Source organism: Alosa alosa, chromosome 2, assembly GCF_017589495.1.
Source record: "Alosa alosa isolate M-15738 ecotype Scorff River chromosome 2, AALO_Geno_1.1, whole genome shotgun sequence".
Lineage (NCBI taxonomy): Eukaryota > Metazoa > Chordata > Actinopteri > Clupeiformes > Clupeidae > Alosa > Alosa alosa.
This window is the reverse complement of record NC_063190.1, coordinates 18,341,859-18,462,543: the sequence shown is the minus strand read 5'-3', so window position 1 is coordinate 18,462,543 and position 120,685 is coordinate 18,341,859. Positions and strand designations below refer to the sequence as shown.

Sequence of the window (120,685 nt, the reverse complement as noted above, 5' to 3'; positions counted from 1 at the left end):
AAATCCGTTTGTTAACAGTCTAACCATCATGTTAGAATTAGCTAACATTAATGTTATCAATTAGCTATCGATAACGTTAGCGAGCTAATATTGCTAATGTTAGCGATGTTAGCTGTTAATGTTAACTTTTCCATTAACTAACTTTACCATTATGTGGAATATCTAGAATGGGAGTTAACTACATATCCAACAACAAGCCTGTCTGAGATGTCGTTATGAATACAAGTTTTAGTTTGAATGAAATATCAGTTGTGAATAAGTTAGCTAACCTAGCTATAACTTACATTTAAAGTGGCTGCTAATAACCATGCAGGCTAACGTGAACGTTAGTAGGGCTAAATGGATCTTTAGTTTGTGAAGGGTAGTGTTAAGCCATCCTTGCAACTGAAGACTTTGACAAGATTTGGGAAAGATTCTTGAAATCTAGCATTAGTTAAAAGACTCCAATCTTTCAAGAATCTTTCCCAAATCTTGTCAAAGTATTCTGATGTATGGATCATTAGGCTACATGTTCTTCATCTCATAGCTCTTATTTAAGCTTACTGTGCCAAGGCGTGTGTTTATTAAAGATGCATGTGAAGGTAGTAGTGCTTCAGTGATGGTCTTTTCATGTTCTGTGTGTTTTACAGCATATTAATCTTCTCTGTTCCCTGTTTGCAGGTGGTGATTTGTGAGGACTGCTGCCCTGAGAACACTGAGTGCATTCTGCATATGCCAAATCAAAGTGTGCCACTTCCATACAGGGAAAAAAGTTTCTACCTGGAGAGTTTACTCACTGTTTGTGTGGAAAAACTAAACTTTAATAAAAGGTTAATTTTTGTGTGCTTTCTTTGGAACATCAACAATGTTATATTTCTGAAATATACATCTATTGTGACATATTTCTATAAATGTGACATAGCAGAACATTACATATATTTTGCAATATATTTACCTAATATGAGTGCAAATATATGTCCATAGACATATATTTGCAATATATTGGTATCCCTAGTATGCGTACAAATACATAACTTATCATATATTAACATATATGCAACTGACATATATTTGTAATATATTTGTATATCTGGGAAAATATATGTGACATATAAAAACAGCCAATTTTGCTATATTTTGAAATATATTTGACATGTATGTGTATATATGTGACTTATATGTGTGAGGCATACAGTGACATATACACAATATATGTGATTTACATATATTGCCATATATCACATTTTTGTATGGGATGTTTTGACGCTCTATAACTGAAATTAAATTGAAATTCTGAGAGCACACAGGCAAGCAAATGTTTGGGCACAAGATACAGTGCCTGCTCCAAAGATTCTTGACTCACTATCACTGTGATGGAGACAAATTGTTGATGGGCAATGGGCTCCTGTTCTGTGAAAACCAGAGGCTGTGAGCACCAGAGGCTGTTGTGGAACTTGTGAAGTGTTGTTGTCTTGCCAGCCAATGCAGTATAAGGTATTCTTGCAAGAGTAACAACAAGGCCTATATGATTCTAACTGTCTCACTAAATTGCATTATCCACACTCAATTCTCACTGGTATCTGCTAGACAACAAGTACCAAAACATGATTAGTTCATAGATTTCACATGTAAAACAGATCAAAACAAAAAACGATGGTTCCATGCTATCCATGTGTTGCTATCCGAAACCAAAGTTTCGTCTACCCCGGTCTTTCAGTGTCCCGGGAATCCTTGACAGAAATTTGGACATGCGAAAAAGAAAAAAAATCTGACTAAACCTAATAACACAATTCCCCATACTAGGACATGAATGGGTTAATTAAGGGTGGCCATCTCCAGCAGAGCGCAGTGTAATCTAAAGCAACGTTGCCTATGTAACGGGCTCTCGTCACACAACACAAACTGTCATAATTAACAACTGGCTGCTATAATAAATAGTTCATCCAAGGCTATGTAGCCTATTTAAAACAGACTATATTTAATAGCCTACTACCCTAATCGAGTCTATGAATGGGAGCGCAGTAGGCTAGACTTTTTCATGGAAACAGGTTTCACAAGACCTGTTTGCTCCGCCTCCGAAAGAAAAAGTTACAGCCTACCTTGTGGAAGTTAGAATGGTCGTAATAGCGTCACACTGGACTTTGTTTTAACCTTTATCTATTAAACTGTACATTTTATAACCAAAATTGTATAATCTTAACACAAGACTGTCTGCCGAGGCCCAATTCATCCCATGATTCGGAAATGGATATGCTTGTTCGCTGTGCTGGCCGGATTCGCCACACCAGGTGAGTTAGTGAGTGGGTGTTTCAGGTCTGTTTGCAAATTCAGAGAAAAAGATCGGTTGTAGGTAGGCTACTGAGGTAATTTTCTTCCCCAGCAATCGGGTTGAGGCTATTATTATTTTTTGACTATGGAAGAAGACCCCACTAATCAGTCTAATGTCTAGGCTATTTCTTGGGGAAGAGGCCTATTCGTATGTCCGCCATTTAGGTTAGGGCCTACGAATAATGCCAAAGTTGCTCACGAGCGGATTTTTTAAAAATTACGTCTGCTGGGTTTACAACTTTAGTTAATAGTTCCAGACAGGCTGCCTTTATGCAAAGTAGTGCGGGAATTCATTTTGAATCATTGTTTGACTGACACCTGTCGCAGCGCTAATTTATTAGGCTAATTTATTCTATCTTATGTTGACACCAACCCTGCAACTCAACCATTTGACAAAATGGTCACCAAAGAAATTAAATGGCAAAAACCTTAAGTTGTTTAGTAGTAGCATTATACACCCAACACTTGGAGCATACACCCAGTAGGCCTATGCCGTTGTTCAGGAAACTATTCTCATACCAGATAAGCAATGCAGGAGGCTATCACTGCCATTCTCTATGGAATTGCAAGTGAGTGAGTAATAAAGGACAAAGTATATCAGCATATTGTAATGAGTGGCCCGATATAGGAGACTTTTTCATGACATTATTGTTAATGTGTGTGTGTGTGTGTGTGTGAGTGAGTGTAAGTGAGTGTTTAAGAGAGAGAGACACAGAGTTCAAATCAGCTGTATGTGGACTTAGTTGCATAGCAGAGGTATGTAGTCTGTATAGTGTTGTTAAAAGGAGTGGTGTTGTAATCTGTATAACTTAGGTTGATCGAGACATTGTCGTCAGTGTCTTGGAATTGGTAGTTTGAAGGCCTCCGAATGCTAGGACTGTTTGAACTAGATGTACCGCATAGCGGTACAAAATATGACCGCCGCTCAGTCCTGTACATCCGTTCCGCGAAAATAAATCACGCTTCAATTTGTCTCCATATTTACTCCATCCCCCACTCTTGAAACTTTTGTGTATGCTTGTTTGGCATGCCTGAGTGTGTGTGTGCGGCTGCACAGAAAGTAGCCTACTGGTGCTGAAAAGGTGAATAGATTGTAGAATAGCCAAAGAAGATGTAGCATTGTTATAAAACCTTTAAAATCTCTAAACAATCACAAGTAGGGCAGTTCATCACAGTTCATCCATTGCAACTGGATTGATGAAAGGTCACTTACACCTGTAGGCTAGGCCTACATTGTATTTGGGAAAAGCAAAAGGTATCAGCATAATGTTATTTATTTTTTATGTATTTATAAACAAAAACATCTCTGTCAGTTCCATGCCGTTTTCAACAGCTATCAAAAACAAAGGTCATTTTTGGATGGATGGATTTTTTGTGAATGTTTCTTCTTCTACATAAGATTTTAGTCATCTTTAGTTCATGTAATACTTTATTGTCAATGCACAAATTAAGTAACAGTAGTCTGAAACGTTATTGTTAATGCACAAATTAAGTAACAGTCTGAAACGAAATGCTGTTTTACATCTAACCAGTGGTTCAAATAACTGACATGTCCAAACGGGCCTTGATGAAATGCGTCGCTAGACTGTTCATACACATTTTAACGGGCCAAAGTTGAAGAGCTTTTGTCCGTTCTTGTTCGTGCAAATATAGTCTGATTCATGTTCCCTTGCATTGTGTAACTGAGGTCCATGGCTAGTCTGGCTTTCATCAGACCAAGCTCAATCTTTTAAGAAATCAAAAAATAAATAGCGGGCAGATCAGGCTGGGTTCACCCAGCCTAGTCCATAGGCACCCGATATTGTTTAATTTTCCGATTGAGATATACGCTCTGGCTATTCTAAATGCATAAATGCATCAGGGAGTTATGACAAAACTGTAACTAACAAACTAGATCCTAATAGAAAGCTGTTAGCTTCCCTAAGCTACAGGTAGGATTATAAGGTAGGCCTATTTACAACATAAATTGTCAATAGGCTATGCTGGCGACACAAATAAAATCTCCTTTGGAAACCAATGGCTTACGCCTTACAGTATCAAGCGGACTTAAACTGCCATACACTGTAAAAAGTTTAACGTAAAATTTACAGCAACTTGCTGGCAGCAAATAACCAGCAAGTTGCTGTATTTCACTCTACAGTACACCTACTGTATATGAAATCACAGTACCTATGCCTGATACTGTAAATGCAAACTACAGTAGTACTACCAGTGCTGTAATGTATACAGTATTGAATTGTCTACGTATTTTTTTTAATCACAGTACTTATGGATCATACTGTAACTTAGTACAGTAGTAATACCAGTGCTGTAATATTATATACAGTAATTTTGGGAAATTCATATCCTGCTTTATCTACAGCCAGGATAAATTTGACTAGGCCTAGGTATGGTTTAGGCTACACAAACTTGCATAAATAACCATTGACAACTTGTTATCAGTTTGAAAAGCAAGTACATTTATTCACTTTTTTCCGTTTAGAAATTCTGGTGTGCTGCAATGTTAGACCAACGGTTGCAGTCAGCCTGATCCACCACCAGTAGCAGAGTGAAGCAGCACCTAGCAGAAATAGAAGAAAAAAAGATAAACAGTGTTAGATAACAATTTTCAACTGAAACTGAAGGCTACTTACAAGTGAAACTTTAGAATAATCATTTATATATATACTGTATGTTTTTTGAGTTTACTGTCAAAAATGCCAGGCTGAAGATGGTGTTAGCATAACTCAGTTTCAAGAAGGTATATTTAGCTGCTAACGTTAGCCAGCTGGGCGAGCTCATTGATGATGTTTGCTTGCAGCAACACATAGATATATGTACTGATTACGATGAGTTAACGTTACATAAGTTAGCTGGTAGTGCTAGCAGCTAAACCTCCACGTTAACGTTAACCAGCAGCACATCATCTTCAGCCTAACATTGTGACAGCAACATACTAGGCCTAGCACTACTAGCTTAATGTTTTATATAAATTATATGAATATAATAAACTGTAACTTACTGAGAACTAAGGTAGGCCTAATATAAATGAGACTGCCAAAACGTTAACGTAACATAAAACATTAACGTAATGCCACCTTCACAGCAACAGCAACTAGAAGCTATGATAGCTAGCCTAACATTACTTACTTAGTTGATCCAACAAGCATGGATGAGTTTGTAAGTTAGACAGTACAACGTACATAGACTGTACACATGCCCGAATTTAATGTAGTACAATTTCACAATGAAACATTAACGTTACATAAACTAGATGTACCGCATAGCGGTACAAAATATGACCGCCGCTCAGTCCTGTACATCCGTTCCGCGAAAATAAATCACACTTCAATTTGTCTCCATATTTTACTCCATCCCCACTCTTGAAACTTTTGTGTATGCTTGTTTGGCATGCCTGAGTGTGTAAAAAGCGGCTGCACAGAAAGTACCCTACTGGTGCTGAAAAGGTGAATAGATTGTAGAATAGCCAAAGAAGATGTAGAATTGTTATAAAACCTTTAAAATCTCTAAACAATCACAAGTAGGGCAGTTCATCACAGTTCATCCATTGCAACTGGATTGATGAAAGGTCACTTACACCTGTAGGCTACATTGTATTTGGGAAAAGCAAAAGGTATCAGCATAATGTTATTTATTTATTTATTTTTTATTATTTATAAACAAAAACATCTCTGTCAGTTCCATGCCGTTTTCAACAGCTATCAAAAAACAAAGGTCATTTTGGATGGATGGATTTTTGTGAATGTTTCTTCTTCTACATAAGATTTTAGTCATCTTTAGTTCATGTAATACTTTATTGTCAATGCACAAATTAAGTAACAGTAGTCTGAAACGTTATTGTTAATGCACAAATTAAGTAACAGTAGCCTAGTCTGAAACGAAAGGCTGTTTTACATCTAACCAGTGGTGCAAATAACTGACATGTCCAAATGGGCCTTGATGAAATGCGTCGCTAGACTGTTCATACACATTTTAACGGGCCAAAGTTGAAAAAAGCTTTTGTCCGTTATTGTTAGTGCAAATATAGGCTGATTCATGTTCCCTTTGCATTGTTTAACTGAGGTCCATGGCTAGTCTGGCTTTCATCAGACCAAGCTCAATCTTTTAAGAAATCAAAAAATAAATGGCGGGGCAGATCAGGCTGGGTTCACCCAGCCTAGTCCATAGGCACCCGATATTGTTTAATTTTCCGATTGAGATATACACGCTCTGGCTATTCTAAATGCAAAAATGCATCAGGGAGTTATGACAAAACGGTAACTAACAAACTAGATCCTAATAGAAAGTTGTTAGCTTCCCTAAGCTACAGGTAGGATTATAAGGTAGGCCTATTGACAACATAAATTGTCAATAGGCTATGCTGGCGACACAAATAAAATCTCCTTTGGAAACCAATGGCTTACGCCTTACAGTATCAAGCGGACTTAAACTGTCATATCGTATGAAAAGTTGTAATAACATTCACGCAGCTCCATGAGTCAAGGAAAGCCGAATGAAGTAGCCACTTCTAAATGGGACCCACTACACAGTAGCTTAAGGTGTTTTGCTAAAGCAGCCATAATGAAATGAAGGTGTCATTGTTTGATACTTCACACACGCGTTTTTTTAATTTCACAGACTACAACTACCAAGCTGTAATCAAAGCACATCGATTCCCCTCTCACACCCTGCACGCACTTAAAAACAAAATAAACAGGCGCCTCAGTCTCACGCATGTATAGGCAAAACTGTATCAGACCGTGTAACGTTGGTAAATCTTCCATTGCACAGAATGATTTTGTAGCCGCGTGCAATAAATGACAGTCGAAAAGATACAAACAGTGCTGCTATCAATTTGCTTGGTATAACCGCATTTATAGTTTTCTACAAATGCAATCAATCAAATGCCTCCATCACTCAACCAATGCTAACGGTAACATTACCTAGGTCCTTATTGATATTACAAGATTAACGTACCTGCAGTAAAAAAAACCAAGCATGTCCGGAGAAACATCCTTAGATTTATTTTTCGCTTCAAGAAGAAATGGGAATTACACTTCATGTGGAACATCGCCCTATCCTTATTAGATGTTAAGCATGGTAAATTACAGTCCTCATTATGAAGCGCCCATTGTTTTTTTTTTCCAACCCACTTTTAACTTCCAACAAAATTACGCCTCACTGCAACGATGCGCCATCTAGTGGACAAACGACTACTTCTCGCCAATACTGAAAATGCAGCCATGATGATGATGATGATGAATATTTATTTTGGCTTTCTTTTAATCCTACTGAATTTGTAATTATGTATTGATGTGGGCCCTTGAGACCAACATACCATAAAAGATTCACAGAGAACTGTGTCTGCCCTACCCTCCTTGGGGGGGGTCCAGTCCAGCGGGGGCTGCAGATGAAAACGAAAAATGACGGTTCCATGCTATCCATGTGGGGGTACATGCTCACCAAGTTTGTGTACCCGGTCTTTCAGTGTCCCGGGAATCCTTGTTGGTGTACGCCACTAAATGTACACATAAATTATTTTATTGTAAGGCCCCCATGAACGAAAGTACACAAAACTTGGCATGCATTCAGAGGGTGTCATAATGATCCTACTCTTTTAATTTCGTGCAGTTTTGACCTTGTCAGCCAGAGATATTGAGATGAAAACACCTAATTTTTTTTGCTTTTTAATTTTAACTAGGTGGCGCTATACATGAAATAAGTGGTAATGGGATGGGTTGACATGCCCCCTTAAGACCAACATACAAAAAAAAGAAGGTGGACCTCCTAGGCCCTACGGTTCTCGAGATATTCACAGAAAACTGTCTCCGGCCACCTACAGGCCAGTTGGTGTATAGTAACATAAATTAATTTATTGTGTGGCCCCCATGAACGGAATTCCACAAAACTTGGCGTGCATACATAGGGTGTCATAATGATCCTACACTTCCAATTTTGTGCAGTTTTGACTATGTTAGGGTCACAGATACCTTCAATTACACCACCTTTTTTTTACTTTTTTGTGTTTAACTAGGTGGCGCTATACATGAAATGAGTGGTTATGGAATGGGTTGACATGGCCCCTTGAGATCAACATACAAAAAAAAATGGTCCTCCTAAACCCTACGGTTTTCGAGATATTCACAGAAAACTGTGTCTGCCCTACCCTCCTTTTCGGGGGGGGGTCCAATTCAGCGGAGGGGCTACAGATCAAAACGAAAAAACGATGGTTCCATGCTATCCATGTGGGGTTACATGTCCACCAAGTTTCGTGTACCCCGGTCTTTCAGTGTCCCGGGAATCATTGACGGAAATTTGGGCATGCGAAAAAAAAAAAAAAAAAAAAAATCTGACTAAACCTATATGACCGCCGCTTCGCTGTGCGGCGGTCATAATAAATGCTTGCTTACCATTAAGATGGAGCTGCGAACTTGACAGAGTGCTGAACACCGTTGGTCTGACTGACTGAACTGTTGCTCAAAATGATCTGCCGCCGCCGGACAGTTCAAACGTCCGCGGTGGGCACGTTTCAATCACCACGTCAAAATTTCCCAGTAAACCATAAATCCATGACTTTTCAATATCTTTTCAAAATGATGATTTGGATGGAACATCAACATAGTATCAATGTCACCTTGCTATCTGGGAGCTTAACTTTGTATTTATGTGCAAAAGAAAAACAGAAAACCCCAACTGATTTTCCGCCATGTTTTTCAAAAAATTTCAAAAAAGCTGACAAGTGAGGGAGGAGTCAGATTTATTACTGTGTTATGATTCGCAGCAAATTTTATTACTGTAGTTTGACCATTTTGACCATAATTCATAGCGAAACTACAGCAACATACTGTATTCACAAATACAGTACACATTTTTCTCAAAAACAGCAGTGATGCTGTGAAAATCACAGAATCTTGTTACAGTGTATCGTGGCGAAAAGTTGTAATAACATTCACGCAGCTCCATGAGTCAAGGAAAGCGCGAATGAAGTAGCCACTTCTAAATGGGACCCACTACACAGCTTAAGGTGTGTTGCTAAAGCAGCCATAATGAAATGAAGGTGTCATTGTTTGGATACTTCACACACACGTGCTTTTTAATTTCACAGACTACAACTACCAAGCTGGAATCAAAGCACATGATTCCCCTCTCACACCCTGCACGCATTTAAAAAAACAAAATAAACAGGCGTCTCAGTCTCACGCATGAATAGGCAAAACTGTATCAGACCCGTGTAGCGTTGGTAAATCTTCCATTGCACAGAATGATTTTGTAGCACGTGCAATAAATGACAGTCGAAAAGATACAAACAGTGCTGCTATCAATTTGCTTGGTATAACCGCATTTATAGTTTTCTACAAATGCAATCAATCAAATTGCCTCCATCACTCAACCAACGCTAACGGTAACATTACCTAGGTCCTTATTGATATTACAAGATTAACGCACCTGCAGTAAAACCAAGCATGTCCGATAAACATCATCAGATTTATTTGGCTTCAAGAAGAAATGGAAATTACACTTCATGTGAACATCGCCCTATCCTTATTAGATGTTCGCTGCGGTAAATTAGTCCTGGTAGGAAGCGCCCATTGTTTTTCCAACCCACTTTAACTTCCAACAAAATTACGTCTCACTGCAACGATGCGCCATCTAGTGGACAAACGACTACTTATCGCCAATACTGAAAATGCAGCCATGATGATGATGATGATGAATATTTATTTTGGCTTTCTTTTTTAATCCTACTGAATTTGTAATTATGTATGATGTGGGCCCTTGAGACCAACATACCATAAAGATTCACAGAGAACTGTGTCTGCCCTACCCTCCTTTTCGGGGGTCCAGTCCAGCTGGGGGCTGCAGATGAAAGCGAAAATGGCGGTTCCATGCTATCCATGTGGGGGTACATGCTCACCAAGTTTTGTGTACCCGGTCTTTCAGTGTCGGGAATCCTTGTTGGTGTGCGTCACTAAATGTACACATAAATTATTTTATTGTAAGGCCCCCATGAACGAAAGTACACAAAACTTGGCATGCATTCAGAGGGTGTCATAATGATCCTACTCTTTTTAATTTCGTGCAGTTTTGACCTTGTCAACCAAGAGATATTGAGATGAAAACACCTAATTTTTTGCTTTTTAATTTTTAACTAGGTGGCGCTATACATGAAATAAGTGGTAATGGGATGGGTTGACATGCCCCTTAAGACCAACATACAAAAAAGGTGGACCTCCTAGGCCCTACGGTTCTCGAGATATTCACAGAAAACTGTCTCCGGCCACCTACAGGCCAGTTGGTGTATAGTAACATAAATTAATTTATTGTGTGGCCCCCCATGAACGGAATTCCACAAAACTTGGCGTGCATACATAGGGTGTCATAATGATCCTACACTTCCAATTTTGTGCAGTTTTTGACTATGTTAGGTCACAGATACCTTCAATTACACCACCTCATTTTTACTTTTTGTGTTTAACTAGGTGGCGCTATACATGAAATGAGTGGTTATGGAATGGGTTGACATGGCCCCTTGAGATCAACATACAAAAAAAATGGTCCTCCTAAACCCTACGGTTTTGAGATATTCACAGAAAACTGTGTCTGCCCTACCCTCCTTTGGGGTCCAATTCAGCCGGAGGGGCTACAGATCAAAACGAAAACGATGGTTCCATGCTATCCATGTGGGGTTACATGTCCACCAAGTTTCGTGTACCCGGTCTTTCAGTGTCCCGGGAATCATTGGCGGAAATTTGGGCATGCGAAAAAAAAAAAAAAAAAATCTGACTAAACCTATATGACCGCCCGGCAACAATGCGGCGGTCATAATAAATGCTTGCTTACCATTAAGATGGAGCTGCGAACTTGACAGAGTGCTGAACACCCGTTGGTCTGACTGACTGAACTGTTGCTCAAAATGATCTGCCGCCCGCCCGGACAGTTCAAAGCGTCGTTCTTGGGTGCCGCGTTTCAATCACCACGTCAAAATTTCCCAGTAAACCATAAATCCATGACTTTTCAATATCTTTTCAAAATGATGATTTGGATGGAACATCAACATAGTATCAATGTCACCTTGCTATCTGGGAGCTTAACTTTGTATTTATGTGCAAAAAGAAAACAGAAAACCCCAACTGATTTTCCGCCATGTTTTTCAAAAATTTCAAAAGCTGACAAGTGAGGGAGGAGTCAGATTTATTACTGTGTTATGATTCGCAGCAAATTTTATTACTGTAGTTTGACCATTTTTGACCATAATTCATAGCGAAACTACAGCAACATACTGTATTCACAAATACAGTACACATTTTCTCAAAAACAGCAGTGATGCTGTGAAAATCACAGAATCTTGTTACAGTGTATCGTGGCGAAAAGTTGTAATAACATTCACGCAGCTCCATGAGTCAAGGAAAGTGAATGAAGTAGCCACTTCTAAATGGGACCCACTACACAGCTTAAGGTGTGTTGCTAAAGCAACCATAATGAAATGAAGGTGTCATTGTTTGGATACTTCACACACGCGTGCTTTTAATTTCACAGACTACAACTACCAAGCTGGAATCAAAGCACATCGATTCCCTCTCACACCCTGCTGCACTTAAAACAAAATAAACAGGCGTCTCAGTCTCGCATGAATAGGCAAAACTGTATCAGACCCGGTTATAGCGTTGGTAAATCTTCCATTGCACAGAATGATTTTGTATGCGTGCAATAAATGACAGTCGAAGATACAAACAGTGCTGCTATCAATTTGCTTGGTATAACCGCATTTTATAGTTTTCTACAAATGCAATCAATCAAATTGGCCTCCATCACTCAACCAAGCTACTTGGTAACATTACCTAGGTCCTTATTGATATTACAAGATTAGCGTACCTGCAGTAAAAACCAAGCATGTCCGATAAAACATCATCAGATTTATTTCGGCTTCAAGAAGAAATGGAAATTACACTTCATGTGAACATCGTCCCTATCCTTATTAGATGTTAATTTCGCGGTAAATTAGTCCTGGTAGGAAGCGTCCATTGTTTTTCCAACCCACTTTTAACTTCCAACAAAATTACGATCTCACTGCAGCGATCGCCATCTAGTGGACAAGCGACTACTTATCGCCAATACTGAAAATGCAGCCATGATGATGATGATGATGAATATTTATTTTGGCTTTCTTTTAATCCTACTGAATTTGTAATTATGTATCGGCCGTTCTAATACCGATAGTATGTGGGTGCCTGTGTGTGTGTTCATGTGTATATGTGTGCACCGCCATCTACAGCCAATGAGTGTACAGTCACTAAATGTACACATAACCTAATTTTTAGACCCCCATGGATGAAATTCTACGAAACTTGGCATACCCCCAGAGAATGCCAGGTCAATCATACACATAAAATTTGGTGCAGTTCTGAACATCTTAACTGAAGATAGGGGCGATTAAAGCAGAATAATATTGCATTTTAATTTTTTACCGGGGGGGGGGATGCAAATCACAAATGAGTGATTATGGGCCAGGTTGATGTGGGCCCTTGAGACCAACATACCATAAAAGATTCTTCACCCTCAGTGCCACGGTTCAGGTAGTTATTTAGGAAAAACTGTTTTTTTTGCGGTTCGGGGGTCCCAGCAGGGGGGGGGGGATGGTGGCCCCCGGGGACGAAACAAAATTTTTCCGTAAAAGTCTAGTGGGGCTACATACCCACCAAATTTCATGTACCCTGGTGGTTCGGTGTCCCGGGTATCGTTGACCAAAAATTCAGGAAGTAGATGACGGGAAAAATTCTTGAATTGTGTGCGTGTACAAGTTTATGTTTATGTGTGTGTGTGTGTGTGTGTATGTGCGTGCTTGTGTGTTTGCCTGCGTATGTGTGTTTGTGCATGTGCATGCATGCGTACATATGTCTACTGTGTGTCATACGCATGATTACTGTAAATGTATGTGTGTGCGTGTGTATCTGTTTATGCACATGTGTGCACATGGAATGGGTTAACATGACCCCTGGAGGCAAACATACGGAAAAAATGGGTCATCCTAGGCCCTACGGTTCTCAAGATATTCACAGAAAACTGTGTCTGCCCTACCCTCCTTTCGGGGGGGTCCAGTACAGCGGGGGGCCTACAGATCAAAACGAAAACCGATGGTTCCATGCTATCCATGTGGGGTTACATGCCCACCAAGTTTTAGTGTACCCGGTCTTTCAGTGTGTCGGGAATCCTTGTTGGTGTACGGTCACTAAATGTACACATAAATTATTTTATTGTAAGGCCCCCCATGAACGAAAGTTCACAAAACTTGGCATGCATTCGGAGGGTGTCATAATGTCAGCCAGAGATATTGTGGTGAAAACACCTAATTTTTTGCTTTTTAATTTTTAACTAGGTGGCGCTATACATGAAATAAGTGGTAATGGGATGGGTTGACATGCCCCCTTAAGACCAACATACAAAAAAAGGTGGACCTCCTAGGCCCTACGGTTCTCGAGATATTCACAGAAAACTGTCTCCGGCCACCTACAGGCCAGTTGGTGTATAGTAACATAAATTAATTTATTGTGTGGCCCCCCATGAACGGAATTCGACGAAACTTGGTGTGCATTCAGAGGGTGTCATAATGATCCTACACTTCCAATTTCGTGCAGTTTTGACTATGTTAGGTCACAGATACCTGCGATTACAACACCTCATTTTTTTACTTTTTGTGTTTAACTAGGTGGCGCTATACATGAAATGAGTGGTTATGGAATGGGTTGACATGGCCCCTTGAGATCAACAAACAAAAAAAAATGGTCCTCCTAAACCATACGGTTCTCGAGATATTCACAGAAAACTGTGTCTGCCCTACCCTCCTTTCGGGGGGTGCAGTCCAGTGGGGGGGCTACAGATCAAAACGAAAAACGATGGTTCCATGCTATTCATATGGGGTTACATGCTCACCAAGTTTCGTGTACCCCGGTCTTTCAGTGTCCCGGGAATCCTTGACGGAAATTTGGACATGCGAAAAAGAAAAAGGAAAAAAATCTGACTAAACCTATATGACCGCCGCTTCGCTGCGCGGCGGTCATAATTATTACTCTGGATAGTGAGCCAACATCCCAAATGTTATACAAAGAATACACTTCAACGAAACATTGTTTTTTTTCATAATGTTGAAAGTTTATAATATATCAATTACAAGTCAAGTTGTAAATCGTAAATCAGGTTTCTCGGCCAAGTATACTTGCGTATACAAGGAATTTGGTCTCTGGATTTATCCCATCCATGAATTGGTGAACACACAGAGCACACAGTGAACACAGTGAGGTGAAGCACACACTAACCTACTAAGTTAAGCCTATTGTCAGATTATCTATCACTAAATCATTAAATGATGATTCTTGTCTTTTTAAAGTCATAAAGAATAAGGATCTGTGTAGACACATAAACCTGTAGACACATACAACTGTATCTAATATACTAATTTAAATGTTTTCTGGTTCTTGAACTGTACAGCTTGTGTGTAATTCTAAGCGGTATGGTACTGTTGTCTATCTATAATCAAACGTAGGCTATGCCTTCCACTGTCATGCAATTAATTTCTCGCTTCTGGCTCACCACAAACAAAACAATCAGAAAATAAAGCAGTAGCTATTGTTGTAGTGTCATGATGTTGTGAGACGTCCATAGAATTATCCTGGTTGTAATGGATGGACTAGGTTTAATCTCATCATTATAGTGGATCATCAAAAATGTATAAAACCAGTGTGGTATTTATATTTCCTGATGTAGGAGTTCTTGAACACAGATGCAGTAGGCTATTTACATTTTCACCCTTGTTGTTTTCCTGACATGTGCAAATCCTTATTTTGACACAAGGCCAGATGCCACTGTTTTTGTGTGATTAGGTGCATGTTTAGTCTGCTGCAGTCACAGTAAGGAAGAGCTGCAATCCAAGCAGTCTCTGCAGTGTGTCTTCTACAATCACTAAATTTCTCATTATTCAGATTCACTTTTTGTTTTTATTTTTTTTGGTTCCTTAAATACAGATCAGGACAGAAGGTATATTCCACTGTGGTAATACATTATTGCAGGTGTTTTTTGTTGGCCTACCTTTAAAGGAGAACTGCCATTTTTCACATAGATTGCTGTTTCTTAAGCCAAGTACTGATGGTACGAGAGAAAAAAAACAGTGCTACAATCTGGAGGCATCTTTAAAATCTCAGTGATTTCAAGAAACAGAGATCTATGTGAAATATTGCCGAAGTCTTCCTTTCACAAGTCTCCTCTTGATTTTAAAGACAGACTCTGGGGCAGAGGGGCCTGGTGAGCTCACACAGCTGACAGTTGCCTCATTAGCTGGTGGGTTTGGCCTTCTTTGCACTTGCTTACCTTGCTACACTACCTGCTCTACACACATGGGCCAGCTGCTGTGGCTGCAACCCACAGCTTCTCTCTGTTGTCCAGAACCCAGTAGGAAGTTGTGGCTACTGCTTTCTTTGACAGAGGAAAGCATTGCTTCCTTTAATAGCAAAGCTTGGTGCTTCAGTCTGCAGAGGCAATATTCTAAGCAGTCTGAGTTCTGTGACTGTAATCCAGAGTCGCTGCCATGCAAAACCACTACTACTGTTTTGAAGTGTTCTCTTTGAGGTCCACTGGCTGCTGACAGTCTACTTGAGCTGATTGGCTCACTTGAGACTCCTCATGGTTGAAATCCAAGCTGTTGTGGTTCTGGTGTTAAATGACCACATCGAATCAAATCCATTTGTCATGGTCTCAATGATTCTCCTGGGGCCTTTAGGAATTATGATGAAGTAACTTGGCTTAGAGGTAGAGCTCCAACCATGAAACGATTAATCGGTTAGTTAGCAACTGTTACATTTATTGCCACCACTTTGGTAATCAGTTAATCGATTTCTGTATTTTTGTTTAAGGAAAATGCCTAAAAATTTGCTGATTAACTTTAACATCTTTTGCTTTACGTACACCTCTATGACAATAAACTAAACATGTTTGCATGTGGATAAAACCATGCATCAGTTAATTTGTTAGACAGCTAATTGATTAATTGAGAAAATTGAAGATACATTTATTGGTTAAGTTAGCTTCTGTGTCCCCCTTCTACATAGACATATCTACATGTCTATGTATACAGAGAGATTTGTCTCAAGTATGTCAATCCTTATCTGTCTGTCTTGTTGATTAACCCTCACGGACCTCCTGACCCACAGGTCTCGTCCATGTGCGGGCCATGGAGGTATACACCAAGGCGAAGGAGGTGGAGGCGGTTAACGGCACGAGCATAAAACTCCACTGCACGTTTAAGTCGACAGAGCCCATCACTGAGGACTCGGCCATCGTGACTTGGAATTTCCGGCCACTGAAACCTGGGCCGGAGGAAACGGTGAGGCATCTGGGAACGGGGAGGATAGTAGTCGGAATACGCTCATGGAAATGCGTGACCTGGATTTGGGGTTGAAGAATGGACTCCAAACACAAAGGCCATGTCTCTAATGTTCACTGCGAAATGACCTTTAACATACTGTAATTTTGCGCCTATTAATTGAGGTTTAGGCTAGACATAGATTTTGCAAAATTTCTTCATTTATGAGGTTAATACACTGGGGCAGGCTATACATTGGAATGTCTTTCTTTTCTTCATTCTTCTTCCTGAGTAATACACTGATCTGATTCTGAATAATTAGGCTACTGGGCACTGTGGTTAATACACAAGTGCGGTCAATACGCAGTTTTATCTTTTTTTAATTTGGATAAACACAGTCACCTGGTAGAACAGTAATATTCTTCACAGATATTTGAGATTTATAGTGCTCTTTGTAAATTTCACTGGGGCCCACATATCTCTTGAGGGATATTCTCTTAAGCATGGCACGGCTCTTGTCTTTGGTCTAAGCTCGTCTTCTAACCGTCTGCTCTCAGGTGATTCACTACCAGGAGGAGCCGTTCCCTCCGACGGAGGGTCGCTTCAAAGGCCACGCTGTGTGGTCAGGAGACGTCATGAATGGGGACGTCTCCATCACGCTCCTCGACGTCCAGTTCATCTTCAACGGCACCTACAGCTGTGAGGTGCGCAACCCCCCAGACTTCCAGGGCTTCGCAGGGGAGGTTGTCCTGAAGGTCGTGCAAAAAGGTGAGTCCATCTTCAGATGGGACAGGTGTTAAAGATGCGGTAAACAGTTTTACTGTAACTTCTTATTCACAAATTTAGCCACAGTTAGAGTCCTGCATCCACCCTTCAATCTATGATGCACTTGCAAAATGATTGGCTGCTAGGAATGTCCATCACTTGATTGATACTCTCGCTAGAAAAAATGCAGAGGTTTCGTTTTCCGGACATTTTGATGATATGCTGGTCAAATATCCTATTATCGCTTCTTAATTAGTTAAGTTGAGGAAAACTGGAGACAGGCTATGTAGCTTAAAGAATGACATAATCAGGCTGTATAGAATGCAACATGTTCATTAGCCTAACTTAAACATGCCTACCAAGATCTAGCCAGTATCTATGTTTTCAAGGATAGCAAGAGTCCGCTTCGTTCGTTGTTTTAAAACGGCTACGTTGTTTGTTGCTGCTACCCACGTTATCTCCAGTGGTTCCACTGTTTAACTTGCACATATGTGCACACACAAGAATGAGCGCTCACACCACTCACGTCCGTGGTTCAATGATGGCATTTAATTGTGCCGTAAAATTATCCGCGGACCAGCAATCTCCTCGTAGAGGAGGCCTAACCCTGCAGATCATAGATAGAGAAAGCATAGGCCGACTGTATGCTTTGGGTACAGAACACAGTTGCGTGTCCAGTGTACACGGAGAATGAGTGTCCTGCACGGCCACAGCCCCCACAACTCCACTTCCAAAGTCACTGATTCTGACAGATTCGCCCGACACTTCTTCTTCTTCTTCGAGAATTCCGGTGTGATATTGACCTAAAGTGTATTGAAACATGATACCGAGTGTGAACGTATGTCTCATAGCCCATCTCGGCTTGTCCCCTGCACTCCAAAATCTGGCGCTAGTTAGCCGATGCTACCAACAGCTTTTTCAATAGTGGTGCTTCGGCATCGGGCTAGCCATGCAAATAAATCACTGTTTTACACCCATTTACGAGGCTCAATGTATCTCCACACTTCATTGGTAGACTTCTGAGGGCCCTGACATTTAAAACGAGACATTGAGAACTTTGAAAAAGCACTGGTAGTTTACTTACAAGACGATTTATCATGGATTCCAGTTTCTTCCAGTAGCAGCAACTGGAATCCATGCATTTCCACTGAATTATTTTTGGAATCTGATCCCTTATCATACCTGTTCATTCTTACTCGTTGCTCGACTTATCGTGACTAAATTCAAGATGGCTGCAAACGCTAAACTTCGTGAAGATACTGTCTGTATAAATCGTCTTGTAAGTAAACTACCAGTGCTTTGGTAGTTAGCCAATTTCAATCGGACAATTTGACCGATTTAATTTAATTAAGAGAGATTTAATTTTGTCGGACATTTCATTTTTTTCCGGTAATTACCGGACAACGGAAACCCTGATTGATACACAGATCTGATTGGTCATGTTTACATTTGAATTGCTGAATGCAGAGTGCAGAAAAGTCCTGTGATATTCTCTCGGATCATCTACTGACTAACAGAACATAAAGCCAGACTTCATGTGTCTATATTGTTGACTTAAGAACTGTATGGTTGAACTGTATGGTGTGTTTCATTACCTATGTGCACATGATCAAGAGTTGTTGTGTTTGATGGTATTTGCAGAGATGATTTTGAAAGATGGTGCGTATTTTGATATTTGCCTGGTATACTAACATAGATTGTAGAAAATGTTACAGGCCAGTTTCTCATACATGGATTAAGCCTAGTCGTCGACTAAAAGAAAACGTCAGTAAAAATCTCCATATCTTAATCCATGTATGAACATCTGTCTCTACATAATAGAATATAGACTAATAGAAAAAGTAGAACATTGTCTGTGTTTGGAATAGAATTTGCAGTAGGCTATCCTAAAATCTTACCACCATAATCTTTCACTGCCTTCTCAACCAAGAATGGTGAAAATCAGTAGTCTTCCAAATTATGTAGATTGTGCTGGGTGGAATTACATTAATATCACTCAACTGAAACCTAATCAAAGCCCAGCATGAAAGATGAAGTAAACACGCTGATCATCAGAGTAGTAGAGTCCGTTCTGTTTGAGTGGAGGTGTTTGTGGTGTGCAGTGTTGGTCTCTCCCCATGTGTCTCCAGCCTCCGTCTCCGAAATCGAAATCTTGGCGGCGTCAGTAGGAGGCGGCATCTGTGTGATTGCCGTCCTCCTCGTGGTGGTGGTGGTGATGCGGAAGCGTCTGTGCAAGTGTCACCATGACGACGACCCGGAGGTGGAGATGAGGGAGCGCAAGTGGAAGGACCCTACTGCCTGGTGAGAGGCGGCCCCTGACCCGGGGTCTCCCAGGTCCCCTGCCCCAAACCCGCTGGCTCCTGGACGCTGAGGAAGGTCCTGAGGGGGGTTGTGGTCATCAGGCTCCTCGGTGGTGTTGGAGTCTCCTCTCTTTCCCCTGGGTTTCACACTTGGGTCTTCGGCCATACAAAAGGAAGGGGGGAGCTGAGTTAATGATAAATATGAGCTTGATACTTCATTGTGGCAAAATGCTGTACATATTCACAAATGTGATTAATAGAAGCATCTAGGATTGTTTTTATTTTATATATTTTTTAGATATTCATACATTTTATATGTTGAACATTATAATTATATAGATTTAACAGACTTGTTTTATTCTGTGCTATTGCTGGCTATGTTATTTTATATAAGTCTAGAAAACTTTTCACAATTCAAATTCCATGCATTGAAACATTTTCTTTGTCTTTCAAATTGGCAAATAGAAAAAGAAAATTTAAGAGATAGAACTGGTCCAGAACCACAGTGTTGTTCTGTTCAAATTATTCTCAACTGGCACCAGTATAAACCAGACTTTGTGCCCCAGGTTTATTTACAGCCTTTCAATCTGAAATGTTCAAATCCCTGTACCTTTCCAGAGATAAGGAGTCTGCCCAAAGATAATGACTAGGTCTTTTTTCCCTAAATAAAATGGACAAAATCCATTTAGCAATCCTTAATAAGGGCCTCTACATCTTGGGTTGCCACTGGTGTCAGTTGAAAATATGCTGGCTGCATTCTTGTCATACAGATCTGTTTTATTTCTGCGACCCCCTTATTTATTTTCATCAATATTCTTAAAGACCGTATGACAAGACTGCAGCCAGTCTCTCTTTCTCTCTCTCTGTCTCTGTCTCTCTCCCTGGGAAACTGATCGGTGGGATATGTTTGTGTTTGATTGGGAGGTACAAAGGAGGACCACGGATGTGGTATGCCTGGGCTGAGCTGAGCTGGAGGGTTGGGTTGTTGTTTTGCCTGTTCTTCCATTTGGGTCTGAGAGATTTTGACTGGACTGATGTCGCTCACTGCAAACAAATCAGATCACACGCTGTTGGTTCTGCGACTCGACTCGGGACAGTCAAAGGCTCCTGGGACTTCATCTCCAGTCCTGCGGGACGTGGAAAGGGACCGCGGTTTTGTTGAGAAGCAGAGGTGTGCTCCCTTGCCGCTGTCTCCACTGGAGGAAGCAGACCTTTGGCGCTCCAGGGCTTGTGGGTAATCAAAGGCCAACTATGTTTCTTTCCCAGGCTGTTGTAAGCTTTCAGGGACAACAGAAGGTGTGTGAAGGTGTTGGTGGTTGTGTGTGCGTGTGTGTTTGTGTGTAAGCTGCATGTGCTCATAAACCATGTATGTCAGCAAACTAGAGGAGGCCATCCACCTGATGGTAGTGGAGAAGGCTCTAGAGGTGGACAGCTCTGACGATGAAGAGAGCGATGATGATGATGATGACGAAGAAGATGATGATGATGAAGATGATGATGATGATGACGACGATGACGATGATGACGACGACGATGATGATTAGCACAGATAACCTCAGCGCAGACTGCTGAGCTATAGCAGGAAAAAGTAGACTTTGAGAAAGCACTGTCAGTATTGTCTGACAGACGATGCCTAACCCATCACCGTCATGATGTGCCTAGCCCTCTCAAACCACTGCTGGCTACTGTAGAGGTATCCATCTTTTTAAAAGTAAACCGTAAAGAATGCAGTCCATGCTAGGTTCACCACCATCACTTGATCTCCTTCAGTTCTACCAACTAAAAAATGGGCCTAGTTTAATTTCCCTTTAAATGCTGGTTTGTGCCACTGATATCTTTCTAGTGCTGGAATGGACCAAGTGATGTGGTTGCTACAGCTGTTGTGTGTGTGTGTGTGCACGCGCGCCTATGCCAACAAAGAGGTGTGTCCACATCTTGGTGAATGTATACCCAGAATGCTTTTCTCTGTTCCTGCAGCCATGCTGTATCATGGGGTGTGTGTATGGGAGCGTGCGTATGTGTGTGTGTATGAAAACATGAGACAAATGTGGGTGTGGTGTGGTGAGAGACAGACAGACAGAAATGTAATTGTAATGCATTACAGGTTTTGGCTTATGAAGCTGTTTGTACAATAGTGGGATATGACATTTTATGTGTATATAAGATTTATTGCAGAAAATATTGCACTGCCTTTTTTACATTGTTGTGTCTTAATGTCAGTCAAACAGATCAACTCTAAAATGTAACATCTTACATTTTCTGTAACATTCCTATTTTCTGTAAATTGCACAGATATGATTGTATTTTAAGAACAAATAAATGTTGAGCTTTTCTGAGCACTGTTGAATTTCCATAAGTAATAAATAGTTACTAGACTGCAGCAGGTAGAATCTATCTACACAAGAATGAATCTCAGCATGACTAAACCTGTGGTCCAAATGTGTCCATACTTGTGCGAGAACAGGAAAAGAGGAATGGATGTCTTTTTGTCACACCACTTTCATTTGTCATCCATATCCGGTGAAAAAGTTGACTATTAATTCAGCCGTTATGGGAATTTAGGAAAATTAACATTAGAATTATTGAACGTTAGAATACGTTACGAACGTTAGAATATCTGGGTTCATTCAAAGCCTTATGGGTTCATTGAATTCAACATGGAATTTTAGAACCTTACATTGTTGCTGAAGGGCTGGTCCGGCCCATGTCTTTGTATTGTGTTTGTCCTCGTCTCGCTAAACCTGAATGGGCCAGATTCAGTTTGACACAGATCATTAAGCCCAATCCCTGTGTTCTTACACGCCATAGATACCTCAGGGATTTGAGTTGTCGGTGTCATTATTATTTTTTTCTGTTTAAGATTAAGAACAAATTTTAACCTGCCGAACCCCCCTGGTGAACCTTATAGTACAGTACGCTGTGTTTGGAAAATAGGGTACCGCTGGATTTTCACATTTTTGCATATTTTGCTAATATAGAGTCTAAGGAACAAGAAGTCTTCAAATTTTCACGATCCATCTTTAGTGTTTTTTTCTGTATGTTTTAAAATAAGCGATTATATCTAGTCCGAAAAGTGATTTTCACATTTTCTTCTAATTTTTTGACAATTAATTCCACTTTTTGCACACAAAACCCCCAGATAAAGTAGAAAGGTTGTTGGTTCTAAAACAATATCCATAGTTTTCAAACTTTGAGTGTCTGAAAAGTAAAAACACCTCCACCCTTGTTGCCTAAGTCAAAAACGATTTCTTAATCTTTGCTTTTCTTGATGCTTTCCTTGACCTGCCATGTCATTCTATTGTCTACCTTAAGAGAAATTTGTCTTGGAAATAATCTATAATAGTACAGGCAACACAGTACACCATTACGTGTCATAGGCATGGGTAGTTGAGTAACAGTAGGCAAAATTAACAAACAAAAGAATATAAGGTACAAACAAACAGACAAACCACGGATGGCCCTCTCACAGCCTGAACTAATACAAAAAACAAATAACTCAAGGGAAAACATTGCTCAGACACTAAACCATGTGCATTTGCTCTCTTTAAAAGCAACGGGTTATCCACAGCCAACAGGCCGGGCGTGCGAGAGAAGCAATGAAGTCTTAGAATTAAGAATAAAGCCATGTTCTTCCAACAACAACAACCACAAACACCCATGCGCCAAAAAATTCAAATGACCGGCATTGTTCTCCCAGAGAGGAAGCTACGTATATGATCACCACCCACGGGTGGGCGTGTGCGCCAGCGCTGCATGTCAGCCTTTCCACATACACACCTGGCTTTAAAGTTCACCGTCCTGGTATCATACCTATCTACTGCCAAGGCCTGAAGGGGACGGGGAGAATATTTACTTCTGCTACACTGGCAGAGAACTCATGTGAAACAGACTGTGGGAGGTGGAAGGGGTTTGAATGCTGTCCGGCAGTATTATGAGTGGAACATCTTAAGGGGGCCCACTTCCCCATACAGCCTAATCTTATAGTGTGTGCCAATTCCATCAAGACATTCCACAATTTCATACTTGGTAGACATCCATGTATCCTGGATTTTGTGGCGACCGTGAAAATGGTTCTTGCAAAAGAGTTGTTACATGTAATGTACATGTACATTATATTTAGCAGACACTTCTTGACCAAAGTCACTTACATACTGTATGTCAGCTATATTACAAGGGATCACATTTTCCCCAGAGCAACTTGGGGTTAAGTGCCTTGCTCAAGGGCATAACAGTGAAAGCCTGGAATTGAACCGACAACTTTCAAGCTACTGCACGCTAGCCCAGCTCCTTAACCACTACACTACCACTGCCCTCTAGAAAAAGATTAGGAGTGCCAGGTGGTAATATGGGTACAGTGTCAGGACCGCACACTGCAATCTCCCAGAAGAGCTAAATTTATTGAGTTAAAAACATAACACAACGTTTCGACCCACCAGGGTCTTCATCAGGTAGGTCAAAACGTTGCGTTATGTGTTATGATTGCAGTGTGCGGACAACTACTCTTCTTTCCTTGATAAGCTTTTTTGTCCTGCACCTGGCCTCAGTGAGGTGGGATGTGCATACAACCACTTTGAAGAGGACTACAGTGGTAGGACCACCATGCCTACGATATGCCACAGCCTCTTTTAAGTGTCTCCTAGCACCATCATAGACAGAAGTCAGGTACTCTTGATGTTGCACCACCCAATCAGTCGGTGGACTGTCCCTGTGGTCACCTCCAGTATTTCCAAGTAGGTGGTCGACTGGTAACTGTGGCTTCTGACCGAACATTAGCTCGTATGGGGAGTGCTGTGTGGACACGGTGGTATTATAGGCGAATAGGAGCTGAGGGAGCAACTGAGGCCATTTACGCTTCTTTTCAGGGGGTAAGGTCCTGAGCAAGTCATGAAGTGTCCTGTTGAAATGTTCACATTGACCATTCCCCTCTGGATGATAAGTGGTGGTTCTAGTCTTTGTTATGATGTATGTGTCACACAGGTGCTTCAACAGCTCCCCCTCAAAGCTGCACCCCTGATCAGAGTGGATTCTCCTTGGCACGCCATACACATAGAACTATCTCTCAGTTAGAAACTTAGCTACGGTGGAAGCTCTCTGATCAGGGGTGAGAAAGGCCTGGGTAAACTTTGAGAAAACATTTGTGACATTCTCTTGTCCTGTGCTAGCCCAATCCAAGAGAGTAAAGTCAATGGAGATTATCTACAAAGGCTTAGTGGCTAACATATTTCCCAAGAAGGTTCTGGCTTGGGTTGTCTTGCTTTAGCAACCACACAGTGCCACACTCAGAACACCACTTTTGCACCTCATGCCACATCTGGGGCCAGTAGCACCTCTGTCATATCAAATCTGTGGTCCACCCCCAGATGGCCGTAGTTGTTGTGTATGCTAGTGAGCACTTCAACTCAACACCTTTGGCAGTAAAAGCTGCAGCACTGGATCCCTGGAAGGAGGAGCCTGGATCGCTCGGTACAAGGTCCCATCCACTTCCTGTATCTGGGACCACTGCTTTATTAACTGGATACAAGGATACAAGGAAGTTTATTGTCACATGCATATAGTTACTGGAAGTAAGAAATGCAGTGAAATTATGTCTGGTGTCAGCCTATTTGTGCATTTATGGGGGGGGGGGGTAAAAAGTGCAGTAGAAGAGGGGTTTAGTAGATTAAGTGGCAAGGGCTGCATAAGAAAGGTGGGGGAGGATTGGGATTGGGGTGGGGGCACCAACAAGGAGCACCCAAGAGTAACAGGGGCAAGGAAAAACTTACCTAGGAAGAAACCTTGGGCAGATCCACGGCTCAAGGGGCTAACCCAACTGCCAGGGGTCTTGGTGTGTGTGTTGGGGGGATGACAGGGGAGATGGGATAGTGTGCTGTGTATGTGGGGAGAGGGCAGTGTGCAATATGTGAGTGGGAGAAGCTTCCTCATGAGACAATGTGTTGTGTATGGGGGGGGGGGGGGGGCAGTGTGCAGCAAGTATGTAGAGGAGGCTTACTGTAGCAAGCAGTGTGCTGTATGTATGTGAGGTGATGACAGTGATGATGTAAGTGTGTGTGTGTGTTGGGGATGGGGATGTGCAAAAGTTGGAGAAAGTCAGATATGTGTGTGTGTGTGTGTGTGTATGTGTGTGTGTGTGTGTGTGTGTGTGTGTGTTTTGACGTGTGATGAAATAAGAAAATAAATAAAAGGTCTGTAGCATAAGGAGAGATGTAAAAGTGCTAAAAGTCATGTAGGTGTGTGTGTGGGGGGGGGGTCATGAGTGCTGAGGAGTGAATGAGTGCAAATTCAGTATAGTGTGAATTCTTGGATAGGTGCACTCGAGGCTTGCATGTTGGCAATGGCAAGCGGCAGGGGGACGTCCAGGCCGTGTGACACAGATCGCAAAGTGTTAGTGGGGCTTGTGGGAAGCCTAGAAAGGGTATTGGCATTGCGATTGCGATGGTCCATTTTTTTCTGTGATTGCCCACTTGACTGCAAGGAGTTTGAGTTTCATGGCACTATAATTTGATATGTTCCTCTCACTTGGCCACAAGCCCCGGCTAGCAAAGGCTATTGGTCGCTGTAACCCATCCTTCTCCTGTGACAGAACTGCCCCCAATCCTGCATGGCTTGTATCCGTCTAAGATAAAGGGATGACTGAAATCGGCATAACCTAGGACTGGCGCTTGAACAAGCCATTCTTTTAAGGCTCTGAATCCAGAAAAAGTTCTGAAGGCCAACCTGAACCTGACTACATTCAATGTTAACTATCCAATATTCAGATGTTTGTAATTGAAATGTATGCAAATTAGTGAATAATTATTATATATACTTTTTTGATCCTGTGAGGGAAAAATTAATGAGATATTGTTAAATTACATGCATAAACATATATTTTCAGAAAACTTGTAATCCAAATAAATATTGTATCTACATAAATAATCAACTAGTAAAGTTTCATAAGAATATCAAGGAGTTAAATTTTTTACCCTATTCACCCATTTTATGTTGCCTATGGAGGCCAGTTTTAGGCCGCAAATGCTAATTAGCAGGTTTAAAACTAAAAAAGTAAATATGATATTCAGAATCAGCACCCAAAAATTAGGCAGAATACCCTCTTTACCAGTGTTTTCTCACATTTGACCCCCAAGTGATAGTAGTCCCAGTCTTAATTATGCATTATAAATGATGATGTCATCTAAGTGTGAAAATGGATCGTGGAAATTTGAAGACAAAAAAATTCTTGTTCCTTAGACTCTATACTAGCAAAATATGCAAAAAAAATCAATTTTTACAAGAAAATCCAACGGAATTACACAAAACACCGTACTATTAAGGGAGGAGTTGACACGCTTTGACTTGACATAAACCTTGAAGTAGCAACCTGTAGGCCTACTGTATTTAGTGTAAACACTCTCATTTGGTTACAATCAGTCTCTCGTTCAGAGGTTTAGGTCATGAGGTTTACTTGCCATGTCTATGCCCTAACAGATTTGCTCACCAAGAGGATGTAGTGTAGAAGAAAAAAGTGTAAAGTGTCTATTAATTTACTCTCAAGTAATGATCATACTAGTGGGATCCTTGGCAACCGCTCTTTATAATGGGGTTATTATGTGAATACAGTCAAAACAGATTTGCAAATTGTGATGAAATTAGCACATTTTCTGTATGAATTATGCTGCCATGGTTTATAGCCATGACATCACAAATCAGCAGTGCCAGTCCTTCTCGCCTCCACCAGGTGGAGTAAAACTCAATACTATGTCTGTGGTTGCTGTCGACCCATGCTGGACACGAGCCACAGGCTCTCACACCCAGTCATTCGAAACAGCCTGGATGTCCTTTTGGTAGGTGTGTCTGTCCCAGGCTGAGGCTAGAAGATGAGAGGGAGAAGGATTTACAAAAAACATGGAAGATAAGTTGAGAGACTATATTCCTTTATTTGGTTAAGGGACACCATAGGTTAAGCAGGGACGTAGTTTGAAGGTATGGCTATGTATTTCAGCTTTGAATTGCACCATGAATGTACCTAACTGTGAAGTTGGAATTCAGTTACAACCTAGAGACTTACCTCTTTCCCTGCAGTGAAATGTGGTCGTAACAGTTTAGTCGCAGACCATAATCAGATAAGTTTTTAGATGATTCACTGCCTTTGGTGCATCTAAGCAAGACACTGAAAGTGAAGAATTCCCGGTAATTTTTGTCCCCATTCTGCTGAAGTTGGGCTTTTTTCAGTCCCCCTGACTTGTTTAAATAAACAGCTGACAACATGCGTCAGCACACTGTCTGAGGTCAGCAGCCAGAGCAGGTGCAGCACCTGCCCGATGAGTCATACTTATTCAGTATGCGGGACTTGACCAAGCTATTCAGAGCACAGGTATGTGCTGCTCAGTTCCTCCTCGGAGCCGAGTGAGACCTCAAGAGCACAGGGCTGAAAGTGTCCAGGCACTGTGCCTGAATTTAGGCATGGGCCGGTACGTTTAAGATTTGAAAATAGGCAATTAGACTACAGTTTGTATGACGTCCTCATAAATGTCTGATAACTTCAGGCACAGGAATGTTCCTGGCTTTAAGCCCTGCGAGCAAAGGTAGCCTACTGACACGGTGCCTCTTCAATACACCATAACAACCGTAATGGGTAGTTACAGGACGGGTCTAAAGCCAGTAGGGGCACCGCTGGGGGGGTTAGGACGATTCTAAGGGCACAGCATTGACAGGGGGCCCCCAGAGAGAGAGGGGGGGATGTTGAGAATTATTGTCTGTCATAGGGCCCACATTTTCTAGCAGCGCCCTTGCCAGTAGCTAACCTCAAACAAGGCCTTTACACAAGTCGTTCTTGGCCATGAGAACTAGTTTCAGGGTGGGAGAATGAAGTGGCCCAAGACAGTAGTGGCTCCCAGGTCTCCTCTGTAAGTCTCCACTCTTTTCCTGCCCTTAGCCACTTAGACTGGACTCATCATTAGTAGCAAAATGTTACACATAAAGAAACATAGCATTGCATAGCAACACACAAACACAAACGTGCACACACACACACACACACACACACACACAAATGTGCATTAATCAACACACAAAAGTCAGTCCACTGATCTCTGAGACCCTACAAGCAGGAGAGCACCACAGGAGCAGTCATAATAAAGGCGATTGATACAGTAACATTCCAGACAGAAGATTAACAGAGACTTTCAGGAGCCAGAATCCTGATACACAGCAAGGGCTCACAATATGCAAGGGCTAAGCTGAGACGGATAGGCGCACATCGTAATAAATTCGAAAAGACTGTTGGGCTTTGCCTTTGGTGCTTGTTCAAGGTTGCATGTCGCTGGCCAGTCTTGTGGCTGTTTAGAGCCGCTTTATGGCACAAGATGGAACACAGACACCCAGGGCAGAGAGACAGCTCAGCATCTGGCCTTACATTTATTCCGTGACCTTGACTGAAAGACAGAAGATCGAAATGAGAGAAAATAATGAAGTAGAGATGGTGAGAGGCAAGGGGAAGGATTGAGAAGAGAACACGAGAGCAAGAAAGAGAGGAGAAAAGGTAGATGCTTCACAATTCATTATCTCATTCATCTGGCTAGTTGAGATTGATGCACAGGTTTTGGCATTACTCACACCATACTGCTGGTGCGGGTGACACTCGAGTCATGCGGGCGTCAGGAAGGACTGTGTATGGGCAGGTAGGAGGTGTGTGCATGAGAACTGCCATATGGCACCTCACTGATCCTCTTTTGTGTGTCCATGTCACCCTCTAAGATATGATCATTTCCTCCCGTGATTGATTAGGTTCTGTAATCGGTGGGAAAGGAAGGCAGAGAGATTCTATGTTTTGTGCAGAAATTTATTATATTTGCCTCTCCCATAAATTGTGTGTGTGTGTATGCATATGAATTAGAGTGGAGGTGTGTTGTGTGTGTGTGTGTGTGTGTGTGTGTGTGTGTGTGTGTCTGCTGCAGTAAGTCAGTGAATGCAGAGGAACTCATCTCTCTCTCTCTCTCTCTCTCTCTCTCTTCCTCTTGTTCTGCTTTGTAGAGCACATACTCCTATATCTCTGTGTGTGTGTGTGTGTGTGTGTGTGTGTGTGTGTGTGTGTGTGTGTCTGTGTCTGTGCGTTCTTACAAGCACTGCCTGGGCATAAGACCTGTGATAGAGAAAAATTGCAGCAGCACTGGGAAGCCTTCCAGGAAAAGACGAGAAAGAGACTCTTCAGCTGTGAGAGGAGAGAGAGAGAGAGAGAGAGAGAGAGAGAGAGGGGAGAGAGAGTGCTGCAGGACCGTGCCCCAGCCTGAAAAGTTTGCTCACAACTGCACCACTGCAGCCTCGCTCCACCCGTGGCCAAAACGACACTCACAACTGCACCACTGCAGTCTCCTCCACGCTGCCAAAAGTCAAAACAGTAAAAGCATCCCAGCCCCACAACCTCACTGTCCCACACAAGCATATTACACAGTGTAACATCCATTAATATTTGATCATTTTTCTGTATGATAGCAAGTATGAGTGTTTAGTTACTGTGACTAGGCTACCTGATCTCTTGACAGAAATACATACATGAATGGTCTGTTAGTTTTATAGGTGTATGACATTTGAATGACTAAAAATCATAATGTTCTATTTAACTAATCTTTAAACACAGATATCTTCATCCTCAACTTCAATTTCATGTTTCCTGACAGTTATTCTGGTTTCTGTTGCTCATTTATGCATTAAAATACATTCATACACTATGGCATATAGTTAAAATTAAAATTAAAATGTATTTATATAGCACATTATCATACACAATGTGACATCTTTACAACATTACCTCAATAGATTGAGGACTTTCACTACATGCTGCTAATAAATGTCAAACCAAGATTACAAGTAGCCTATAACAAATCACAAAAATACCCTTGAATGATAGTTATTATAGTGCATTATATTTCATGTTAATCGTCAAAAGCTGATTACATTACATTACATTACATTACAGCTGTAATCAAAAGATCAAACTGACCAGATGTGACCCTACCCCCCACACACACACACACCAAAACCTCTTTCCATAAATAGAACATGAACCTAGAGGAACCAATCATAAATAAGATATCAGCAATATAACCATATTTGCAAGAGAAGCAAAATGTGTTGAATGGTGACTAGCAGTGGCCAGCCACCCAGAGCTGACCGAGAGAAAAAGTTTTCCAGACGTGGCTTCTTACCTCCCCTCTCCTTCTCAACTCCATCAAAAAGTCCTAGAAACAAGGAAAACACAAGAAGAGGGAAAAAAAGTCAGAGAAAAAAAGAAAAACTAGGCGTCAATGAATGACAAAGGGTTAAGTCATAATGAAGCGATCGACTGCAGTCCAGCAGAGAAGAAAAGCAAGTGACAAAAAGGGACAGAAGAAGAAGAATTCAGGTGACATGGAGGGAAGTGTGAGTGAGAAAGCACGTCCCCGGATATAGCTTTTCTTTCATGTGCACTGCAACCCGTTCCATGAGGAGATTCTTCAACCCCCCCCTCTCTCTCTGATATCTGTTCTTTTGACCTATTTCATCTGAGAGTCCGTATTTCAACAGTATTCAGGTCGTGTCAGGATCGAATGAACAAATCCAAATCCCTGCCACACCTTCCCTCTCCTCTCCTCTCCTCTCCTCTCTTTGACTACACAGGTGAGACAACCCGTTTCCATAGACTAAAAACACACACACACACACACACACTGCTTCTTTTGCAGTTTTGGCTTAATGATTCGTTGCAGAGGCACAAGGAGTTTAACAGACATGGTTTAATACACAGACCCCTGTTACTGTAGGCATCAGCTCTGTTTCACTTAATGCAACCACACACACACACACACACACACACACGCCATTCAACCATTTATGGGCAGGTACGTTTCCCAACCCCAACCCAACTCACTTATCTATTTCCATGTCACTCTACTCCTCCTGCCTCCCTGCCTCTTTCACTCTGGCCTTCTGGGAAGCTTCTTCTGCAGTTTTGGCTTAATGATTCGTTGCAGAGGCACAAGGAGTTTAACAGACAGGGTTTAATACACAGACCCCTGTTACTGTAGACGTCAGCTCTGTTTCACTTAATGCTACCACACACACACACACACACACACACACACACACACACACACACACAGACACACACACACACACACACACACACACACACACACACACAGACACACACACACACACTGCTTCTTCTGCAGTTTTGGCTTAATGATTCGTCGGGTCCTGGGAACTGAGGCTAGATGACTCAACAGATACTGTATGTAATAGCTGATCTCTCTTCCTCTCTCACCTTGTGTGTATATGTGTTTAGGATACAGTATATTTCACAGTAAATAAAGTAATTACATACATTCACGTTTACTATTCACTTGCACTTGTGTGCACATACACACATGTACATACACACACACACACACACATGCATGCACTCACACACCAACACATACAAACACTCTCTCACACACACACACACACACACACACACACACACACACACACACACACACACACACACACACACACACACACACACGTGTGTCCATTAGGTCGTCTCCAGGTGCAGATTGCCCTGACTCAGGAAAATCGGACACTCTGCAATAGGAAGGGAAAGGAGGATCCCACCCCTCCCCCACCTCCCCTCGTACCATTCTATCAATAACACCCTGAGAAAATGAGAGAGATTTAGGGAGAGAGACGGTGTCCATTAGGTCGCCTCCCAGGTGCAGATTGCCCTGAGAGAAAATCGGAGTCATAAAGGAAAGGACTCCACCCTCTCACCTCCTGGCGTACCATTCTATCAATAACACCCTGAGAAAATGAGAGAGCGAGGGAGAGAGAGAGCGAGGGAGAGAGAGAAATGCAGAGTCATAAGAAACTCAACTCTGGCAATCCATCATGAGAAGAGAATGATAGAAGCACTGCCAGAGAGAGAGAGAGAGAGAAAAAGAGAGAGAGGAGAAAAAGGGGGTGGGAAGAGAGAGAGAGGGAAGAGGTAGCCTTCAAAGTCACAGTCACTTTGCAGGTGATTGCACCTGCTAACAAATGCTACCGCTTACATCCTCATAAAAATCCCCCACTGTGGCTGTTTGCTACTGCCAACTGTTTATTTACACTGTATGTTTCTGTCCTCTACCTCCCTCATGATCGCCCGTACACTGAACACTAGTGGGATGTTATAGCCTCACACTGCAAACGTCACCCCACAGGACTGTGCCGTACACATGTCCCGTCTGTAGGCGGTGACTCGGGCGGGTGTAAACTGTGTTAAAAAAAAAAACCTCACGAGGTCCCAATGGGGTGCCCTCCCCACTGCCTGCCTCAAACCTGCATTGCAGAACTTCCTCTTGAGCCCCAGTAACACTGGCTGACAAAACTGCCTGAGTCTGCAAACGCACCTCTGAGAGATAGAGGGAGGGAGGGGGAGAGAGAGAGAGGGAGAGTGAGAGAGGACGAGAGAGGAATAGGGGAGGGAGGGAGGGATAGGCAGAGCAGAGGAGCAGAGAAAAGTTGAGTGAGAGCCAGATTCTGGCTTTTCTGTGAGAGAGAGAGAGTGAGAAAGAGAGAGAGAGAGAGAGAGAGACGCTACGGTAGCCTCTTGCCTGCTGCTACTGCTGGGAGGAGCCGGTTGGACTCATCCCATCCATGAGCCCAGGAGCCATCAGGTCTGCGGCTGACATCCTCTGCCGTCCGCAGCGCTCCGTCCAGGAACACACGCACGCACGCACGCACGCACGCACGCACGCACGCAGAGATAGAGACACAGGGAGAGGGAACGTCTCGGAGTGGAGCGGAGTGGAGCACTGGCTGGTCTTTCCCTGGATACCGTCTGACTGCCCTCTCTCCTTCAGCCGGCTGACTGCCCTCTCTCCTTCAGCCTGCTGACTGCCCTCTGCCTGGACATACTCACCTGCGCAGTGAAAAAGGTACACACACACTCACTCACACACAAACACACACACACACACACGCACGCACACACACACACACACACACACACACACACACACACACACACACACACACAAGCACACCCATGCACCAGCACACACTCATACACATATGCATAAACTCACACACACACGCCGCACACACTCATACACATAAACTCACACACACACACAGAGTCAGACTAACACATACAGTGTGTTCTGGTGTTCTGTCTACGTCTTTGCACAGGCTCGGCATACTGATCAGAAAGAGTCCTCTCTCTGGAGCTCTAGCTCTATATAGTTGGTGTGGTAGCATTTAGTTTAACTGATAAGCTTCTCTCTCTCTCTCTCTCTCTCTCATCCGTGTCCTGCTCCTCCATCAGATCACCCACCATCCACCCTTCCACTAACTTCTACCTTCTCCCCCCTGACAGGGCTGTTGTAAGGGGTCAGAAGCTAGCCAGACGGAATCAGGCCAGACGGAACCTGGTCCACTACCAGAGCCAGACGGAACACGGAACACATACAGGCATCACAAAGGCTCTGGCAGCGCCTCTCGCTTGGAACTTTCAGCGTCACAACTCTTATTGCGAAAAAGGGAATTGGGACCAAACGCTACCAGCGACAGAGCCTGGTGTGGAACGTCCAGCCGAAGCGGTACAGGACGTGGACGCAGACACGCAGCCATGGAGGCCAGGAGTACCGGTGTCCAGCCCCGGAGCACGCTGTTCTCAACCCGCCTGAAGACCAGTCTGCTAGTCACACTCATCCTGGGTAAGACTTGATGTCACCACTCACTGGATCTCACTCATCCACTTCCACTGTCCCAAGTTGATAAGTAGATTTTACTGTGCATTCTCTCTCTCTCTCTCTCTCTATATATATATATATATATATATATGTCTTTCTCTCTCTCACTATCTCTCTCTCTCATTTTCTGTTGTGGTTTGTACCTTCTCATGTACACTTCTGACACAAACACACAGACACACAGACACAGGTACACACACACACACACACACACACACACACACACACACACACACACACACACAGTGCAGCCAAAATAAATCCTAAAGAGCACTGATTGCATTAGGAATCTGATCTCTCTTCTTGTTTTTTTCTGTGGCGTAGCTGTTGGTGCATGTCTTGTACAGTTGTTTCTCTGTATTTTACATGGAGTGTCATACCTGATGCAGTGTTTCATGGTGATGCAACAGCTTGTAGCGCAGTTCCCAGTATAATCTCTCTTGGATGTCACTGCAATGTCACGGTTGTAATGCTACTGTGTTCAAGTAAATATAAGCATATGTTGCTTTGAACGCGTGTGTGTGTTTGTATGTCTGTGTGTGTGTGTGTGTTTGTGTGTGTGTGTGTGTGTGTGTGTGTGTGTGTGTGTGTGTGTGTGTGTGTGTGTGTGTTTGTGTGTGTGTGTGTGTGTGTGTGTATATGTTTGTTTGTATTATCTCTGTGTGTGTGTGTTTGTGTGTTATCTGTGAGCGTGTGTGTGTGTGTGTGTGTGTGTGTGTGTGTGTGTGTGTGTGTGTGTGTGTTTGTCCGTGTTAGCTGTGTGTGTGTGAGCAAGTGTGTGTGTGTGTGTGTGTGTGTGTGTGTGTGTGTGTGTGTGTGTGTGTTTGTCCGTGTTAGCTGTGTGTGTGTGAGCATGTGTGTGTGTGTGTGTACGCACTCCCTCTCACCCCACTCCCAGACCCAACCCTAGACCTGTCAGGCTTTGCCTCAGATTGAGCTGTGGTCCTGTGCGCCTCCAGGAGTCTGGCATCTGACATGTCTGGCAGCAGCAGCAGCAGAATCAGCTGTAAATGGGACATGGTGGATCTACTGCGTGTGCTGTAGGGGGGGCCAGCACAGGAATAACAATGCGCTGCAGTGAGCAGCCTCCTCAGGCTCCGGCCCGCGCTGTTGTCATATACGCAGGTGCCCCACATGAGCTCACTGGGTCTGCGGATCCAGATGCGTGATATCAGAACTCAGGGTAGAATTTGGATTTTTAAAGAGGGAGATAGCGTTTGTGAAAGGTTGCTGTGTGTATGTGTGCAGGTGTTTTGGGAGATATTTAAGGTAATGCAGCATCTTTAGTATCCTAAACGTGATATGGACAAAAAGATGGAGGTATCTGTTGTCATTTCAGCCTGTATTTAGAATTACGCTCTTTGCCATATGGAAAAAAGACATTGCGTCATGTAGCATCAGATAGAGATGAGCGGTGGCTGGATTTATCACATTGGGACAATGTAGGTTATAGAGAACCATATAGCACCACACTGCATGCTGAAAGACTATCAGTGGAACTTTGTGATGTGAAGTGGCTGTCAGAAGGCTCTGTGGGAAGCAGAAGATCATGTGGGAGTGGGAATACATAAAAAAATATGTGGTTGACGACCCCCCACTCTGACATGCACACAGCACACAAGGCTATGACTCAAAACAGGATATTATAATAAAAATAAAAATAATAATAATAATCATCATCATCATCATATACTGTGTTTATATTCATGTCATATCTAATTGAATAATTTAGCTTTGTTTATGGCCATATAACTAGTAATATGGCCATAAATTTGTCATTTTTAATGCAACACAAATTACAAAATAGATGGCATGTAAAACAGGTGACACATAGTAAAATATAAAAACAAGACAGTCTCTTTTGACACTAGTAGGCTATCTGTTTTGTGTCTTTTTATGCTGTTGACAGACTGTTGATGGAAAGCACCATTAAGGAATGTTGATCTAAATCTAGCAAGCACATGACCTCAAAGGCATGCATACACCACCGGCAGTTCAGTTAACTGATGAACTGATGGTTTCTGGTTGGTAAATGAATAGTTAGCACTATAGTGCAATTAATCTCCCCTACACACACAACATGTTCATCTGCTCCCCTCATGACCGCATACCTAGTTACCTGTGTGAGTTGTGTGTGTGTGTGTGTGTGTGAGTGTGTGTGTGTGTGTGTGTGTATGTGTGTGTCTGTGTGTGTGTGTGTGCGTGTGCGTGTGTGTGTGCGTGTTGGCGTGTATAGACCCCCTCCTGTCAGACAACACGAAGCTGCACTGTGAGATCATGCACACACACACACACACACACACACACACACACACACACACACACACACACACACACACACTCACACACACACACACACAAGGAAAAGTGTGTAAGGCCATTCTGAATGTCAGCGGACAGCTGGGTAAATGGACATCCATCTGCCTGGATCAGATTTACTCTCACACGCTTGCTGCCAACTGCATCACCAATCAAAAAAGCATATGATCAACCACACACTCCCCACCCACACACATACACATCCCACCACACACACATGCTTACACACACACACACACACACACACACACACACACACACATGCACACACACGTGCACACACACACACACACACGTGCACACACACACTCACACACACACACACACACACACACACACACACACACACACACACACACACACACACACACTCTCATAACGTGTACAAACAATATTTGGAGATCAAGCCTATAACCTTGTGGTTTGGAGAGGATCAGCTTGTCTCTTTGACATGTGGACATGTGGTTAAGGATTTAGGTCACTGGCCCCAGTAAAGGTATTAGCAGACCCTAGGCCCCAGCTGTGGCGCAACTGGCTGGGGCACCTGCACCGTACGCCGGCGACCCGGGTTCGATTCCCACCCCGTGGTCCTTTCCGGATCCCGCCCCTGCTCTCTTTCCCATTCACTTTCTGTCACTCTCCACTGCCCTATAATTAAAGGCATAAAAAGCCCAAAAATATACTAAAAAAAAAGGTATTAGCAGACCCTTTTACAGTCACATGACCTTTAAATGGGACCAAAACACTCACCATAACAAACCCTGTGCCACCAAAAGCTAGAGTGTTCATTTGTTTGTCAGTGTACTGTATGTGTTTATTTCTGATAGTTTCACATTTTTAGCTACGCCCCATCCTGGGTCTTTTGGGGACACTCAGCTTATACATTAGGGAGACAGTCCAAGTCCACAGGCCCCAAGGCCCTGGCCAGTGTACACACGCTGGGTGTCTTGTGACTTGTCATCTCTTGAGGAGTGTGGTCCCCTAAGTCGCACCAATGAGGACAGACATTGGTGGGAATAACAGCATATAGGTAAATATTGAATGGATTGGATCTTGGAGTCGGGATAATTGGTGTCAGTCTACTGAGGGCTAAGTTCTGGCCTGACAGACCCAAATAAGAATTAGTATTCATAAGTATTCATAATCATCATCGTCATCATCATATCATTATCATCATCATCATCATCATCATCATCATCATTATAATCGTCAGCAGCAGCATCCACATTTAGTGTATATTGTTTGCTATTACAGTAGTGGCTGTTCATTGCAGCTGTTTAGTGATTTTCTCCGAGAAAAACGTTTTTTATATTATTCCAAGTAGGCAGAGAAGGCTTCATGAGAAATTTGTTGGACAACACCCACCTCCCCACCCACACACACACACAAACACTTGTCTTGTTTGACTAGCTCTGCTCAACAGTGTGGGCTTAGCACGTTAGATCCCATCACACCATCTCATTCTGCAACCTCAGCCCTTTTTCTCATTCACTCAAGCCCCCTCTAAAGAGTGTTTATGGTGGGACTGAACCCCTGAATAGCCTCATCTGGCAGCTAGTTAGACGCCATGGGCTGAATCGGTGCTTGTATGCTTGTGTTGATATAATGACATTAGTCCAGCCTTCAGATCTTTGCAACACTATTTTTGCATTATTTTTGATTACACATTGCATTGCTCTTATCAGCCTGTATCGATATAACTCAGAGGCAAAAATAAGCTGTGCGATTTTAAAAACAACGTGTGTCATGAGTTTACAAGCGGTGACAAGCCATAAGTCACATGTCATATTTCACTGCAAGCATGCATATTCATGTAACATCTCCCGGCATTTCCTGGTTCCACATGAGCCACAACTACAAATGGGCTCCTCCTCCCTCTCTCTGCTGGGTTCTCTCTAGCATCCATGGGCTCGCTTCGGCTCCTCACCTCTCAGACGAACTGACTGCAGGGGCACCCGCCCCACCAGCTGATTCAGTCTTCCACATTAAAGAGAGAGAGAGACAGAGAAAGAGAGAAAGAGAGAAAGAGAGAGAGACAGAGAGAGAGAGAGACAGAGAGGAATTGAAGGACAGAGAGAGAGGGACACAGAGAGAGGGTGAGGAGGAGAGACAGAGAAGAAGAGCGGAATTGAAGGACAGAGAGAGAGGATGAGAGGGAAAGAGAGGAAGATAGGTAGAGAAAGAGAGAGAGGAAGAGAGAGAGAGATGCTGGTGCAGAAAGAGTGAGAAGTGAGAAGAATAAATAGGGAGAAAAGAGGGGGGAATGGCAGCTGACGAGGGAGGGAGGGGAAGTGTGTGTGTGTGTGTGTGTGTGTGTGTGTGTGTGTCGAGGGGGGCGTAGAGCCTCTCTGTCCTGTGAGGGGGTTTCTGCAGTATTCGTCTGCAGCATGAAAGAGAGGGAGAGGGATTGAGGAGGACGGGTTGAGACAAGCTAACCAGAGAGAGCGAGACAGAGAGGAACAGACGGATGCTGAAGGGGGTAGGAGTAGGGCGTGTTGCGTCTGTAATGTTGCATGCATGCACAGATGTTTTATTGCTACTGCATCTGTGTGTGTGTGTGTGTATGAGAGGGAGAGAGCAAGAGAGAGAAAGAGAGAGAAAGAGTTTGTGGGTGGGTGCCAGTGCCTGCGTTTGTGTGGCACTATGAAACTGTCCCCATCTGACCTTGGCTGATTAATGATGGGTGGCAGAGCTGATGGTTTATGAAAGACAGAGAGAGAGAGAGAGAGAGAGAGAGAGAGAGAGGGGAGGGGGGATGAGAGAATGATTAGCAACGAGGAAACTGGTCAGGTAAACAACTACATTAAGAGACAAACCTTGACATTCCAAGTCAGGATGGCATTCAAGAAACCATAGAATACTCCAATAGAATTCTAAATAACCCAAAGCCTTACTGTAGTTTACTGTTGCAACCCACCCACTCTAGCTGCTGTGTGTCTCCCTGTAAGGTGTGTGGTATGGCCAGGCTCTGGAGATGATCACAGGAAAGATCCCTTACCTGGAGGCGGTCAACGGCAGCACCGTCCTGCTGCCCTGCAAGTACGCCAGCTGTGTTGGCATCCAGGACCTCTTCTTCCAATGGTCCTTCAACGACACCGACCCGGCCAACAGGGTAAGGACCTGTTTCCTCCCCCTGTGTCTGCATCTATTACCCACGATGCCACAGAGTCATGAGAGTGGTCACTGAGTCCACCATCTGGTTGCTGAGTCAGAAACCAGCTGATTTTCCAACTGATGAAACATTTTTCTCATATTCTTTGGGTGATATGTTGATGGTTATGGTTATAGTTATATGATTTAGCAGACGCTTTTGTCCAAAGTGGCTAACAAATAAAAACAATGCAACAGTTAAAAATGAACAGTGAACAGTTTTGACTACATTAAGGAAAATAACAATAATACACAATAATGTCAATGCAATATCAATGATAGCCTAATGAAAATAAACAAATATCATTAGGGCTGTAGTGGAGGCTAAACGCAAGTAAACACTGTATTATACACATTCATAATATGTACACTCATCAACACTCTATGAACAATCTAATACCGCATGGCGCAGTCCACCTGACCACGGTCACAGAATTCATAGTTTACCCACCTCTTATTTTACCACATCCTTGAATATCATAATACCATAACTCATAAGAACTGCTTAATTAATTAAGTGTATGCTGAACAGATGTGAAACACTATTGGCTGTGGAGTGCTTTGGTTTCAATAGGCTATAATTGTTTAATGTTATTGATTGGTCGACTTTTTTACCAAGCAAATCAATAAAGCATCTGCAAGAATGATTAAGCAAAAAGTTCACCAACAACTGTGAAGGAAGTAACACTCACACTCAACCATGAGAAGCCAAGTAATGTATTGAAAGACGTTCAGGGAAATGATGCATGTATACTTTCAACCTAATCTTTCGTTTGACACACAGCTGTGTGACGCTGTGATTAAGGACGAGTTCACAGAGCCTCGACACCTAAACATCTACAAGGACCGGGTGGAGTTTGTAGGCTCCACCAAGGACCAGAATGTCTCCATCTTGCTCTGGAATATCACCTTTGAGGATGGAGGGGTCTACACCTGCTATGGCAAGAACCCCAAAGAGAAGGGCAGATTCCACAATGCCACCTTCACCCTGGTGGTGGTCGATGAACGTATGTGGCTAGGGAGGGGCAAAAATTAGTGGCACAAGATGCTTCAAACCTTGATTACCTATTTCCTTTACAGTAGTGCTTAATTAATTAATACAGTAGACTCTATTTTAGCAATTTAATGTACAGTATATTAATGCATGTTATTACAAGAGGAATGAGGGGTTACGGTTAGAGTTAGTCTTGTAACATATGAACATTCAGATTCAGAGATTCAGATTCAGAGAGTTTTATTTGTCACATACACAGTTATAACAGTATACAACCAGTACCAGTGAACATTTGATATTAAGTACTCTTTTACTTCCCTGTGAAGTGCACACAGTATGATTTTGTATTTATATACAGTTTACTGAGACAATCTTCATAATTGTTTGGGATACACGTTCGTACAAGTTTGTCCTTTAACGTTCTGCTCTGGGTTTCCCTTCCTCCAGTGAAGGTGGTGGATAACAGTCTGGGTATCCTGATCGCCTCTTGTGTGGGAGGCTTCATCGGCCTGCTCGTGTGCTACGCTCTGATAAAGAACTTGACTCTCTTCATTATTGCAAAGTTAGACGAGAAAAAGTAAGTGAACATTAACACAGCACAACACAGAATAACAAGTGAATCCCATTCACGTACACCGTCCTTCAGATGAGACGTTAATCCTGACTCGTTGTGGTCATAAAAGATCCCTTGGCAAGGAGTAGTGATTTCCCCGGTGTCCTGACTAAATTCTCAACATTCTGATCATTCAGTCTGGCCCCCTAATCATCCCCCGGTGGCATTCCTTTCCTTACTCTCCACCTCAAAGCTGGTGTGTGGTGAGCATTAGTCGGCTGTGCATCAGTCAAGTGGGTGCTACACACATTGGTGGTGGTTAGTGAAGTTCTCCCTTCACTGTGAAGCACTTTAGGTGCCTTGAAAAGTGCTATATAAATGCAATGTGTTGGTGTTGACGTTGATGTTGATGTGAATTAAAAGAACATACAATGTGGAAATCCAGTATGTGATGACCACTGAGTGGGATGGCAGATAATGAGTCCCTCCACTCCTGGAGCTGACACAGAATAGCTAATGGTCTTTCAAAATGAACAGGACACAAACCAGTTTGTTGGGGTGGGGGGGGTTTAATTACACATTCAATTTATTTTGACAAAAATCAGGCAAAATGCAACACAAATGTGACCAGAATACTCTGTGATGACAAAAAAGGAATTGATATTCCAGCCTATTTGAGGATAACTTGTTTGCTCTTTCCCTTTCTCTCTCCCTATAATCCTCTCTGTCCTTTTTCTATCTGTGTCTGTGGCTCACAGTAAAGAGTGCCTTGTGACGTCTTCAGGGATCGATAACACAGAAAACGGCCTCTCAGGATCCAAATCGACGCCCAAAGCCACACCAAAGAAAGCCTGAGAGCCTGCATGTATGTAGATTCCCATAGAACAAAAACAAAACAAAACAAAACAAAACAAAACAAAACAAAACAAAACAAAACAAAACAAAACAAAACAAAACAAAACAAAATCATCCAAAACACAGTACCCTCCCTCTTGACTCATACCTCTGCAGAACGATGCCAAATGCAGGAGGGACATGAGACGAGCACCCCCTTCAGGCTAAACACCTCTCCAGTCCTCCTGCTTCCATTTACCACACTAGGCACGAAACATGAAAGCCCACACTGATCCACACTAAGCAATAGGCTACAACCACACCTCCTGTATTTCCACATCGTTTGATTTGTCTAACAGCCTTTCGTGTTGTGGTATCGCTGCTTCTTTTTCCCCTGCAATGTATATGCTTAGAGAACTTCTCTTAGTGCAACATTTTGTTTCTTTTATGGCACCTTATCCTTTCGAGTGCACTAGTGCAAAGGGAAAGTGGATGCCATCTGTGGCTCCTGGTCTAGAACTGTGGTGCTTCTTTTGCAGATGCAGCTATAGGACATATCAACTCATGCTTCTCTCTCAGGTGTATGAATCAATTTGGAGGGAACTCTTCATTTCTGCATATATTTCTATATGCACTTGTGTGGTCGAATGGTACACAGAACCATGTGGGACTGTTTTTCTTATGATAATGTAAAGAAATAGTAATATAGCATATATTTATTTTATGCAAACTATGCTTGAGACAGGGATAAATGTAAGCTATTCATTGTTTTTCTTCTGGGCTGGATAAGGAGCAACCCCCTCTCTATCTCTCTTTCTCTCTCCTAGTTCTTAGTTAAAAACGGTCAGTGAACCTGTCCAATCCTGCACAGGTTCACTTACGCACCTCTCTGACAGGTAAAATATTGTCCCTCCCTCTCTCTCTCTCTCTCTGTCTCTGTCTCTCTCTCTCTCTCTCTCTCTCTCTCTCTCTCTTCTTGCTCATCTGTTTTCCTCACACCATCCCTGAAAGTTGTTTTGCCCTTACCTCAGCTCTTAGCTGGATCGCATGTATTCCCCAGGGAACATCGCAAGTTTGTCTATTGTGGCCCACACGTCCCACAGGCATTAGTTAACTGCTCCCAGGACAGATGTCGACCAGAGCTGTTACTCAGCTGTGCTTCGTTTGTGTCCTTTCGGCCACACTGTGCAGCCACACCCTCTATCGGGAGTCAAGGATAACTCCCTCTGTCTGTGCAGGAACGCTTGGCTAGAGGAATCTGGTTAATGAGATTCCTAAAATAGTCAACATTAGCAGAAGGGCCTGCCTGCTGTGTGGTGGATGCAATAAACTGTTGGTATTCTCTCTTCCCGTACAGTCTATTTTGAGCAGTACAGAGAGGTAATGCAATCCTGTAGCCTTGATGCAGTTGTAATGCAATTGCCAAGGTTACCACAGTGATGTACCATTGAGAGTGCGTGGGCCCCTCAACTCAGTTTTTCATTCTTTCCATACTCTACTACATGCACAACCTGAACTACCCGTTCAGCACTTTTCCTTAGTCACCTATTCTAGGAAGGGGGGCTGAGGTGAAAAATTATGGGGAATGAAGGGCACTGCTTCTGGTTCAGCCCAGGGACATTCTTTATTTTTATGTTTTGCTTGCGATGACAAAAAAAAAAAAAAACACAGGTGCCTGTAAGCGCTTCTATCGCCACCTGCTGGTGGAAAGGACTAAGTAATGCAAACAAATACATGCAAAACATAAACGCTGCAAAAAGAAACAAAAAGAAAATGTTTAAAAAGATGCAAAACTTATAAAAAGGACAGATAAAATACACGCAGATGAATGAACCTGACAATCCCATCCGAAGACCCATGCTCCTTGATAAATGAATGAATCTCTTAAAAGCTACAGTTAACCAATGTATTTTAGCATGTTCTAATGCCAGATTTATAGATACACAAAGCTCCTAACAGTAGAAATATACTTGATGTTTTTTTCACTTGAAACCCAGAATGAATCATATATTACCAACCACGTATTTAGAGGTCGGTTCAAACTTTTTTCATGTCAAAGTAGTTTATGCTTACTAATCATGCTTTACAATAACACATAATTCTGTGTGTGTGTGTGTGTGTGTGTGTGTGTGTGTGTGTCTGTCTGTCGTCTGTCTGTCTGTGTGTATATTGTGTCCTAATAAGTGATGGTGAGTGTGTGATGATGTGTATGAGTGTATGAGAGAGTGTGTAAGTGCATGCATATATCTGCCTATGGCTCACGTGGAGCAGTGTCAGAGAGTCTGCTGTGGATCGTTTAGGGCTGTAATGTACCTGCCAGGGCTTTGATCTGAACTGTTACCTAATTATAATTAACGACAGCTCTGAGAAGCATGCTCTCTGGCCTGTACCCCAGGAGTATCGTATCCAAGCCCACAGAACTGAGTTGGGAGCCCAATGCTCAGTGATGATCCAGCAAAGTGGTACTCATAGGAGGTTTATACCGAGAGCTTGTAAACATGAATGTACACATACATTCACATACATCACATATACACACACACACATTCACACACATATTTCACACACACACACACACACACACACACACACACACACACACACACACACACACTGCACCTACAAACATACATATGCATTACATTTCTGTTTGTAGCTACATTTATGCAACTGCTCAGACCAACTGCTAAATAATTTCCTACAAATGTAAGGTAATGGCAATAACACATTCTGTGCATTGGCGTAAAGAAAAGACAATGGAGTGACAAGGACTAGGAAGCAAAATCAGTCATATATATGGGGACGTCTAAAGTGAGATGCTACTGCAAGACTGGATAGTTCCTACACCTGCAGAACACCTGTGTAAACAGGTCACCCCCAATTATCCCCCTCTCCCTTGAAAAAGGTTTACCACTTTTCAGGTCCCTACTACAGCAAATGATGCCAAGGATGTAGTCCAACAATGACACGCTTGCCTCACAAATGAGACACTTACCCATTTTCTTAAAACATTTTTAAACTGTTGAAACTAATTCCCTGGCATATTTTGTAAAACCAAACTTCAGTCTTGGCATATACTTTGAGGTAGCTGTTAGAAAACTGAAGAAAGTGCAAAAGAAAGCAGAGCAAGTATGTAGTCAGAAGAAACCTCCTTAGCCAGGCTGAATAGCTGTGAGTCTTGAAACAGAAATGTTTGTTGAAACACTTGACTCATCTGTCTGGAATGACAGGTAACATTGGGGCTCATCTGCAGAGCAGCAATAGAACATATGAGCTGATGATAGCATTCAGGCAGGTACTTAATATTTAAATTGGACCAAGTATCGAACCCTGAGGCACCTCCAGTGGAGAGGCACAATTGCTTGGGTATGTCCTAGCATTATGTGAGATTTGGACTCAACAGTTTCTAACATGCCCAATTCAGAGAAACTGCAAATATGTCTGCCTGGAGGATATCCATGGTCAGTAGAAATGACTCATAAAACTAGACTAGGATTAGATGAGTAGCGGAATTATGTTTTTCTAAACTGAGGACACATAAATAAGAGTTCATTCAAGCTGTCATATCTTGCTTCTAGTCTTACCTTTCATACAACAGATACATGTACTCTGGAGCTGAATGACAAAAGCAATGGCATTCAATGTTATTACCCTCTGTAATCTGATCTTCCTTTTCACTTGATCTGTAAAGTTAGCATATTGCTAACTACTCAACCACTCACTCCACCCCATACACGCAATATACCTCCTCTATCATCACTTGATTGAAATGCAATAGTGAGAAAGTCTTCAGTGGTCTGTGTGGAAGGTTTTTTTTATAATTATTATTTAAATTAGGTGTATGTGGAATTAGTGCTGCACATCCACTGATTTATGATGAAGTAGCATCATGACCGTAGTTGATGGTAGCACTAGATGGCACTTTAGAGTTAGGTTGGCTTATGAGGTTTTGTTTGGATAGAGCTTCAGTCTAACATCCTAAGATTGCATATGCAGTGGAGATTCTTTACTTCAGGGCAAAGCTTCCTACATCTTTAAAATAACTGGATGTATGTATATTCTAACTTGATGTCTTGATGTACAAAGAGAGAGAGAGAGAGAGAGAGAGAGAGAGAGAGAGAGAGAGAGAGAGAGAGAGAGAGAGTTTGAGTGTGTGTTTTTTTGGAAGATTGTCAAAATGCTAATTGACTATAGCTATAGCATACTGAGCACATAGATAGAGTCCTCCCTTTTAGTTTGAACGTTTGTTCAGGGTTTCAGTGTTCCTCTGCATTTCTGATGAAGGATATGGGCCTTAATAAGGATAAGAAATTCAAAGGAATATATTTAGGGGGAAATTCATATTTACATTCATTGAGAACTGTGTTTAGATGTATTTGGGTATGTTTTGTTAAGCTTGCTCATGGAAATTTACTGCCAACCACTCAGCATCTTTTTGGGGAGCCAACAATGGCTGTCGCCATGACACTTCAGTATTCAGAAATCTGGTTTTCTATTTTCTGCCAAAGCTGTGTTGTATTGATTTTAATGTGATGGTAGACAGTGCCTGACACATCCTAAGCCATGTAAAAGTGAACTTATTTTTTTCTGTCAGTCATATATTGTATAGAATATCCATATTGATTGCAGAAAGAAATATAAGTTGAAGAATATTCTAGTTAATCTGCTCTGACTGCACCACGTCATTATGTAAACAGAGGACAGAAGATGAAAAACGGACGGATGTAGGCTCCCACAAATAAGGTGAATAGGGTAGGCCAACTTAAACCATGAATTCTAAAAGGTGTATCTGTGTAATTTCTGACACTTTAGGGCACATTGTTTTTATTAAAAGGGTGGTAAGGATATTGAAAAGGAGTAAAGATAATTCCACCCCCTTTTTTGTTCACTGGAAGATGGTAAGGAGATGTAAGCTCTGTTGTGTTGTAATATTTAACTACATTATTTTTGATAGAAATGGTTCAACAAAAGAGAGACATGTTAAGACATGTGTCTGGTTGTTATGGGAACACATTTTCATATGCTTTCTGGATGACAGTAAAGTTCCATTTTTTATCACTAATCACACACAGCTACAGTTTAGTGGCAAAGGCAAATATAATTTTGAACCAAAAAAACAAACATTTTATTTGTCTCTATTTGAGGCCAGTCGTGGGATAACCCTACCTTGCAGGGGTGACTGTATAAAGGCTGTGGTGCCGTTGGATTGCTAGTTAGCTACCTCTCGTCTATGGAGCGCCTCATCCACCAAAGGGCCTCTCTCGCTCCTCATACTGTGGTCACGTAGCAATAATGTTGGGATGTTGATCTCTTAACGGGAGCTGTGGATGTGTGGCATTGTGACGGATGGAAAAATGGAGTTAGTTACAGGGACAGAAAGAGGGAGCAAGTGCGTGACTTGCTTTACCTCAGTGGGGACAATGTAGTGAAGAGACTATTTTTTTCCCACCACACTTTTTGATCAACATGTTCTGATATGCACATTTATGAAAACATTAATGCCTAAAGGTGTTTAGCACACCAGTGTTTGGGGCTTATTTCTGTATGAATGGGTGCTTCTATGGGCACAGGGAGAGTCAGCTGTTGAGATTTTTTCCCCAGTTTCTTTAACATCAACCATCTGTACTGAATCATTTGTTCCAACTCAGAGCTATTTGGTTTGGGTGGAAATGGCAGTGTAGGCCTACACACGGGGAACGGAATATCAGTCTTGATGTCATGATTTTATGAAATGGGTAAATAAACCATTTTGAGCAGAAGTACTAAAGACATTATCCAAGACACATTTGGAGAAATTCTTAAAGATTGGGAAAATAAGAATGATACAAAATGGTTGCCAGCAATACTGAATGTTGTTAATTATAATATGGTGAATGGTAAGGCCCACTTCACTGGGGCAGGGTTGAATGACTGTTAGGTTCCATGCCTTGTTTCTGTTGATTGTTCACTTGTGTGTGAGATTGTGTAATGTAATGCAAATGATCTGCTGTTTGGCCACGTTTTGAGTCGGCTGCCCACAGTATTCGATTGCACTTTAGACAACAGAATGTTCTCAAACTTGAAGTGTTCTGTATCTATGGAGGCTGCTGTTGCTGAATGTTGAGTCCATAAATGCAGTAGATCTATTTTACCAAAATGTGAACATAACTGTGAAAGTAGACACCATAACATAAATGCAGTTCAACAATTACAATAACTCTGTATTTCAATATGGGATTGTGTATTTCAAGATGTTTTGAAATGTCAACTGTTCAAAGAAATTGAGCTGGTTTCTTAAAAGCTTTGTAGAGATGATATAATCCAGATGATCTAAAAGGGAAGAGAGAGAAAGTTATAATTTTCAATCCTTTAATCTCTCTGTAAAATACAAGCATCCTAGCTCTATGATGCTTTTCAGAAACTGATGTCCTTTGTGCATTTTCACTGTTGACCAAGGGGTCCTAGGATGGTTCTCTGCATGATCCCATGAAGTCCCCTCTGGATTTACACACAGGTCTAAATTAATACATAATATATGAATATGCTGAATTAATATATAAATATGGATGAGTTTGGACTCATATCTGGTCCAGTTGAATGGTAATGCTACGAGACCTAATGGTGACCTTTAAAACATTCTTCCAACAGTCACACTTGATTGAACAGAACCAAAGCTAAACTTCAATTTGCCAAAGCAGAAACATCACCTACAAATGTGCAAATCTCCAGAATGTTCCCTTACATTCTAATGTCCCAGGTCAGAGATTCTAAAGTTGATCTCACCCAGTCACAAACTCTGACCCCTTGGTCCATAACATGAAGGGGCATCCATGTGGTTCTTGCATTCAAACAACACAGCCATGCATATCAATTATATTTTCTTTATTACAAAAGCTTAAGAAATAAAAGTTTTGGATAAAATACAAAGGATGGCGTTATTGTTTTTTTGTGTGTGTCATTCTAATAAACAATTTCCACAAACCTCTCAAGACCTGTACATTTAAATGTGTATGTATAAAAAAAAAATCTGTACATGAAACAATATTTTTCAGGTAAGTAGATGAAAGTGGGATAACTATGATGATAACAGCATGCAGCATAACAGCATGACTTAAAACAACACAAACACATTTGGCAGGATGTTTAGTAATGATGGTACCCAGCAGCATAATGATAATGGATATATTTATCCTTTATATATGATCACCTGATGCTTCGAAGGAATGACTTCAAAATACTAATTATGAGGTTCGTCAAGAATTCTGAAAAAGATTAGGAACAAAAACACACATCGTTATGGGTAGATCTGGGTTATTGTTGTGTATTTCTTGGGTTAATTCTTGGGGGAAATTATCCCATCTAGTGGTGAGATGGTATATTGCAACAGACTTCAGAATTCTTAGCAAAAAATAGATTTTGCACAGAACTGTAGCTACTGATGCATGCTAAGCTACCACCCATAAAACTCTGAAGTTCGCCTACAAAAAAGCTGCCATCTTTGACATCCGGTATCTGGCGAATTTTCCTATGGGAAAATAACATGGAGATTTTGAATTATGGCACCTGTTAAACTCTCACGGGGATGAAAAAGTCTGAAATGCAGACTTTTTCCTGAACACACTTTTGTCCTCTGCCTTCGAGTGGATACTGTGATCTCCGGTACGTGAAGGGGACACTTAGATTTTTGCTACCCAGAGCTAACCTGCAATGCAACTTGCCATAGGTAAGTTAGCTTCAATTAACAACCGGATGTCCTTATATGGGCAAAGATGGCCGTTTTGATTCTTTTTTGTAGGCGAACTTCAGAGGTCTATACCAAGGCCTCTTACTTGGATGACTGAGTGGATCCACTCAAGCACTGTGCTGACATTGGTGTAGACGCCGGGGTAGTTGTTGCGGGCACACCCCCTTCCCCAGCTGACCACACCCACCAACTGCCAGTGAGAGGTCAGATACACCAGAGGACCCCCACTGTCACCCTGGGAAACAGTAGAATTGAATTAAAGAATGGAATCTGACAAGTGGAACAATAGAATGCCCTGACGACAAGAGGCATACCTGGCAAGAATCCAGCTCACCCTTCATATACCCAGCGCAAAGCATTCTGGGTGAGATGGAGGTGCCGTAGACAGATGGTTGGGTGCAGACTCCCTTGTCAACCAGAGGAACCGTGGCCTTCTGCAAGACAGAGGCTAGCTCACCTAAAAGAATAGAAGAGAAGGTACGGCTTAAAGAAAGCAAAAGGTTTCCTAGAAGGGCATATAGAAGGGAATGTGCCCCAGACAGTGATCAATAATCCTCAAATTTCTCCTGTACGTACCGTTCTCCTCAAGTAAACCCCAGCCAGTCACTACGAGTGGTTCTCCAGTCTTCAAGGGCACATAGTATGGGGGCAAACATACTGGATATACAGAGTCTGGATGGAAACATTACAGAGCAACAAACATTACGTGATTAAGCCATAGGGAAAACTAGGGGCAGGTGAGCCATTGTTTAACTGCTGCTGTGGAGCCATTCATTTACATTTACCCAAAGTAATGGTGCTACAAAGCCAATATGAGTAAATAATGCCGCTAACATAACAATCCATAAACACAGCACACCAGACAGTAAAACAGGACCGTGTTCATATTTGACATCAATCTAATCCTGCTCAACACCTGGTGAGCAGAACATTCAAATAGCTCAAAGTACATAACGCCTCTAGTAGTACACTCCATGGCAGACCCATGAGGACAATCTAAATGTCCCTCAGCCCACCTGTAGTCTCCACAGGTTGGGAGAGTTGCATCAAGGCAATGTCGTAGTCATACAATGTGGGTTTGTAGCTGCTGTGAATGACGATACTCTCCACGGAAACGCCCCCAGATGACCCCATCTGCGTCCTGCCCAGCACGACACGCCAGTGGTCCACTTCCCTGGTCTGACTGTGTACATCAGTACATATCAAGGCATCAGATAGTGAATGATGAGGTATAATGAGGCAGTACTGTTTTTTTGCCATCTAAGCAGCTACTGTACTGTAACTCTAATCTAGCTATCTTAACATACCTGGCTTTAATAATATCATTAGTGGCACGGATCAAAGCTGGCTTGCTTGCCTGCCAAATGGTGTATTTTTGCGATACAACTGGCATAGTGAATAGGCTTGGTGTCATGTGAGAATGGCAGATGTGCGTCACCCTCCTTCAAACAATATACCAACAAAAATGACTTAAGATGTTAAAAAGGCTAGCTAGCGTCCTACAACAAATGAAAATGATACTGCTTAATGTTCCTAAAACTACCACAAAAAACATGTAATTTTGGTGAAATCCTGACCATGTCTCCACGAGGGTGTCAGTACCTGTTGAAGCAGTGTGCAGCTGTAACGACCCATCTGAGGGAGACCAGCGAGCCCCCACAGAGGTGCTGGCCCCTCCACTGCAGGCTGGCCTGCCATGGCCACTCCTCGATAAAGGTGTCGCTGCCGCCCACAATCCGATCCTCACCCACCGCGGGCCCACAGTCTGGACGGGTCAGAAACAAAAGAACAGGTCAAAGGTCAACGAGGAACTGCCCTTACACCAAACAACTTTGACAAGATTTGGGAAAGATTCTACACACGTTCTCTCTCAGACACACACAATTACCTGAACAGGAGAGTGCAATGACCGAGCCAGAGGAGCAAGATTTCCTATAGGAGATGAGGGAGGGCCAAGGTCAAAAGGTCAGACCGTGAGGGTAAAAGGAAATCAGCACTTTACTGGCACACTACAGTTCACTGACCATACAGCTATAAACATGTGCAGGTCATCAGGGGTGAAATGATTAACTTGACAATCATACTGGTATATGTGTCTCATACAAACACAGGATACATGACTTGCAAAAATGTATTTACACAGTCACATATCTGCATGTGTCCAGCCAGATTGTGCATTTTTCCTGTGGACATTGCAGCCCTTATCATGGTGTGTGGACATACTCATTATCATGGTGTGTGTGCACACGAGCGAGAGCGAGAATTTTTGTCTTCTTGTCTGTCAATGTCCTCTCTCGGCAGACTTACTGTGGTCTAACACCTGTGGGAACCAGTGCAGTGTTTGATGAGGCTTTAGCCTGAACCCCACTGAAGGACTTGGGCAGGTGGGCGGGCAGACTCTCCACTGGGACAAGAGAACTGCGGGGACTCCTTTTAGAAGAGAGAGGGAGAGAGAGATGGTCACTTCAGAGGAGTCTTGAATAATTTATTTGGCTAAACAGAGCAGCCAGCAATACATCAAACAGAATCAGTTTGGCCTACTGGTTTCCCAACATGGTTTGTGGTCAATTGATGCAAGTAATTGCGACTGCAATTTGCGAGCTGCACAGATGCTGCGTACGTCCAGGACCTTTACAAGGAATGTGGACATCAACTTTAGTCACACTCTGTAAACCATTAAACAAATTAATCATCAGGGTTCACAGCGAGACACGGGTCAGTCATTCTGCTAAAGGTGCATTTTACTGTAACAGTGTTCAGCGATAAGCATAATACAAATTGTATGTAATTAGGCGTCAGTTTATGAGACAATGGGTCACGATACCTTTTCAACTCAAACCATGCAGATGATTACTTTATATAAAATTCACATAAGAAATTGGATTGGGTTATGACTCAAACAAGTCTTACTGAGGACTGCAAGATGGAAGTAGAATTTAAAATGCAAGAGAGATAAAGCACTAAAGTAATATGGCCACTTTGGCAGTGAATTTGTAGAGTACATTATGCATAATCGATTCAAATGATTGACTGCAAGACATAGACTGAGGAACTAAAATAAAATGGTGGGCAATTCTTAGAGGTAGGTGTGTGTGTGTGTGTGTGTGTGTGTGTGTGTGTGTGTGCGTGTGTGTGTGCAAGTAATAGAAATGAACTCGCTCGGTGTAGCCTAGTTGCCGGCAGATGCGTTGGGTGTGGCGCCATCTCCAGTTCTCAGCACACACATAACTCCAGCCGCTCCCAGCAGAGTACACCTGCAGCACCAAATGATTGCTCACAAGACGCACTGTAAGAGAGGAAAAACAGGGTTGTTGTTGTTGTTGTTGTTGTTGTTGTTTAGACAGGTTTCAGAGGAAACAAAATTATGTCTGGTCTAATTGAAACCTACAAATTTCAATCAAATTTTATTTTGTGTCCTGAACATATTTCACCGCGTTCTGTAAACCTCACCTAGCTTACCATTTAAATCCTGGCCAGTACAGCACATTATGTGCGTTTCTTCACAAAAGACACATTGGTACACATATGCATGTATGTGCATTTGCTTCTATTAACAGTGTGTAACCTCCACTGGCTACCATTACACAGGCACCTACCCGGGAAGGTGCCATTGCTGGTGACGTTGGACACGCAGTTGGCCTCGTCCTCTCCGTACATGCAGTCGGCTTTCCCATCACAGGTGACCTCTGAGGGGACAAACCCCAGAGAGCTCTGGCAGAAGAAGTAGTTATCTGCAATTAACCGCTCCGCCACTGTGTGGAGAGAGAGGGAGAGAGAGAGAGAGAGAGAGAGAGAGACTTTTCTTGAATATCTTACTGCGGTCTATAGAATAACAGAGCCCTAAACAGCACATGATTACACACAGTCAAGAGTGTTTTGTGTTTGCAGCCAGTGGCACAGTGCAGTTCAGTCAATTCGTACTATGCAGAGCTTGAAATTGCTTTTTGCCCTCACCCACCACTCATTCCCCACAAGATTACAGGATCCTGATAGTCAGTCTATAATCTAGTCCAATTTTCTGGAGAGAATCATTCAGGCATGTGCATTACATGGGGTATGAATGAAGAGGGGGGGAAACAGGAGCTGGCTAAGGGATTGAAGGGTTGGTTTAAAAAAAAAGAGAAAGCAAGTAAGAACTAAGCAAGAAAAAAACAAACATTCAAGGCATTCAAGGAGAGGATCCCAAACAGTATATTTTTAAGGGGTAGAAGGATGGGGATTGCAAAGACAAAACAAGAGAAACAAGAGAGAGGGGAATAGAGAGAGGAGAAACCTGCAGAGCTTACAGAAGTACGCTCCTATTGCTAGCGCTCCCAGGATGAGCAGGATGCATGTTGCGATGCCGACACCCAGCTTTACCTTTGACCTCCGCTGGCTCTCACGGAAAGTCATCATCTTCCTGCGTGTTTGCATCCCCATGGCTGTGTGTGTTTAGAAATGTGTGTTTTAGTGTGTATTCAAATGAAAACTTTCCAAAAATTCTGATGTCAATTACCATGAAAGAACTTATACTTAATATGAGAATGTAGCCCAAACAAGGTTTTTGTCACCTCATTTTAAAATGGCCTTGTAGAACATACTTTTACTAGGCTACTTACAGCATGTTTGGGCACCCAATTATGATTACCACCCATGGCAAAGCAGTCAAATTAACACATGATCACCTCACCTTTGTGTTCACGTCTTGTCTGTGTTCCTCCCTGTGTTTGTGAACTTGCCTTTGTTGCGTTAATGAGTGAGAAACTTCCAGATGGTTGCCTCTCTACTTGGGAGGCGGCCCAGGTGATCTTAACGAGCCTTGATTGGAGATTTGTTCCCATTCCCACCCTCTCAATGAAAGTTTGACAAAAATGCTGTGTTCTTTGAAACTATAGTTTTGACACATCACTGCAAAAATGGTTTATTGTTTAAACAATGATTGAGGGGATAAGGATTATTTAAAGTTTTTTCTCTAAAAATGTAAATGTAAATCTATTCTGTGGCTTTTTGAAAACGCTTCCAAATGAGGCCAGTAGTCTCTGATTTGAATCCACGAGCAGGAAATAAGGTCAAAAGTATCTTTGTCCCTTATGGCCTCCTTATACCAAACAACTTTGACAAGATTCGGGAAAGATTCTTGAAAGATTAGAGGCTTTTGAGTAAAGCTTGAATGGGGGCATTAGTTAAAAGACTACAATCTTTCAAGAATCTTTCCCAAATCTTGTCAAAGTTGTTTGGTGTAAGATACTGTAGCCATTAGCTGAAATCATGCATGAAAAGATATTCTAGATTCAACAGTTGTGTGAGAACCAGAAATATGTGTTACCTATTACAAGTCAAGCCAACACCTAAATACCAAGAAACACATATAGAGAACATTTATGTATCATTTGGACATGTTATATAATCTGTAATGATTTAATGCTTTTTGCAAAGTAGAGTTGTACAAAGTCAAAAAGGTCTGTCACTGATGTATGTCTTTACAATAGACATGTGCCTTTCTTAGCTTTTAAAGCAAATACAATCATGTACTTAGCAGGAATGCCAAAGTGCCCTTTTGAAAAAAAAATGAAACAATCTGTTTTGCAATTACAATTTTCCACATTTTCTTTCAGTCAATACAACCACTTAAGATGACTCATGATACAACCACTTAAGATGACTTAGTCACAGCAAACAAGACAGTGAGTAACTGCTGCGTGACTGTTTTTACTGAATCATGGCTCAACGAGAACATTCCCGACTCTGCTATACACCTGGAGCAGCTAACGTGCTATCGAGCTGACAGAGCCCTAGCAGACAAAAAAAGTGGTGGAGGAGTTTGTGTTTACACACATGATGCTTGGTGCCGAGACGCTACGGTAGTACACAGACACTGCTCTCCACTGGCGGAGTTTATGATCATTAAGTGCCGACCCTTCTACCTCCCCAGGGAATTCACCGCGATTCTCCACCTGGGTCTCCACCTGGACAATAAACTGGACTGGTCAGCCAACACTGATGCACTCTACAAGAAAGGGCAGAGCAGGCTGTACTTCCTGAGGAGGCTGCGGTCCTTCAATGTGTGCAGTAAGCTCCTCAGGATGTTCTACCAGTCAGTTGTTGCCAGCGTCCTCTTCTATGCAGCAGTATGTTGGGGAGGAAGCACAAGGAAGAAGGATGCGGGGCGAATTGACAGGCTGGTAAGGAAAGCTGGCTCTGTAGTGGGAGCTGAACTGGAGTGCATCACTTCACTATCTGACAAAAGGACCCTGAACAAACTGATCAACATCTTGGACAATGAGTGTCACCCACTCCATAGCACTATTGTTAAGCAGAAGAGCCTGATCAGCTGGAGACTTCGCTCACTGCCTTGCACAACTGACAGACTGAGAAAGTCATTTGTCCCCAGGGCCATTGAACTGTTCAATGCTTCACTTAAGGGAAGAGGAGATATAGACTTCTCTGCATAGTCTGTCTGCCTCTTCACCCCTCCATGTTTGGATACTGTCTGTCCACTAGCCACTTTTACCACTGTCTTTATGCCTCACTGTTTGCGTGCTATATTAGCACATTAGCACATATGCATAACCCCCTCCATGCCACAGCCGAACTGTGGCCACACTTATACATTTAATTTAAATAGTTAAATATATAGATATATAGACTTTACTTTACTTTATTTCTGCATTGTTGCACTGTTGGACTTACTCATTTGCACTATCATCATGACCACTATCACCATTGTACTACCACCGTGACACACAGAGCACCTTAGAGCACCTTACCATACCTTACTATGCACAGAGAATCACAGGCTCAGTCCCTGCCTCAGTCATTGCAAGCGCCTCTGATTGATTAATCACCACTATGTGGATACTGTTTTTAGAATTGATTTAGATTAAGTGTTAGTGTAAATTGTATTTTAGTATATTTAGCAAATTCTTTATCTTCTACTGTCCTTATTGCTTAGTTGTGTTTTTATATTATATACTTTAATTACTCTTTCTGCTGTTAAAGAATGTGTTTGTGTTCTCTGTATGCTGAGACCTTGAATTTCCCCTGGGGATCAATAAAGTATCTATCTATCTATCTATCTATGGTGTACATCCCCCCCAGCAACAAAAACAGTGATAGGAGCATGGCACTGAATGAGCTGTATCGGGCCGTCAGTGAACAACAAAGTGAACACACGGATGCCTTCACAATCATCGCTGGAGATTTCAATCACGCCAAATCTCAAAACTGTACTGCCAAAATTTCACCAACATGTAAACTTCCCAACAAGAGGACAAAATACCCTGGACCTTGTTTACACCCCACAGAAAGAAGCCTACAAAGCCAACCCCTCCCCCACATCGGACAGTCAGACCACATTATCATCCTGCTGCTGCCCCGATACAGACAAAGAGCAAAAGTCACCAAACCAGTTCTGAAGGAGGTGAGAGTGTGGGCGGAGGGGGCCGTCTCACAACTTCAGGACTGCTTTGAAATAACAGACTGGGATATTTTCAAAACAGCTGCCACCCACAACAACCACATTGACATTGAGGAATACACAGACACTCTGACCTTCCTACATCACCAAATGCATCAATGATGTTACAGAAATAAAACACATCACCACTCGGGCCAACCAGAAGCCATGGCTGACAGGAGATGTCCACAGACTGCTGAGAGACAAAGCCTTCAGAGCTGGAGATGTAGCTGGCCTAAGAACAGCGAGGGCTAACCTGTCCCAGGGCATCAGGAAGGCAAAAAAGGATTACACAGACAAAATAACAACACACTTCAAAGACAGCAGAGATGCACAGAGCCTGTGGCAGGGCATACAGGCCATCACTGACTACAAGCCTGCGCCACGGAGCTGTGAGAACAACACCTCTCTGCTAAATGACCTGAACAGTTTTTTCGCCTGTTTTGAAGCACAAAATGACACTCACCCACAGAAAACCCCACCTCCTCCCCACGACCAACCCCTGTACCTGTCCTCTGCCAGCGTGAAGAGGACACTAGCCACCATTAACCCACGCAAAGCAGCAGGCCCAGACAACATACCAGGCGAAAGTGTTGAAGGACTGTGCAGAAGAGCTGAAGGATGTTTTTTACAGAAATTTTCAACACCTCTCTGGAGCAAGCAGTCATCCCATCACTTTTCAAAGCTGCCACCATCATACCCGTGCCAAAGAAATCATCACCATCATGCTTCAATGACTACCGTCCTGTAGCACTCACGCCCATAATCATGAAGTGCTTCGAACGGCTAGTCATGTCACACATCAAAGCCACCCTACCCAATCTGCTCTGCCCTCCATCCAGCCCTCACCCACTTGGACAATAAAGACTCATATGTGAGAATGCTGTTCATAGACTTCAGTTCAGCATTCAATACCATAATACCACAACAACTCATCAGCAAACTGGACAAGCTAGGATTCAGCACCTCCCTCTGCAACTGGCTGCTGGACTTCCTGTTGCAGAGACCACAAGCAGTATGTGTCGGGAACAACACCTCAAGCACTCTGACCCTGAGCACGGGGCCCCCAAGGGGTGTGTGCTCTCAGCCCCTGCTCTTCACACTGCTAACACATGACTGTACAACCACTCACAGCTCCAACTATCTGGTGAAGTTTGCGGATGACACAACACTGGTGGGCCTGATCACTAAGGGCGACGAGGCTCACTACAGAGAAGAAGTAGACCTGCTGGCTAAATGGTGCAAAGACAACAACCTCCTGCTGAATGTCAGCAAGACCAAGGAGATTGTTGTCAACTTTCAGAGAGGCCACAAACAACTGCCACCACTGTCCATCGAAGGAGATGCTGTGGAGAGAGTGAGCAGCTCAAAATTCCTGGGGGTGCACATCAGCGACGACCTCTCCTGGACCACCAACACAGCATCACTGACGAAGAAAGCCCAGCAGCGCCTCTACTTCTTGCGCAAATTGAAAAAGGCAAGTGCCACGCCTCCCGTCACGACCACATTCTACAGAGGGACCATCGAGAGCATCGTGTCCAGCTGCATCACAGTGTGGGGCGGAAGCTGCACAGATCAGAACAGGAAGACTCTCTAGCGCATTGTTAACTTTGGTCAGCCATGCCTAAAAGTTCCAGGAACTATTTGTCATCCATTTACACATCGAACTGTGGACAAACACAAGTGTGTGTGTGTGTGTGTGTGTGTGTGTGTGTGTGTGTGTGTGTGTGTGTGTGTGCGTGCGTGTGCGCGTTGTGTCACTACATGTTGCCTTGTGAAACCTCCTCAATGAAGAAAGGGATGGACAAACAAAGGGAGAGAGAGAGAAAGAAAAAGAGAGGGAGGAAGGGAGGGAGGTAGGGCAAGGGAGGGATAATATTTTACCTGTCAGAGAAGTGGGTAAGTGAACCTGCAGGATTGGACAGGTGCACTTACCGTTTTTAAACTAGGAACAGCAGTAAGAGCAACACCACTGAGATTCACCACCTAACAGTATCGTATGGCAGATCATCAGGTTGGTATCTCATTAAAAAAACATTCTTATATATAGACATGCTATGTCGACGGAGATGCTGTGGAGAGAGTGAGCAGCACAAAATTCCTGGGGGTGCACATCAGCGACGACCTCTCCTGGACCACCAACACAGCATCACTGACGAAGAAAGCCCAGCAGCGCCTCTACTTCTTGCGCAAATTGAAAAAGGCAAGTGCCACGCCTCCCGTCACGACCACATTCTACAGAGAGACCATCGAGAGCATCGTGTCCAGCTGCATCACAGTGTGGGGCGGAAGCTGCACAGATCAGAACAGGAAGACTCTCTAGCGCATTGTTAACTTTGGTCAGCCATGCCTAAAAGTTCCAGGAACTATTTGTCATCCATTTACACATCGAACTGTGGACAAACACAAGTGTGTGTGTGTGTGTGTGTGTGTGTGTGTGTGTGTGTGTGTGTGTGTGTGCGTGTGTGGCGCGTTGTGTCACTACATGTTGCCTTATGAAACCTCCTCAATGAAGAAAGGGATGGACAAACAAAGGGAGAGAGAGAGAAAGAGAGAGAGAGGGAGGGAGGTAGGGCAAGGGAGGGATAATATTTTACCTGTCAGAGAAGTGGGCAAGTGAACCTGCAGGATTGGACAGGTGCACTTACTGTTTTAAACTAGGAACAGCAGTAAGAGCAACACCACTGAGATTCACCACCCTAACCGCATGGCAGATCATCAGGTTGGTATCTCATTAAAAAAAAGGATGGACAAACAAAGGGAGAGAGAGAGAAAGAGAGAGAGAGGGAGGGAGGTAGGGCAAGGGAGGGATAATATTTTACCTGTCAGAGAAGTGGGCAAGTGAACCTGCAGGATTGGACAGGTGCACTTACTGTTTTTAAACTAGGAACAGCAGTAAGAGCAACACCACTGAGATTCACCACCTAACAGTATCGTATGGCAGATCATCAGGTTGGTATCTCATTAAAAAAACATTCTTATATATAGACATGCTGGCCAAATAGTTATTAGTCCAACCTGGTCTATTCTGTAAAAAATGTGTTAAGAGGAAGAAGGCATACCATTTAACTTTTACAATAAATGCAAGAAAAAACAGACAACGGAAACTAATTTGATGAAATATTGAATGACAAGTGTGTAATTCTCTTGCTTTTAAAACGACTGATTAGAATGGGACATTTTAGCTTTGACATGAACGCTTGTTTAGTTTGACACTTGTTTCATTAATGATGTTGTTTTCATTAGACTGAACTGAGTGACATTATCATGCTAAATTAATATTAATTCATTCATTTTAATCCAATGTTGACTGTAAAATGTTGGCTCAAGATATTGTGTTACTATTTACATTCTGTGAGGCAAGTACACATTTCTCAGGTGCTGTATAAATTACATTGTATACTGCTTTTTGGTTAGTTTTGAAAGTGAACTTTGAATGATACCGAGAACATTAGCACTCGACTCACAGACAGTCATATACTGTGATATGGTGTTAAGAAAATGTCAAATCTGAGCTTTGCACCGTAACATTTTACTATCAGAAATGTTAAATTTAACCACAAAAAATAACTACAAGAGGCATTGTAGGACATAATGTACATACAGAGAATAGTGGGAGAGAGAGAGAAGGGGGAGGGAGGGAGAGAGAGATCATAGTGCTTACCCACCTTTATAGCCACAGACAGGTGTGTCACACCTTCATGATTTTGAAACACAATGTTAAGCAAACATTCCACTAACCCGAATTCAAGGAAGAGGAAATAGAATTTCATGGATCTTGGATGAAACAAGCTCACCTGTCCTGACTTTTCCATGCGAAAATGATTTACAAACAATTTGGTTTATTTCCCCCTGTTTTGTACAAAAGTCTATTGGGAACACTATAAATGTTTGGGGATGTATTTTGGAGTTCTTTGGCTTCATGTTCAGATTGGACTTTCCACTGAGAAGCTGGAAATAAGTGTAAATAAGTGTAAGTATAAGTAAGTATATACAGTATACTCTTTTGATCCTGTGAGGGAAATTTGGTCTGTAGGTCAAACTGTAGGGTTCTTTAAGTGCCTCCCTAAGGTCTGGATTTACATTCACAGCCTGTCTATCTGGGACCTGACTACACACTGCATGCACTTTGGTTGACGGACTAGTTTGTTAGTCAAATCAGCATGAAAGACTCAAGCTGATTCAGAGCAGCTCCCTGATCAAACTGTTTTTATAAGGAGCTTTACAGAGTTGAGTATGTAGTAGGATAACATTGCTCCTGTGTGTATTTGGCTGAAGGAGTAACTGCTGAAAAGGTGATATAGGTTATTACTGTATGTCCTCAGCTGTTATTAGGTTAGCCAGTGCTATCAAAAATATGTGGTTGTGGGAAGGATTGACTGAGTGACATCCAGTTTCATGTCTTCCTGGATTAAGACAAGGATGACAGAGAGAGAGGAACAAGACCAGCAGAGAAGGGGTTAAACCGAGAGAGAGTTTATTTAACCAGCCTTCTTGCTTCAGGGATATCATGCAAATGTGTCACTGCAAATGCACATCTCTTTGAACTCAGTATTTGGACAATTTGAAGGAAGTGTTTTATAGCTTTGAGGCCAAATGCTCTGGCGAATAAGAGAGATCAAAATATAAAGCATCAAACATAATCATCTGGGAGTCCTACTGATGCTAAACAACAACAGTGACTTAATTCCTTAGCTGCCTGGAAGCACACTTCAGAGTTGGACTTAGCCTACGGCCCCAGTTCCCATCGTGTATGTTGTGGTTTTATCAGCAACATTCAGAATGAACAGTAGCTGTGTAATAGCCTGACCAGCCTGAAACGTCTTCTCTGAGTCTTGCTGAGACTGTGCATCATGTCAAGAGAAAATGACGTGGCCGCGATGTCGAGAATATACTGCACAGTATCACTTCAGTTATTCACCCTCTCTCCTCTCCTCTCCTCTCCTCTCCCTCTCCTCTCTCTCTCCTCTCCTCTCCTCAGACCGATGCCCCACCTCCCTACTACTCTGTCACAGGGCCAGCTCAACGCCCCCCTCCTTATGCTCCCGCCAATGGGGCCCAGGTGTGGCACACACCGCCAACCCAACCACAGTATGTCCCGCGACCCGTGGCCACCCCGGTGGTCCTCACCCACGTAGGTACTGGACACCTTTCAGTCTTTCCCTCAGGTGGCCTTCGCATAGTTAACATCCAAATCACTTGCTCAGCGAGGCTGTCTGCATTGATTGATTGATTGCTTACAGTTGATTGTAAACAAATTAATTGTAAGAAAATGTATGAATAAATAGATGGATGGATCGATGGAAAGAAGGATGGATAAAAAGCTGAATGCAGGATTGCAATCCTTAATTTGTGGCACTGCTGTTTGGACAGTCACTGCATCTCTCGTGTGATGTTCTCACAGTAAAGGTGTGGAAACTGTAGTACCATTTGTACTACAGGGACTGGGGAATTTGAGGTTTGTAATATGTCATGTATTGAGGGGAACCAGTAAATGATTGAAAAAAGGGAACTTTGGCCAGCAGAATCTACATGCGTATATAATTCATGGGCTGTTTAATGATTGTTTGTCTTTCTGTGGTCATGTCAGAAACCTGTTTTTAAAGTGTCCTTGCTCCTCTTTAGCGCCTCCCCCAAGGAAGTTATCCAGCCGGAGTCGTGGTTGTCGCTATGGCAGCTCACTGTGCATCACCTTAGCGCTCTCTCTGGTAGCCATTGCCATCTGGGTGGGATGTAAGTTTCACATAAAAGATACGCCCACACAACAACATTCACTTACACTCAAACACAAACCCATTATATGAGTCAACATCAGCATGGGAGAATCCCTGGGAAACTGTTTTAATTTGGAACAATAACAGATATCAAAGTCCCTCTGTGCTTTCAGAGAGATAAGCTTTTAATTGAAGCTAACGCTCACTGCTGATAGTAGTGGGAAACCCATTAGTGGCACATTCGTAGGCAACTTTTCTGTCCTCACAGTGAAAACAATTGTGCAAGTAACAAGGTTTTGTTCATTTATTTCCCACTGTTGTGAAAGAGGTACTCAGACATTAGTCATTCCCCATCACTGTTGCAATAGTTCCTCTGCTACCTATCTCCAACCTACACATACAGTAACAGATAAAGCTGAGTGAGTCCATGATCTGAAAGTCATGATACCCTCTCCTGCCCATCACAGTGAAGTATGGATCAACATGGCTGGATAACCCTCCCACAGAGTCGACACCAGACACCTGCCCTGACAACACCGTGCTCTGCGATGGCTCCAGCGACTGCTCGCGCGGGAGTGACGAGTCCGTCTGCGGTCAGTACACTGCACTGATATGGCACTGAACGTTGTTCATGACGTTATTATTAGAGTACATTCCCGTTAATATAACGAGTCCTTGGCAGATTATAAATGCAGGAATAGACAGAGGCTAGAGTGCACACACAAATTTCACCTTCCATGTAGCTTACTGTTAACATTTACATATTTTTAGGCCAAAATAGGAGAAGTATGAATAATCATTAAGGAATATGACACTTGATATGGCTCTGACATCTTTTAATGCCCTTTCTTAGATCGTTATTTACACTTCTGTATCAGTTTACTCTAATGGGTAGCCTGGATGAACCCAGACAAACCTGTTAGCAAATTTGAATTCTGAACTTCCTGTTTTTATGACTTCTAGGGGTGTAACCAGCAGTGAAATTAAACTTCTGGATTCACCCAGGCTATCTAATGGGGTCATGTTAGACATAATACATACAGGATTTCACTGTAGTCCTGCAAAGTAGCATTTATATCCAGTTCTCAGTTAAACTGTGGGGTGGTTTCCTTGTGTTGTGAATATAAGCGTTGTGATTGGCTGAGCCGTGGGGTTGTTTCCTTGCTTTGTGATTATAAGCATTGTGATTGGCTGTGGTGGTGTGATGCCCTCTGCAGTGCGCTTTGGAATAGGCGGCCAGCTGCAGGTCAAGACATCTAGAACCACCGGTCACTACCTTCCTGTCTGCTCTCAGGGCTGGAGCTCCAGCCTCACAGATCTCATCTGCTCTCAACTGGGCTTTAGAGGGTGTGGACACACACACATACACACACACACATATACACACACATACACACACACACACACACACACATATACACACACACACATCTATCTATCTATAAGGTGGTCTTATTTAAATATGGTTTGGAGAGGAATGACGTAGGCTTATGGACATGGAAGGTAAACAAAAGAGTGCACAGTGGTTGGTGGAAGAGACCAAATGTTTAGTGGCGTTATGGTCATCCACCGAATTTCAACAGAAGCTGGAGGTTTTGGTCAGGCGGTACTATTTTGATGACGCTTTGTGCCCTCCTTAAATGATGCAGGTGATTAGTGGTGCCTGTCAAAAGGTGGAAATGGAGGCTGGTTCGATGCACAGCACCGACGTTCCAAAAACTCTGAGCGGAACCGGTTCAAGAATGGGTTCTCTGTCGATGGAAAAAACGTCTAGAGAGACAGAGAGAGGGAGACATCATATAAACACACTAAGTGTTGACACACACACACAGAGACAAAATAAATACAGAAAGAGAGAGAGAGAGAGAGCATAAGCACACTAGAAATACTACAAACATAATAAATTCGTACATAGAGCCTATTATGCCTAATTTCACACATACACATTAATGTACACATGCTTTGTTTGAAAGACTGCTCATTCAGGGTTACTGTATGAGCAGTTGAACCTGATAGATCAGCAACATTCTATTCCCAATTTCTCAACAGTTCCTTTTTATGTCTGTGTGTTTATCTGATGTGCTGTGTGTGTGTGTGTGTGTGTCATTTAGAAGCCACACCCATGGGAGTATGGCCTATTTGAGTAGGCCTACTCTATCAGCAACAGATACGTCATCTGATCACATACAGGGCAGGCTTACAGTCAGGTAAGCACCGGTCAGCCCCCTGTACACAATGCCTAAGCACACACTATACATACAAGTTTTGTATTGGCCACATTCTTGGGGGCAAATTGTCCTTTAAAGAAATTTGAAATCCAGCATAATTCTTAGTACCACACATCAAAGCAATTCTGCACACTAAATAACTCAGACATTTGGGGATCTTTATGAGGTTTTGACAATATATCATAAAAATAAATTAACAGTAGACAATATCATCTTCACAATCTTCATCATACTTCTCTGATCACAATCTGGCACCCCAATACTCCTCTTCAGTGGAACAGAGAACATAAATGCAATGTGTTGTTGTTGATGATAAAGCGCTATAAATGCATTGTGTTGATGCTGTTGATGACACAGCACTATAAATGCATTGTGTTGATGCTGTTGCATGTCCTGTTTCTCTGGCTGTAGCCCCTCCTGCCCTGACCAACAGACTGTGACTCTAGAGTGTGTCAGTGAGTCTTTAGCATCTTCATGCACATTTTATTGAACACTTACACATAAGCCATCGATGAGACCCAGAGGCTCTGGTTGCCAAACATATAAGGATCCAAATAAGCACTCAGATGTGTTTTTACAAATAATTTGACTCTATCTACCTTAGTAAGGCTGATGACTGATGGTATCTATGTGTCAAGACTGTAGAATCAATTTGTTTTGAGGTCCACCAGGAATGTTGTGTGGACATTTGAAGAAAGACACATTTTATAGCTGTTCCTTTCCCTCACCCCAAACTACCCTTCTATTCTCCATATCCAACATTCCTTCACGCCTCTCTGCCCCCTCTCTCCTTTATAACCTATTAGACTGTGGGCTGCCGCAGTCCTCCTCCAGGATCATAGGGGGCGGTGTAGCACAGCTGGGTCAGTGGCCCTGGCAGGTCAGTCTGCATCTGCATGGTTTCCACACCTGTGGGGGGTCCCTCATCTCCCCAGATTATGTGATAACAGCAGCCCACTGCTTCTCCAGGTTTGTCATCTTTCATGTGAAACATATAATGAAAATACCATTTTTAGATTTTCCCTCTTTATTCATTTGCCCAAAGACATTCCATAACAAAAATCTCCAAAAATCTCTAAACTAATCACAGCTGAAATAAACAATACAAATCACTGTTATAATTGACTATCACATGCATGTCAACATCTTCTTACTGAATGACAGAAATGGCATATTATGTTCATTCAATCTCTGGACAAATAATGGGTTGGCTGAGTTGCTGCGCCCCTGGTTACACTATTGTGTTCTTATCAGCCCATTGTTCCACACGTTCCACAGTTCCTCGGCCAAGTTAACCAGTAACTGGCGTGTTTACGTTGGCACTGTGTCTCAGTTGGCACTTCCAGCGCCCCACCTTGTGGAGAGGATTGTCCTCCATAAGGACTACAGCTCTGCGTCCAACGACTACGACATAGCCCTGCTGAAGCTCAGCCGACCTGTGTCTACATCTGGTCAGTACATGTGTGTTTAACACACACACACACACACACACAGTTGTCATCCTAATGCTTTGATCAACATTAGCATACATGTCAGTGGTACGTCCTGACTCCTGACACAATAAAATCAGTAAATCCATGGCTGAATGCTGGGGCTGACTATTATTGTACTGTCTTCCTTTAAACATAGATCAATTCAGAGGGGGGGGGGGGGGATCCCTGTGGGCACTCGGGACCGTACGTGGTATGGGCACTGTAGCCTGTTGCGCTACAGCGTTGTGTGGGACAGTGTAAAATAGCCGATATGAGCAAAAAACAGCACTTGTTAATATACTTTTTTAATTAGGTAAAGCAGGTTCAGTGGGCCAATCAAACATAAGAATTGCCTATAGGCCTAGGATTGCCTAGGGCTACCCCTACTATCTACCCCTCATTCCACCTATACCCCTCTCTCTCCATTTCCCTATCTCAGAGTGAACAAATTAAATAACCTTGATTGCAAATGACCTACCTGTAACAATTATGTGAAAATGCTGATCTGAGAGCAGTTGTCAACAAGGTTTTCTTATTGGTAGTCTAGATTCCGCAAATGCTGATGATGTGGTGTCTCCGACCAATAAGCTGCTTGTCTGAAAGTTCTAGCTCTACATTGCAATGTGGTTTTGAATAGGCTTGTTTTTGTGAGGATGCCTGTGAGCTCTGCTATGCAGCTAGTATCTGCTTGGCTCTCTCTCCCTGCTGATTTATAACTGATTTGTGGTAACAAAGGTATATGGAAAATGTAGTAAACAGTAGATTAATGGCTCAAACACTTACTCAGGTAATGAGTAAAAGTACAGTTAAAAAAAGGAATTTTAAGAGTACTCGCTCATTGAAAGAAAACTTTTTTTTTTTTTTTAATTCATGTGTGTTACAGTAGTGGTGCATAACTACCCACCCCTGATCATAATAGCGTCCTACCAGACATCCTGCTCATCTCTTGATTCCTAGAGCAGCCAAAGCCATAGCCAAACATGTTCTGGACACACAGTATTTGGTACAATCAAAGCAGGGAAAAAATACTGGATAGCAGGGGCGCAGGAGGCACGGGGGATGTGGGGGATATGTCCCCTGCAGTGCTGAAGAGACAGCCGTCGTCCCCTCACTTTTGATAAGGAAAAAAAGCTTTATAGGTACGCTAAATAAATAATAACATATAGGATTTGCTCTAACTATGTAAAACTCTCCATTAACAGCATCACATCACTAACCACAGCCATGTACAGTACTGTAAGACGGCACAATCTCATATTCACTCTTGGATATCTGAAGCCAGTTTGTCTACTAACAATCATAAAATAATCCAGCCAGACTACTTGCTGAGCATAAATCATTCATCATCATCATCTTTATTTGAGGCAGGCTGGTATTCGAGGCAGGCTTTTTAAAATATTTTTACCTGCATTTAGACATGCGTTTTGTTTGGAGCGGCATACCGGTAGGCTATCAAAAGCATTTTCGGTTTGGTTTGGGGTTTAATTTACTTTTGGACTGTTTGATTATATTGCTAAATGTTGGGACTGATGGGCACTGAAATCTGGGAGATATTTGATGGTTCACTGTTAAGTTTCATGCAGTTGAAAAGTGTCGGGATTTCCACTGCTGTTTATTGCGAGACATTGAATAGGATTTGTGCTGTAATGGAAACCATAATGCGTAGCCAAGTAGCCTAAATTGAGTTATTGTTTGATTATGCATGATTTAGTAGCCTACTTTTTTTAATAAAATTGGTAGGCTGGAATGCCTTGAGTCACAACAATTGTGTTTAAATGTAGTAGGCTCAGCCTCTGGCAATTAGCTCGAAAGGGACAGCAAGAGAATGAGCTTGAGAACTTGTGTTGGAGACCCATGGTAGAAAAATGACTTTTCTTTGCCAACCGTAGGCTATTAACCCAACCAACATAATACAATACAATACAATATATAATAAAATATTAAGAAGAGGTGTAATTTCATTGACTTAAATCGAAACAATGTCTTTTAGTGGACTGATGGCAATAATTAGTATAGTAGGCAATTGTTACCCCGTCTTGTATATGGGAACCTGCCTTTATTTGTCCTGCTATAAATAGAATCAATCCCGGGCATAATTTGAGGATTAATGGTAGCCTAGTGCTCAACTCCTCCTGGTCAACATGACATTAGCTGTTTATTGATAACAAACTCAACTAGCCTAATCAACTCGTTTTCACTAGCCTAACTATAAAATACAAGTCTATCAACGTTTTTGTTCTAAGACATTTATTTCAAACATAATTTCAAGACACAAATTGGATACTTCAGTTACCTTGGTGCATAAATCCCAGAGAGTAGGCTACCACACCCCAGAGTGATTGGCCTAGCGTTCTTATCCGTTCAGTGTGGGGTATAAACAAGCTGAGAATTTAGCGGTGTCACGTCTGCCTGTCACAGACGTGGGGAGCTCTTAGAAGCTTGGGATAATGTGATACAGTTACTACAGTAACAGTATTTTATTTTACTTTTTATGTAATTTGTTTTTTACATTTTATAAATGCTTTGTTTAAATGCTGTTGGAACAAATAGTTGATTATAAAGGCAACTTTCTGTTGCAATTTTCTGTGTGTTCTGGACTGGTAACTTGTTATACCAACACTTGTTAAGTTCTAACGTTGCATAAATATTAACTGCAAACACACAGTGGAGTTAATTTGGTTTATACCAGACAATTTAAGTAGGCCTAACTATTTGATCATGTAGTCTATGTTTGGATCATAGGCATGATGATTCAACATATCATGTTGCTTTTTTTCTACCATTGGCCCAAGTAGTGACCAGTATTCTACCATGGGCCCAAGTAGTGTGAAATAAATCTAAAAAAAATAAATAAAAGTAGAATTGCACATAGCAAGAAGCTGGTCTGAGGGCAGATCTGGCGTTGTGCTCATCTCACAGTTTTCACCATTTTTAAAAAAAAATATTTTGAAAACAATCAATGGTATTATCTTAATATTCTGGCAAGTTTAAAATATGATGGTCGAAAGTGGGCCAGTGGTGGCGATCCGATATCTGGAAATCTGATCTCACTATGGGTTTGTGTTCACAATTTGGTCCCCCTCACTTTCAAAATATCTCCTGTGCCCCTGCTGGATAGGCCTAAATAAACTGTACAGCTAAATGTGGTCCAAAGCCACAGTATATTTTCTGTCCCCTCCAATGTCTCAAATGTTATTTTTACGGTGTCTTACAGAAAATGTCCAGCCTGTGTGTCTACCGGCATTTAGTCAGGTTTTTGCTACTGGAACGTTATGCTGGACAACTGGGTTCGGAACCACAATCCAGGGTGCAGGTAAGTCCACTTCTGTGAGGAAGTAAGCAACATATTGGGAGAAAATATTATTGTTTTATATACAGCAAGTTGGACATTGTAATGGTGAAAGACCTAAGAATGTCCTTACTTGTATGCATGTCTTCTCATCTTTCTTGCCCTGTGGTCATCTCCAAGTGAAGGGCAGCCACAAATTACTACTCAGAGAATCATCACAGACAAAGATAACATAAAAGACCACAAAAACACTTTTATCGCCACATACAGAAATGAGGAATGACAGGAAAACACATAAAAGAATGGGTTAACACACGTTGCCCTGTGCTCAACACTACTGAGTGAAGGACAGCCACAAATTACGACTCAGAATCGTCACAGATAAAGATAACAAAAAACCCACTATTGTCCTTGTCATCGTCATTCTGTAAACAAGCAGTGTTTTCAGTTAGCTGTAGGGTTAGAGGATAATTTCCCAGAGGGGTCAGAGAGATAGTCATGATAATCATTGATATGTTAACTGGTCTACATGGATCATTACATGCCCAGGCAATGATGTCATTTGTATAGGGAGCTGCAGCCTGAGGTGTGTGTGTGTGTGTCATTCATTCAGTGAGCGGATCCAACAGTCTGATGGAGGTGTCCGTGGACATTATTTCCTCCCATCAGTGCAACTCCAGGCAGGTTTATGGAGGCCGCATCACCAACAACATGCTGTGTGCAGGAGACCTGGGAGGAGGGCGAGACTCCTGCCAGGTACACATTCTTCACAACTGTGTGTCATTGTGTGTATGTGTGGGTGGGTGTCAGATTAATGTTTGTAATTTGATGGATGAAGTGGATGCAGCCCTTTTTCCAGAACACAATGTGTTCATACTTGTATGCATACCACATTTTGTATACTCAAACACTCAGTTTGTTATATGTGGCTAAAAGTGACTATTAATGAGTGGCATTGCATCATAGGCACCATTTTGTTTTTCTGCAGGCAGGCACTATTATAAGTAATATAAGTATTTCCACATACAGCACAGTATAGTAGCACGCCGACATGTGATAGTACTGTTTACACTGCGCTACCCGTCTATTCTAGGACATATGAGATTCGTCTGAATACTGGAATGTTTTGTTTGACTTCTGGTTTTGTTTGTCTTCTGATGCTACAGGGGGACAGTGGTGGTCCACTTGTATGTAAAGGCGAAGACAGGTGGTATCTGGCTGGTATAACCAGCTGGGGAGAGGGCTGTGGACAGAGGAACAGGCCAGGGGTCTACACTAAAGTCAGCAGCCTTCTAACCTGGATCTACAGCAACACACAGGTGAGAACGCTCTCAGTTCCACATACACATGAAAAAGCATACTGTCATTTCCCACCATTAGCCGTGGTTTATACATTGATTTTGCAAAATTTCTTCAGCTATGAGGTTAATACACGGGGACAATTAATGTAGTATTAATATGGCTTTGTTTTTTTAACTTGCATAAAAAAAGTGTCCTGCGGCTTATACACAATGCGGCTAATACACAGGAGATTACTGTATGACTGATCCATTTAAGATATCAATCTGCATACTGTATGAAACGTCTCGTCTCTTCTGTTTGTATCTTTCCAGCAAGAGGCGCCTTGATGAGCATTTCCAGCAAGAGGATGCTATTGTGGGAATGTAGCCCTTATGATTTTGTAAATTCCTTTTATCCATAATTTCAATATTTAAATAAACAATGTACATTTTGTAATTCTTGCAATACTGTTCATCTATTACTGATGGAGGCTGAGCATGCAATGCAAGAAGTGTTAAAGGAATTATCCGGAGTAAAATGCACTTTAGATCGATTTACGGATGATTGGGAGTACATACGTTGAGTTGACATCCAAATCATGTCATTCGGATGTGTTTTGAGAAAGTTCGATGTTAAGTAAGTTAAGGAGTCGATTGCCAAGTGTGCTCTGGAAATTCACAATTTCGTCGCCGTTAAAAAAAAAAAAAAAAAAAAACAATAAAAAAAAAATACATAGTCCAGTATTTCTTTTGAAATGGAAATGAAGTTGTATGGACTGGACTATGTTTTTTTTTTTTTTTTTTTAAACGGCGACGAAATTGTGAATTTCCAGAGCACACTTGGCAATCGACTCCTACGGACTTTCCCCTAAAGATGGCAGCAAAGATGGCAACATTTCCGGAAAGGTACTGGCTTGATGAAATTCATTCTGGACTCTCTATCCGACCACATAAAGACCTCGGGATACTTCGGTTTGGCTTTAGGGACCCTCTACTCACTACCACGTAAGTGCAATGTTGTTTGGAACTGTAGAAGAGGTATAAAAATAGGGTTTTGTAGCGGCGAAATAACATGCCCTTCTCACTTCCACGCTAACGAGCTTTGACTAAAAACATCGAACTTTCTCAAAACACATCCGAATGACATGATTTGGATGTCAACTCAACGTATGTACTCCCAATCATCCGTAAATCGATCTAAAGTGCATTTTACTCCGGATAATTCCTTTAAGAGATGTAATCCTGTGTCTTTCACTGGATCATCAGATGACCATTTCAATTTAATGTCTATGTTCAATTTCAATAATCAATGGAAAATGATGTGCATATGAAGTTGCTGAGCTGGTTACAGAATATACAAACTGGTAGTGTTGTTGACACACTAAAATGCATCTGCAAATACAACAATGCTGCCTAAACAGATTTTACATTTCCCAAGTCAAGATGTAATCTGAAAATGATTTACCTAATAAGGAAGGACTAAGGAAGTATTGGAGCTTTTATAACAAAAAGGTGTGATATGTATGCTTTTCTCATGAATGAATAAATTAGAGTAGTATAACTTATAATTATCAGTCAGACAAACGATTCCTATCTTTAACAAATAGATTAAATATAATTTGCTTGAGAAGGGATATGGAACAATAATCATAATGCATCAAAAAAGCTGATCACCAATTGATACAAAAACAATACATAAAACAATACATGTGCATATGTAAACATATTCTTGGCATATGTAAACATATTATTTGGGATTGTCAAGATTGAACTCATTCAACTCATTTTGGAAAAACGTAACTGTTATAGTGTCAGATGTATACAGTTTACTGGACAAAATGTAAAGTTTGGCTTGCTGGTTTAAAAGCAGCAGCAAAACTAATTGTGCAGACGTGGGTACCCCCACATAGTTACACTTGAAAATGGTTATTACCTTTTCAAGATTATGGTGTTCCGATGTAATGGAACTTTCAACTGCAAACCTTCATAAGGAGACATTTTTACCAATATAGAACAGATATGGAAACAAACACTGCACTGATCGAGAAGGACTTCCTGCCTAGTCATATTAAAGGAGACACACTGTTTTTCCTTTTAAATGAGCCGTTTTGATAACAGTGTACCATTATGTTTAAAAAATAAAAACATTGCATTTGAAAAGAAGCATCTTTTAAATGAGCAGGAAATGACCTCAATATCTTAACTCAAAGCATGTGCGGAACACATGGGGGCAGTGTTATCTTAGTGGTTAAGGAGCTGGGCTAGCAGGGCAGTAGCCTGAAAAGCTGTGGGTTCAATTCCCGGCTTCCCCCAGGGAGCAAGGCACTTGACCCCAAGTTGCTCCGGGGACAGTGGCCCTTGTCATATAATTGATATATGTAAGTCGCTTTGGATAGAGGCGTCTGCTAAATGAATAAATGTATCCATTCATATCTTGTAGCTGGTGTAAAACTTGCAATATAAAGTTGTTACTGCACTGTTGACCAGTCATTCTAACCATTCCCATTTCTTTGGGGCAGTTTGGTAATCTAAAAATACATACAATGCATACCATATGAACAAAAAATATTCAGCTAGACAAATCAGCAATTTCACCAGGCCTTGTTAACATGTCTAAGGGTCGTGTTCCCCCTATATTCACATATAAAAAGCTTGGGTGGTGGAGACAGCAATCATTTTGGAGGTAAAATGTTTGGTCTGTACCATAGATATTAGAAAGCTAGATACCGCATTGGGCTCCAGAACGCACGTAAATAGTGCCGCCATAATGGTGGGGGCAACAATCACTGGAGGCCAATGGAGAAGCATGTGACTAGAAATCAGACAGGTGTCTCTGATTGGCGGCAAGTGTTGCCCATAGACAGTAAGGTGTTCATTTATTTTTATTTATTGGCTACATAAATAGCTTTACTGCAAACTGCTTTTCTCTTTTTGAGAAGTTTGTCAGTTAAGCTAAGTTAAACAGCATAATAAAATTGATAAATTTTAGCATAAAAAAAAAAAAAAGTATATTTATTTTGGTGTGTGTGTGTGTGTGTGTGGGGGGGGGTCCCGGATTTTCTCAAATCAAATGTGGCAACCCTATGTCTGAGGTAGAGGTGGGTGATGGGGAAATTGATATCAACTATTGTCATAAGTGTTTTTCATTACATTGTAATGCTTTGTTAGATCATAAAAGCAGTGAATAAAACAAAATGCCTTAAATCTGACAAATAGGTCAACAGTCAGGCTTGTTGTAACATACATGTAGTTCACACTGCCTCATCACCTACATAAGCTTTAATAAAGTTCCATGCACATGAATGTGTTGTGATGGTAGTGTCTACATCTACATAGTTCAGTATAAAACAAAATTTCATGGTATGATTTGTTTGAGATATTTTTTTTTTCCATACTTAATTTGGCCCCAGGACTAGCCTGGAAGGCTGCCTGAATGTCACACTCACAAAATTTGAGGGTAGGAAATTCAGTCTGGAGTCGCTTCATTGACAGGTATCTATGCAAGAAGATGTGTCTAGCCCAATGAAATCATTTGGGCAGGTTTTATACAATGATGGACAGATGCACAACAATATAGTAGTCATCTATATAACCTGAGTGCGCTTGAGTTGATTTTGTTATCACCAAAAGCGCTGCTGCCTGAGAAGCGAGATGATTAAATTCATCTATCACGCCTGATATACAAGATATTGACAGAGCAATAACTTTAAAAGACAAAAAGAAAACAGAGATTAAGGCATTTGACATCCTAAACTTTTGTGGGTGGGGTAAATTTAAACTGGCTGTCAGGCTAGGTTGATAATAATCACATGCCTATAATCACACACACATGGCTATGCCAGGGAATTCCAAGGTCACTGAGGACCCAAACTGGCCAAAGTAGTAGAACCTGAACATTGGGTGGAGGGGCTCACTGAACGCGGCATGGAACGTGTGCAGGTGTATGAGTGCATCTTGGGCGACCTTGTAGAAGGTCCACGCGCCAGCGTACCAGTCCAAACACACTCGGATCCTCCTGGAGCTTGCGGGCTCCTCACTGAGGGGAATTGGCTTTGCGTCGTGCCAGGCAGAGTAAGTCTTCACTTCGCACAACAGACACCAGGACTTCTTGGTGAAGCCAAGGCCACACTCGTCCCCCCTTCCTTTCCTGGCGATGCTTTTGTAGGCGACGCCGATTGCGGCGTACCCGCCCCACCTCACCTCCCAGCAGAAGCGGCCGTAACTCAGGCCCTCCCTGCACATCACCTGGGGCCACAAGTTGAACCTCTCGAGGTGGTCGGAATGCAACTGCTTCTTCGACATGAACGTTGCCTTAGTGTCCGCCCCAGACAGTCGGAGGTTAGGATGGGCTGTTTGTGAGTCCAATGTGAGCATGCAGGCATCTGTACCAAAACACAACAAGCACCAGCCGGCTCAGTCGCAAGATACAAAGAAACTACAACCAGGTCAATGCCACACAACAGTTGTATCCTATTAGGAAGTAATTATCCCACACAACAAGGATCCAGTCTTTTCTCAAGTGCTTCTCTCATATTTATAAACAGACTACATCACATAATATTTAATTCAGCCCTACAACTATTCGAGTGTTGCTTCAGAAGGCTGGGCCTAATCAAAAAATGCTTGCATATGATTGAATAAGCCACTTGTCCGTCATCTATTGACGTGCTACTTCAACCACTCACATCGAAGCCAACCCGTGACGCTAATAACAGTCTCATGGTGCATTCAGAGCACCTCGGAATGACAAGGACCGCCCCCATGGCTACTTTGTTTTTCCGACAGCAAGTGTTCATGTGCTTTGCCATCGGAATGTGTGACAAACACGGATGCCACAACAAAGGTTGAAACATACACTCACTAATCCTAAACAAACAACTGTATTTGCTTAAAATATAGTGCAAGATGCTCGTGAAAGAAAGATATGCAGCTTTCAAGTGATAAAAAGGGCAAATTCCCAAGTTCACATTAAAACAGTTGGACTTGAAAGGCCACATGGACTACAAACGAACTACAACGTGACGACAAAAGTGATGACGAGCCCCTAACTGGGCAACTCTGTTAGCAAAATCTAGCCCCAGTTTCCGACCTCTGACTCACACATTAAGTGACGGAATGATGATGTTTTCACTCGGAGAAAGGTTTTTCCGAAGCCCATGAACGCTAGGACACAGTCGCTTCTACGCTATGTCACATCTATGAAACTCCCGCCCTGCGTCCTGATTGGCTGAACCATAAAGTCGGTTGCAGAAATCACTCTCAATGGAAGAGGTCCCAGATGGATGTGAGTGAAGCTAGGCGGAGCTAAGCGGAACGAAATTCATCTGGCTAGGGTCAGGTTAATCAAATTGTGGTTTCTATCACTTATTTTGATTTATATGGATGTCCTGAAATATCACCACTCATGGAATGCCTCTCATCCAATCAGAAATGAATAAATAGTTTGACCAGACTTGCCTCTTGTATAATAATCACATGGCTTGCCTAGACTAGATTTAAGTAGAAAAATCTTTGGCTTGCTGCTGGTCCACACTCACCTTGAGAAGACCTTTAACCTTTGACGTGTGACCATTGCATGAGCATGTTATGTGGATGCCCACATCAGCTACTGATCAGTCAACACCCACAAAGCACAAACGTCTTAAGCAGTAAGACCTGCTTTTTAGGTAACAAAAAACTCTTTAGGGGGGCTTTAAACTTACATTGGGCCACATCGCCAGTCATCCAGTCATCATCATCTGCCCTGCAAAGTAAAACAAGAATAACAACCATGCTGAGATATCCACATAGCTCACATCCATCCAAATATAATAGAAATACTCAATTTATTCCAGTTCCCAGAAGTGACCTGTATGTGTTTTAGTGACAAACCCGGGTGAGTTACCAGTTTACAAGTGATAAACCTCCTACAACAAGAGCCCTATGGCATTGTTTTGTTAGGAGAATGAAGCCATACAACTCTTTTACCACTTACTCTGAGTTAACTTTGTATTCCATGTACGACGTGGTTTGTCACTATCTTTGTATTCCATGTACGACGTGGTATGTCACATATCTAGAATATGGCTGGGTGGACTTACTGACGCTAGCACAGCAGTTTCAAAAACAACAGAATCCTCAGAATCGAATAAATGAGAAGACACTGGAACAACTAATATTTTGGAAAATCATTCAGTTGCATTCCTGCTCCAATATTCCAACACTGCCATCTGGCCAACAGCCAAACAACCGTTGCATCACACACATCGTCCACTGTGGTCCTCTGATGAGCGTCTGCCGTGTCGAGTGTCGACCAGCCATTAAAGTTAGAAGTGTGACAGGAAGTATGTGGGTGGGAGAGAGAGGGGGTGGGATCGGGAAATGACCGCATCGAACCTAGGTTCCCCGTGGGCACTTGGACCCGAACATGGTACAGACGCTGTAGCCACAGCAACCACCCTGGCAACTTACCCTTTTACTATACAGATGTCCATCATCGGATACTCTTTGGGTTCAGTCTGCAATCGGTCGACCTCGGAGCTTAGTCTTTTGCCAAGGTCATCACGGTTTATTGTATTCAGAATGTGCACTGTGACCGTTAAGGAGCCCTCGATGCCATAGATCTCCATTAAACGCTCTGCGATGTCCACACAACCATTTCAAAGTCAAAGTCAAAGTCAGCTTTATTGTCAATTTCTTCACATGTTCCAGACATACAAAGAGATCGAAATTACGTTTCTCACTATCCCACGGTGAAGACAAGACATATTTGACCAATTTTAAGTCCGCAGACAAACATAACATTCAAGTAAACAAAAAAGTAAGTAAATAAGTAAATAAGAGGGCACATATAATAATGAAAAAATAAGAGCAGCAAAATTTTGTCCAAATTGTGCATAGACAGTCAATAAAATACTAGTGCAAATACTGTAAAATACTATAAAATACTGTTTGACCTAAGTAATAAAGAAAGTGGCATAGTGGTGCAAGTTATGTAAGAGCAGCAGAAGTGTTGTGTTTTCAGGACAACAACACCAAGTTGTAAAGTGTACAAGTGTGCAAGTGTTCAAGTGTGCAGGTGGAGTAGTGCAGGCGGCCATTGTGGGTCCAATGTCCAGGATGTTATGTAGCTGAGGGTGGAGGGGGGAGAGGAGGGAGAGAGTTCAGCATCCTTACAGCTTGGTGTATGAAGCTGTTGGTGAGTCTGGTAGTGCGGGAGCGCAGGCTTCTGTACCTCTTCCCAGAGGGCAGTAGATCAAACAGATTTGGTAGCAGTTCTTCAGGGATGGGAACAAACACCTCTAGTATCCCCTCAGTCACACAAAGCCTGAACTGTTCCAGTTCCTCTATAGTTAGTTCTTCTAAAGCTTCAAAGAGACACTGTGAACACGCCAATATCTGAAATGAAGTAGTCATTAGTCAGATTAGTTTTTTTGTTGTTGTTGTTTCTTCGTTAAAATCGGGCAAAATCAGAGTGCATTCAGACCATCACTTTTGTTAACAACCTGGAACTCACCTTCAGTTCCGCTTGAGATTTAGCCTGAGCTATGGCATCGGACTCGGCACACCTTTTCTTATCCACCACACCGCCCTGAAGACATTTTTTGAAGGCGTGTAAAACAACATAGGACACATTTCAGAAAAACAGAAGCCAATGTTTTGGATGCATACTACAGAATGTTTTGGATGCATACACCAGGCATTTACACCAGGAGATACACCAGTCCAGAGCCAAGAAAATCACCAGAGACCCCAGTTATCCCAACTACAGCCACCTCTTTGTGCTATGATCTGGGAAATGTTACCGCTGCCTGAAAGCCAGTACTGAGAGACTGAGAAAAAGCTTCTATCCACATGGACTGTACCTAGACCACACAATATGACAAAACCTCAATGTCCTGTATCAGCTTTGTATCACATTTAGCATACTTACTGATATTCATTCTTCTCACAGTAACACTTCTTCTATCTTCACCCCCCCTTTGTTTATTTATACAAGTCAGAAGACTAAGCATTTCACTACATATTGTACTTTGTATAAATGTATGTGACAAATAAAAATAACTTGACTGATGTGTAAACACCAGAGCAGGGAAGGTCTATTCATCTCATAAAACTTCGAAAGAGCATTTTCTGCAGCTGTTCCTGTTCCAGCTGTTCCAGCATCCTGCTCACTATAGCTTTGACCTTTGACAGTGACAAACTGAGTAATAGAAACCTCCTGGCGATAAAAACGAAAAGACTTGCAAGCACTAGGAAGCAAGCTAAACGTAAGAGGAAGACGTGGGGCAATGAGAACGCTAGCCTGTCCACACCCCCCTAATCACGAAGTCGAACACTACGTCTTGGTAAAAAAAAACTTCACGTAGCCGCCTGCAGCCGTCTTAAGATGCATAACTTGATTATTTATAAGATTCTGATTTTCAACCCGGTATTGTGCGTCATGGCTGAAAATCAGAATCTCAGAAATAATCACGTTATGCAGTCAGACGGCTGCAGCCCCTATTGTTTTTGAACAGGTTAATTGCGATTCAGGGTGGAAATGTTTCCATTTACCTTCTGCCAAGCTGGAGTTGATCCATCATCACTGTCAACTCGTAGACCAAGCGACACTCGAGGAATCAACCTCAGTTCTGTACCCTTCTGTTTTCTAGGATCTCTTCTCACAACAGTCTTGTTTGTCGACAGGAGCCCCGTGACAGAAAACCAGTACTAAACAGAAAGATTGTGACTGTGGTTAATTCTTATGAAAATCTTTCATTTAAGATCAATGAGGGTTCGTTCACTTTCACTGTCAGTAGAATGTGTCGTTAACGTTTGCAGAAGAGAAAGGCGAGTAAAACATTAGCACTAGCATGCTATCTGAGCGAGTGCACAGGTTCACTGAACGTGTTATTGTGTTCGAATTAGGTTATGACGTTGGCTTTCTACTGTATGAGATCCAAACCTAATTAAGCACAAAACGTTGTCGTAAGCAGAAGTTTGTTATGATTGCACAGCTCAACATTACGCTCAATGTCACTCACCTTCATCATGAACCACAAAAGCTTGCTTTGAATCTAGCGGGCGGCGTGGTGGTATTTGGGCATGCGTGCACGAAATGGAATGTGAACGAGAAGGTGGAGTCTGTGGTGTATGCAGAGGCTCTATCTTTTACATAGACAGTAGGTCGTACAGTCTTTGCCCCATCTCTCTTTCCATAGGGGAAAAAAAATACTATTTTTTACAGTCTATGGAATAAACAAGTTAAAATCCAAAAAAGACATGCCCTGCACAGTATTAAACATAGAGTTGTATTAGTGCGTTTTTTTTCTTTTTCCAAAAACGTGTGATGTGCATGTTTGTGTTAATATGAAAGAATTTGAAAGTAGCATCACTAGTATCTCTTAACAATAGGACAGGGAACAAATTAAATGTCAATGTATCCTTTATTTTGAAGCCAGTGTAAATAACATGAGGTAGTACACACTGCAAACCATTCTAACCATTAAGTACTTTCAGATCATACTGGTAATGCAATAAGTGTTAAATAAATTCAATAAAAATAAGAAATTGCATACAAACATATATAGCTGCCTACAGATATGACCAATTTCACCAGGTCTTGCAAATGTTTGTGACTATTGTAGGAGTCCTCCCCTTGGGTACGATATCCACACGCAAAATACAGTCATCTGGTCTGGAAGCTGAAGGATTGGTTCGTACATCATCACAGTATTATTTTTATCAGAAGACTTATTCTGCCATGGATCACTACCATTCACACATCTGAGTATTCATCTCAACATAATATTACATAATATTAATACTATTAATACAGGGCTTAAAGAAATTAACATTTCTGTGCCTGAAGCCATCAGATATATTAGTCTAATTGCATTTTTGGAAATCTAAAGTTAACCAACTCACGCCTGAACACTTTAATAAGCCATGTTAACTTATTCTGCCATGGATCACTACAATTCACACATGTGAGTGTTCATCTTGACATAATATTGTCCCAGTCCAACATTATCAACCATCTGACCATCAGCTTGGTGTGCGCTGGGCTTTAATGTTCACGCATGCACTATCCATATTCCATATATGTGATGGGATCTGCGAAAAACCATCACATGGTGACATTTCACCAACTTATGTTTCTGATACCATCCTTGCAACAGCCAGGATTTTTACTAGAGGATGGTTTTCAGAATGTCGCTAAGGGACGGTATCCAGGATGTTGCTAGGATGGTATCAGAATTTGGTGAAATTTCACCAGAGAGGGTTGAAACGGAGCAGAAATCAAGGATTTTTGATTTCACCATGTGATGGGTTTTCCCAGGTCACCTATTTAAAAAAGTTAAATATAAATACTAGTCTCATGGCATGACTTGGCGTATTGCTATTCTATTTCTTTTGGTAAGAAGGCCACTGACGAGCCAAACTTGCCAAAGTAGTAGAATCTGAACGTTGGGTAGACCGGCTCACTGAACATGGCACGATATGTGTGCAGGTGTATCAGTGTGTCTTGGACGACCTTGTAGAAGGTCAAGGCACCTGCTTGCCAGTCCAGACACACTCGGATCCTCCTGGAGTGACCCGGCTGCTCAGTAATGGAGGTTCGGTAGTTGTTATGCCAGGCAAAGTACCTCTTCTCTTCACACAGCAAGCTCCAGGACTTCTTGGTGAAGCCAAGACCGCAGTCCACATCCTTTCCTTTCCTGGAGATGCTTTTATAGGCGACGCCAATGGCGGCATACCTGTCCCATCTCACCTCCCAACAGAAACGGCCGTCACTCAGGCCCTCTCTGCACAACACCTGTGGCCACATGTCAAATCTCTCGGGGCGGTCAGGGTGCGGCTGCGCGTCCGACTCAAACACTGCCTTGGTGTTCGCCTCAGACAGACTGATGTGTGGGTGTACGGTGTGCAAGTCCAAGGTGAGCTTGCAGGAGTCTGTGCCAAACACATTAGATACAGATTTGGTTATTGGAGCAAGTGGCTCAATCGTAAGATATGGACAAACCATGTTGAGGACAGTTCCACACACCAGTTGTACCCAGTCATATATTAGGATACTTGCTAATTTTGTAAATATATAAATATACTACATCAATGACTTAAATTGTTGGGCATGCGCAAATTTAAGAGAGAATACAGTACAGGACACTGAGCTCAGTCATTATTCATCACAATAAAGTAGCAATAAAATAAAGTTACTGTTAAAGGCAAATAATCAACGTTGTGAAGCTTATCATCACTGGTCACACTTAGAAAACATGTTTTAGCATAATCTTACAGGCAGACTACTTCAGACACGTAACTGAAGCGTTCCGTTCACGGAACGTAAAAATAATTTAGAAGAACCAGTCTCATTTTTCCTATTGTATGCGTCTCCATCACGTTTGGCGTAGGTAGTTCTATTTATAGTAAAAGGTAATTGTTGCAGCAAACGCTCAGTGATCCACACCTAACTTCATAAAACGACTTCACAATTGTGGCCACTGTGTAGGCAGAACATGCAATTTTAGGTGCCCACATCCAACTCCTGATCCTGTCTACTGTCTCAACACCAACAAAGCACATACATTTTCAACTTACATTGAGCCACATCACCAGTCATCCAGGCTAATTCATCATGGTCTGTCCTGCAGAGCAAAACAAGAAAAATAAACCAGGCTGTGATATACCAGTGTTTCCCATACATTGACTTATTTGTGGCGGCCCACCACAATATCAACATTGACCACCACACAATGATTTTCCATGTCGTACTATTTAAATTGGATGGAATTAGTTCATTGTAGAGCTATGTGCACCTTTTGCGCAGCCTCCCCTTGTCGCTCAACAAACCTACCTGCAAGTAAAAAAATAAATAAAAAATAAATAAATAAAAAAAAGTCCTGCAGTTGTTGACATAAAGGCGACTGGCTAAACCGCTTAAATCTGCATCATAACCACGCTGCGCTAATTTGTTAAAAACTGTTGCATTCAAGTTAATTCTGCAAATCTACCACTACAGATATAATTCAATTCTGTGGGAAACACTGTATACCAATAGCTCAAATACGTCCACAGAGAATAGAAATGCTTAATTCGTTCCAGCTCCCAGAAGTGGCTTGGAAGGAGACCAGCGGTCAACATCTAGAATGTGGCTGGGTGGACTGACTTGATATTGTTGCCTATGTTCAATGCACACCATATTCCGGTTTTATTCGGAATATTGACAATATTTTGATTAAATTATGATAAGATGTGAAACAATAGCAGCTCTATTCTGGCCAAATTCACCTATCTTGCGGTCATGAACGAAATTCAGGGACAGAGCTGATTAACATGTAAACGGGAATATTCCGTTTCTGCTACACCTGGACACATCTTATTCTGACATTGCCAAAACCAGAATATGGTCCTTAATTTGAATATAGTGTGCATGGAATCGTAGTAAATAATTGGCACTGCATCTGTGATGAATGATATAAGATTGAACAGTGGACATCTAGAATGTTTTTGGGCTCTCAGAACTGAATCAATGAGAAGTCACTGGACCAACTAATATTTAAGACAATACCAATATTCTAGCCTGGGAAAATCCAAATTTATTCACAAAGTGAATAGAGTCTGGTGACTCATGATTGGGATTTGTTTCCAACACTTGCATCGCAATGGGCACCAACTTTGAAATGATTGGTCCATCCTTACAAATCACATTAATCAAAGATTCTCAATGTTATTTCCTACTTCGTCTAAACTTTACAAACTGACAATAAACAGCATCAACAGTCAGGAAACAATGTACATGGGTCTAACTTTGCTGTAAATAATTAAAAAAAAAATCTGCATTTTTCCAACAGCATTTTTTGATGTTTGCAGGTGTTGCTGTTACTGTTTATTGAATACGTTTCGGTTTTGTCCTCCCCTCTCGTAGCTGATTGGCCTGACATTTTTCTTGTCTGAGGGAAACGGTTATGAACTATGGTGTTCTAGACTAGATCTCCCTGAAAGAAGATCTAAATGGGCGGGGCCAGGCTACTAATATTCCACATCACATTTGAATGCTGTTTTCTGGCCATACAACTGCAGCATCACACAAAGCATTTTAGCACATTGGCGCCAAATAGTGTTTATAGATTAGACAAGATTAGATTCAACTTCATTGTGCCTTGTGTGAGTACAACAAAATGCAGTTATCGTCTAGACAAAAGCTCAAAAGAAGCAGTAAAAAGGTAGTGCAGTATAAACAGTACATCACAGCACAGTGTAGACAGTATACAGTTAAGCAAGTGGTATGGGGTTTATAGTAAGAATATGTGCAGTTTTTTAACAGTAACAATATAAGAGCAAAATAAATATGGATGTGCAGTATGAACAATATGTACAGATATGTGCAGTGTTTTTACAGTCTATGGTATTAACAGTAACATTATAAGAGTGTGGTGGAAAGCCACATAACCTTTATGTGGTGTAAAAGCTTTAACTAGTGATGCACCGATGTGAAAATTGTGGCCGATACCGATAACCGATATTAATTTTGCTGTTATGGCCGATACCGATATTTACCGATGTCGATATATCTGTATAGAAAACACATTCTTATGATAATCAAATAAAGAGCTATTTTCCAAAATAGAATATATCTGTATTATTTTATATCCTGATATAAAAAGAGAGAATACTGAATGTCTGATATTTATGACAGCACTTTATGCAGATTAGCCTATAGGTATGGCACACTATAGGCCTACTATTTATATTACAACTCTCCCTCTTTAATTCAGCTGTGTGGTTGAAGCCTGGAAATATTGTAAACAAAGTACCATAGTAGCATAGTTGGCTAGCTTGTCATAGTCTACTGATTGGACTGTTCAGTTTCCCCATGTGTGTTTAAGTTTAAAGGTAATACTTGTTTTCCCTTGGTACAGGCACTTTTGGGAAACATTGGTATTGAGATGATCAGTCAACTTGAAACCAAGAGTTTTAAACAAATATGTGCAGTATGCTAATGTTGCTAAGCAGATTTAATAGTAATTTAGCTAGTCGTCTTCTATGAGTCCTTGCTTTCAACGATTGTAATGTTTTATTTGGATTGCGTTGGCCGAAGTCGGCGCGGTCCATTGAGTGGAGGGAAGAGAGGGCAAAGAGAGGAGTGTTGTAAAATGGTGTTCTTGCTCCTTTAAGAGAGCTCCGTGTGTGTGTGTGTGTGTGTGTGGGAAGCTGGGAAGGAGGGAGATAGAGTGAGGAAGTGTATGTATGCGACTGGAGCAGAGAGTGTGGAAGTTCAAGTTGGAGTCTGTACACAGTGTGGCGGTGTTACTGTCCGAAATAAAACTCCATAAAGTTCAGCTCGTGTATTTTGCTCATCAGAAATGGGACCGGGACCCCGACGTTATTCTATCTTATAACATCGGCCCTCGAATAACGATCCTCCCCTGCGTTTCTGACTACGGTCTGAAACAAAGCAGGAAAGGTTAACAGGGGGGTTATACTGTTTGGTAAAAGTCTACAATGAAAGCAACGTAGGCTACCGCCAAGTAAAGCGGGAGATGTGTGTTGTTTCTGCGTCGCGATAAGCTGCAAAGCACTGCTAGACACTAGAAAGGGTGTGTCGGTTCTGCCTTTTCACACCGCTGACACAGGTTTGTGGATATGAGTGTTGGCGATTTCAGTTTTGAATCGCATATCGTTACAGCCCTATTAAATTCCTATTACGACCATATAACTACATTCTGCCTGATACACAGTTATATTTAGCCTATGAGAGATGTAGTGCTAGGCGTGACATGACATGCAAGCCAGCCATCAACTTGACTGCAAGCAATGCGAGCAGCGCAATACAACACAACGTTTTGAAATAACTTTTGTCAGATGCCCAGTGTCGTCTTTCTGTCAGTCTTGTTGCCCTGCTATTTTAAATAAGAAATATGATGCAATAGAAAGTCATATTTAACGGATTCAGTGTAGACAGATAACACGCTTGGATCGCTACACACACGTCAAATACACAGGAATGATTATCGGCCTGTTCACATCGGCCCTATTTTGACATCGGACCGATACCGATGTGTAAAAAAATGACCATATCGGCCGATATTATATCGGCGGCCGATATATCGTGCATCACTAGCTTTAACACATGAAAACTTACCGCTCAACTTTGATATCCGACTCAGAAAGTAGTGTTTGTGTTGATACGTCAGAGAAAGGCACTGAATATGCTGATAGCTGAAATGAAGTAGCAACCAGATTGTTTTATGTTGTTTTTTCATTAATGCCATCAAACCTATCTTGTTGTAGTCTCTAATCTAACTTCTAATCTAATATCTAGTCTATGCAAGTGAGCAAAATCAGAATACAACGTTTCTAAAAAACGTTTGGGACACTGTGTTAAATGTAAATAAAAACAGAATGTGATAATCTGAAAGTGATGTAAAACCATAGTAGCAAAAAGAGTCCATGTCATGGACAAAATATCAAATGCTACTAATTCCTGTTTCAGAAAACACTGAAATTCCTGTTTCAACAATTCAAAAATATATGGTTTACATGTTTTAAAAAAACATTCCAAAGCATTCCATTCTGTTTTGTTCGCATTCTACACAGCATCTGTCCCAATTTCATTCAGATCACTTGCATCACAGATTGTAATCTGTAGATTACGATCACCAAAAAACAGCCTGGAACTTACCTCTGGTTGCTCCTTCTTGATATCAGGTTGAGTGACATCCCACTCAGCGTGTCTTTTATTAGCCACTTCTTTCTTTTTCTCCACACCACCCTAAAGACATTGCACAGAAGTCACCGATGGCATTACATCAACTTCTAAATGAATAACGCCTGGGCATGTCAAAATGGCTACTGTGAAAAAAGGTCCATTGGGATCCATCCATGGTCCATTTTGTGTCGTTTTGATAAACAAATAAATAATACAGTGTTTCTCAAATTGTGATCCGGGGACCACTGGTGGTCCGCAAGCTATCCCAAGTGGTCCGTGAGTAAACGTGGTCAAATATAATATAGATGAGTTTTTTGCAATATTGAACCAACTTAAATGATGTAAATGTAAATCCAAACAGTTCTGCAACACTGCCTATGTAAGCTAGGCCAGTTTAAATCATCTGACACAAGCAAGGTGCAAATACAATAACAGGGCTCTCAAGTGTCACGCATTGAGCGTGACAGTCACTCATTTCAGTCTTTTGTCACGCTCTCCCACCACACATTGTATTTCTCACGCAGAAAAACTATTTATATATTTAATATGCTGAGGCAGCGCCCAAAATGTCTCTGGCCACGCTCTGGGAACCGGCAGGAATCAATCTGGGTAAGATTTAACGCAACAACCAATGAAAAACGCGTATCCTGGAATTGTTGAACGTGAATTATTGAACGTGAACCTGTTACCTACTTCTTCCAAGTTTCGTTCACCTTGGAGCTTCGAGCATCAGTTCATGGTTTCAGCACAGAGTAAGTCATCTTTTAATGTTACAACAAATCCACAACTTGTTTGACACAAACAATGACAACGTGACTGCTGCTATAGAGAATGTTTCCCAGATAATTAGCATCAGTTGTTCATGACTGTCTGTAACTTAGCCAACAGTTTCACAGCCTGTTCATTGACAACACTTGCTCAGAACAAGTAGCCTATGCCTAGTCATACTTTTCGTTCACCGCGATGACTGACATATTGTCACATTCTAAACATCTCTCTCTCCAAATAGGCTTAATCATTTTATTAGCACTAAACAAATTAAAGTGTATTGCATAGCCTATTGTTATAGGTCACTTTTAAAATCACGTCATATTATATAATTATATCCTGGCCATAGATGCATTAATCGTTGCATCTGTATTCAAAAATGTCGGGTAAAAAGCAATTAAGCATCCTCTCATTCACCCTGAGAGGAAAGCCCCCTAAAAGGTCCAGGTTAGTGGATGCTCAGAGGAGAGGTGGTGAAAAGGCCCATTATTGAATTGTCAGTGCCATGTGTCAAATCATTTCTTTTGCAAATCTGAGCAATTATAAATTATACTTTTGCCCCATTTTGACTTAGGAGGGCATTGCTCCTACATACTTTAGCCAATAATCAAACGCCTGCTCTCTTTTTGGAAAGCTGAGACACTGTTGGAAAAACTATTAGAATAACTGTGTGATGTACTGTCACAAAGTTACAAAGGCTAGATTATTCTTTTATTTTTCTACCGGATAACAAGCATCTTTGAACTGACCACATTTCAGCCCTCTAGGTCTTGACTTGATATGACTTGAGTCCTAGCATTAGGTCTTGTCATGCTGTGTGCAAAAGTAGATCAATATAGAATGACAACATGAGTACTTTAGACCATTATTTGCCAAGGTATGCTCATGCATTTGGTAAAATGCCCTATGAAAACTCCCCTTTGGGTTATCCAAAATGCATACTGGCAATCAATTGATTGTCGACGGGGAATGTCACTCTTGCCTGTCCTCAAAACTTGAGAGCCCTGCAATAAGCAAAGTACTGTAATATACTTTTGAAATAGGTCTACTGTTTTTTTTTTTTTTATTGGTCCTTCACTTGACACAATGGTTTAAGTGGTCCTTGGTCTGAAAAAGTTTGAGAAACACTCTATTATACTTTTCGAGACGCTAAAGAGACCCAAAAGTCAAGATTGCAGCGCGCCTTATGTTGACATTTGCAGGAACTTTGGGTAATGTAGGAAAAGATGTGAAACAGGAAGCTGGCGGGAGATTTTGTTGTTAGACAGCGCAGCGATACTTCATCTATGTAAAAACGTAAAACCATAGACAGTAAAAGAAAAAAACACGCACATCAGTCAGTTTGAACAGTTTCACTATGATTTAGGGTGGGGTTTCCGTTTAACTTACTTTCTGCCAAGTTGGAGTTACCAATTTGTTTCCACCGCCGATTTCACCAAGCACTGCTCGTGGACGCAACATTCTGTTTTCTTTCTTCATTTCTGTTTTTCAGCAGCCTTGTGAGCGACATGTTGTTCCAGGTAACGTTCACGTTTGGGTGATTCACGTTAACGTGTTAAAGTAAGGGGGGAATAAGAGGGGAACACGTTAGCTAAGTAGATTCTAGGCTAAACTACGCGCTAGCACAGATGTGTTTGTCTGAAGTTGGCTGTGGTAGGCTATTGAAGTTAAAGTGTCTAATAATAAATTAAATTAATAACATGAGACGTTATATCGCAGACGTGTGTGTAGGCCTAGTGCTATACACATCACCGCTCTAAAGTTACAAGATAGCTTACTTACCTTCACGTTGATGAAATCATAGACCGATAGAACACAAAGTGACTTAGTTTGGTCTGGCGCGCTTGTCTGATGCTTGTGCGCATGCGTAGTCTCTTTGGTTGCCAGACCACTTTGTAGGAAGTCCGTCTAGATCAGTGGTTCTCAAACTTTTTCTTTCATTCCCCACTTTGATCAAGGGGGCATTTTTGAGCCCCACCTGTCCATCATCGCTCTAAGAAAGTGGTAGATCAAGCTTAAAATTGTCAAATTTATTTATTTAGAAATAAGTTCTAAATATATCCTCTTCAGCAGAGTTAAAATCAGCTGGTGCTGCAGATATAATAAATAAATAGCCTAGCCTACATAATGTGCCACTGTAAATTAAACACACATATTTCTGTTTTCCAGCAACATATTAGCAAGCACAGGCCAATATAGTACAGCATTGTACAATATGGTATAATCAATGAAATAGCCTGCTGCATTAAATGGATCCATAATCCAGTCATACTGAGCACTGCTGGTTGGGAAATATTTTTGAAATAAACTTTGCAGGGATGTGATGTAGGCCTACTGTTTAAAACATGGGATCACAAGAGGCTCCCGAATCACACGTTTCAGCGATTTCACTCAGATTGTCAAAGCCTTAATCTAATTTTAGCAGATAAGATTACTGCATTCACCAAAAAACTTGAGGTAGCCTATGGGACAGGCGCCTTGATCGCGACAGTATTAATGCCTTAATACTGTCGCGATCAAGGCGCCTGTCCCATACCTCAAGTTTTTTGGTGAATGCAGTAATCTGCTAGGTGAGGTAGGTGCTTGTCTTTGCCTTGGAACTGGAGATTTAACTCATTGAGCTTTCCAAATATATCGCTAAAATAGGCCAGCTTCATCAAGAACTATTCATTAGTGAACGTGCTTGCAGATTCGTATGCGCTCTTCCTCCAAGAAGAGGCGACACGGAGCTCAAACATGCGCGACAGCACTTCACCTCGGGAAAGCCACCTTGCCTCAGAACAGTAGCCTAGGCTACAGCTGTGCTCCCATCTCCTCGCAAAGTGCGGAGAACAGACGCGCTTTTAAGGGCCGGGTCTTGATGAAATTCACTACTCTCACAACCTTGTTCAAAATCTCATTCAGGACTAAGCTGCCTTGACACGAGCGCTTCCCTATGAATAACACAGTGCATCCATTGCACATCGGGTGCTACCTAGGCCTAGGCTACAGATAAAAAATAAAATAAAAAAGAAACTCCTGTTTTTCACATCAGTTCACACCCCACCTGTTATGTCTCCGCGACCCATAGTGGGTCGCGCCACAGTTTGAGAAACGCTGGTCTAGATAGATAGATAGATAGATACTTTATTGATCCCCAGATGAAATTCAAGAAATTCTGGCTTCTGCCAGCCAAGATAATCAGTAATTCAGCGTATTTTAGCCACAGGAATTTTTTTTTTTTTTTTTTTAATTTACGTATTGTATTTTGACATTTTGACGTTAGTCTATTTGACATTAAGATTTCATATGCCCCAATATGATTTAGTTGAAAATTTGCTAGGCCTAACCAGAGATGGTTGATAAAGTTTTGAAAATGGATACATATTCGATTTGACATTATTTATAGGATACACACGATCTTTAGCCTATCATGTGCCCCAAAATCTGATTTTGTTGAAATTTTGCTAGGCCTAACTTTGACACTTTCGATCTGCCAGTGCCATCTTTAGGCTATACATATTGTGCTGGATTAAATCACCTAGTGGCCTTGATGGCAAAGATAACCTACACAGATGTTTGTTTTACAGCAGGATGAACCATATTAATTGGATATTTTTCGAGCAATGGATATTTAATATTATTATTTCCCATGGCAGTATGACAAACCAATCCCTTACCTAACCTTGTAGGCCTACACGAAACCTACATCGGCCTATAAGCTAAATTATTAGGCCTATGAGACCCCTTAACGGCAACGTCTGCACTACAGTATTTGTTTTAATACGGATTTTAGGAACAAATCCATTCTGCGTCCACAAAGACGTTTCCGTTTCAAAGTAGGTTATACCACTCATTGAAAATGGCATCATAACCCACACCCTACAAGTTGCCGCATCATTTAGGCTATTTACCGGTACATTTATATTTATTCATTTAGCAGACACTTTTATCCAAAGTCACTTACAGAAATGAGGACTTAAAAGGGCACTGAATAACCCTATTCACCTCCTGGAGAAATGTCAAGGCCCGTGCAGGTTGCCCCGTTCAACTCTAATTTGAAGGACAGACACAAATACTACTCAAAGAATCATCTAAGATAACAAAAAACACCATTGTCCTTGTCATTGTCATTCTGTAAACAAGCAAGCAATGTTTTCAGTTATAGCTAGGGTTAGAGGATAGATTCCCTGAGGGGTCAGAGATTTGTCATGATAATCAGTGATATGTTAACCGATGTAATAAGCAACAAGAGACCACAGGAGTTTTAAAGCTCCTTGCTCACTGATTCAACAATCATTCACTGATTCATAACCTACATGGATCATTACCAGTCGGCAATGATGAAAATTGTATAGGGAGCTACAGCCTGAGGGTGAGGTATGTGTAGTGTGTGTGTGTGTGTGTGTGTGTGTGTGTATGTCCAGATAGGGACAACACAGTTTGTGTTGTTTCCAACACATTGGTACCGATTAAAGCATAACCACTTACTGGACCAGAACTAAATGTGCCTGCGTGCGTCTGTGTGTCTGTGTGTGTTTATGTGTGTTCTGACTGCTCTCTTTTAGTGCCTCAAATTGGCTACTGTAATCTCAGTCTCTGAACCTATCCACAAACATACACACACAGTGACACATTTCTTAGGAGAAAAGAAAAACCTACTTCTGATGTTATCAGTTTCATTGTCCTGCGTTTTGTGTTGACGCTTAGCTGTCACTTAGTTGTTACCATCCACTCTGTTCACTATGGTAACCCTTCTATATGTTGGTAAAGTCTAAACATCGTGTTGTTATGGAGTCACTCCCAAAATCTCTCTTTTATGAGAATGTTTTTACTTTGCCTCCAGATTTGCTCTTGGGTTTTTATAATAATGTCTAGTGGTGCTACACTTAAACATGAATTGAACTCGGTTCATTCATGTGTCCCATATCTATAATTAATTAATACAGCATTGGCTAAGACAATCTCCACAGTCTCTGCACACTACACTGCAGTTAAGGCAAGTGTTTTTGAACTCATTGTTTCTGGGCAACCTGGTCTGCAACTGTTCTGGGGGCAATTAAGTATATATATTTCAGTGTGATAGCAAGTGTATAGCATAATGATTGTGTTAAATTTTTCATATAATGCTAAAGTTTTAAAGCAGACGAGAGGATGAATTAGGCGTATATCCAAAAAATGTGTTGCTTGGAAAAATGGCGTATATCCAAAAGGCGTATATCCAAAAAATGTGCTCTTGGAAACGGGGGAAAGACGAGGAATTATTCAATGATGGAGAGCAATCCAGGCACACCAAGCTGGGTGAGGGTGAGGAAGGATGTGTTTAAAAAGCCCATAGAGCCCTCAAGAGCTGTAACATTATTTGTAACCTTTCCTCTCTTAAGTATGCCTTCGGAAAAAGTGTAGCTGTCTCTTCAAGGCTCCCTGGCCTTGGGAATCTATGCCCTGCATGCCTCCCACTGTTGATTTGTCTTTGACAGCCTCCGATGACCTTGTGCGCTTCACAGGGTTTGCACTACATTGAGCTAGTTGTATGTCAAGTGTGAATTCAGAGAGGAATGTGTGTGTGTGTGTGTGTGTGTGTGTGTGTGATTCGGGTGTGGGTCTGGGATCTCTCTCTCTCTCTCTCTCTCTCTCTCTCTCTCTCTCTCTCTCTCTCTCTGTCTCTCCTTATATATACAGGAAGAATGTGAGTTTCCTAGGATTGTGACCTGTGTGTGTGTGTATGTGTGAGAGAGAGAGGGGTTGAGGGGGTTGTTATTAGCTTGAGAGGTGAGCAATGATTGGAGGAGGAGGAAGGTCCAGCCTGGTAGTATTGGAGGGAGCAGACGGACGCCCATTCCTTACTCCACATATCCCCAAAAAGCTACTGACCCTTGGACATCACTGGATCTAACTTGTTCTCTCATTTCAACAGTCACAAGGTGTTCAGTAACACAGTCTTCAGTCTTAACAATGGGAGGAGGTAAAAATGATCTTTCTTTCTTTCTTGTTCTCTCTGTATAATTTCTTCCTGTGTTTGAAATTGTGTGTAACATTATTTGAAAGCCTTTTCCTCTTTTCTTGTTTTCATTTCTGCTTTATTTGCCACATAATGCAGTTTGTGTTCAGCTTTTTTTTCTGTACATGTTTCTATCAGTGGACTTTGTTAATATGAAAATGTCTCACATTGTGTTGTCCTATCCAGTGGGCAAATTCATCATAACAATGGTAACCTCATTTCTTTGTGGAGGGTGTCTGATTTCTCTAAATGTCAGCTTCAAAGAACTGTAATTTACTAGGCATGTTCTCACCCCATTCAGCTCGAGATCCAGATGCTGACTTTCAGTATGGTGAGTTCTTCTCATAACTTAATTATGCATTTACCATGTGCAGCTTATAACCTGAACAATTATATAAATGATTTTGGTAAATAATATGCCTTGCGATGGGAGCCACTTGTAATTATTAACTTGTAGCCTAATGGATGAAGCTGATTCTTTTTACCACCATTAAATATTATATACTGTAATTATATAAATGTTTATGATTTACAACATCTGTTTATGATACAACATCTGTAGATTGTGCTTCATTTTGGACCGCTTTGGACCATGCAAATCCTACAGGCTCTTCTGTTGTGAATGTTTGTGTGTGCGTGCGTGCATGCGTGTGTGTGTGTGTGTGTGTGTGTGTGTGTGTGTGTTTGTGCGTATCTGTATGGATGAACATGTGTTTCTTTCTTTCCTAAGATTATGAGCTGATAAGAAGAGGAGGGTTGATATTTGCAGCTGTACTTTTTGTTCTAGGCATTGCCATCATTTTCAGTGAGTATCTATACAAAATGTGTGTCTGTGTAAATGTGCTACAATTAACAACAGAAAGTCCCTTAAGACAAATTAATGCGGCATTACATTGCCTTTAATGACCAATTACATGATCAAATCATGTTCACACAAATTGTGTACACCAGGCCATGGCCAGGTGGTAATAGTAGGCAAAAAACAAAAATAATTGGTGATGTAATTTTCAACACTGTGTGTCTCCATTTCTCTGTTCCAATATAGGTAAAAAACTCAGCTGTGGGAAAAAGGGAAGGTAAGTTTAAAAAGCTTATACTATTCTGTGTGTGTGTGTGTGTGTGTGTGTGTGTGTGTGTGTGTGTGTGTGTGTGTGTGTGTGTGTGTGTGTGTGTGTGTGTGTGTCTATATGTTTGTGTGTATTTGTGTGTCTGAGAGAGAGAGAGAGAGTCACATAATTTTATATCTGTTTTACCAGGTCACCTGTCAAAGAAGGAGACTTTTGATATTTGGTGAAGATGGCACGGAGGAATTCACAGAAACCAGCTAACTTCTGTACAATTACAAATATATAAACGATAAGATGGATATCCCTGATGATTTTTTTTAAATTGAAATTTGATTTATATCCCATTTAAAGATGTACATCCCAAAGATGTTTTAAAAATAGTGGAAATGTGGCATGCAATACCTGTTTTTCCCACAGGGAGGAGCAACTAAACAGATCATTGTGACATTTTTCATGGGATTCATGCCCATGTTTATGACATTTCACCACAAATGTATTAATTACAAGTAAATCAGAATCAGAAAGCCCTATCATACCCTAATTTGATTTCCTTCATTTCCGAAATTAAAAAAAGTTGTTCATGTCATCATGCAGATCTTTCTTTGGTTAGACTTATTTTACTTAATGTTTTTGTTAATCTCTCAGTTGATAAGATGCGCTTATGGAAATATAATTTCTCAGGTAAGGAGTTGGATAGTAAGACTGTGGTGATTTCTGCACTGAAGGCAAGATGTAGTGTTAATATGTGGGCGGTAAAGTACAAAAATAGATTAGTCATTGAATTTGTCAAGGTTGCAATGCAAGAAAGAGCACTAAACTTGCTGTCAGAGATTTTAGAGGTCTATGCAAACACTGTCACCAGGCAACGATGATGCTTTACACAACACTGTCTCTCTCCCTCTTCCTCCTTCCCTCTCTCTCTTGCTCTCTCTCTCCTTCCCTCTCCTGCTCTCGCTTTCTCACTCTCTCTGTTGCCTGAATCATGTGCCCAACGTCAGCCCATGAGAAATGTTATCAAGAAAGACTGTTCTTGTCTAGTACCTTTCCCTGTGAACAAATTGCAAGGAAGTGTATAATGTCCAATTGAGACATTGCAAGGGTAAACTGTATAATTACTACACTACCGGTCAAAAGTTTGGGGTCATTTAGAAATGTCTACTCCATTATAGACAGAATACCAGCTGAGATCAGTTGCATTGTTTTTTTAATCAGGGCAGCAGTTTTCAGATTACATTATGTGTTTGCATAATTGAAAAGGGGTTCTCGACTGTTGAAAGAAAGGGCTGATCTTTAATACAATATCTACATTGCCCATTATCAGCAACCATTCATCCAATGTTTCAAAGGCACATTCTGTTTACTAATATGATATCATTTTAAAAGACTAACTGAGAAAACATTGGAGAACCCTTTTGCAATTATGTAAGCACATAATGTAATCTGAAAACTGCTGCCCTGATTAAAATAGCAATGCAACTGATCTCAGCTGGTATTCTGTCTATAATGGAATGGAATGGAAATTTCTGTGACCCCAATGTGACCAATAATGTACTTTGGATACATTCTGATTACATGGTTTGAAATAAGTAAAGGTCAACAAAGAAAAACATGACATATCATGAACATAACATATGAACAATCATGAACATATAAGCCACCAGCTTCTAACTGTCCAAAGAATGAAATTAGTAAGTAATACAGCTGGCAATAACCTAGGATTCAGGTGCTGTAAAACAAAACCTAACTTATGGCTAGATTCATGTTTGGCTGCATGCTTGGCTTGTGTCATGGGCACAATATTCCAACGTCGCATCAGTACTGACCTTGATTTAAGACTGAATTTATGGCAAGCAGTGCATGGCACTGGCCTGTGTTAGGTCTAGGAAGTGTCTAAAGCTATATTCATTGACATGACCATGTCCCCAAGAGTTTCTTTGGGAGAAAATGTATCAAAATGTTATGTAGAAAATACCCTTGATATAATCTTTTGCTGCATATGCAATTGCACTATATGATGTTTATGTTTGTAAACATATTATATATGTTTGTGCTTCTAAAAGTACACCCTCATACAAACTAACTGAAACAAGTGAAAAAATACTGGCAGATACAATTAGTGGAAAAATACTGCCTGATACAATTCATGTTTTTCTTACATCTAAGTGCTTAACCATATGTGAATAAAAACTAAAATAGTATGTTAAGGAAAGGCCCCACAGTTTTTTATTATTATTTTGTTTTTTTTCTAGCCGATAACATGACATTGGTGTGATGCCTCTTGGAACAAGTGGCTACACATGACAAAACAAAAACGTGTTTGCTCATTTTTATTCTGCCATTATTAGTAGACAAAGTTGAGATTAACACAACATAAGTTCAGCAATCATTTGACATGTTAAATAGCAGGACTACACTGAAGTAAAACTTAAATTCTTAACACTTAAAATTCAACCTCTCCTGAATTCAATGGAACATTTGATGTAACTCCATGTAGTTTCTGAGATACGCCCATTTCTGTTGTCATGCTATTTTTAGTAGTCACATGGGGAAACTCGTTTTTTCAGTGTTCTTAAAAACACTAGGTTCCTGTGATCACATGGTCAAAACTTTTGATGCACTTATGGCCCACATATAGATTCAAGTAAGGATTAATAAGAGTTTCCTTTTTGGTTTTCATGAGTCTTGATGAGAAATGTAGCTCCATGACTATGACTCCATGAGTTTTAATACATTTCTATGGGATTAACAGGATTTATTCAGATGAACTCATTATCTGGTCCAAAATGTTATGGGTTCGTCCTTGGGGCATACAACACTTTTCCACCAAGTATCATGTAAATCAGCCGAGTAATTTTTGAGTAATCCTCCTTACCAGAAAACACAAACACAGTGCACTGAAAACATAGACCTCCTTAGTGGAGGTCATAAATTGATTCAACACTGGCCCGTAAATATAAATATTATCAAGGGGCCTTCTAAGTTTTATTTTCCTAAATATGTTTTGTTTCAATCACAAGAGTGTATATAGATACAAACCGATACATTCTTAGCTTACCACGTGTTGATAATATTACAAAACAAGTGAGGCAGACAGCAGGCTTATAGACCATCGTTTCCCAACCTTGGGGTCGCTTGAAATTCAAATGGGGTCGCCTGAGATACTGGGTATCTTACAATTGATCAGTGCATTACATTAAAATCTACATACATTAAATAATTTTGTATATTGTATATGTTTTGTGACATCAAAATAGGGTCACCTGCCAAAAAAGGTTGGGAACCCCTGGTATAGACCATGAAGACTTAAATCCTGAGGTACGGTGGGACATTGTGAAAATGTCCGTGTCAGTGTACAGAGAAGTGCTAAAGGTGCCCTGACCTACAATGATGTTAAAACATTTATAGAAATATTGCTCTTTATGGTTCACTATAAGATCACAGAAGCTGTAAAATATTTTTTAAATATTTTTTTTAACTGTGCTCCATATCTTCAATAACCACCAAAGTGACATTTACATGCTCCTCCGGTTAGAGCCAGGCAGGCTTCTATCTATCATGCTTCTCTTTCTATTATTGCATGCAGTTGCTCCAGCAATGTTTTTTGTCAGAAGTCAATACATGAGAGCTTCTGGCAAACCTGAGGTAAACCACTAAAGCAGGTATAGACCACATCAGCAGCACATCAAGGCACATGACTAAAAATTTCAACTAAAAGACTTTGTGTGTTAGGCTATTTGAAAAGTTTGCCCAAGTAGGTGCCCTTTTCAGTGAACCAATCTAGCCCTAACCTCTACCTGAACGCAACCACCAGCACTTTGTTATGAAGAATAAGTACTTTAAGTCAGATCTAAGACAAAGGGTACTGCGTATTTTGCATATTCTGGTGTTATGTGCTTTCATATGGGCAGCCGTGGCCTACTGGTTAGCACTTGGTAGCACTGGTTAGTTCGGACTTGTAACCGGAGGGTTGCCGGCTCAAACCCTGACCAGTAGGCCATGGCTGAAGTGCCCTTGAGCAGGGCACCAAACCCCTCACTGCTCCCCGAGCGCCGCTGTTGTTGCAGGCAGCTCACTGCGCCGGGATTAGTGTGTGCTTCACCTCACTGTGTGTTCACTGTGTGCAGTGTGTTTCACTAATTCACGGACTGGGATAAATGCAGAGACCAAATTTCCCTCACGGGATCAAAAGAGTATTTATACTTATACTTATACTTATACTTATACTTCAGTGGGCTGTATATTTTAGTCTTCCTCTCTGACCCAGCACCGCCTGATTCAGAACCCCGTTATGTTGTAGCCTGGAAAACCAGACCCAAATCAAGAAAGATTTAGGGTCTGGCTATGAGTAATGAAAATGGCCCAACTCGAGGGGCGGCACCAAGCATGCATTTGAAAATATCACTGCACGCAATTGGATAACACTACGACCAATGTTTACTGACTAATTCTGGACTTTGACGCAATTGGATAACACTACGACTAATGTTTACTGACTGATTACGGACTTCGACGTCACAGTGCTGTCATCATCTGTTTAGCTCGCCTCTGGCCCGCCTATACCAGATACACCGATGTGATTGGTGCAGCTCGGCTCCAAGGGCATGGGTAATAAGCATCATCACTGATTGCCAGAGACTCACTGAGCAAATTGTGCTCCCGCTAGAACTCTGGATTTCCAGGGTAATTATGTTCCAGAATCAAAACAAATATTAGAATAGTTTATTTATTTATTTATGTGTTTATTTTATTTTTTGGTCCATTCCAATGGATGGTGGATTTGAATGTGAGAAAAAATGGCAATGAAAAGTCTTAGGAGACCTTTTTTCAAGAAAAACATGAATTTACTAACTTTTAATGAATGGTTAACGCATAGTAATGAATACATTGGTGCTTTATGGTTATGGTTATGGATTTGGCAGACGCCTTTGTCCAAAGCGACACACAAATACAAAACAACATAATATTTAAAATGGAACAGGGAACAGATTAGAATGTTGGTCAAATATAATAAGAAGAATATTAATAATAAACAACAATATCAATTCAATCAATAGCCTAATAAAATAAGCAATGAAAATGAGGGGAAAAGCAATAATACAACAATAATGTCCATTCAATCAATAATATAAAAACAATGGTAAGACTACATTAAGGAGAATATCAATAATAAACAATAATGTCAAATTAATCAACAGCCTAATGAAAATAAAACAATATTATACAAACCATAACACATAAGCGCTTAAACAACTAAGTACATGTTGAACAGGAATGTCTTTAGACCCCTCTTAAACGACCCAAAACTACCAAAGGAACGGAGAGCACTGGGCAACTCATTCCACCAACATGGAACCACTGAGGAATAGAGTCTTGAATTAGACCTAGTTTTTATGACTGGTCGACATTACAGACGCTCATTAGAAGACCGCAGTGGGCGGTTGGGGATGTAAGGCTTGATTATTGAATTAAAATAACTAGGAGCAGATCCAGTCAGTGTCCAGTAGTTACACCTGTCCTCTTTGGCTGATTGAAGAGCAGGCGTGCTCTAGCATTCTGAAGAAGCTGTAATGATCTTATTACACAAGCCAGCTAATAGTGAATTACAATAGTCCAGCTTGAAGATGACCATGGTCTGATCAAGAAGTTGTGTGGAATCTTGTGTCAGATAAGGTCTGATCTTCCTAATGTTGTAAAGCATAAACCGACATGATTTTGCAATAGAAGCTACATGCTCAGAGAAGTTAAGTCGGTCATCAATTACAACGCCCAAGTTACGTGCCGATCTAGTTGGGGTCAGTGAAGTTGAGTCAAGCTGGATGTTAATCTGTTGGGGAATAGCTGTTTTAGCTGGAAACACCAAAACCTCTGTTTTTGAGAGATTAAGCTGAAGGTGCCGATCTTTCATCCAGGCTGAAATATCCTTAAGGCATGGAGAAATCCGGTGGAAAACGCTAGAGTCATCAGGTGGGAAAGACAGGTAAAGTTGAGTGTCGTCTGCATAACAGTGATAGTCAAATCCATGGGAGCGAATGGTCTTACGGAAGTGGTGTAAATAGAGAAAAGTAAGGGTCCTAATACTGATCCCTGAGGCACGCCTGTGGTGAGGTCATGAGACTTAGATACCTGTCCCTGCCAGGACACGTTGAAAGAACGCCCTTTAAGGTAAGATTCAAACCAGTCAAGAGCTTTTCCAGAAATTCCCAGTTCAGATAGTATAGAAAGGAGAATGTCATGGTTAACAGTATCAAAGGCTGCAGATAAATCTAGTAGAAATAATACTGATGACTGAGCAGAGGATTTAGCTACTCTCAATGCTTCAGTCACAGACAGAAGAGCAGTTTCAGTAGAATGACCACTCTTGAAACCAGACTGCATAGGGTCTAGTAGATTATTCTGATGAAGAAAGTCACAAACTTGCTTGAAGACCACTTTCTCCAAAACCTTTGACAAGAAAGGAAGAAGGGAGACAGGTCTAGTTCTTCACCTCAGTTGGATTAAGTGTACTTTTCTTTAGCAGAGGTGTAACCCTAGCCTGTTTAAAAGAATAAGGAACTATTCCAGAACTGAGTGAAGCATTAAATACATGTATGACTGCTGGTAGAACAGCGGGTGAGATAGACTGTAGAAGAGTGGACGGGACAGGATCCAATGGGCATGTTGTTAGACGGCTTCACTGAAGCAATTGAGAGACTGCTTCAAGAGGAGAGAAAGAGTCCAATGATGCTGTCATACTAACACAAGGCAAAGCCCTCTTATAGGTGCATGAGCACTTTTTTTAGCAACTTTTTCAGTGAAAAATGTTGCAAAGTCATCTGCTGACAGTGAAGTAGTTGATGGTGGTGGTGGAGGATGGAGAAGAGATTTGAAAGTAGAAAAAAGTTTTCTACTGTCAGTGGCAATACATTTTTACTTTAAAATAAGTATAAATACTTTTTTGATTCCGTGAGGACTCTGCATTTAACCCAATCGGTGAATTAGTGAAACACAAACAGCACACAGTGAACACACAGTAATCCCAGCGCAGTAAGCTGTCTGCTACAACGGCGGCGCTCGGGGAGCAGTGAGGGGTTGGGTGCATTGCTCAAGGGCACTTCAGCCGCGGCCCACTGGTCGGGGTTCGAACCAGCAACCCTCCGGTTACAAGTCCAGAGTGCTAACCAGTGGGCCACGGCTGCCCTGCCCTGCCCTTTAATAAATAAGTATTTATTAAAGTATATCTATGGTCAGACGAAGATGACTTATCATGTGAACATATTAATTAAGATGTAATATGAGCTTGAAATCAAATAAGAACAGTCAGAGCAAATCAAAACAGTAGGCCCATTTATTTCCTTGTTTACATTTATTTCCGTATGTCCCATCCGATGACATTCAGATCCCTTGTCCATCCCAATAGACAATTGGGTTTTCATCCTGACCAAAAGCTATACATCTTGCATATGATATCTTGCCATCTTCTACTCTAAAGTGTCTACTTTAAAAGCAGTTTAAACACAAATAATGTATTTAAACAACGTGACCTACCTGCCTCACAGTCAGCTTTGCTTGCTGAATAAGGGGGTGTGGCTCTACAGCAGTTCACTTTGGATGATACTGACCACTTTAATTGGCTTCTAGACATCCAATCAAATACATTTGTTCAGTTGGTTGGAACATAATAATAATAATAATAATAATAATAATATATTTAGACAGCCTAGAAAAGTTATGTCCATTGGAGTACAAGTCCTCTCTGTTAATTCTAGTTGGTATGCCTACTGTCACACTATGTATCCCTATAAGCACATTTTGCCAAAACATACTGCAAACAAAGTGTGGCATTTTGAGTTTCCTTGACTGAAATAAAATAGAGTAATATAATGATTTTATATTAGTCATTTTTGTCCACTATTAGCCTACTAACCTACTACTACTAGTTAGTAATAGGTGAGTCTTTCAAGCCTCATCCCATAGTTATTAATATTATAATTTGTTATTTATTATTATCATTGTTATTATTGTTGTTATTATTCTCTGTTTTATTTGGGATCCATAAGAATCTTAAACTTGAGTAGAAATACCCCAAGTTAGGCAACTGAATATTTTGCATTTTGTTTGTTTACTTGTTTGTTGTTCAGTCTGGTGATATTTCAGGGGGGGCATTATGGGCTGTGTATTGCAATGTATGTTTGTCTGCCTTTGTACGTTTGCGTTGTAGTTTTGTCCATGCGCCACTGGGCGAGTCTCCGCTTCTACCGCCTGCTCTGCTGATCTGTAGCCCTCTTTTTCCTCGCAAAAGGAGGGTAAGAGAATTGGGTTCGGGTGGAGGGCCGCCATTATTGGGAAGCTGAGAACCACTTTCACACATACGCAGCCTTTCACTTTAACTGCACGTTTTATGCAGCAGATGCTCGTGTTATCTGACAACGAAGCCAAACTGATAACTGTCAAGCCAGGCTTTTGTGCAGAGCGCGTATGTGATTTTTATCAGCGTATTATGGACACAACAAAGGACATTATAATTGGTCAAAAGCAACGTGGTAAGGCCGGAGGAAGGTAGTGAAACAGGCTCATGTCTCTACGCCCAGATTTTCTCTCTACACGGGAGAAAATGAATGCATTGCTGCCAGAAGAGTCCGATGTTTTTTCTTCCTTTTTTTAAGCAATCGCATGGAACGAACGTAGCCTATGCTGTAACTGGGAAACAACCATCGACTACATGACAATTTTAATTTATGCTTGACAAGCAGACATAACGGGAGGCACGTATTTGTTCTTGGTTGGCTTTTTAACCCATCAACATTCGATTTGACCAGAAAACGTTCATACCGGCAGAAAATGCCGTCACCACAGTCCTAAAAAGGGGAGATTGGAGGAAAAGGTGAATGCAATGGTATGTATTCAGTTTTTCTATGCTGCTTCGAACCTATGAATAATAGCGGTACACGGACCACACAATTAGCTGTCGCATAAATGAAACAAGCCCTGCCGCAAGGACTAGGTTACATGGGAGTCTGTTAATGATAAACATTATCGGAATTATAGGCGGTCACATTGGCTTAGGCTGAACGTCAGTGAGAATTGTGCAGTTTGGAGCTGGGATCTGCCAAGCCCTATTCTGTTGTAAGGCCTTGTGTGGATAGCGATTTTGCAGCGTTCATCTAATGACTCCTTTGTATGTTTTGGTCGCTCTGACACAACAGCAGCATTCGTCTGGGCAAGTGTGGACATCGTAGCGGCATAGGTTTTGTTGGGTCTGTGTCGGCATAGTAGGCCTACTCGCTCTTGTGCGAAAATGGTCTTTGTCCATTCTTCCTTGAAATGTTATAATACATTCTTTAGTCAACCTAGCTATTTTGCGTCACAAGGCCGTGCAGTAGCCCCTGATATAAGAAGCTACGCTACAATTGTTCCTCCACGAGACCAGGCGACTGTAGCCTATGTGCTCATTCGAATATCTCGGTAGTGTTTACCGTAGTCGTGCCAAATTAGTAATACCTCTCCACAATTACGCGAACCCCATGCTTCATTCGGCCTCAGTACTTAATTTGATCGTTAGAATTATAGGCTACTATTTTCTGCAGTAGGCCCGTATCCTTAATGTACCACATCAGTCCCAGATTAATGTCTGGTAGTTCAGTATTGTAGCCTCATAACTACCTGTTATTACCGGCTATTAGTGCATAGCCACCACTGCATAAGCTTCAAACTGCTAGCTAGGCCCTTCGTCGTGGGTGAGATTGAATGAGATTGAATTGAGTGCCACCAAATTTATTAGGCCCTCGAAATTTATCCTTCAGGCATAGCAAGACAAATTAGGCAACCATCATTATTTCTGACTAAATGTGCTGATTTGACTTCACCCAAAGACTGTGAGCAGAATAAAATTAACTGATGATTTGCTGTAAAGACTTTACTTTAAATAAAGTAAATTTGTGCAGATGCATTATATTGATATGGGAACACCCAGGCTATTATATTGATGTATTCTAACATTGCATTATAATAATGCTAAAACAGTAGTCATTCTAAATAGCTTCATAGCTATTAAATGCCTTGTAAATATGCTCATAATCCAAAGGGAACTTTTACACAAATCTATGGCCTACAGCTATTATGTATTTGGTAGATCTTGTTACATTGTAACATTCCATGAATGATTCGTGATCATTCCGAATCTTTGCCATTGAATGCTGAGAAAATATGTTCTTAAATGTGACCAGACAAAACTTACTGAATCACCCTGTTATTGTCTTGATGATGGCACGAGTACATACCCACCCCATTTTGTCACCTCAGGCCAAAGCAGTAGTTGATCTTTCCATGGGTGGATCTCATTGGCTGAAAAAATGCCACAAACGGACCTTACAGAAAACAAACACCACCAATATAGATGCATTTCTCATTACTATTCAGGTCATTTTGATTATAATCAGAAAGAGACATTAGTAATAGTTTTGTCAGATCATTCACTGTCATTGTAACTGCGAACATCTTGAAAGCACTGCAGTAATATTGAAGGACATGCAGTGAAAGGCCTGTCCTCACCACACATGGTTATTGGTCAGCAAAACACTAACAGCCTGCTTGTCAGGGGGGAGGCTGTTCCATTGATTTCATATTAGCCGAGTCCGACTGAAGACATGACAGTGGATTAATTTGATATGCAGGCAGATAAATTCTATAAAAACAATGTTTAGTATTTCTGTGAAAGGCATATGATTATTGTGTTACATGCCTGTTCATATCCCACTCTCAGGTGCAGAATTCTTGTGTCAGAGCGAGTTCCCATTCAATATAGATTCGTGTGTGTGTGTGTGTGTGTGTGTGTGTGTGTGTGTGTGTGTGTGTGTGTGTTCACAAAATACTGATTTTCTTACTCTTGGACTGAGACCTGCACTTGCTGTCTTTTTCTTTTCCATTTTGCTCAGAGGGAAGTCAGATGTGATTCACTAAGTAAATCTCATTTATTGGTTGTGTAACTTAACCTTAACTAATTACTAAGTCATCAATTACAAATTCATGGAATGACTTCACTTTTTGACGACGAATGGAAGCAGTTAATGGAATTAAGGCATACAATGACTTGGCTTTGTTATTCATTCTGTAATTCTGAGTTCTTTATCTAAATTGTTTTTCATTTAACTGCACAGTTAATTTTTCGCCACAGTTTGGTGGCACACTTGGATTAGAATTTTTCATTAACTTTAACAATTGGAATTTTCTGACTTTTTTTTCCCTTTTCTCCTCCTTAGGGTGTGATGTGACCTAGCCAGGTTTACCTGACAGCACCACCCCAGTGCACCCTGCAGAAGGAGATGGATTATACTGACATTTAATTTCTCACTTGGTGAAACCCGCCCTCTAGCCCTCTCTTCTCCGCTCTGCTGTGAGTCCCTTCACCATCTCCATTTCCTCTTGAATATGGGCAAAAAGCACGCAGCCCCAGTGTCCTCAAATTAAGTCAAGACTCCCACCTCAGGACCAAGGCCAAGCCTGGGGCCAATGTAACTCGATCAAGAGTGCTACTTGTATGAACACTGTATGGGCACCTGTCATAGTGTCCTCCATTGTCAAGCTTCGGGGCAAGGCAGGATGTGTTCCTGCAAACGATGATGATGGCGAAGAAGCAAGATGCCCGCGTACCCATCTACACCCTTGTGGTGGTGGGTCTGTCTGGGACTGAGAAAGAGAAAGGTCAGTGTGGGGTGGGCAAGTCCTGCCTGTGCAACCGATTTGTCCGTCCCAGTGCGGACGACTTCCACCTGGACCACACTTCTGTCCTGAGCACCAGCGATTTCGGCGGCAGGGTCGTTAACAATGACCACTTCCTGTTCTGGGGTGAGGTGGGACGCGTGCTGGAGGAGGGCTCCGAGTGCAGGATGCATGTGGTTGAGCAGACGGAGTTCATTGACGACCAGACGTTCCAGCCGCATCGGAGCACCGCCCTGCAGCCGTACATCAAGCGAGCTGCCTCCACCAAGCTCGCCTCTGCTGAGAAACTCATGTATTTCTGCACCGATCAGCTGGGACTCGAGCAGGACTTTGAACAGAAGCAGATGCCGGAGGGGAAACTGCAGGTCGACGGCTTCCTGCTCTGTGTGGACGTGAGCCGTGGGATGAATCGCAACTTTGACGACCAGATGAAATTTGTAACAAACTTGTTCAACCACCTGGGAAAAACAAAAAAGCCCATCGTGCTGGTTCTAACTAAATGTGACGAGGGCGTTGAGCGCTATATCAAAGACTCTCACACCTTTGCTATTACTAAAAAAAACTTGCCAGTTGTGGAGACATCAGCTCGTTCTAATGTCAATGTTGATCTAGCTTTCCTCACTCTAATCCAGCTCATTGATAAAAGCAAGGGCAAACCCAAGATCATCCCTTATTTCGAGGCACTTAAGCATCAGAGCCAGCTCATTGCCTCTGCTAAGGACCGTTATGAATGGTTAGTCAATCACATTGTGAAGAATCACAATGAAACCTGGCCAAACATCAGCCGACGCATGCAAACATCACCTGAGTACAAGGAATATGTGTTTTTGGAAGGTACAGCCAAAGCTAAAAAGCTCTTCCAGCAGCACACACATCGACTCAAACAAGAGCATACAGAGAGACGCCGCAAGGGATACCTTAGCACTTTGCCTCTCGCTCTTAGCTCCTTAGTGTCCGAGCTGGACGAAATTGAGCATTTAAGCTGGTCAGGTGTGCAGAAGGTTCTAGAATCTAAGAAAGAGTTTGACCACTGGTTTGTGGTGCTTGAAGATGCACCCTGGGAAGACACACCACACCTCGACAACATGGAGGACGAGCGGATACCATTTGACGTGTTGGACACGACAGCTGCCGAGATCATATTTGATGCTCACCTTGAGCACCTGCGCAACGAATGCAAGCGGGCAGAAATCCGGAAGGAGTTTAAAGCCAAGTTGATGTCCTCTCCGTTCGTAACGCCTGGGAAACCCTGGGAGGAGGCTCGCAGCTTCATCATGAATGAAGACTTCTACCAGTGGCTGGAGGAGCCGGAGTATCTGGACATCTACAACAGGCATCAAAAGGCGATCATAGATAAGGCGAAAGAGGATTTCCAGGAGCTTCTGCTGGAGTACTCAGAGCTGTTCTATGAACTGGAAGTGGATGCGAAACCAAGCAAAGAGAAGATGGGTGCCATTCAAGAAGTTCTTGGAGAGGAGCAGCGTTTCAAGGCCTTGCAGAAGCTGCAGGCAGAAAGGGATGCGCTGGTGTTGAAACACATCCATTTTGTCTATCACCCAACGAAGGAGACCTGCCCTAGCTGCCCCAACTGTGTTGACAGCAGAATTGAACAAACACTGGCCTCGTGTTTCCCAGCTCGGTATCCATCTTATACTAAAATGCACCTGAGTGAAAGCAAGGCAGACAGAATAAATTTAGTGATCCTAGGCAAAGATGGTCTGGCCAGAGAAATGGCCAATGAGATTCGCGCGTTGTGTAGCAACGATGATAGGTATGTGTTAGATGGCAAGATGTATGAACTGGTGTTGCGACCTATCGAAGGAAACGTTAGACTGCCTGTTAACTCTTTCCACACATCAACATTCACCCCTCATGGCTGCTTGTGTTTGTATAACTCAAAAGAGTCCTTGACTTATGTTGTAGAAAGTCTTGACAAATTGCGAGAATCGACTCTTGGCCGCAGGGATAACCACTTATCTCAGCTACCCTTGTCTGTTCTGCTGGTAACCAAAAGAGGTGTTGGCACATTTGGCGATATTGGTGCTGAGACCGCCCAAACACTAGTAGCACAGGGACAGCAGGTCGCGGGAAAACTACAATGCAGCTTCTTGGATCCAGCATCTCCTGGCACAGGTTATGGGCGCAACGCCAACGAGCGGCAGATCAACCAAGTGTTGAAGACCCTCCTCGATGGCAGGAGGAGTGCAGGTTTTCGTAGCAGTTCCCCTCCTCTGCCTCCTCTGCCTCCTACCATTAGAGACCTACAGCCTGAGCCTAGCCCTGAGGCAGATTTCCGCATCATCATGTGCCTAATGTGTGGTGACCCGTACGACGTTGACCAGCTCCTCTCGCCTTTCCTGCTGCCGCAACACTGTAGGCCGACCTCCAACCTTGCCAGCGACACATCTGTGCTTCTTGAGCAGATGGTGGGGGGTCACCGGCAGACGATCGAGCTCTCTCTCCTGTCCTACCACGCCACCTTCTCAATGCGCAAGACCAAGCTGGTGCATGGCTATGTCGCCGTGTACTCCGCTCGGCGCAAGGCCTCCCTCGAGACCCTGTGTGCCTTCCTGTGTGAAGTACAGGACATTATCCCTGTTCAGCTGCTGGCGGTAGGAGAGAGCCAGGCGGAGCTGACCGACTCCGAATCTGCCCGCGAGCTTCTAAATCAGGGCGAAGAGCTGGCCCATGAAATCGAGGGGCGTTTCACCAGGATAGTTTGTGGTGGAGGTGGGGTTATAGGTGGGCTTCACAGGTTAGACCTCCTCCAGCCTTTCTTCATGGAGGTCATGGAGAAGCGCTCTGTGGTCGAGGCCACGCACATGTACGAGAGTGCTCCTGAGGCGGCCAACACCAACGAGAATGTCTACTCCCCCCGCTGTGGGTCCCCCAGCCCTGTCACCATGCTACTGGACTCAGAGGAGGATATGGAGGCCTCGCCACCCTACCATGACGGCACACTGACCTCGCACGGGGGCTTTAAGATGCCAGATCTGGACTCGGGCGATGCATTCTCGGTCATCTCGGACCTCAGTACGTTCGAGAGCAAGCTCAACAACAAGGTGGCTCTCCAAGTGCGCCCGAAACCCAGTGTCACGTTTGACCTGCGGAAAAGTTTCAACCCGTACATGGACCCGATGACCCACCGGCGCTCGCTCACGTCCTCGGTGAACTGGCCGCCCGGCGGAGAGGGGGTTTACGACCCCTCTGACTATGCCGAGCCCATGGATGCCGTATCAAAGCCTCGTCCGAGCCACGAGGAGAATATCTACTCCGTACCGCACGACAGCACACAGGGGAAGATCATCACCATACGGAACGCCAACAAGATGCACTCCAACGGCGGCGGCAACGGCTCGGACAGCGAGGCGGAGAGCAGCTCCTTGGAACGGCGCCGGAAGCTTTCCGCAGCCGGGGTCAAGCCTCGACTGTACCGCGATCGATCCAAGCGCCTGGGGAAGTTCAGCAGCTTCCGGACCAGCTTCTCCATCGGCAGCGACGATGAGCTGGGGGTCCTCCCCAAGACCAAAGAGGACGAGGTGGGGGCCCTGAAAGGGGAAAATTCGCTGAATGAAGAAGGGGAAGATCCCAAGAAGAGGAACATCCTACGAAGCCTGCGCAGGCCTGGAAAGGTTTGTATTACTGACAGTTAAAAAGCTTTCTTTACTATTTTACTGCAGATCTTCCAGTAGTGTTCTCTCTAGTCACACAAGATTACATTATTACAAAATTACATCATGTAATATGATAATGCCATTTTGAAAGAACAGATTGTGGAACTAAGTGCCTTTTTCTAATGTCATTTTCTTTCTTTCTGTGCAGAAACCAAGACCAAAGCCTCGGCAGTCAATTACAAAGCCAATCGAGAGCAACTACTTTGGGGTGCCTTTAGTGAATGTTGTGTCCCCTGACAGGCCTATACCACTGTTCATTGACAAATGTATCCGGTACATTGAGGCAACAGGTAAGCAATTCCTACCTCGTTTCTTTCAATTAAGCAATCATCTTCTACTTGCAAGCACCCTAAGCATCTGTCAATGAATGCATTTTGAACACATCTCAATTGACTTCACAGATGTTGATCACATTCAGTGTCACAGAGGCATTTCCCAGGCGTTTATGTAGGCATTGTTATTTTGGCATGGCTCGGAGTGGGAAAAGGCCAGGAATGAGATTACACAGTAATCCTTATCAGAATTTGCCGGGTGTTGTGGGGAAACATACTCTTCCTCCCCAGAGGAGGTTGTTCAGGAGTTATCTGATAGAGGCACACTCAATTCACGTCCCGTCCACCGTGCAAGGTCCGAGAGGTCGATTCTGATGTCCAGCCAGCTGTTACACCCAAGTGTTCAGGCTTTCCTGAAACAGGGTGTTTGGGATGTTTTTGTACTTCATGCTCGTAACACTTTTCAATAGAACATTGTCTTGGAGACTTTTTTCACACTCAATCTAGTGCAAATGAAAGTGAAAAACTGAGTGTGTGTGTGTGGGGTGGGGTGGGGAGTGTGTGTGTGTGTGTGTTTGTGGGTGTGTGTGTGTATGTGTGTGTGTGTTGTGTGTTTATATAAGAGTGTGAGAGGTAGCAAAAGGGCCAAATCACGTTTCCTTTGTATTGTGCTTGATTTGTCACATTTTTCTGCCCTGCGGTGGATGTGGGACTTTCATGGTGTTTTGTTTCATCTCCATACAAGACCTCTGTCTAATTTTTACACACTGTTCTCTTCATGTGGCAGAATGTGTTGTAGATTACAGCACAGTCTTTCTCCAAATACCTGATCAAATATACTAAAAATAATTACAGTACAACGAGTCTGATGTTTGCAGATATTTGTAGGAATTTATTGGCCCCAAAGGACAGACTGTTATGGAGTATTCATGCATATCATTCTTGGTTAGAAATCAATTCAATATGCCTGTGCCTGCAAGTGCTTAGTTGGCAATGCAGTTTTGCACACACTCATGCATATACCTTTCTCAGTAGCAATCCTGCCGTTCAGCCATGGTGCTTCAGAGTCTAACGGATCTGTCCACTAGGTTCTGTGATTGTGCGGCGACACAATATTTGTCTATGGTGCAAATCCAGTGTGCTTGTTTACATGTAATGTGACATGTGGTCTCCTCTGCCTTGTCCTTCACTCCCAGGCCTGACCACAGAGGGTCTCTATCGGGTGAGCGGGAACAAAGCTGAGATGGAGAGCATGCAGAGACAGTTTGAACAAGGTAAGGAAGGAGCTCTGAGTTTCTGGCCCTGTGGTTGGAATTTATTGCTATTTTCTTTTACTCAAAATTGAACTTCAGATAGTCCTTTTTTCCCTGGATTACCTGGGTACGCCAGGCGCATAATTTAATTGTTCCATTCGCAGTGTTTTATTCTCAGTGTTCCATTCGCAGTGTTCTATTCGCAATGTTCCATTCGCGTAACGTTTGCTGCAACAATTAGCTTTCACTATAATTGTCCGGCCGCACCAGACTTGATGATGGCATGCACATCTGATTGGTCTTCTAAAAAAAAATTTCACTCCACGAATGGAATGTTTCAGTTACAGGCCTGATGTAGCCGGGCTGTCAGCCTCAGGTCTAGCAGTCATTATTGATGGTGTCACACATTCTCAATCTTTATAAATGGCCACCCACACACTTGATATAACACATATTGCATCAAAAGATACAAGTGTATTTTGGCATACAAGTGCCAAATGTACATACTTACCTTAGAAAAATGTTACTTATATATTTGTGTATATATATGTTGTAGTCTGTCACCTCCACTATAATTGAATGAGATTAGGTAACGGCTCACATCAATGCACATGTAATTGTGACACACACTCAATTCTCCCTCTTCTCATCCCTGTTCCCGTAGATCACGGTCTGGACCTGGTGGAGAAGGACTTCACTGTGAACACGGTGGCTGGAGCACTGAAGGCCTTTTTCTCTGAGCTGCCTGATCCTCTGCTCCCTTACAGCCTACAGACCGAGCTGGTGGAGGCCTTCAGTAAGCACTCACTTCTGCACTCACCTCCACTCTAACACACCTCAGCAGGCTACCTCACCCAATGCAACATGCACTCGAGCAGAGAAAGAGAAGTGTGTGTGTGTGTGTGTGTGTGTGTGTGTGTGTGTGTGTGTGTGTCTGTGTGCGTGCGTGCGTGTGTGTCACCTGGTTATTGAACTTTAGTTGGCTCGTTGGTCTGTACCTTGCTGGTACCGTGTTCCAGTAATTTCACTACTAAATCACAGTAATCCATAGTGGAATCTAAAGTCAGAGTTATTTGGATAATAGTTCCTTTTTTCCTTAAACAGAAACATATGCATGAAAATAGGCCTGTCTCTCAACAGCATATGCATCTGTGATAATGCATGAGCTCTGTTGCACAGTATCTGATATATGTACCATGTGCGTTATGAGGTTCTAATGTTAGGATGAAAACAGATTGCTTACTTTCCCTGCATGATAAATATACATCAGCACATGCTAGAGAGGGACTAATTGGCCGACAAGCTTCTAGTGACTCTTGCTTACTATAGAAAGCATGTTGACATGGTAAAAAACTCTTCTGTGTATCTGGTGTTTGCTTTTATGAGACGGCTAATTGAGAATTGTAGATGCGTTTTTTTTCTTCTTCTAATCTCTCCACTGTCTCACTCTACGACACTATTAACTTTGGCCATCTGCCTATTGCACAGAATGCTCCAGGAATCTCAGCATTTTGAGTAGCTCCGCAGAAAAAAATCCCACACACGCGCACAGACACACATACACACAAACACAAGCACACACACACACACACACACACACACACACACACACACACACACAAACACACACACACACACACACACACACACATATGCTCACACTCACACCGAACAGCCTGTTCCTGTGTCTTATGCTCTGCTGGTTGCTGTTTGGCCCCGAGGGCTGAATTAGGGTCACTTTTCTTGAGTCTGTCCGACTTGGGCAACAGGACAAATTCGGGTCCGGATCATCTGGTACTAGTCGACCAAAGACGAGTGAAGAGTTCACTACTGCCACAGCATATGGCTTCCAAGACTTTAGAAGGCCGATCACTTGGCAAAATACTAGTCAAATGTAAGATTGCACAAGTGTTGTGTTAGGAGTCTGTCATGTTATAGACCACAGTGATCTGTAAGTTGCTTGGGATAAAAATGTCAGCTAGTCATAAGTACTATATGTAAGGAGTCATATCACAGGCCATAGTGTTCCTCTTAGTCGAGATATGGCTTATAAAAGGTCAGATGAAACTTCAGAAACATTGTGACAGTGTGGCAATGCACAGGTGATGAGATAACCAGAAAACTATGAAAAAAATGTGTTAAAGGAACACAATGGAAGAAACAATATATATCCTTGGTGTCAATATTCAACGCCATTTATCGCTAAGATGGTACCCAGTTAGTTATAAACTTGCCAAAAGGGTAATGATCCTACCCGATCAACAGCATTACACAGTGCAATATCAAGCATTCCCGGTGTGAGTCACTGTAGCATCAGAATGAGTTTGAAGCCATTATTTTAAGGCAAAAGAACTGCATTGTGTTCCTTGAAAATAAAAGATGTGCATTTTGTTCTCTGTTCCTCTCTCTCTCTCCACTTCCCTCTCACTTGAATATGCAGAAATCAATGATCGAGAGCAGAGGCTCCACACCATGAAGGATGTGCTGAGGAGGTTTCCACGTGAGAACTACGACGTCTTCAGACACGTCATGAGCCACTTAAACAAGTGAGATCCACTTCCTTCACAGACACACTGTTAGGCTAACACAGCCGGCAGTGGAACTGCTTTAGTACGCTTTAAGCTGCATGCAATTTGTCAGATGCCAATGTGTTTTTTATTTTAGTGTGTTTACTTTGTTTACATTTTTGTTGTTAATTATACCCTTTAGTGGCAGGAAAACAAACATATTCATTCTAAAAAATAAGAAATAAACATCAGCCACTACCATCAGTATGTATCTTATTATCTCCAGGTCCAACGGTAGGCTGCGGACTTTAACTATAAACCAGCCTTAGGAGTGTCTCCCCCAGCCCATTGAGTTCCTATCCATTTTACTCTTTCACTTCATGTCTTATGTGCTCTGCTTCTCTCTTTCCATTTTGCCCCTCTGTCCTTTATCTATCTCTCTCTCTCTCTCCATCTTTTGCCACCCCTCTCACTCCCTCTTTTTCCATCTGTCCCTCTCCTCTCTGCTTCTCTCCTCTGCCCACTTCTATTGCCATCCCTCTCTCTCCCTCTCTCTCTCTCTTCTCCCCCCCTATTTCATCCTCCCTCTCTCTCTCTCCTCACTCCCCCCCTCTTTCTTCCTGGCTCTCTCTCTCTCTGTCTCTCTCTCTCTCTCTCTATCTCTCTCTCTCTCTCCTCACTTCCCCCCTCTTTCTTCCTCCCTCTCTCTCTCTCTCTCTCTCTCTCTCTCTCTCTCTCTCTCTCTCTCTCTCTCTCTCTCTCTCTCTCTCTCTCTCTCTCTCTCTCTCTCTCTCAGGGTGAGTCAGTGGAACCGTGTGAACCTGATGACCAGTGAGAACCTGGCCATCTGTTTCTGGCCCACGCTCATGCGGCCCGACTTCACCACCATGGACGCGCTGACCGCCACGCGCACCTACCAGACAATCATCGAGAACTTCATCCACCAGTGTGCGTTCTTCTTCTACAACCAGCCGCCGGCCGACTCGCCCACCGGCCCCTTCGGGCCCCCGGGGCCCATGGTGCCTTGCGGTCTGCCCCCGTCGCCCTCCGCAGCGCCTCCCTGTGGCCCTCCTACGCACCACTACATGCCCCTGCTGCAGTCTCCGCCACACTCGCCCCCGCAGAGCCCCCACCCGACCCCGCCCGAGCCACAGACGCTGTGAGAGAAAAACACGCACACACACACATTCACACATACACACACATACACAAACACATTCACACATACACACACAAACACACACACTCTCACATTCATACACACGCAAACAGACACACACACAAAAGCATTCTATTAGCACTCAAGCTCTTGAGCATTTGATGCCTAGAAGCTGCACTTACAGCCACATTCAGATTGCTCCCATGAACAAAATACATACATGCCAACACACACACACACACACACACACACACACACACACACACACACACACACACACACACACACCCTTAGACACTGTACATGGTCCTGCCAACCACACGCTAATGTTCATTTGCTCTGACGCATGTTATGTGTGTATGAGACCGAGAGCAGTGTTGTTATGGTCTTAACTACTGTTGTTGGGAGTTAGTGTATGATTGTAGTCATACGCACATTGCACATAGTAAAACTCTACACTTCAAAAAGTGCTGTACACTATTGGAATACGAGAGACTTAGCTGCTCACTTCCAACCTGATCTCCTGATCTCTGATATGATGCTAGTTGGGATGTCAATGGCAGCACTACTTGGCTGGAGTTGAGCTCTGTCAGAGCAGGAGTCGGTACTAAAGCTCTGTTCTAGAGGCTCGTAGAGGGCATCTGGGGGGCATCTGGGGTGGTAGTGCCCTAGACCCATGAGTTTTCATTTTAAATGAAGTCTTTCCTTATCACCCACCACCCCACCCTGCCACATGCACACACACACACACAAACACATACACACACGCACAAACACATGCCCGTGCACATGCGCACACATGCATACAGTACATACACACACTGAATTTTCACTTAGGGATGTGTGAAGCACTTAGGACATTTTCCGACCCCCATTCCCTCGCATCCATTCCGTAAACGCTAGCCCTCACCACGAGAAAGTGAAGTGTCATGGACGAAGAAGAACAAAATAAACAAAGTAAATTAAAAAAAAAAAGAAACACAACCTGCTGAATGCCTTTCGTCAGAGGGTGTCTCTTTCGTTTTCACTTCTCTGTTTCTCTGTGGATGGCTCAACGATTCCCTCAAAGAAATTAATCCAATCACCGTCCACCGAGGGCCAGCCACCAGACTAACCACTTAACTTGACTTGAGAAAAAAACGATTCCTATGTGTTAGCTCCCATGACCCCGTTTTTCCCTGTGGTATGTATGTCTGCTACAAAAGCCCCGCCACCTAAACCTGCAGAGCTTCAAGGATTGCAATGTGTCTGGGCTTCAAGGATTGCAATGTGTCTGGACTGCATTGGACTGGATTGAGCTGAGCCTGTGTGGAGGGCAAAGGGGGGAAGGTCGCTTCATGAAGACTTCTTCATTGTGTTTGTCCCTGATTCTCTCGACCTGACCACTGCTCAATGTCAGTCAAGCATCACTCTATCTCTCACTCTCTTTCCGGGAGCCTCCTCTTCCTCTGGAATGCTGGGATGTCTATGGATTCTCAGGTTGTCATGGTTTTGGGGAAGGGGGGGTTGTGGTGGTGGTGGTGTGGTGTGGGGGTCTTGTCCTGAAGGAGAGGTGGGGGGCGTAGGTCCAGGGATGCACTTTAATTTTCACTGGGAGCGCTTGGTGCTCACTCTTGCTTCTCTCGTCCTCTCTGTGCTTCTCTACGTTTTATTTTCTGTAATTCCCTACCTATGAGCCGGAAACCTCAACTCTCTCTAAAGTCCAAACAGTCAACAGACATGCCTTTGGTCAACCAGAAATCTGACTACTGAAAACCTGCTCTCTCTCTCTCCTTCTCTCTTTCTCTCAATCTCCCTATCTGTCTCCTTTCTCTCTCTGTGTCCACCCTTACTAATGTTAAGCACTTTGAATTTTTAGCTCAGTTAATGAAACACACTGAATGGTTTGATTTGATGTAGCTCTTATGTGTGGCCACTAGGTCCATTTTTTTGTTCTTTCGCTCTCTCCATTTGAAGGATGTCTTGTCAAAAGCGGTGGGAGTCTTAACAGTGGGTTGTAGAAGCTTGCTGAGACTAAAGAAACATCACCTGACCTGGTGATAAGCGGACAGACAAACACGCTGCATGTTCTGAGACCAGCTGGACGGACACTGTTTTTTATTTATAACAATATTTGCTGCGTTTGACTGAACAGCGGTCACAGTTCATCATGATGAAACGGTGGGGAGGGGTGGGGCCAAAAAAGAGTATTGTTTTGATTTTGTTCCAACTCATTATGCACAAAAAAAGGCCAGTCGCATGCAGGTGGTATTTTTGACCCATTCTATTGTTAATACCAGTTCTTTGTCAAATTCTGAAATTTTTTAATAGGATTTTGATGAAAGCTACCTGATGTGTGTGCCCTGCAATGGACGGAAAGGCAAACCTGGATTGTAAATGCATATTTAATCAATAATGTACCTCCCGCTGTCACTCGTTGGCGTTCGGATGCTGAAGAACTACTCCAATCATACTTTTACTCCGTAGATGACTAGTGTAAAATTGACTCCATTTGAGCTGCAAGCAGACCAGCCGTTGCTCTGTAGATTATTCCGGAATGTGTCACCTGACCTTTGACCTATGGAAAACAACCTGTTAGAGCTGTTTGTGGTCTGCCGAGCCTGTAGACAAGACAGGGTACTGTAATGTGAAACCTCATATTTGAACTGTAAACAGGCTTGTGGGACTTGATGGGATTTGAGTGTTTAATTTACTTTTATTTTATTGTTTATCTCCACTCTAGACTTCATTGTGAAAGTGAGGGTGGTATGGGTGAGATATCCTGTGTCTAATGTTAGTAGCCCTCTAGATGATTTGCTTCTGAGGCCTGTGATACCATGAAATGTATTTTGAATCCCTAACTGTGTCCACCAAAAAGAAGGAAAAACTTTCCGAAAGTTGGCTGCTTTGTAAGCCTTGGCTCATTCCGAGACAGGGGGAAACAGAGGCAGAGTTGCTCAAGTGCTTGCATGGCCTCTCAGTAGGCTGTGATATGTCACCCATGTGTTGTTCACATGGACAAAAGCTCATGCAGGGGTGTTGGGTGCTCCATAGGGCACTCCTGGTCCCCACCCTTGACATGATTCCAATTCTGAAACCCACATCTTACATGAGCAGTGTCTGTTTGCCTTCCCTTCTCTTTTTTTTTTACGGTTTCACTCTTGTGAGTGGGGTTTGCTGACTAATTTGTAGCTTTAGTGTCCACACCACCTTTTCCCCATTCTGAGAATCCTGAAGTGTAAGTACTTTGCCGCACTGGTGCAACAAACTCCAGAAGTAGACTGTTGCATTACAAATGCTGGAAGAAGTAACTTATTTTTACGCCAAACACCGCACCACTTTTGGGATGGAGTGAATTAGTCTTAAGAGGAGTTTTACCCCTATCTGAGAAGGATGTGAGAACTGCAAAAGAATCCATTTAAATATTTGCTATGTCTGCCCCCTTCTGGTCAGTTTATGAATTGCAGGTCCAGGCAGGAGGTTCATCTTGGCATGTGTTGTGACATTTGTTTGATTGAACTATCTGTTGTGAAGGCATGGATAAGACCAGTATGGATTCAAAGGTTTTGGAAAGAGCTGTTGTGGGTTGTGCAACTGTGTGGTTAGATCAGCGTCGTTACATTCTGCCTTTGTGAAGCTGTTAGGAAGGGTTTCCTTAGGCCACTAGGGGGCAAAAAAGCATTACAATTTGAAGCATGTCTTGTGGAAAAAATATCTTGTCACGACCACGCTTTGATATTTAGTTGTGGTCTGTCTGATGAAACATCAGGGTGTGAGACCTTTTGGAGAAAAAGTCTTAAACCTGGATTTAGAGATGCCCATTCACTCTTCTCAGCGAGTCCTAATTAGTGGTTGAATAACCTACTTTAATTGGTTGAATAAGCTACTTTTAAATCTCTGGAGCCCCACAGAGTCCCACGCCCTTAAATTATTCTACAGAAATAAAGATACTTAATTTGGCTTTTCAGCGATACAATCAGAGGCCAGTCTGTCAGGTATGCTGTTCTGCTTCTAACATTCCGGACTCTTAAGTTCATTTCGCTCTGCTTGTGTAGTACGTGTAGCTAAGAGACACTGTTGAGGTGCTCCCTCTTTGGTGCAGCCTTCACACTCGGAGACCTGTGACCTTTTCACCTTTTCCAGTGGTCAGGGATGGCTTTCTTCTGACCTGCCGTGTAAATGAAATGCAGTTACCACCTTCTCCCCCCTAACTATCACGTCACTGCACAGTATACTCGCCATAGCAAGTAAGCAAAACTTCTATTACTGTTAAAAGAGGGGAAAAAAACCTTGACTACTCCAGCCTTGCCCTTACTTAAGTCTCTTCCACTCTATTCATTCCCTAAAAATTAGCCATCTTGTCAGACACAACAGGTTATGTTGAGATACATGCCCCTACAAACCTTGGGTATCGCCATGGTTACTGGCCGTTGAACACAAAGTGTTATGTTTTCTGATGTAAACACACACACACACACACACAGGAGGTGAGCTGCTGCTCCTTTGATTTTCATGAAGTTGTGCTGTGGTCCTATGACTACACTCATTTAATTCTGATCCTTTATTTCTTTTATGACAATTGTGATGGACTGTCTGTCTAATTAATTACAAACATGTTCAAATGGTTGTTTACTTGTATGTTAGGGTCTAACACTTTGCCTTTTTAGTCAATGGTGATAGAAAGCGTTTCTTTTACGGTTTCTTTTCATGATTTTTAAAAAAAAAAAAGGTCAGTTTTTTACCAATTTTTGTGAATGATGTTAAGGCCAATTCAGTATAGTGCATGAATCGAAAAACCCAAATGAGGGGAAAAGGTTTGCCACTCTCAGTATTTAAAGAAATGAAATTAAGAAGAAAAAAACAACTATTTAAAGATGTAAATGGATCGAAATGAAAAAGATACACGAACTGTGGAACTCTGTTCTGTGTCTGAATGGTTGACAAACATGAAGGACTCGCAGAACCTGTATCATAGTTAATAAATCAATCATGTAAAACCGAACTCCTGCGTGTCTATGTTTTTTGTTTTCTTTTTTTTTTGTTGGTTGTCCATCAAACCTGTTATGAAATATCAAACTACAGTATATGTGTCATGCTGTCTTCTCTTACGCACATACACTACAATGTTCAGACATGTTCAGTTTTAACACAAGGAAAAGCATTGACAATGACATAAGCTGACAGTGAAGGGCAGACATTTTGTCACAAAAATGGGCCGTCTTCTCACAATTTTTGTTCAAA

The 120,685-nt window shown here is 42.2% G+C and overlaps 7 protein-coding genes and 1 long non-coding RNA gene across 13 annotated transcripts; 5 read left to right on the top strand and 3 right to left on the bottom strand.

Annotated features, from left to right (window-relative positions):
- Positions 1–2,043: 2,043 nt before the first annotated feature.
- Positions 2,044–22,038, top strand: mpzl2b (myelin protein zero-like 2b). The gene is made up of 5 exons (XM_048238147.1): positions 2,044–2,267; positions 16,485–16,657; positions 17,194–17,404; positions 19,531–19,702; positions 21,077–22,038. The coding sequence occupies exons 1-5, from the start codon at positions 2,213–2,215 to the stop codon at positions 21,243–21,245; spliced, it is 780 nt and encodes a 259-aa protein (XP_048094104.1). The 5' UTR covers positions 2,044–2,212; the 3' UTR covers positions 21,246–22,038.
- A 9,211-nt stretch (positions 22,039–31,249) lies between these two features.
- On the top strand, positions 31,250–45,150 carry LOC125290732 (sodium channel subunit beta-4-like). Its single transcript, XM_048237262.1, has 7 exons — positions 31,250–31,332; positions 33,537–33,611; positions 34,052–34,391; positions 39,695–39,858; positions 40,681–40,903; positions 41,338–41,467; positions 42,202–45,150. Exons 3-7 carry the CDS (start codon positions 34,304–34,306, stop codon positions 42,296–42,298), a joined length of 702 nt encoding a protein of 233 aa, XP_048093219.1. The 5' UTR covers positions 31,250–31,332; positions 33,537–33,611; positions 34,052–34,303; the 3' UTR covers positions 42,299–45,150.
- Positions 45,151–48,512: 3,362 nt separating this feature from the next.
- Positions 48,513–54,835, bottom strand: LOC125290689 (transmembrane protease serine 3-like). 4 transcript variants are annotated; one of them, XM_048237257.1, is made up of 13 exons: positions 54,670–54,835; positions 54,287–54,421; positions 53,597–53,752; positions 53,160–53,286; positions 52,308–52,430; positions 51,889–51,932; positions 51,603–51,765; positions 51,017–51,183; positions 50,577–50,672; positions 50,315–50,457; positions 50,086–50,235; positions 49,464–49,518; positions 48,513–48,586 (listed from the first exon to the last, which is right to left on the bottom strand). In XM_048237257.1, exons 1-12 carry the CDS (start codon positions 54,818–54,820, stop codon positions 49,510–49,512), a joined length of 1,464 nt encoding a protein of 487 aa, XP_048093214.1. In that variant the 5' UTR covers positions 54,821–54,835; the 3' UTR covers positions 48,513–48,586; positions 49,464–49,509. The 4 variants fall into 4 exon arrangements, with proteins under 4 accessions (XP_048093214.1, XP_048093212.1, XP_048093215.1 ...); XM_048237255.1 differs by lacking the exon at positions 48,513–48,586 and having other exon boundaries at positions 49,124–49,518; XM_048237258.1 differs by lacking the exons at positions 48,513–48,586; positions 54,670–54,835 and adding an exon at positions 54,599–54,641 and having other exon boundaries at positions 49,124–49,518.
- A 4,593-nt stretch (positions 54,836–59,428) lies between these two features.
- On the top strand, positions 59,429–71,875 carry tmprss13b (transmembrane serine protease 13b). Of its 3 annotated transcripts, none has more exons than XM_048237858.1 (13): positions 59,429–59,449; positions 62,417–62,573; positions 63,061–63,168; positions 63,617–63,742; positions 64,367–64,496; positions 65,261–65,356; positions 65,789–65,832; positions 66,184–66,346; positions 66,656–66,828; positions 70,064–70,162; positions 70,752–70,894; positions 71,305–71,457; positions 71,752–71,875. In XM_048237858.1, exons 1-13 carry the CDS (start codon positions 59,435–59,437, stop codon positions 71,764–71,766), a joined length of 1,422 nt encoding a protein of 473 aa, XP_048093815.1. In that variant the 5' UTR covers positions 59,429–59,434; the 3' UTR covers positions 71,767–71,875. The 3 variants fall into 3 exon arrangements, with proteins under 3 accessions (XP_048093815.1, XP_048093814.1, XP_048093813.1); XM_048237857.1 differs by lacking the exon at positions 59,429–59,449 and adding an exon at positions 60,270–60,387; XM_048237856.1 differs by lacking the exon at positions 59,429–59,449 and adding an exon at positions 61,190–61,408 and having other exon boundaries at positions 62,417–62,569.
- LOC125291222 lies at positions 69,878–80,487 on the bottom strand. The gene is made up of 8 exons (XM_048237859.1): positions 80,424–80,487; positions 79,954–80,109; positions 78,914–78,988; positions 78,663–78,795; positions 77,869–78,055; positions 77,121–77,161; positions 70,272–70,338; positions 69,878–70,174 (listed from the first exon to the last, which is right to left on the bottom strand). Exons 1-8 carry the CDS (start codon positions 80,430–80,432, stop codon positions 70,120–70,122), a joined length of 723 nt encoding a protein of 240 aa, XP_048093816.1. The 5' UTR covers positions 80,433–80,487; the 3' UTR covers positions 69,878–70,119.
- A 319-nt stretch (positions 80,488–80,806) lies between these two features.
- Positions 80,807–89,730, bottom strand: LOC125291281 (stonustoxin subunit beta-like). Its single transcript, XM_048237960.1, has 6 exons — positions 89,642–89,730; positions 89,249–89,355; positions 87,065–87,154; positions 86,525–86,601; positions 82,981–83,027; positions 80,807–82,335 (listed from the first exon to the last, which is right to left on the bottom strand). Exons 2-6 carry the CDS (start codon positions 89,336–89,338, stop codon positions 81,782–81,784), a joined length of 858 nt encoding a protein of 285 aa, XP_048093917.1. The 5' UTR covers positions 89,339–89,355; positions 89,642–89,730; the 3' UTR covers positions 80,807–81,781.
- Positions 89,731–93,585: 3,855 nt separating this feature from the next.
- LOC125291282 lies at positions 93,586–94,646 on the top strand. The gene is made up of 3 exons (XR_007192960.1): positions 93,586–93,803; positions 94,141–94,170; positions 94,570–94,646. It is a non-coding gene; the product is annotated as an uncharacterized LOC125291282 (long non-coding RNA).
- Positions 94,647–103,084: 8,438 nt separating this feature from the next.
- Positions 103,085–115,751, top strand: LOC125287500 (rho GTPase-activating protein 35-like). Its single transcript, XM_048233371.1, has 7 exons — positions 103,085–103,778; positions 106,141–110,232; positions 110,423–110,564; positions 111,743–111,820; positions 112,464–112,595; positions 114,240–114,345; positions 115,103–115,751. The coding sequence occupies exons 2-7, from the start codon at positions 106,498–106,500 to the stop codon at positions 115,467–115,469; spliced, it is 4,560 nt and encodes a 1,519-aa protein (XP_048089328.1). The 5' UTR covers positions 103,085–103,778; positions 106,141–106,497; the 3' UTR covers positions 115,470–115,751.
- Positions 115,752–120,685: the final 4,934 nt, after the last annotated feature.

Bases quoted from the DNA above. Each gene is read 5' to 3' on its own strand.
- LOC125287500 (XM_048233371.1), top strand. From the start codon at position 106,498: ATGATGATGGCGAAGAAGCAAGATGCCCGCGTACCCATCTACACCCTT. The intron at 110,233-110,422 runs GTTTGTATTACT...CTTTCTGTGCAG, and splicing joins GCCTGCGCAGGCCTGGAAAG to AAACCAAGACCAAAGCCTCG. The intron at 112,596-114,239 runs GTAAGCACTCAC...TTGAATATGCAG, and splicing joins CGAGCTGGTGGAGGCCTTCA to AAATCAATGATCGAGAGCAG.
- LOC125290732 (XM_048237262.1), top strand. From the start codon at position 34,304: ATGGAGGCCAGGAGTACCGGTGTCCAGCCCCGGAGCACGCTGTTCTCA. The intron at 34,392-39,694 runs GTAAGACTTGAT...TCTCCCTGTAAG, and splicing joins GCTAGTCACACTCATCCTGG to GTGTGTGGTATGGCCAGGCT. The intron at 39,859-40,680 runs GTAAGGACCTGT...TTTGACACACAG, and splicing joins ACACCGACCCGGCCAACAGG to CTGTGTGACGCTGTGATTAA.
- LOC125291281 (XM_048237960.1), bottom strand. From the start codon at position 89,338: ATGAAGAAAGAAAACAGAATGTTGCGTCCACGAGCAGTGCTTGGTGAA. The intron at 87,155-89,248 runs GTAAGTTAAACG...CAATGTCTTTAG, and splicing joins TAACTCCAACTTGGCAGAAA to GGTGGTGTGGAGAAAAAGAA. The intron at 82,336-82,980 runs GTAAGTTGAAAA...TGTTTGGCACAG, and splicing joins GACTGGTGATGTGGCTCAAT to ACTCCTGCAAGCTCACCTTG.
- LOC125291222 (XM_048237859.1), bottom strand. The intron at 78,989-79,953 runs GTAAATGGAAAC...AAATGTCTTCAG, and splicing joins CAACTCCAGCTTGGCAGAAG to GGCGGTGTGGTGGATAAGAA. The intron at 77,162-77,868 runs GTAAGTTGCCAG...TTTACTTTGCAG, and splicing joins GACATCTGTATAGTAAAAGG to GGCAGATGATGATGACTGGA.
- tmprss13b (XM_048237856.1), top strand. From the start codon at position 61,333: ATGTATTTTGGAGTTCTTTGGCTTCATGTTCAGATTGGACTTTCCACT. The intron at 63,169-63,616 runs GTAAGTTTCACA...TGCCCATCACAG, and splicing joins CATTGCCATCTGGGTGGGAT to TGAAGTATGGATCAACATGG. The intron at 65,357-65,788 runs GTAAGCACCGGT...CTCTGGCTGTAG, and splicing joins CAGGGCAGGCTTACAGTCAG to CCCCTCCTGCCCTGACCAAC.
- LOC125290689 (XM_048237257.1), bottom strand. From the start codon at position 54,820: ATGGGAACAAATCTCCAATCAAGGCTCGTTAAGATCACCTGGGCCGCC. The intron at 53,287-53,596 runs GTAGGTGCCTGT...CCTCTCTTACAG, and splicing joins CAGCAATGGCACCTTCCCGG to TGCGTCTTGTGAGCAATCAT. The intron at 51,184-51,602 runs GTACTGACACCC...TGATGTACACAG, and splicing joins GCTGCACACTGCTTCAACAG to TCAGACCAGGGAAGTGGACC.
- mpzl2b (XM_048238147.1), top strand. From the start codon at position 2,213: ATGATTCGGAAATGGATATGCTTGTTCGCTGTGCTGGCCGGATTCGCC. The intron at 2,268-16,484 runs GTGAGTTAGTGA...CCTGACCCACAG, and splicing joins GGCCGGATTCGCCACACCAG to GTCTCGTCCATGTGCGGGCC. The intron at 17,405-19,530 runs GTGAGTCCATCT...ATGTGTCTCCAG, and splicing joins CCTGAAGGTCGTGCAAAAAG to CCTCCGTCTCCGAAATCGAA.